Here is a 120,537-nt window from a genome sequence, read left to right as displayed (position 1 = left end):
GACCCTGTGGCAAATCCTTAATTCACTCCTCGAAACTGATCCCACATCAGCTCCTCATACTGGGGAGAAACTATATAAATGTATGGTATGTAAGTGCCATGTTTTTTAATCATCAGTAGGTCTTAGGCACCAAGAGAGTATTCATTCTGGAGGAAAACTGTTTAAATGTAGAGAATGTGCCAATGTTTTACCTTGTGCTCAGAAGTTATTCAACATTAAAATTAATGCTGCAGGGAAACAGAAAATGAGAAGAATAAACTGTAAGCATTTTCAACCCTCATTCAATATCAGAGAATTTTTACTGAAGAGAAGTCTTGAAAATGTAACAAATTTGGTAAAGTTCTTCATCCTCTTTCATATCTCTGTCAATATCTCAAAATTGATACTGGAGAGAATGTAGCAAAAAAAAAAAAATGTGGAACAGCTGTACCCATTTGCAAACCTCAGTCAACATCAGAATTCATTTTGTGTCTAGGACTCATTACCTGGACAGGTGACTCTGGTTTTAGTTTTGTTACAGGACAACGTCCAGGGTCCAGAACATCCATAGGAATACTATTTCAGCTAGATGAGAGTTGTTCATTTCCAGGTACTCCAGTTAGGAACATTAAAGATGTGTATTGATGCAAATATTACCTACATTGATTTTTGTTTGTTTATTGTGTTCATTTAAAAAGAAAAGCGTGTATTGACCCTAGGTTTAGGGATCATTCTGGCATCATTCTGTCCAGAATATACATTCTTTTGATTTGGGATAAAATTCTCTAAATATGCCAAGTCAATATCCTGTAATGTGTCAGTGAGGGCCACTGTTTTCTTGTTGACTTTCTGTCAGATCTATCTTTGGATGTCTATGGAAAGTTAAAGTCACCTACTATGGCTGTATTGCTGAATATAGAACTTGCAATAACTGTGTACATATCAATAATCACTGCAATGTAAATGGATTACATAATCAGAACAAAAAAGAGAAGGTAACCCTGACCGGTGTGGCTCTCGGTTGGGCGTGTCTCACAAGCAATAGATCTCTGGATCCATTCCTGGTCAGGCAATGTGCCTGGGTTGTGGGTTCAGTCACCCGATGGGACACATATGTGAGGCAAGCCATCGCTGTTTCTCACATCTATGTTTCTTTCTTTCTCCTTCCTCTCTTTAAAAGTAAATAAAAATATTTTTAAAACACGATAGTGAATAGATAACAGAACAAGAGCCAAGAATATACTGTCTATAAGAGACCCAATTCAGATGAAAAGACACAAAGTGAAAGTAAACAGTAAAAAGAAAAGTATTCACCATTACCTTTGGGCTCCAGAACAACCTACCTTGCAGCGAATTCCATTGTAGTGAGACATCTGATAGGGACTGTTTATACATAATAGGTGTGAGAAGGACCGTGCTAATAGTGAACTGGCCTGTGTAGTAGAGGGGACTTAATGGAGTCACCATGTAAGCAGTTTTTAGATACACAGAAGCCTATTTTGTTAGGTCCTCTGGCAGGTCAGAGAAGTCCTGATGGGTAACTCAGGTAAAGGTGATTTCTTTTTTTCTTGAAATAGTAAACCATTTCATTAATGATTGTTTACTTCTGTTTTTTAAATTTGGAACTCCCATAAAGAAGAGACTGCCATTGTGGAAAAAAAGATATTTCATTCAAATGGAAAAACTTAAATGCTGTGGTAGCCATACTTATGTTACACAAAAATCTTAAAACAGGCTATGAAAAGGTATTTCATAATTACAAAAGGCTCAAGTTAATGAAGATATAACCCTTGTAAACATTAATGCATCCAACCTAGGAAGCACCTGAATATAGAAAGCAGATACTAATGAACGTAAAAGGGGAGGTTGACCTTTTTTGGTTATAGAGTTAAGAATTGGTCAAATATTATGGATAGTAGACACAAGATCTGTGACTTAAGATTATTTTCTCCTTTTTGATAGACTGTATTTTTACTAATATGATAGTGTCCTTCATTACACAGAGCATTAATTTTTATTAAGACAGGTTTACCTTATTTCATCTTTGTTTTTTTGCATTGGTGTTCTATCTAAAATTCTGGCAAATCCAAGGTCATTTAACCGTATGTTTTTATCTAAGAAACCAATATGCTTCTTACATTTAGCTTCCATATATTGATAGCTTCTATGTCTTGGCTAAATTATAACCATTTTTATTTAAAACACCTACTGAATCTTCTCTGGGTGGTGTTGCTCAGTAGGTTGAGTGTAGTCCTGGTAACCAAAAGGTTGCCAGCTCAATTTCAAGTGAGGTTTCATGCCTGGGTTGCAGGCAAGGTCCCAGGTTAGGGCATGCAAGAGTCTACAGATGGATGTTTCTCTGGCACATTGGTGTTTTATCTTCCCCTCTCTCCCTGACCCTCCCTCTCTAAAAAAATTAATAAAATGTTTTTAAAATAAAACACCTGTTGAATGAGAGTGCTCAAATAACTACTAGGGATGTAGTGAGATTGATGTGCAGTAAATAAAAAATTCTTGCCATGGCTGGTGTGTCTCTGTATTGAGCGTGGCCCTGGGAACAAAAAGGTTGCTGGTTCGATTCCCAGTCAGGGCACGTGCCTCAGTCACAGGCCAGGTCCAATCAGCCTTTCTTTTGCACATTGATGTTTCTCTCCCTCTATTTCCCTCTCTAAAATAAATAAAAATAAAAACTTTTTTAACGTCTTACTGTTAAAAATTGAGTTTCATAACACATTTTTAAAAACTTTGTATGAATTTATTGGGTTAGGTTTGGTTAATAAAATCATATAAGTTTCATGGGTACAGTTCTATATTACCTCTTCTGGGTATTGCATTCACCTCCCAGAGTCAAGTGTCCTCCCATCAACATTTCTCCTCTACCACCTTCTCCCTGCCCACACCACTTTTCCCTCTGAAAATCACCATTATGTTTTTGTGTCTGAGGGTTCCTTTTGCTTATTAATACTTTATGTATATTTTAAACCAAATTGCATGATAAAAACCTGTGTTACTTAATTTTTAACTCCAAACTGTCCATTGTATGAAAAGTTATATTTTTGAGACAAAAGGGCTATAATTATTTTTCTTTAATTTCAAAGCATTTATTAAAGCAGAATGTTTCTTGCATCACTCTTCTTTTCATCAATTGTTGGGCATTTGTGCACATCACTACATCACTATGTATATACTTTCTTTAAACCTGGTTTGTTTAGAGCTCCAAGGACATCCAGATGTGCCCCTAAACAAACCGTACTGACCAGCCTTGCTGGATAGTACAGAGCCTACTCCCTGTCTCTAATGGAGGCCTGAATAGACACCCCTTCCCAGAAAGATCACCTCAGAGGTGTCTGTTCCTGAGTTCCCTGCCACTGTCATATTCAGAACATGTGGTAAGAATGCTTATTTTGTGATGTGAACAATAAAAGCATAGAGTAACACTAGTTTTCAAATTATCAATAGCATAAGTTATACCATGAACAATTTTTAACGATAAATGTGCAAGTTCATACCTACTATTCTCTGCTGTGGAGCCTCTGAAGATGGTCTTGGCAGGTGCTGGATCAACCATAGTAAATATACATGCTATAGAAATATCTAAAAGTTTATTTCCAATGAAGGGCATCTTTCTTTTTTTCTTCAGAACTAGTATGAGTTTTGTAACCGTTATAAAGTATATTTTACTCTAACATTTTAGTTAGCTTTTATTATTTTACTTAAAATAATATACTCAAGTTGAAGTTTTGGAGGATAAATTGCTCAAGCAAAAAATAAGAAACTACCCTTCCCTGTCCATCTTTCACTCTGGCTCCCAGAACCAAGCCCACTTCCTTTGAGCTGCTCACTGCACACACTGTCGCGACTTCTCTCTAGATGAAATTTTCCACAAGGAAATACTGCATAGTAGATGTTGACTAGAAGACAGAATAACAAAAATTATTGAGTGTAGACAGGGAGATAAACTTAGTGGATATTTGATAATTTAGTTTACTTTCCTTAAGGTTTATATTACAGAGAATATACCTCCTTACTCAATGGTGCAAAATTAGTGATTTTTTTATGCAGAAATAAATCTAAATGTACCCTTGAGATTATATGTTTTACAGATTTAGTTAAAAACAGCGGACAGAACACTTGGAATTAGAACGTAAACAAACAATGTTAAAATTTTAAAATGAAGTAAGCTTTGTAGTTATTGTCCCAAGGAACACATATGGAATTTGAAATTACATTATACTTGGATATGATTGAAGTATGTGAAAAATTGATCTCAAGGGCATATAAAACTAATTCTAAATTTGGTATGGAACATTTATTTTAATGTAATTAAAAGCAATGGCATATTGTCCTAATTAATTACATTTTTTAGTTGTCCCATCTAATATCCCATGTCGTGTCTATTAAGACTATTAAAGCACCTTTTTTTATTATTGTTTTTCAATTACAGTTGTCCCAATTTTCCTGCATTGTTTCCCCCCACCCAGTCCACCCCTCCTCCCACAGTCATATCCCACCCCATTGTCCTAAAGAACCTTGTTGGGCCATGGCCTCCATGGTGAACGTGGACTAGAAAAGGAAATGCTGAGTGTCAGTGTGTGATTGTGTATTCTAACCAGGGATAGCTGTGCATTTCACATGCTAGTTTCTAATGGTTACAGAGATAATTGCAGTAGTTGTTTAATAAAAGTGTTTCCTTTAATTCTAATGAGAGAAATGTTTCTGGATCCAACACTCTCCCCACCTCCAGTTTCTCAAGAGATCCCAGTTCGTACAGAGTTTCTTTATCCTCAGTAGCAAGAAGTGCTTGCTGTTTCTGGCAATAATAGCTTTTGACTTAAAACTTTTCAAAGTATTAAGAGACTTACTTTCTAACACAAGTGACTCATAAATGTAAGCTTCTACCTTAAAATTGCTTAACATAGCAACTTAAGTTGGTTAGGAAGCAGTGCTTCTTCACAAAAAGCATGCAGGAACATTTCTTCAAAATTTTTTTGTTGCCTTGGTCGGTATTTCTCAGTTGGTTTAGCCTCATCCTTCAAAGTGAAAGGTATCCAGTTCAATTGCTGGTCATGGCATCTGCCTAAGTTGGAGACTCGGAATCCGGTTGGGGCTGGTACAAGATGTTTCTTTCCCTCTTTTTCTCTCTCCCTTTTCCCCTCTTTCTTAAATAATTGGTTTTCAGTAACTGTTTACATTCAGTATCATTCTGTATTCGTTTCAAGTGTACAGGCAGCATGTTTAGACAATCACTTATTTTACAACATACTCCCAATGATGATTCTATTACCCAACATACATCGTTTTTACAACATGACTGACTATATATTCCCTGTGCTGTAATTTACATCCCTGTCACTATTTTGTAACTGCCATTTGGTACTTTCTAATCCCTTCACCTTCTTTACTCTGCCCCAAACCACCTTTCCTCTGGCATCCTTTAGACTGTTGTTTGTTCCTATGAATTGGTTTTTATTTTCTTTGTTTATTTTGCTGTAGATTCCAGGTTGTGGAGAGTAGGACTGAATTAAGATGGCCACTAAGAAAGCCATGTTTAGTGTGTGCACAGTAGAGCAACGACTCAGAGGTCAATGCTATTCCTCAAGCATATGCAGTACAACGAAATAAACGATGTGCTTATCTGATGGGTAACACCACCCTCTCAAAATGTGCACAGGTCATCAGAGCACATGTAGCTATCGATGTTGCACTAAACTACATCTGTTTATCAGAAGCTGACACAACATTGCATCATATAAGAGTATATAAGCAGGAAACTTCAGACCACGGAAAACGCATCCTGAGAGCAAGTTACCCTGAGATCTTGTGCACTTTCTGCCTCAGGAGAAAGAGTTCCACCTTGTATTCATCCATCTGACTTTGTGTTCAAGACATTTACTGCCCAGCTGCCTCCCTGACTTGGACCTGATCTGGACTCTTGGGGCTCTGGTTTGTTATTTCCCAATTCTCTGATCAGATATTGTATCTGATTGTTTCTAAGCATCATTGATAATGATTGATTATTACTGATTGAGATTGAACCTGCATCAGTAAGAGCTGAGTGAATAGCATAGTTACCCATGTTGACTCACTCTTATTCTTTGCTGCCAGAATTACCTGTAAGACTGGTGGCCTTATATAGGTGGCCCAGCATTTTCAACTCCTAAGGCCTGGGTCAGATGACCCAAGTGGGGCTCAAAGAGCTGAATTAATAGAAAATATATATATATATTGTAAAACATTCACTGCTGACACAGATATAAGTGATATCATATGATATTTGTCTTTTCACATTGACATTTCCCTCAGCATGATACATAATGATGGGGCAACTTAAGAGCTGAAAAATTTTAGTTTTAATTAATAGCTAATTAGCTTAGAAATTAATGCATGTAAAATGTATTGTTTCAGGAAATGAACATGTGAACCACCTGGAGTCCAGGAGGCCATAAGCAATTTTATCTTAGTGCCCCAGAGGGCTGAAACCAACCAAGAAGTTATCAGACCTTACTTCTGTGGCTTAGTGGATTGAGCATCGGCCTGCGAGCCAAGTCTCGCTGGTTCAATTCCCAGTCAGGGCACATAACTAGGTTGCATATCAGGTCCCCAGTTGGGGGCGCAAGTGAGAGGCAACCACACAGTGATATTTCTCTCCCTCTCTTTCTTCTTTCCCCTCTCTCTAAAAATAAATAATTTAAAAAGAATTTAAATTTTAAAAAGGAGGTATCTGAAAGCCCTGGCTTCTGTGGCTCAGTGGATCGAGCATCGGCCTGTGAACCAAGTGTCGCTGGTTCGATTCCCAGTCAGGGCACATGACTAGGTAACATGTCAGGTCCACAGTTGGGGGTGTGTGAGAGGCAACCACACAGTGATGATTCTCTCTCTCCTTTCCCCTCTCTCTAAAAATAAATAAACAAATAAAATTGTTAAAAAGGAAAAATAAAATCAAACAAATCTGACATTAAAAAAAAAGGAAAAGAAGGTATCTGAGCCATTGTGCGCCAGGGAGAGACATCCTGCTGCACAGGACATAAAGAATCACCTATCAACAGGTGAATGGAGACTAGGGAGATTGCCTGACTGCAGTTTTTATTGCATTAATCTTTCCTATTAACCCCAAACCTTTATCTACATCCCTCCCACCCCACCCCACCCAATTTCAAACCTTTTACCTACAGCTTTTCTCATAAAAACAGCTGGCTTAAAATGAAATGCAAGAGGGTCTTTTAGGATACATATCCTGCCATCTTCATAAGATTGTTGGCCATCTAAATAAAGCGCCCATAAGGATTCAATACCTGTCACCAATACCTGGTGACAGCCTGAACGCTGACTTTTCCAGTTTCGATACCAGCATATTTAACCCTGGAAAAGACACTTTGGAGGCAAAGTGCATTGAAGTTCAAGCCACTCCCCAGGCAGGTCCACAGGGTGGTACTCATTTCCTCGCTAATTGCCAGTGCCCTCTCGTGGCCTCTTGTCAGTCCCTGGCCGCGTTCAGAATCTATCTCCTGCACCTCACACACCCCTAGCTGGATCCTGCCCTCACTGTAGTGGCGGTGAGCAAAAGCTCTCACTCCGGCCATCCGTTCAGGTGAGATGCATGATCAGTTTCTCACAGATCAAGCCCCTCCCCAGGCAGGTCCACAAGGTGGCACTCATTCTCTTCCTCACACATTCTATGGGAAAGATCTTACCTAAAATTTAATCGTTGGACGGTCACCAAGATATTAATTTTGAGGAAAAAATCTTACAAATTTTAGTAATAATTATGCGCATACATCAAAAGCAATGACCAAAGTGGGTCTATAACCGAGGCGATCCAGCGCAAACCATGACATTGAGTCCTCCCCTCTCCTGTTAGGTTCCTCATCTCAGGGCAGCCCTGGGCCTTTCCAAGGGCCCTCCGACCTCCGCCCCGCCCCCACCCTCATTATAGAACCACTCAGCTCAGGCTCATTGACTGTATGCGCAGTCTCCTACAGAGGAAGAGACTGGAGAAACGGGGGTCACGACGTTTTTCCTAGTTTGGGTTTTCCCGGTCGAAACTTGATTTTCCAAGTCCTCATTCCTGAGCCGGAAAAGGCTGAGGGTCACTGCAGACGTTGAAGTCCCTGCTGCAGAGCCTCCAGCAGCGGTGAGTCCGGGGTCCTTGTGAGACCCTGACGCATGGACGCTCTGCGTTCGTTTGCGCCCCTCCCCAGCTACACTCCCTCCGCTCCCTACTCCCACCCCACTTTCACCCCCAACCGCTGGCCTTCTCTCTCTGGGCTCAAAGCCCGAATTGCACCATGGCCTGGGGATCTGCAGTCCCTCCCACGGGAGACCTCCCCGTCCTCCATTTAATAAGAGACCGAAAATTTCCGTTGGGTGGGACTTAGGACCGAACCCGGTGTCCCCAGAAGAGGTGACCTGCCCCCGCGGGAGGGCCTTTGTGTAGGCGGAGAGGGCAAGGGGCCCGCGGGACGGCGGCGGGACGAGGCTGTGAGGGGATCCGGACACGGGTGAGGGAGAGGGGCCGTGAGAGGGAGGAGAGGCCGGTGAGGGGCCCTGGGAGACGGCGACGCCGGGGGTGGGGGAGGGACGGGGCAGCGCCGTGGGAGGGAGGGGTCACTGGGGGGGGCAGCCGGGGAGGAGGGCGGGAGAGATGCCCGGAGGACGGAGGGGCCCCGGGGAGACGCAGGGAGCTGACGGGGCGGGGGCCTGTGCGCAGACGTGGGGGCGGCACAGGGCGAGGCGCTCAGACGGATGGAGGGGTTCTGAGGGGATTGGGGGCGCGAGAGCAGGGGCGGGAACGGGGTTTAGGGTCACGGGTCAACACCGCTGAGGGTCAGCCAGCTTCGGGGGGCGGTGACGGGAAGACTCTCAGGGGCCACAGAGGGGACACAGGCGGGGGCGGGAGGGACGGAGACGTTTATGGAGATGGGAGCAATGAGGAAGATCAGGGAGAAAGAGCAAGTGAAGGTGAAACATGGTTCAGCTGTTTCATCGAACAGGTGTCCGGACAGGAACAGAGAAAAGGGGAGAAAGAGCAGGGCACAGGGAAGGGGAAACAAAGGTAACAACTAAAGTGCAGAGAAAGAGGGAAGAAACAGAAACACATCCATATACAGAAATACGAGGTAACAGAAAGAAGGGGAACCCAGAGGTGGATGATTAAGTTGTGACATATCAGCTTATGGTTTATCATCTATCAGTATTTAACATTTGCTGAATTGTTCCTCTTAAATACATTTGAATGAGAATTACAAATCTCCAATTTATAAGGCTTGTGAATTTTATAACTATGTGTCCAACTGCAAACCTCATTCACTCAGAGGGAAGCGCCTTGTCTGCCAGTCATGGATCCCTTCTTATTTCCTGGGATGGCAAGAGGGAGGTAACCTGGAACAGAAGTAACAGAGTTGGTTACCACATGATGATTTCCCAAGATTAGTAAAACCATTGGATCTTTTTTTCCCCCTCTCTGTTTTATTTACTTTTTTCCTTCTACCTCTCCCATTGCATTTTTTTTTTAATATTGAGATAAACCTTAGTCTGTTGAGTAAGTTTTCTGTAAATAGTCATTAACTTTGAAAATAAGCATTGCTGCCCTGGCTGCTGTGGCTCAGTGGATTGAGCGCCAGACTGTGAACCAAAGGGTCATAGGGTGGATTGTCAATCAGGGCACATCCTAGGTTGTTGGACATGTCCCAGTTGGGGTTGTGCAAGAGGCAACTACACATTGATGTTTTCTCCCCCCTCTCCCTCACTTCCCTTCTCTCTAAAAATAAATAAATCTGATCTTAAAAAAATAAAGTATGCATTGCTGATAATCTATGTTTTAAAAGATTTTATATATTATTTTCTTTTCAAGGCACAAAATGGGTGGAGAGAGGGAGAGAAACATCAAAGTGAGACTTCCGGCCAAGATAGAGGCCTAGACTGACACGCTCCATCTCCCTTCACAACTAAGAAAGAATACAACTACCGCAAAACCAGAAATAACCAGAAGTTCCAGAAAATAAAGCTACATGGAAGTCCAATGTATGAAGTTATAAAGAAGTGGTGCTCATCCAGACGGGTAGGAGGGGCGAAGATGGGGCGGAGAGGTCAAGCTGTGCTGGTAGCGGCAGCTACGGTGACGGCGGCAGGACAGGGATAAGCACAGACACCTGTATTTAAGGGGAGGTGAGAAGCACCTGAGGAGCACCTCTGGCTCCAGACCAGACCTGTCATCTTGCGATTCCAATGCCGGGGAAGGCCGACCCCATTGTCTCAGACTGTGAGGGCCAGAGGACATGGGAACAGAGGAGGAGGCTTCCTGTTTCTCAGTGGAGAGTGAACGACAGGAATCGATCTTGGACCCCCGCCCCCACGCAAGCACCGCAGTATGGTGGGAAGATCGCCTGGTACTGACCAGTGCACGGGGCCCTGCCCCCTATAGCGTAGGGTATGGGGAACATAATGAGGGGAGGTCAGCGGGGAGCGGGAAGCGGGGAAAGGGAGGGCGATGGTCCAGGAATTAAGCATAGTAGGAGGGAGTGGAGTAGACAGGAAGAAGTTGAGAAGAACTATATGCACAACCAATGGGCATGGACTAAGGCGGGTGAACAACTGGGGGGAGGGGGTCACTGGGGGGAGGGGAATAAAGGGAAAAGAAATTGGGATAACTGTAACAGCATAGTCAATAAAGCATATTAAAAAAATAGAAGAAATAAACATCAGTGTGTGAGGCAATATCTATTGGTTGCCTCTAGCACACCCCAACTGGGGAACTGGCCCACAACACCTGCTTGTGCCCTGAACCAGAATCCAACAGGTGACCTTTCAGTTTGCAGAATGTTGCTAAAGCAACTGAGCCACAGTAATCAGTGCAAACTAATACTAATACTAGGCTATTTCACTCTTCACTCGATAAGAATGTCTATAATCTTACTGCAGTCAGAACGTAGTTTCAAGGGTTCGTCTAACGTTCAGGAGCTTTTTCATTCCCGTTATGTGATTTGTTGAATCAGTGAGTGTGAGCCACAGAGCAGCTGTTCCCCTCAAGTCCCTCTTGTCCATTCTCTGAAATATTGAAAGAAGCACTGGATTGACCTGAAATGTGGGTCCCAGAAAGCCCATTACTTCATTGTATAATTCAATGGACATGTTTTCATAGCTTATTTTTTAAACTTTCAGCATCTAAGTTGCATTTAAGATTTTATGTTTCTAAAGTAAGTCTGTAATTTCCTGAAAATAAAAAATTCTGCCTATGGAGTCTGTCCTTTTAGAAGTTTCTGCCCAAAGTCCTCACATTACCTAGAGGTCTGAGGTCTTCTGGGTCTGATATGTGTGTCCCAGTGCTACAGAAAACCACTCTGGGGGAGTAACTCAGGCACCAGGTGGGAAGTAGATAAAGATGCCATTTCATGGTCCCCAGTGCAGACCAGCAGAATTATAACATAGAGTGGGGCCCTCATTCCCTAGGGATCTGCATGCTTATAAATGATAAACTGTTTTCTTTCAGGTTCCTATTAAATCACCTGGGAAGGTACCAGAAACAACATCAGCTATGTCATCCTCCACAGAGTAGGACTAGTGCTGTGGGTGGAGCGTCCTTGTTTGCTGAAGTGCTCTGGGTCATCCTAAGGTGAGCTCTGGGATTTGCAGGAGTGCTTTGGGGTGCATTGTTTAAAAAAATCCTCATTTGTGGATGTGCTTATTGATAATACAGACAGAGGAAGAGAGAGGAAGAGAGAGAGGAACATTCATCTGAAAGAGTTATTATACTGATGGGCTGCCTTTCACATGCGCCCTGAGGGGAATAGAACCAACAACTTTGGTAAGTATCCTGACCGTGAATGAAACTACTGTGTTTTGGTGTCCAGGATGATATTGCTATCAACTGAGTATTTCAACTGGGGCATGCATTTATTTTTATTATAACAAAAGTTTTATTTAAAATTCCACAGTTAAAAGAAGTGAACTCAGGGAACAATAGAGGCAAAAAGAGGTCTCTTGGCACTTATAGAAAGAAAGGAGAATGCCTGTCTCTGGGGTGGCAGGGAAGGAGCAGGGAAGGAAAGGTAAGCCAGCAGGCCTTTGTAAGAGTGGGGAGCAGGCTTTGGTCATAGGAGGCTCTGCTGGGCTGGGGTTCCAGAGAGCTGCACACGTTCTCATTGCTCTTTGAGTTTGTGGATGTCCTTAGTGGGGAGTGATAGCACCTGAAAAAAAAAAAAAAAACTACCAGTGTGGTCTCCATGTAGGAGCTTACTGTTCCTGACTCTCCTGTGACAACGGACAGGGAGGGTGACTTTCCAGCATTTTCATGTCCTTCTGCTTGTCAGTGTGCTGGAAGCAGATTCAAGGGTTGTGTTGACACCTTTGAAGGCACATTCTCAACATGCCAGTGTGACTCCTCAGGATATCATCACCTGAAAAACAGCCCGGAGCAGGAGCAGGACAAGGGCACCATGGCTGCTTCTCAGGTAAACGATGTGTCCTGGGTCAGCAGCTATGTTTGCTTTTCTTCCAAACATCAGTGGTTTAGAACCTGCAACCTGTATTTCTCTGCTTCTAATGTTGTGGCCTGGTGAGATTTTTTTGTCTACTTATTTTTTTTCCTTTCTTATGATTGTCACAGTCAGCAGTTTACATACTTCTCCCCTTTGTCCCAGAGCCTTCTCTGTGTTCCCTTTATCCCATCTCCTGAAGGCCATAAAGAATTGCCACCTTGAATTAATGACTTTTCACTACTGAAAACATCCCCTGTCTGACAGATGTACCTGGGAAGGTACCTATGTCAGCATCCCTGTTGGGATAGGCTCAGAGGCTCAAGTATCAGTGAAAAGTGAAATGTAGGTTTTATGTCCATGTGGCTGCAGCATGAGCTCTGTAGAGCAGGGGTAGAAAATGCTCATTTTACTGGTTATGATGGTTCAGCAAGTTCTGACAAAGAAGAGTAGATTGAAGTGAGCAGCTCATTAGTTTGGTACAAAACCCCTGCTATTTAAATGCACTACAGTATTGTGTTCCACACATTGGAGTCACGTATGTTTTGACATTTGCAAAAATTAGTTTGTGAACATTTTCACATAATGATATTTTTACTTTTCAAATATTTTAAAAGATTAAAAAAATATTTTAGTAAGAGGAAGGGAGGGAGAAGAAGGAGATGTACATTGACGTGCGACAGAAACATGGATAATTTGCATCCTGCACGTCCCCAACCAGAGACCTGGCCCACACACCTGGCCTGTGCTCTGAAGGGTACTCGAACCAAAGACATTTGGGTTTGCAGGCAAAGGCTTAATCTACTGAGCCACACCAACCAAGGCAATGATTTCTTTTCTTACCTATTTTTATTTTCTGTAATGTCACAGCAGTGATTACAAGTCCTTCCTTGTGCCTCAGTCACCTGATAGCCTCTGTTCCAGTCCAGCTGATATTCATTTGGCTGATGTGGTGTCATCATCACCAATAGTCAATAGTTTCCCTCCATACTAACAAAGGTCTAGGAGGGAATTATTGAGGGATTTGAAAGAAAAAAAAAAAAGCATTTCATCTGGAAGTCCCCTTTTTAGTTTTAGTTTGCTTTGGAAAATGAAGATCCTACTTTTACTTCATAGAGATCATTGGCTTTTGATATGGAGGATTTAATCAATCAGGTCTTATTCCTGTAAATTTTCTTTATATTCCACACTTGTGTAATAGACATACTTTACATTATCACTTCCTGTGTTGTCACAAAGTTGACAAGTGTCATATTAATGTATGTTGCAGTCTGTTAAATTTCTAAGATGTAACTCTCCACTTATGATACACCAAAATTTTAAAAGAAATAAAAGACTAATGAACACTAGGTTCATTTTATTTTTTATCACTTCATGCATTCCTCTTTCATTGTTTTCCTAAAACAGAAAGTATCATTCACTAGTAGATTTATGAGATTTACAGAATCACAAAATAATCTTAATTTCATTGACAAAAAAATTTTGGTTTCTGTCACTTTTCATTTGGGGGGGTGAGTAGGAAATGGGTTTATGGAAGGGAAAAGGGAGAAGGGGAGAGGGGAGAGGCAACTCCCAGGCTGACTCAAGGGCCCATAGGAGCAAAGGGAATGGGGAGCAAGGGCACAGGGACTCCCGGTCCTCGACGCAGGCTCACAGGAGTCCCTGTACCTACTTTTGATATGTGTATTTATTATGTGCATAAAATGTTAACACTTGAGCTATTTAAGTGTTCTTATTCTCTTAAAATGTTCTCATTCTCAGTTAAAGAAAACCTTGATGAATGTCCTTGAGGTCTCTTTATGTCTACTTGCCTTTGTTTTTTTGAAACATTTTAGATCAAGTTTGGAGTAAATATCAGTCTATGTTTTACTCTATGTTTTAGAACATATTCTTATAGGAGTAAGAATGTTGTTCTAAGATTACTTTCACTAAGTTTTCAAATAATATTGTGGCTCACATCTCTTATTCCTTGAGAAGTTAAATTTTGTAAAAGTCTTTTAACAGAAAATCACACATATATTATTTTCTGTTTTTCATTTGTGCTATCCAGATGTATGGCAGGTGCACCAGAGACAACGATGTCACTAGTAAAGTGTGAGCTTGTTAAAGATGTGGAAACACAGGCCGCATCCCCCAAACTTCTGAATCGTAATCTACATTTTAAATAATCTGCAATTCTGTGTTGTCTGAATTAAAAGTGAGAAAGAATGATTGCGGGAGAGGGGGTGGGTTGGGTGGGGGAGAGAAATTAGGGGAAAAGGGGACAACTGTAATTGAAAAACCAAAATTAAAAAAAAAAAAGTGAGAAAGGACTTACACTTCCAGCTCACTATGCCTTTCCTGCTGAGAAATATACACAATTTATCATGAATGATAGGAAGACAACACTGAACAATCCATATGGCTATGTCTGTCCCTTCATTTAAAAGGTTTTTTCCTGAAAAGTCTCTCCAGTGGACTGTGTATATGAGTCACTCATTTCTCAGTGTTAGAAAGTACATTAGAGAACATTACTGGGTCAGAATGATCTTACTAGATGAGCCAGTGTAGTCTCCTAGGTCCAAGCCACTTCTAACAGTTTTCACGTTGGGTTTCATTGTTAACCCTTGGTGCCCCTTGATAAATGTGTCTTATTTTTCAGGGACCTTTTACGTTCAGGGACGTGTCAGTAGATTTCTCTCAGGAGGAGTGGGAATGCCTGGACCCAGCTCAGCAGAAATTGCAGGTGGATGTGATATTGGAGAACTACAGGAACCTGGTTTCTGTGGGTGAGGGTGAGTTCTTCTATTAGTTTAACATCTTTTGGGAGAGCCTTCAGATTCTTATTCTCAGGATGGAAATTGGAGATTGTTATTATTCTACCAGTCTTCTTACCTGAGCACTAACTGGATTGTAAATGAGAGAATCTCTATCAAAACTAACACTTCTTTTATACACGGGTCGTGTTCATCCTGATGCAGTCCTGGTCACTATTGTGGAGCAAATGAACGAGCTCTGGGATGTTGGAAGGAAAAAGACAATATCTGCCCACTGAGGTAGGTGGGAATGGGACAGCGGATGACACAGGTAAGAGACCCAAAGGTCACAGAGGACACCAGACATAAAGTGTGATTTGGGAAGCTGTACTTCAGGGCAAAGGAGTTTGAAAAGTCCAGGTTGATTTCTGTTGCTGTCATAGAGGGCCAGCTGGCCTCCAACATGTCCCTTGCTCCTACATCACCTTGGAACTCTGGTTCTACTCCATTGACCTATGTCATCCTATTAGCACTTGGGGCCAAAGTCCTCTCCTCCCTTTCTCCAGTGAGGGTCACTGTGATCTGACTCCCCTTCCATTGAGGTGGGGACCTGGGAAGATGTGTGCATGTCGCTGAGAAACTGTAAGTTAACCCTTTTTTAAGTGTATTTTATTGATTGTGCTGTTACAGTTGTCCCCGTTTTTCTTCCTTTGTTCCCGTCTTCCTGGTACCCTCTTTCTCTCCAAAAATCCCAGCCCCCTTAGTTCATGTCTTTGGATCATGCAGGTAAGTTCTTTGGCTTCAACCTTTACTATATTATTCTTAACTTCCCCCTGTCTATTTTGTATCTACCAATTATGCTTTATAATCCCTGCACCATTTTCCCATTTCTCCCCCTTTCACCTCCCAGCTGATAACCCGCCAAATGATTCCCATACCTATGACTCTGCTCCAGTTCTGTTTGTCTGCTTAGTTTGTTTTTGTTTTTATTTTTTAGATTTTGTTGTTGATGGTTGTGTTTGTTGTCATTTTAATGTTCATAGTTTTGATCATCTTTTTCTTAAATAAGCCCCTTTAACATTTCATATAATAAGGACTTGGTGCTGATGAACTCCTTTAGCTTCACCTTGTCTGGGAAGCACTTTCTCTGGCCCTCCATTCTAAATGAAAGCTTTGCTGGATAGAGTAATCTTGGTTGTACACCCTTGCTTTTCATTACTTTGACTATTCCTTGCCAGTGCCTTCTTGCCTGCAAAGCTTCTTGTGAGAAATCAGCTGATAGTCTTATAGGAACCCCTTTGTATGTTACTCTCTTCTTTTGCTGCTTTTAAGATTCTGTTTATCTTGAACCTTTGCCATTTTAATTATGATGTGTCTTGGTGTGGTCCTCTTTTGGGTATAGCTTGTTTGGTACTCTCTGTACATCCTGGTCTTGTATGTCTATTTCCTTAACAAAATCTGGGAAGTTTTCCTTCATTATTTTTTGACGTTAGTTTCAATTTCATGTTCCTCCTCTTCTCCTTCTGGCCCCACTTATGATTCTGATGTTGGTATGTTTGAAGTTGTCCCAGAGGTTCCTTATGTTCCAAATCGTTGATTTGAACCCCAGTTTCCTTCCCTTCACCATTGGTTTGTGTGGATTTTCCTTTGTTTCACTTAGCTTAGTCTTCACTTCTTCCCTTCTGCATTTGCCATACTCAAGCATATCTGTCAAGTCTGTGAGCCTCATTATCACCAGCGTTTTGAACTCTTCATCTGTTAGGCAGGCTATCTCCTCTTTGCTTATTTCTCCCACTGGAACCTTGATCCAGTCTCTCTTTGGGGCCATACTTCTCTGTCTCTTCATCTTGACAGGCTCCTGTGTTTGTTTACCTGTGTGTCTCAGGTAGAGCCTGGGCACCTGTTACGTCATAAGGGGTGGGGCCTTAGTTATTCATCAGTACAGGGCGACCCATTTCACTATGTTGTCTTGCTGTATGTGGGGGAGGGATCTTAGAGGGATCAATGCCGCTTGCTCAACACTCGCCCCTTTTCCAGGCACTCCTTCCTCTTCCCCTATGGGACTCGTTCCCTTCCAGCTGTTGCCCTGGCCATCGACCCTGGAGTGGGTGGTTCTGTGAACATTCTAGGACTGTCGGGGCCTCTAAACAAGTGGACTCTGCTGAGAGACCAGTAGTTTCTTTCTCTGCCCTCACCCGCAAGGGTTTTCACAGTCAGAAGTAATGAGGCTTTATTTTCCCCAGCGCTGGAACAGTGAGCTGCATGGTCTGTTCTGGTGCTGGGAGCACTCCGCAGGTGTCCCTCCCAACTTTTTAAAACATGTGACCATGCTTTCTGCTGGCCTGTGTCTGCTGTCACTGTTGCTGATGCCCCTGCCACAGTGTTTCCTCTCAATTCTGGCTCCACCCCTCCTACCTGTCTTAATGAATATTTCTTCTTTATATCTTTGTTGAACTTCCATGCAGCTCGGTTTTCTGGAACTTCTAGTTGTCTCTAGTATTTATTTATTTATTTATTTAATGGTTTATTTTATTGATTATGTTATTACAGTATTTCCAATTCTTTCCCCTTTGCTCCCCTCTTCCCAGTACTCCGCTTCCCTCCAGCAAGCCCAACCCCCTTAGTTGATGTCCATGGGTTGTGCATATAAGTTATTTGGTTTCACCTTTTCCTATATTATTCTTAACTCCCCCCTGTTTATTTTAACCAATCAATTATGATTCTTAATCCCTGCACCATATCCCCATTTCTCCGCCTCCCCCCTCGCAGCTGATAACCCTCCAAATGATCCCCATACCTATGATTCTGTTCCTATTCTGGATCCCTTAGTTGGATATTGTTTTTATTTTTTAGATTCAGTTGTTGATAGTTGTGAGTTTGTTGTCATTTTAGTGTTCATAGTTTTGATCTTCTTTTTTTTAAGTCCCTTTGACATTTCATATAATAATGGCTTGGTAATGATGAACTCCTTTAGCTTCACCTTGTCTGTGAAGCACTTTATCTGCCTTTCCATTCCAAATGATAGCTTTGCTGGATAGAGGAATACTGGTTGCAGGTTGCCTTTCATCACATGGAATACTGCTTGCCAGTCCCTTCCTGCCTGCAAAGTGTCCTCTTATAAATCAACTGATAGTCCTATAGGCACCCCCTTTAGGCAACTCTCTGCCTCTCTCTTGCTGCCCCCAGGACTCTGTCCTTATTTTTCATTTTTGGTATCTCAATCATCATGCATCCTGTTGTGGTCCTCTCTGGGTCCAGCTCGTATGGGATGCTCCATGCTTTCCGGACCTGTATGTCCATCTCCTTCACAAAATTTGGGAAGTTTTCCTCATTTTTTTCAATTCTTGCTTCCTCATTCTGCACTGGTTGACTGTTTTTTTCTTCCTTATTTTCCAAATCATTGATTTGAACCCCAGTTTCCTTCCCTTCAGCATTGGTTTTGTGTGGATTTTCCTACATTTCATTTAGCATAACCTTTTTCTTCCCTTATGCATTTGCCATACTCAAGCATATCTGTCAAGCCTGTGAGCATTTTTATCACCAGTGTTTTGAATTCTGCATCTGTTAGGTTGGCTATCTCCTCTTTGCTTATTTCTCCCACTGGAACCTTGATCCAGTCTCTCTTTGGGGCCATACTTCTCTGTCTCCTGATTCTGACAGGCTCCTGTGTTTGTTTGCCTCCACATCCCAGATAGAACTGTCACTCCTGTTATGTTGTAAGGGATGGAGCCTTAGGGATTCATCAGTACAGGGTGACCTGTTTCATCACGTTGTGGTGCTGTATATGGGGGAGGGGTCTGAGAGGGAACGATGCCACCTGCCCAGCACTCACCCCTTTTCCAGGCACCTGTCCCACTTCTGCACCAGACTGGAGTCCCTCTAGCTGCTTCCCTGGCAATTATTCCCAGAGTGGGTGGGTCTGCGGACATTCTAGGACTGTGGGGGCCCTTTAAACAAGCGGATTCTTTTGAAATACTGGCAGTTTCTGCCTCCACCCCAACCCCAACTGGTCTGCACAGTCAGAAGCAATGAGGCTTGATTTTCCCCAGTGCAGGGACTGTGAGCTGCTAGATCTGGTGAGTAACTGAGAACGCTCCCCAGGTGTCCCGCCTGACTTTCAAACGTCTGACTGCACTTTCTGCCAGCCTGCTGCCACCGCTGCTGCTGCCATCACCACACTGTGTCCTCTCCACCCCAGCTCTGCCCCTCCTACCTGTCTGGATGAGTATTTCTTCCTTATATGTTTGTTTGCTGGACTTCCATGCAGTTTGATTTTCTGGAACTTCTGGTTGTTTCTAGTTTTGAGGTAGTTGTATTCCTTCTGAGTTGTGGAGGGAGACACAGCATGTCTATCTAGGCCTCCATTTGACTGGGTGTCCTATATTATGGATATTAGCATCACTGGTGGATATCTTCCCTATTCAATAGACTGGGTTTTTTGTTTGTTTTCTTGACAGTTTCCTTTGCCCTGCAAAAACGTAATTTGTTGTAGTCTCATTTGTTAATAGTTTTTCATGTTTGCTATTCTTACCAAGATATATCAATTGTTTTTTCTATGAGCTTGGGAGTTTATTGACATCCTTTGTTGTCATGTTTTCATGACTTTAGGTCTTAACATTTTAGTTTTTAATCCATTTTGAGTTTATTTTGGTATATGGCATGAGAAAGTGGTTGAGCTATATTATTTCATATGTATTCAGTTTTTATGGCACTATTTTTTAAAGAACCAGATTCACGTCATCGTCCATTCCTGTCTTATTTTTAATGTAAATTAACCATATATCTGTGACCATTTAAAAAACTGTTATTTGTTTTTTCATGTTGTTTTCTAAAACATCTATATATATCCTTAATATTAAAGTCTTATAAGATATAACCCTGGCTGGTGTGGTTCACTCAATTGAGCTCTGGCCTGCGAACTGAAAGGTCACTGATTCTATTCCCAGTTAGGGCACATCCCTGGATTATGGGCCAGGTCCCATGTTGGTGGTGTGATAGAGGCAACCGATCAATGTATCTGTCACACTTGGATGTTTCCCTTTCCTCTTTATCCCTCCCTTCCACTTTCTCTAAAATTCAATAAAGATCTTCTAAAAAAGGAAATTAATTTTAAAAAGATGTATAAGATATATGATTTGCACTATTTTCTTCCATTTCTCAGGTTGTGTTTTCAATCCCCTGTGTATTTGCCTTAATGTGCAGTTTTCATAGTTGCTGTAATCCCAATGTCTATATTTACTTCGTTTTCTTTTTGCTTTGGTAGTGTAAACAAAAAATCTCATAAAATCTTTTCTGTACATTTTTTGTATTGTTGATATCGCTCTTTAGTCCTTTAGTTTCTGTGGTCTTTGATCAATTATCAACTCCTTTTAGTTTTTGGTTTTTTGTATATACAGTGCATTGATTGTTTATTGACATGGTTTTAGCACTCTGTGCCATACAAAACAAAAATACATATTCCTAGGATGCCCATAAATAGCAAGATCATTAAACACACTGTATTCTACACCTCTCTAGACTAGAACTGGGAATTTGGGGAGTTTTGCTTTAATATTGCCAATGTGTGCCAGGGGATGTGAGAGTTATGATTGCCAAATGTAAGCACCTGTTTATTTCTTCTGATTGACTTTGTCTCATTGTATCTTTCTTGGTCTTGCTTTGAACATTTAACATTTTGAAGGACTGACAAGTGTAATATATTCACACTAGCCATAAGAGAGATGCACATTAAAACCACAGTGAGATGTCACCTCCTATGGGTCAGAATGGCCATCATTAACAAATCAACAAACAACAAGTGCCCGCAAGGATGTGGAGAAAAGGGAACCCTAGTGCACTGTTGGTAGGAATGCAGACTGGTGCAGCCAGAATATGGAATTTTGATCCAGCAAACCACTGCTAGGATTATACCCAAAGAATCCTGAAACACCAGTTCAAAAAAACCTCTGCACCCCTGTGTTCATAGCAGCGCTACCCACGATGGCTAAGTGCTGGAAACAGCCTAAGTGCCCAGCAGTGGATGAGTGGATCAAACACTGTGGTGCTTTTACACAATGGAATATACAGAGCAGAAAGAAAGAAGGAATTCCTACCTTTTATAAGAACATGGAAAGAACTGGAGAGTATTATGCTTGATGAAATAAGCCAGGCAGAAAAAATAAATACCATATGATCTCACCTAATACAGGAACCTACTGAACCAAACTAACAAATAGAAACAGAGACATAGAAACAAGGGACAGACTGACAGTGGCCAGAGGGGAGTAGGAAGGGGAAAAAGGGGGAGTAAAGTGAAAGGTCTATTTGAGAGACTAGTATAAATGACCCATGCACATGGACAACAGAGTGGGGAATAATTGTGAGAGAGGAGGGAGGTGGTCTGGACAGGAGAGAGAAATGGAGGCAGGGAATGGGACAACTGTAATAGGAAAACAAACAAACAAAAAATATATATATATTCAATAATTGTTTCACTTCAACATACATTGACCTGAGTGTCGTACCTGTGAACCATTATTTTGTGTCTTTCAGCAATGTCATATGAAGACAACCAGGCCTTGTTGCAAAAGTCAAGAATATAATATTTATTCTCTAAAATAACACTGGTAATATATGAAAGATGTGTCTTTGATAATGTAATGAAAGGCTGATAAAAAAAGTGTGTCAGAAGAAAAATGGAAGTTAAAGTTGACTGAAAACCGAAGGTTCTTAACAAAATCCTTGTTACCTAAAAAGGCAAAAACTAAAACATATTTGGGGAAACTCCCACTTTAAGGCAGTAACATTTGTAGATCATCGAATTCCCAAATGTGAAGCCCAATAACATTTTCTAAGGATATGTATTCTTTTAAAAACAGTCTGCAAGATCTATGAAGTCTCCTAATTCGTGGTGGGACTAATCATTTGTATCGTCCTAAACTAGAGTGACATTCAACTATCAGTTAATAATTTGTCAATTTGTGAATTCTAATTCACATGTAAATTTTAAATGTAATCTATTTGGCAATCTTTTATTAAGGGATAATTACACTTCATTGAGAAATATTTTCTTTTACTCCAATACATAATATTTTATCAACTTGGGAGTGATTTCTGATGCAACCAGCATGGCTTATAAATATCACAGAAGAGTTATTTGGGAATAATGTACATGTTTAATGAAATTATAGGTGACATAAAGGCCTTTTCTATCTTCAAGGATTACCAGTGTACATGGAATAAAAACAGAAGTTATCAATGTAATGGAAGTTGGAAAATTGTTAACCACCCATCAAATAGTAATAAGTGTAAGAATACTCATCTTCCATAGGACCACTGTGAATGTGAAACAGTCTTTGACCAAATGTCAAATCACAATACACATCTTGTTATTCCTATTGTGGAGGGGACAAATGAACGATGTAAATGTGTCACAATTTTTAAGGAATCTTCAAGTGGTACTGAAGAAAAGAATATTGCTATCAGGAAGGAAGTTTACAAAAGTTTTTCATGTGGGAAAGTCCTCAGTAAAATATTTAATGTAAGTGGACTTAAGAAATTCTGTACAGGAGAAACACATAAACGTAAAGAATGTGGTAAAACATCTAATTCGCATTTAGGTCATACTTTAGATCCGAAAATACATACTGTACATAAGCCATTTACGTGTAGAAAATGTGTCAAAGTGTTTCAGCAAGTCTCAACCTTTACTCTTCAATAAAAAACTCAAACTGGAGAGAGGCCTTATAGATACAGAGAATGTAGTAAACCCTTTAAAGCATCCTCAACCCTAACTCAATATCAGAGTATACATATTGGAGAGAAGCCTTATAAATGTAGTGAATGTGGTGAAGCCTTTTGCCAGTCCTCAGTGCATAGTCAACATCAGGAAATTCATACTGGAGAGGAGCTTCATTATTGTATAGAATGTGGCAAAGCCCTTAGGGATTCCTGAAACCTTACTCAACTTTAGCAATTTCATAATGGTAAAAAGCCATGTAAATGTAGGGAGTATGGTAAAGCCTTTAGGCGGTCCCCAGTCCTTATCATTAGAGTCATCTTACTTTAGAAAAGTCTTATAAATATGGACTATGTGGCAAAGCCTTTATTCACTTCTCAAAACTTAGTCCACATCACGTTATTGATACTGTAGAGAGACCATATAAATATATTGTAAATGTGCAACCTTTAAATCAGCAGAATTGTCTTATCCAACATGAGAGTATTCATTCTGGAGGAAAACTGTTCAAATATAGAGAATCTGACAAAGCTTTTAACTTGTGCTCAAAACTTGACCAACATGAGGAATTCATGCTGAAGGGATAGAAAAAATGTGAGGAATTTAAAAAAAAACCTAAACATTTTCAATCCTCATTCAATATCAGAGATTATTTAAAAGAGAAGTCTTGAAAATGTAACAAATTTGGTAAAGTTCTTAATCTCTTTCATACCTCTGTCAATATCTCTAAATTGATGCTGGAGAGAAAGTAGCAAAGAGAAAAATGTGGCAAAGATATACCCATTCGCAAACCCTACTCAATATCAGAATTCGATTTGTATCCAGGACTCATTACCTGGACCAGAGGCTCTATGGTTTTAGTTTTGTTACAGGACAACCTCCAGGGTACAGAACATCCACAGGAATACAATCTTAGCTAGATGAGAGTTGTTCTATTTTCACATATTCCAGTGAGGAACATTTGAAGAGGTGTATTGACACAAATATTACATTGATTTTGTTTGTTTATTGTGTTCATTTTTTTAAAAGCATATATTTTTCCTAGGTTTAGAGGTCATTCTGTCTCTCATGTCCAGAATCACCCCCAGGCAAGTTGACAGGAAGACAGAACGGTGGGGACAGAACATTCTCAGGACAGGCAGGATTATGTTGATGTTCCTGCAGTCCATGTAAATTAAATATACAAATGCACAAGCACTGATGGTGAATGTGTTTATAGAACAAGGCCAAGTACAGAGCCTGAGTGTATTGAGTCACAATGGCTACTGTGTAGACTGACAGTGGGAGGCGCGTGATGTCGGCCAAGGAGACAGGTCAGGTGGTCACAGCGAAGGTGCACTGGCTATTGGCAAACGCGGGGCTTTTACGACACTGGCCAAGCGCCGTTGCTGCCTCAGTCAGGCCAAAATAAACACTTCAAAATGCCCTAACTCAAGTCCAAAGACAAGTGTATTTGAGATATCAGACATCTTTAAGAAAATTAAGAATATCTATTTAAAGTATGTGTCTTTGTAATGGAATTTGGGGTCTTATTTTATCAACTAACCCCTTTTGCCTGTCATCTACCAATTCCTCAGGTGGTCTCTGCTCCTGATTTTCCGTGGGCGCCCTCCCTTCTGCAGTAGTTCCTCTCCCTCCTGAATGAGAAACACCTTTTCTGCATCTAACACATTTCTTGACACACAGAAAGTTTTCAATTAGTACTCATTGTCCTGAATGAATGAATGACCACATACCCTCAATCCTTCCAGCCTCATTCATTCCTACCTCATGAAACTTTTTGCCCTTCAGAGTCTACATAACAAGCTGTCTCCTCATGAAACTTCTCCAAATTGTATTAAAGGAAATTTATTCCATGGTGATTTTTATTCTGCTAAAAGTTTTTTTTTAGCCTAATTATGGAACTTTCGACCGTATTAGTTATATTTAGGACTTGCATATCCCTGCACTGGTTTATAAACTTCTGAAGGTTCAAGGCCATTTTACAGGATTAAAGGAGATAATAGTGTAATAGCATGTGTTACTTGAAGGTGGACATCACCTCTTGAATTTTATATGCAGGGTGACTAGAGATCTCTGAGGTCTTGACCATACATGAACTCTTCTTTATATATTTATCAGACTCTATATAGTACAACTTTCAGTTGTTATGATGCTGTACATGCTTTGTTAATTTCTCACCTATAAGGAAACCAGACCTTACATTTAAAGTTACTGGGCTAAGGGTATCTTTTCAGACAAAAATTACACCTTGGATTTCCTAGGGTCTGTGGACCTCGGTTTTTTGAGGTTATGCGGTCTCCTTCCTGAGCCTCCTTCAAGGGGGGTAGAAGGCAATTGACTGATCTCAACTTATTATTTCCACCTCAGGTTTCTGGTGCGTGGCTGGTGTTGTACGGCCACATCTGGTCTGGAATCTAGGAGGTGTCTGCTTTCCTTGAAGTTGCCCTTCTTAACAAATATAAGTAAGTAGCTAGGGACTGAGTCTGTTTCATTTTCTGAGTGCTTCCTTTGGAAAATATAAATTAAATTAATCTCTAAAAGGAAGGTGAGAAGGCTGACACTGGAGAAGAAAGTCCTCAGAGCAAGAACTGCAAGTACAGTAGCTCTGAGGTAGGTAGGGGACCCAGTGGTGGGATCTGAGGGGGTAGGATTCATCAAAGGAAGGTCAGAGAAATAATGAGTATTTAGGTTTTGTGCACCCTAGCGGGTCATTGTAGATTTCTGGTTTACTTTTTGTGTAATAGAAAAGCATTGGTGGATATACAGCTGAAGTGGAACTCAGTTCACCTTCTATTTTGCAAAGGTTGCCCTCTTGCTCTGTTACAAATGAAATATAGGTGAGCAAAGCTGGAAGCAATGGGTGTGAGGTGGTGCTGGTTTGTATTGGAGGGTGGTGGTGGAGGTACTGGTAGGTGCTTGGTTCTGGTTACATTTTAAGTGATTTGCTGGTAGATTGGATGGGTGGTGTGAGAGAAATACCCCAAAGTTTTGAGCCTGAAGATAGAATGATGGAGCTGCCCTTAAATGAGATGAGGGAAATTTTAGGACAGTCAAAATGGAGGAAAGAGCAGGCATTCAGTTCTGAATGTAAGCTTCACATTATGTGTTTGTCACCCACGTGGGGAGAGCAAGTAGGCAGTAGGACATCAGTGGGCTATCCAGGCGGAGATCTATCTGAGTTCTCTCTCTCACCTTGAACACCTCTTTGTTCTGAACTACATTTCCCTCTCCTTCCTATGAACTCACTCCCTAGGCTACACTAGACTAGAACAAATTGTGAGGTTATGAGGTAAGCCCTTTCCCCCAGTCAGAGGTGGAGCCAAGGCAGACTAACTTAGGCTTTGGTACACTAGCCTAGATTCCATGGTGAGTTTGCATGTAGGACTTATTCCCAAGATTCGACAATGGACCAAGGCAGACTATGCAGAACTAGAAAGGACTGAGCTGGTCTAGACTACAGTGTGACATTTGTAGGTAGGCTTTTATCTCAAGGACAATCAAGGAGGCAGGGAAGACTAGACTACACTAGACTAGACTAGAATGTGTGGTTGGTAGGTAGGCTTGTTCCCCCAGAGCTAGCCATCGAGTGAAAAGGCAGACTGACTAGAATAGTCTTAGGTGTTTGTTAGTGCATGGTGACCCATTTCACCACCTTGTGATGGAGGGGACATAGAGGGAACAATGCCACTTGCTCAGTACTTGTTCTTCTCTCGTCACTTCAGCCGCTTCCCATATACAACTGGTGCCCCTCTAGCTGTTGCCTGGTTTTGGTTCCCAGAGTGGGTGGGTTTGTGGGTGTTCTAGGACTGCAGGCCCCTCTAAACAAGAATACAGGCAGTTTCTTCTGCTACCTGAATCCCCACTGCTTTTCACAGCCAGAAAAACTGCCATTCTATTTTCCCAGCCCTGGAGTGTGAATTGAGCAGTCTGGCCTGGGACTGGGATCACCTCCTAGGGGTCTTTCCCAGATTTTATAATGTGTGACTGCTCTTTCTGATTGTAGGGGCACCAAATAGTTTCTGTAAAAAGCTTCAATATGTAAGTATGTAAGGGCTTTAAATGTTCTTTGTAAGAAGTAGCAAGGACTTGCTAAAAGGCCTTGGAAAAAGGAATGTAAGAAGGAGTGTTATAGCAATTAGTGATTTACAAGCTAAAAGGACTTCAGCCTCTATAACCTCCCATTTGCTTGCTTGTGTCTGGTTTATAACATTTGTGAAGGTTGTGCTTTGCAGAATGTCTAGCCCTTTGAAAATAAATTGCTTCACAGGGAGTTCGTCCCTGGCTGAAAAGCTATGCTGCCGCCGAAGATAACCTTATAGCTTTGCGAATTTCTGTTCCTGTTACTGCCAAGACATTCCTGCAGTCCTGCCCAGCCCCCTCTTCCTAAGGCTGTTTCCCACCAAAGAAGAAACAAAGAGACTGCACCAGTATAAAAACCCAGCGTTTAGACTCCATTGTGGGTTGGAGCATGTTAGAGACCTGCTCAGGGTCTGCCCAACTCCTGGCCATTATTAAATCCTTTGCTTAACTTTATACACCGCTTCAGAGTGTTCAATCTCACCTATGTAGCCGTAACATTTTGGAGGCCCCAGGAAGATGCCTCTGTAAAGCAATGCTGCCCTCGGTGCGCCCCCGGGGCTTTGTGCGGTCCTGTGTGTCTAGCTGACGTGTGGCAGGACAGCGGCCGCAAGCTCCAGTTGAGAGCAATTCCCTGCGCCTTCAGGAGACACTCAGGATCTGCTAGAAGCCCTGACGTCCCAGTCTGGAGTAAGCAAAGGACAGCAGACAGCCTCGGCGACAGGTGAGTGGCAACCCATTTGGGCAGTGGACTTGGGCCACTGCCACTGAGACTTGGTCTCTTTTGTCCTCTGGACGCAGAGGTACATATTCCCGAACAGGGAATTTGTTGAAGCCGGCTCGGCTAGCTTCATTTGGATTGTATAAAGCTCTATTGATTTGGGGTTGTGCTGCCTGTAGCCAACGCTCGTCTAATCTCAGAAGCCTCGGCGGGGTTTGGGTGGGATTGTTTAACCTCTGAGTGAATGTGTGAGTGAATGTTAAGGTTAAAGTTTAAAAAAAAGTTATTTCCTCCTTTTTGTGTGACTCCACAAACTTCGGTCTATGGAGTCTGAGTGGGCTCTAGCCTTGCAGGAGGAGAGACCAAGCGGGCATTTGTTTGGCTTCCTTTGGGGGCTCCCAACCTGTGTTTGTGCCGTGAGGGGGGAGTTGCTCCTGTGCCTTGTGTTCCAGCTCCTAATTGTAATCCAAATTAAGTGCATGTTTGTAGCAGTCACCTTAGCCAACATAAGGGGACGCCAGTCTAAGCCTGCACCCACAGTTCTTGATAGTGTGCTCTGGAATTTCCCCAAGTTCCGGGGACAAAAGCCCTTCATGAATTCTGGCACTCTGGAAACATTCTGTAGGTCAGAGTGGCCTGCTTTTGGGGTCGATAGCCCTCCCCTTGGGAGTACTTTAAATATAAATATTATAAGTGTAAAATGGTGTCTCTTGGGGAGCAAAAATGCAACAAGCAGAAGGGAGAGGGTTATTGGGGGAAGTAGCAAGGCAGGACGGAGCCGTGCCTTGAGAGAGTGGCTCCTGCTCTGCACTTCTAAGGGAAAAGTGTTTTTTCTTTAAGAAGAAGAAAAAAAAAAAAGGTATTATCTTGCAGATGGCTAGTCATGGCCAAACAAATGTGGGTTAGTTTAACATATTCTGTAATCTGGGAAGGCCCCTGGTTCCCAGCTCAAATCGCTATCTCTCAAACAGCTGCAGGCGTGGGAGAGGGGGGTGGGCAATATGAAAACCAAGGCTATCAATATGGGCAGTGTCACAGAAAAAAAAAAAAGCCTAGGACCCTCTGTGCTGTGTCCTGCTGCCTTGTAGCCCTGGCCAGAGGGATGAGGCTCCTTAAAAATTTCCCCAGAGAAATTGCTTGCAGCATTTCTTTCCACCCCAGGTAACTTCTAGCAATTCAGTTTGCATCTGAATACTCCCTGCTGGAGCTGCAAGGAGGGGTAATGTTAAATTTGCTAGCGGAGCAACCATCTAATCCCCTTGCTACAGGTTACAGAAACAGCAGAGTGTCTGTCTCTCCAACATGGAAAAAAAAAAAAAGTGACACTTTTAAAAACTCAGGCCGCTCTTCAAACTGGTGCAAGCTGCTTGGGTGCCAATCAGCAACACCTCTAAAGCTGTAACTAAAGGGCCTTCAATCTCCTCACTGCTTCAGCAGGGGGGAATGTGCCTGTATCTTAAGGAAAAGTGTTGTTACACATGAATAAAACTAATGTCCATTCTAGACATCCTTTTCAATAGGAAAGAAAGAGGAATAATCAGGTGGGCTGCTATAAGAATATAAAAAAAGCAAGCACCCTCCTGGTAAGGGAATTGTCCTGGCCAAACAAAAGATTCCCAATATAAATCCTAAATAGAATAGTAATAGGCCAAATAAAACAATTGAAAAACTTCTCAGGAAAGCTCAAAAGTGTATGTTAGAAAAAAAAAGAAGAAGAAGCAGGAACTTCAAAAAGCTGCAGGATATCTCTGCAAATCTAGGGAAATTTTAGCTGCCAAATACTGAGTTTGGGTAGAATCCTTCACCATGTGGAAAAAAAACAAGAATTAGAAGCATGTTATGGTTAAATCTGAATGGGTAAATATATGGAAAGTTTGTGAATGTTGCAGAAGTTCTGTGGAAAGTCGTAAAAATGTATAGAAAGGTTGTGAAAGTTTTTAAACCTGGGAGAAGGGAAACCTCAACTATTTGTGGTCTAATTGTATGGTTACTGTACCTCTGTATTGGCATTTAGCCATTGGAGACCTATGAAACGTCATTTAGAATTCCCTGTGTTGGAATTGGCATTAGTCATTGGTAACCTAGGAAAGGTCTAGAATTCTCTGTATTGGTATTAGCCATATAATCTGAAAGGAAAATTGAGGTTTCCCAGAGAAAGTTAAAATGCTATTGTTTTGAGGTAGCTCTAATCCGTAGGATTGTGGAAGGAGGCAATGCCTCTTTCTTGAATGGAAGTCCAGGAGAGTCTATGCAGGGGTCCACATGGTGCTAGAATGTACACAAGCTCATCCAGTCTGGGAACCATCATCAGGGGAACAGTTAGAGGGGTGCCAATGGCATATGGGAGTGGGCAAAGTGACTGGAAAAGGGAAGAATGCCTAGCATGTGGCATTGTTCCCTCTCTGACCCCTCCCCCACAGACTGCACCACAAAGCAGTGAAACTGCTTGCCCCATTCTGATGAATACCTAAGGCTCTGCCCCTTACAATGTAACAAGTGCTGAAGCTCTACCTAATACACAGAAGCAAAAGCAGGGAGGCTGTCAAATTGAGGAAATAAAGAAATATGGCCCAAGTTAAAGAACAGCTCAAGACTCCAGAAAGAGAACTAAGTAAAAAAGAGATAGCCAACCTATCAGATGCAGAGTTCAAAACTCTGGTGATAACGATGCTTACAGAAATGACTGAGTAGGGCCAGAACATAAAGGAAGTAGTGAAGATTATACAAAGTGAAATAAAGAAAAAACATAAGGAACCAACAGTAATGGGAAGGAAGCCAGGATTCAAATCAACTCTTTGGAACATAGGGAAGAAATAAACATTCAACAAGAACAAAATGAAGAAACAAGAATTCAAATAATAATAATAATAATGAGGAGAGTTAAGAAAGTGTCTGGGACATCTCCAAATTGCCAACATCAGAGTCATAGGGATGCCAGACTGAGAAGAGGAAGAACAATAAATTGAAAACTTGTTTGGAAAAATAATGGAGGAAAACTTTCCTAATAAGTCCGGGAAGCACAGAGAGGCCCAAACAACTTGGACCATAAGAGAACTACACCAAGAAACATGATAATTAAAATGCCAAAGGGTGAAGATAAAGGCAGAATCTTAAAAGCAGTAAGAGGAAAGAAGAGAGTTACCTACAAAGGGGTGCCTATAAGACTATCAGCTGATTCCTCAAAAGAAACTTTTCAGGCAAGAAAGGACTGGCAAGAATATTCAAAGTGATGAAAACCAAGGATCTACAGCCAAGACTACTCAATCCAGCAAAGCTATCATTTAGACTGGAAGGGCAGATGAAGTACTTCTGAGATTAGATAAGCTAAATGAGTTCATCATCACCAAGTCATTATTCTATGAAATGTCAAAGGGATTTATTTAAGAAAAAGAAAAAGATCAAAACTATGAATAGCAAAATGACAAATTCGCAACTATCAACAACTGAATCTAAACAAACAAACAAAACAAAAAAGCTAAGCAAAAGGCTAGAACATGGTCAGAACCATAGATATGGAGATCATATGGAGGGTTATCACCTGGGAGGGGAAAGAGGAGAATCGGGGAAAAGGTACAGTGATTAAGAAGAATAATTGGTTGGTACAAAATAGACAGGGGAGTGTTAAGAATAGTAACAGAAATGAAGAAGCTAGAGAACTTGTATGCATGACCTATGGACATGAATTAAGGGGGAGGATTGCTACTGGAAGAGGGGATACCAGGTGGAGGGTGTTAAAGGAAAAAATTGAGATAAGTGTAACAGCATAATCAATTAAATATATCTAAAAGATATATAAAAGGGGCAGGTTAACTTTGATGCCCTTGGAATCTGCACCACTTAGTAGTGTAAAGGAAACCCCTGCTATTTTAGCATTGATTTGTGACATTGATGCAAATATTAATTTTTTTGAAAAAAAGGAAGCACATTGGTAATAAAAATAAGGAAATTAGAACAAAAGGATTCAAAGGAAGATCTGCAAGACAAATTTGCACACCTGTGTCGATTGTGTTCAATTTCCACAAGGCTGAGACCAGGCACTCCAACTGCTCCTGAAAGAAATCTATGGACACACCTCTGAAGGTCAAAGATCCTTGAAAAAACAAGACACATATACCATGGAGCCATAGGCAGTCTTTATAGTGACATCCAACATGAAATAGTCTTAGGAAAAGTGGTTTTGACCTAGGAGAGCAACCTGAATTATCTCCTAAAATCATCTTGACCCAGCAATATTCTCTAGTGTATTTTCTAACACTGAGAAATGAGGATGATACATGTCTACAAATCCACTGCAGACACTTTCAGGAAAATAAACTTGAAAATGAAAGAATAGACACAGGTATATGGACTGTTGAGTGTTGTATTTTTACCCTTTGAATCACTTGTGTATATTGCTCAGCTGGAAAAGGCATGGTGAGTTGGAAGTGTAAGTACTTCATGTTTAATTCAGACAACAAAGACATGTAGATTTGTAAAACTGCAGATTGTGATTCAGAAGTTCTGGGGTGGGGTCTCTGTGTTCACATCTTTAATAAGCTCACTTTTTCCTAGTGGCAGCAATGTCTCCTGTAATATGCCACACTTCTGAATACCACACTAAGGAAACCACAGAAATTAATTCATACATGACGTTGAGCTGAAGGAGTTGTATAAAATTCACAGTTCCAAAAAAGGAAGAAACTTTCAGTGGGAGCAGGGCCAGAGGGACAGCCCACTGTATATTATTGGGCACATACTGTGTATTCTACATCAGACCGTAAACTGGAAAAGCACTGAAAGGACCAGAACACAGCCCTTTCATATAGACTAAAGAGTGCGCTCAGGATTGAGAGTCCCTGAAGGCGCACCTGGCCTCTGCACTGGCCTAGGGCTTCCAAACCTACTAAATCTCTTTAATTTCTTCATGCAGGAAAGGCGGAGCGTTGCCCTAGGATTCCTCACCCAAATGCTTAGTGACCATCGCATATTTGCCACAGAACTATTGTGAGAAATGCTCACAATAAAAACCAGGACACAGGACTTCAGCAGTAACCGAGGCAGCTGTTTATTCGCAGTTCTGCAGCTCTGGGTGCAGCCTTATAGCCAAATCAAGGTGCGCACGGAAAAGATGAAGCTGGCTGTTTTTATCCCTAATGCAAATAAAGCACACCCTATCCTTTCCCCCCTCCCCCTCCTTTACATCCCCCATTTCTCCATGCTGGATACTCCGGAGTTACAATCTAACGCGATTATCTAAATTAACTGAAGTTGAAAATTAATTTAGGGTTATCTGGTTATAGGTCTGTCTCCAGTTCTCCTTTGAAATTTCCCTAACTTGTTCGCTGGGGTTGTCTGGCTCCCTTTTCCCATTTTCCTGAGTCTGGTGATGACTCTCTCTCCCGGTTTTGATCTCAGGATGCCCCTTTTCTGATTTTTAAATATGCTAATACTGTCAACTCTGGGCCAGAGACCCTCTAATTACATTTGCCCTTTGCTGCTAATGATTTTCTACTGGTTTGGGAGTCACAATTTCCTTGTTTCTTATACTATCACACTGTTCTGGGGTGACCAACCTGCTTGAGAGCTGTGACAGTCCCCGGGAGGTTTGACAGGAAGCTGAAGCTTTCTTGGGACAGCCTATTACCACTTACACACCCCACCAAGTGTTGGGTCTGCTGTAACAAGAAAATTTGTGGCTCTCTGCTGGAAGAATGGGCACTTACCCAGGAGACTGAGGTGGAACGTAGCCCTGAGCACCACACTGCTCCCGCCCCGCCCCTATACTCCCCTATGCCCTTCCTGAGCGCGGGCCCCTCCTCCCCGCCCCGCCCCGCCCCCGCCCCCGCCCCGTCCCCGCCCCCAATGCAGAAGCTCTCAGCTCCGGCTCCCGCCCAACCACGGAATGAGTGAGGAGCATGCGCAGTCTCTTACAGAGGAACTGAGCGGAGGAACAGATCGGGTTCCCGTGGTTCTGACTGAAACTTGGTTTTCCAAGTCCACGTTCGTGAGGAGGAAAAGCTGAGGGTCACTGCAGACCCTGAAGTCCCTGCTGCTGAGCTTCCTGCACCGGTGAGTCCGGGATCCTTCTGAGACCCTGACTTAGGGACGCTCGGCCTTTGCGCCCCTCCCCTCGCCTAGGGCTCCACGCGCGGATAACACCCGGGCCTGGGGATCTGTAGGCCGCCCACCGGTGACCGTCGCCTCCCCCTCCGCCATTTACTAGGAGACCCGATCCAGGACTAGCGCACTTTCCGTGGGGTGGGACCTAGGAAGGCGGAATACAGTGTCCCCGGAAGAGGTGACCTGCCCCCGGCGGGAGGGCCTTTGTGGAGGCGGTGACGGCGAGGGGCCCGGCGGGACGGCGGCGGGACGAGGCTGTGAGAGTATCCGGGCACGGGGTGAGGGAGACGGGCCGTGAGAGGGAGGAGAGGCCGCTGAGGGGCCGTGGGAGACGGCGACGCCGGGGGTGGGGGAGGGACGGGGCAGCGCCGTGGGACTGACGGGTCACTGGGGGGAGGGGGAGCAGCCGGGGAGGAGGACGGGAGAGATGCCGGGGAGACGGAGGGGCCCCGGGGAGACGCGGGGAGCTGACGGGGCGGGGGGGCGGCACAGGGCGAGGCGCTCAGACGGAAGGAGGGGTTCTGAGGGGATTGGGGGCGTGAGAGCGGGGGCGGGAACGGGGTTTGGGGTCACGGGTCAGAGGGAGAAACAGCGCTGAAATCAGCCAGTCGTGTGTGTATGTGGGCGGGGAGGGGGGTGACGGGATAGACTGTCATGGGCAGCAGAGGGGACCCAGAGTCACGGAAATGGGAGCAATGAGAAAGATCAGGGATAAGAACCAGTGAAGGTGAAAAAGGGTTTTAGAGTTTCCAGGAACTGCTGTCGGGACAGGAACAGAGAAGAGGGGCGAACGAGCGAGGGAGAGGGGAGGATTAACACAGGAAAGGACAAAAGTGCAGAGAAACGGGGAAGAGACAGAAACACATCCATACACAGAAACACAGAGTAGCCGGAAGAAGGGGAACCCAAATGAGGGTGAGTGGTGAGCTGATGGGATGTGGGTGATTAAGTTGTGATTTATGGGCCTGTGGCCTTATAATCTGTTTAGTTTAACATTTGCTGAATTGTTTCATTTAAACAGAATTGAATGTGAATTACAAATCTCCAGTTTATAAGAGACTTGTCTGTCAGTCATGGCTCCATTCTCATTTCCTGGAATGGCCAGAGGGAGGTACCCTGGAGCTGAAGTAACAGTCTGTTACTACATGATGATTCTCTCCAGAAATATTAAAACCATTGGGTTTTTCTTCTCTCTTCTTTGTATTTGCTTTTTACCTTCTACTTCTCATATAGAATTTATTTTTACAAAACATGTTGAGTTAAATCTTAGTCTGTTGAATAACTTTTGTAATCATTAACTTTTATTTATTTTTAACGTTTTTTGCATTTTTTTATTATTCATTGTGTTGTTACAGTTGTAGTCATTAACTTCTAAAATGACCATTGGTGATATCTATTTTGTAAAGATTTTATATATATGCATATATATATATATATATGCATATATATCTTTTCAAGAGACGGAAAAGGAGTGGGAAGGAAAAGGAGAGAAGCTTCCGGAATTGAACTGATGACCTTGCATTATGCAGAACAATACTAATCCCATTGAGTCACTGCAATCAGGGCAAAACTTAGACATTAGAAGTCGTTACGTTAAAAGAATTCCACATAGTTTTCCTTTTGGATATATTATTTCTAGTTTAAATTTTAAGCCTGTATCCTTTCTCCTGTTTATCATGTGTTGGAATCTCCATTGGCACTTAGTAAATGGTATGAGCCTATTTCACTGTGCACTTTGTAAGAATATCTTACTACGGTCAGAACGTAGTTTCAGAGTTCGTCTAATGTTCAGGAGCTTTTACCTTCCCTTTATGTGATTTGTTGAATCAGTGACTGTGACCCACAGAGCAGCTGTTTCCCTCAAGTTTTTCTTGTCCATTCTCAGAAAATATTAAAGGAAGCACTGGATTGACCTGAGACGTGGATCCCAGAAAGCCCATCATTTTACTGTATAATTTGATGGACATGTTTTCATGGCAAATTTTTAAAAAATTTTGAGCATGAAAACTTGTATTTGTCACTTTATCTTTCTGAAATGTCTTTGTAATTCCCTAGAAAATAAGAATAATTTTTGCCCATGGAGCCTGTCCTTTTAGATGTTTCTGCCCAAAGTCCTCACATTACCTAGAGGTCTGAGGAGTGGTGGGACTGATATGTGTGTCCCGGTGCTACAGAAAACAGCTCTCAGGGAGTACTCATGTACCAGGAGGGAACTAATAAAGGTGCCATTTCATGGTCCCCACTGCAGACCAGCAGAATTATAACTTAGAGTGTGACCCTCATTCCCTAGGGGTCTGCATGCTTATTAAAGCTAAACTGTTTCCTTTCAGGTTTGTATTAAATCACCTGAGAATTTTTGAGAAATGACATCACCTATGTCATCCTCCACAGAGTAAGACAAGAGTTGTGGGTGGAGCATCCTTGTTTATTGAAGTGCTCTGGGTCATCCTAAGGTGAGCTCAGGGGTTCACAGGAGGGCTTTGGGATGCATTTTAAAAAATATCTTCATTTGTCGATGTTCTTATTGATAATAAGGACAGAGGAAGAAAGAGAGAGAAAATACATTGGTGTGAAAGAAACATGGATGTGCTGCCCCCCAATGCACCAGAGAGGGGCAGAACCTGCAGCCTAGATGGGTGTCCTGACCATCAGTCAACCTCACAGCGTTTTGGTGTCTGGGATGATGTTGCAATCAACTGAGCCACTCAGCCAGCATGCTTCTGTTTTTCTTCATTATAAGAAACTTTTTATTTAAATTCCACAGGAGTGAGCTCAGGGAACAATAGGGTCAAAAGAAGGGCCTTAGTCAATTAGCAGAAAGAAAGGAGAAAGCTTGTCTGGAGGGTGGAAGGGAAGGAGCAGGGAAGGAAAGGGTATGCTGGCATGCCTTTGTAAGAGTCGGGAGTGCATTTTGGTCAGGGGTGGCTGCGGGGTGCTCTGCTACGTTGGGGTTCAGGAGAGCAGCACACGTTCTCAGTGCTCTATCAGTTTGTAGACTCTGTGAGGGGAGAGAGCACCTGAAAATAAGAATGAAAAACTGCCATGTGGTCCTCATCTAGGAGCTTAGTGTTCCGGCCTCTCCTGTTACAAAGGACTGGGTGGTGACCTTTCCGGCATTTTCAGGTCCTGCTTCTCAGTGTGCTGAAAAGCACATTCAGAGACTGTCTGGACACCTTTGAAGGCACAGTCTCAACATGCCAGCGTGACTCCTCAGCATATCATCGCCTGAGAAAACAGCCCAGAGCAGGAGCAGAACCAGGGCTCCATGGCTGCTTCTCAGGTAAACGATGTGTCCTGGGTCAACAGCTGTGTTTGCTTTTCTTCTGAACGTCAGTGGCTTAGAACGTACAACCTGTATTTCTCTGCCCCTGATGTTCTTGCCTAGCGGGTTTTTTCGTCTCATTTTTTTTTTTCTTAATGATTGTCAAGCTCACCAGTTTACATACTTCTCCCCTTTGTCCCAGAGCCTTCTCTACGTTCCCTTTATCCAAGATCCCCAAGACCATGGAGAATTTCTGCCTTGAATTAATGACTTTTAAGTACTGAAAACATCCCCTTTCTCACAGACCTACCTGGGAAGGCACCCGTGTGCAACACCCCTATTGGGAGGGGCTCAGAGTCTTGGGTATTGGCGAAGAAGTAAGATGTAGGTTTAGGTTCATGTAGCTGCAGCATCAGCTCTGTAGACCAGGGGTAATAAATGCTCATTTTATTGGTCAGGGTAGCTCAGCAGGTGCTGACAAGGGTAGATAGGAGAGGCTAGCTCACAAGTTTGGTATAAACCTCTTGCTATTTATTTACACATTTATTATTTTCAGAGACAGGGGAAAGGTGGGAGAAAGACAAGGAGAGAAACATTGTATGGTTGCCTCTTGTGAATCCCCAGCTAGGGACCTGGATGGAGACCGGGCCTGCCACCCAGGCAGGTACCCTGACTGGGAATCAAACCTGTGACCCTTTAATTCACAGACCTGTGCTCCATTTACTAAGCCACACCAGCCAGGGCTTGTTTCTATTGAAATGTACTTCATTATTTATAATCAACTCATGAGAGTCACATGTGCATTGACATTTTAAAAAGTTTAAAAAACATATATTGAGGGAGGGGAAGGGAGCTGAGAAAAACAGGGAGATGAACATTGATGTGCAAGAGAAATAGGATCAGTTGCCTCTGGCAGGGCTCCAACCAAAGACCTGGCCCGGATCCCTGGCCTGTGCGCTGAAGGGGAATTGACCACTGACCTTTGGGTTTGTGGCGAGTGCTCAATCCCCTGCAGCACACCAGTTAGGGTAATGATTTCTTTTCTTATGTATTTTTTTATTTCAGTAATGTCACAACAGTGATGACATGTTCTTCTATGTGCTTTAGTCCCGTGATACCCTCTGTTCCAGTGCACCTGATGTTCATTTAGCTGAGGTGATCTCTCCACCAATAGTAATTTCTCATTACCAAGGGTTCAGCAGGGAATTTCTGAGAGTTTTAGAAGAAAAAATCACATTTTATCAGAAACAACCCTTAATTTCATTTTGCTTTGGAAAATGAAGGCCCTACATTTATTTCCTGAGATCACTGGCTTTTGATATAAAGTGTTTAATGAACGAGGCCTTGTTCCAGTAAATTTTCATTAGATTGCACACTCATGTCTCAGACATACTCTGTGTTGTAACTTGTGTTAAGAAAGTTGACAAGAGTCATAATAATGCATGTTGCATCATAAAATTTCTAAGACAAAACTCCACTTTCGAGTCAAAAAATTTTTTAAAGATTTTATTTCTTTTTAGAGAGGGGGAAAGGAAGGGATAAGCAGGAGAGAAACATCAATGTGTGCAAGAATCATAAATTGGTTGCCTCTCTCATGCTCTTGACTGGGGACCTGGTCCAAAATTCAGGCATGTGCCCTGGCTGGGAATGGAACCAGAAACGCTTCAGGTTCCAGGCCAGCGCTCAATCACTTGAGCCACACTACACAGGGCAATACACAAAAAATTTTAAAGAAATAAAAAACTAATGAACTCTAATTACATGTTATTCTTTATCATTTCTTACATTTCTCTTTATTGTGTTTCTAAAACAAACGGTATCCACAAGTAGATTTGTGAGATTTACCAAATCACAGAAAAATCTTCATTAACATAAAATTTAATTTTCTATCACTTTTCATTTTACCTTGTTTTGATGTGTGTGTGTCCGTGTGCATAAATGTTAACAGTTGAGCTATTTAGTGTTCTTACTTTCAGAAATGTTTTCATTCTGAGTTACAGAAACTACAATGAACATCCATGAGGTGTCTTTATGTGTATTTGCCTCCGGTTGTTGAAATAGTTTAGATCAAGTTTGTAGTACGTCTCAAGGTCTTATGTTTTACTCTGTGTTTCAGAATATATTCTAATAGAAAAATATTCTAAGCTTACCTTCACTAAATTTTCAAGTAATACTTTGGCTGATATGTTTCTTATTCTTTGAGAAGTGTAGAAGTCCTTCAACTCAAAATCATGTATGAATTATTTTGAATTCCTTATTGTTCTATTCAGAAGTGTGTCATGTGGACAAGAGACAATGGTGTCACTAGTAAAGTGTGAGCTTGTAAAAGATGTGGAAACACAGCCCCCATCCCAGAACTTCTGACTGAGAATCTACATTTTTTAAAAACTGGAGATCTTTGTTGTCTGCATTAAATGTCAAGAAGTACTTACACTTCCAATTCTCCATGATCTTCCTACAGAGCATTATACACAATTTATCCTGAATGAGACTAATACAACACTGAGCATCCACGTGGCCGTGTCTGTTCTTCATATAGTAGGTTATTTTTATGAAAAGTGTCTGTCGTGAATTTATGGACATGGGTCACTTATTTCTCAGTGTTAAAAAGTACATTAGAGAATATTACTGTGTCAGAATGATCTTACTGGATGAGTCAGTGTACTTTCCTAGGTTCAACCCACTTCTAACAGTTTTCATGTTGGGTTACATTATTAACTGTTGGTGGCCCCTTGGTAAATGTGCCTTATTTTTCAGGGACCTTTTACGTTCAGGGACGTGTCAGTAGATTTCTCTCAGGAGGAGTGGGAATGCCTGGACCGAGCTCAGCGGAAATTGTACGTGGACGTGATGTTGGAGAACTACAGGAACCTGGTCTCCGTCGGTGAGGATGAGTTTCTTTCGAAGTTTCTACGCCAGACGCAGGGTTTCTTTTCTTTATTAGTTTAACATAATTTGTGGACTTCTGCTTTGTATGGTCACCTTTCAGATTGTTACTCTCAAGGGAGACATTGGAAGTTATTATTATTGTACCAGTCTTCTTACCTTAGCACAAACTGGATAGTAAATGGCAGAATCTCTATCAAAATAATGTTTCTTTTATAAACAGGTCATGTTTTCCCTAAGCCAGCCCTGGTTGCTATTGTGGAGCAAATGAAGGAGTGCTGGGATGTTTGCAGAAAAAAAGCAATATCTGGTCACTCAGGTAGGTGGGAATGGAACAGCAGATGACACAGAGAAGAGGCCCAAAGGTCACACCAGACTTAAAGTGTGGTTTGTGAACTGCGCTTCAGTGCAAGGATTTTGAAAAGTCCTGGTTGATTTCTCTTGCTGACATAGAGGACCAGCTGGTCTCCCAACATGTCCGTTGCTCTTATATCATCTTGGGTCTCTGGTATCTACTCCAGTGACCTGTGTCAACCAATTAGCACTTGGGTCCAAAGACCTCAACTTCGACCATGAGACCCAAAATGGTGAGGCTCTGCCTCCTTTGTGTTGGGGACCTGGGAAAAATCTGTGCTCATTGCTAAGAAATTGGAAATTCAGCCTTAGTTTTTTTAAGTTTTGTTTTTGTCTCATGAACAGAGTTCATGAAAGAAGTGGTTGAGATCCTTGAAATTGTTGGAGAATCCCAGGATCCCTGGGAGTAGTGTCGTGTTTTCTGGTATATAATTTCTAATCCTACGAGACTTCAAACACCAGCCTAGAAAGTATAGATTTAATGATTTCATTGCTGCCCTATACACCTCCCAAAATGATACAATCCAGTTTTCTCTTGCCCTTCACAATGTCATTTTGCTTTGTATGAACTGACATACGAAATCTCCATTCTGTATACTCCAATGTCTTTGTGTTAGAATTGTTTGATGTATCTCCTTACCTTACAGAGTTCTTCAGTAAATTACTGCCATAGGCGACCTTAGATCCACCATGTAGGCAGGTCTTTATTGTGAACCTGATTTCTTGATCACTGATTTTGTCATTCTCTCTGGTTCGGTTCATTGTTGCCTGGGACTGTGCCTCGTGTGGTTTCCCTTTCTGATTACACTTCGGTCAGATTTCTGCTTTTATATTAAAAAGTGCTGAGACAACATGCCCAATTGTACTCCTTTGGTAAGAAATGAGTCACACAATTATTAGGCGCTTCATATTTAGGAAGATGTTCAGTGGTGCCTTCGTGCTCACCAAGTCAGCCCCATGAGTGCTTCGCTTTTAAAAGTGGTAGGGTTGTAATGCGGGCTTGTCCTAAGCTGTCCACTGGGTGCACTGGCTGTGGGTCTTCTCTTCAGGTACAAGGTCAGCCACCACGTACGAATTGCCCGGTTTCACCCGGCATGAGTTAACAGAGCGATATGCAGTTGCTCCTACTTGTGCTTGGCGTGGCGAAGCCCACGAGAGGCCAAGATACAATCCAAGGCCAGCAGCAGCTGGTGCCATGCATGCGGCCCCTGAGTGAGATGTATAGGGTCTGCAAGTGCCGTTTGTTTCTGAGATTAAGGAGAGTCTAAAGCATGAGGCAAGAGAGGCCATTTGTATGGAAAAGCCACTGCACATGGTTTGGGTGGGCTATCACGGGGGGTGGGCAGGGTCTCAGGGAATCACTAGGACAGGACTAAAGTGTTAGCCTGGTATATGGACACTCACACGTAGCACCAGCCTGCTAGCTCTGTGGTGGGGAGGGCTCAGCAAGGGACTGTGCTGGGACTGCCGTGTGGGAGAAAACTGCCCCTCCAGCCTTTGTCCCAAAGCCAGACAGTTCAGTTCCTCTGCATATGTCCCTGGGGCCTTTCCAGCTGCTGTCCTAAGCCTGGAGTTCAGAGTGTGGGAGTCCCAGTAAGTCTGAGTCTGGGCCCTTTAAGACAAAGACTTGGATTCCAGCGCCCCTCAGTCTCACTCAGCCACAGTTCCCACTGTGGTTGTAGCGTGGTACCTTTTTATGCTAGCTTCCCTGAATTCTGTTTATTGCAGTTTTGCTTTTTAATTATATATTAGGAACGTGATTGATAGTTTTCCACTCAGTACGCTTAAGACATTGTGGGACTTAGTTCAAATATGTATCAGCCATATGTCGATTCCCATTAACGTTATGTGCACGTTTGTGTGGTTTTTATCCTGCTTTGTTGATGACTCACCTTGTTTCTTTCTGTGCTCGGTTCATGGTCAGTGATTGATTGGTCCTGTGAGTTTTGGAAGTAGCCTTAATGTTATAACTCTTTATGGCTGAATTTATGTTCTGTTTATGTGAGATAAAAACATTTTTAGGTTGAATGTAATTTTTAAAGTTTTATAATTCTCTCTTTTAGATATTATTTTTCATTTTAAATTTTGATGAGAAACCTCCCTGACCAGTGTGGCTTGGTCGGTTGGACATCCTCCCGCAAACTGAAAGGTTGCTGGTTCAATTCCCAGTCAGGGCACCTACACTTTGGTTTGGGGTTCAGCCCTTGGTTGGGGCACATACGAGAAAGAGGTTGCCGATTGATGTTTCTCTCACACATTGATGTTTCCCTCTCTTTCTCCATCCCTTCCCTTTTTCTAAAAAAAAAATACATAAAATCTTTTTTAAGAAGTGAGAAAAACATCTTCCATCTTAACCATGTGTAACTGTACAATTCCGTCACATTCAGTATATTCTCTTTGTTGTGCACCTGTTCTTCTGAAAGTTCCACCTTGCAGAAATCTCTCATTGTCCATTATACAACCACTTCTTCATTTGCCTGAAAACCAAGGCCTTGGTAACTACCTTTTTTTTTTTTTTCCCTATTACAAGGGCTACAACTAATGGAATGCTTTAGTGTCTGTCTCTTTGTGACTTGTGTGCTTCACTTAAAATAGTCCTTAGTGTTTGTCTTTGTGGTGTTAGGTAATAACATGTTTTTCTATTTCTAGGGAAAGCGGTATTTTATTTTATGTATTTACTACACTTTTTTATCTACTTATTTACCTGTAAACATGTGGATTGTTTCTTCCTATATAATCTTTTGTGAATAATGCTACAATTAACACAGGTGTGCACGTGTCTCTTGCAAATGTTCCTTTGAACTCTGATAAACTGAGTAGAAGGGCTGAATGACAAACTATTCTATTTAATCTTTTGACAACCCCTTGTTATTATTCATATTGTTTGCACCAATTTATCTTTCACTCAACCATGCATAGGGTATACTTTCTGCACATTTTTGGAAGCACTCAGTGTTGTTTCTTTGAATCTGTCCACCCTTATCATTGTTAACTGATGATAGATTGTGTGTATGTGTGTGTGTTTTAATGGAGGATGAAAGCATTTGTTTCTTGGATGAGCATAAAGACCATAGAAAAGATGCATAGACCTGAGTATAGATACTTTAGAGAAGGTCTCTGAATGGCTTTTTCAAAGAATAGTTTTAGGTTTACAGCAAAATTGTATACAAATAAATGAGAATTCCCACAGTTTCCCTCCTCCTGCATGCATAACCTCCTCCCTCATCAATTCTCCGCACCAGAGAGGTCTTTTGGGATGTATATGAACCTACATCTGTACATCATCATGACCCAACGTTTTAGGTTACTGTAGGATTCACTGCTGGATTGTATATATATGAGCTTGGAATATTTATGATGACACATATCCACATGATAGTGTCCTAGGGACTTGTTTCTTCACCCTCAATATTCTCTGTGCTCTGCCTATTTATCTCTATGTCTTCTACACTCTGCAGTTGTTGATCTTTTTACTGTTTCTCTCATATTATTTTTTATGGAATGTCGTGTAGTTGTTATTTATAGTCTGTAATCTTTTAAAATTGGACTCATGTTTTTAATTTCATTTGTTGATTTTTTAGAGAGAGACTAGGAGAGAGAGAGAGAGAAACATCCATTTGTTGTTCCGCTCATTTATGCATTCAGTGGTTGAATCTTCTATGTACCATGATTAGGAATCAAATGCACAGCCTTGGTGTATCTGGACAATGCTCTAACTAACTGAGCACCTCGTCTTCATCTTGTGTTTTAGGTTCCTTTCACATCTGTTCAGAACTTGATATATTATTTCTACATAGCACTGAATGATAATTCCAATTATGTATTTCAGTTTACTTATCTATTCACCTGTTGACAGACATTTCCATTTGTTTGAATTATTGGACTCTATAAATGAAGCATCTATAAATAGTCACAGGTTGGCTTTGTGTAGATAAAAGTTTGTAGATGTTTGATTAAGAAGTAAGGATCACAATTTCTGGATTATATAATAAGTGTATTTTAGGTTTAAAAAATATTTTATTGTATATGTTATTTCAGTTGTCTCAAATATTAGCATTTGCCCCCCTCCACCCAGGCAACCTCCTTATTTTTAGTTTTGTTAGAACCCTCACACTCTCTTTCCCAGGGGCTGTAGGATTTTGCATTTTCACCAGCAATGAATGAGAGCCTGGTTGCTCCCCATCCACAGCAACATTTGCTGTTGTCAGTGTACTGTATTCCTTTCCAGTAGGGGGTTTAGTGTTGCTTGAATGTGCTGTTTGTATAATTTTCATTATTTTAATGTTCATTTCTTTAGTGCTATAAGGTATTTAGGATGTTTGTACGTACTAATTTTTAATATAAATTCAGTGTGCCTTCTGTAAGGTGTTTGTCCATTTTGGTCAGGTGTCATTTCTTGTCACTGAGGTTGGAAATGTCTGTGTATGACTTCCATAATAGTCCTGTACACCTTGTCTTTTATAAATATTTTTTCCCACCTCGTGGCTTCTCTATTTTTTCTCATGATGAGGATCACTTTTTTTTTGCTTGTTTTTTTCCTTAATGATTGATCTGCGACATGGGAATTTAAATCATAAGGCTACATATTGATAAAGGAAATTGGTAAAGAATTTCCCTTTAGAAAATCAAAGTATATAAAATTAACTTTTTTACTCAATAACGTGTATGTTATATATGTAGTTTTTAAATTTTCTTGATAATTTCCATCCTGACATATGTGTGCTTGTATTTCACTGGAGGTATCAATTTGCGCTTCTCTGATGATGAATGATGTTGAACATCTTCTCATATGTCTGTTGAACATCTGTAGAGCTTATTTACAGAAATGTCTATTCAGGTTCTCTGCTCATTATTTAATTGGATTGGTGTTCTATTGTTATTGTTTTTGGTGTTAAGCTGTATAGTTCCTTATATAGCTTATATAGTGTGTAAATTAGCATCATTGGTGGGTATCTTCCCTATTCAGTAATTGTTCTTTTTATTTGCTTTCTTGATCGTTTCCTTTGCTGTTCATAAACTTACTTTGTTGTAGTCTCACTTCTTTAATTTTTTTTCTAGTTTGCTCTGCCACCAAGATATATTGACATTTTCTTTTCTAAGAGCTTGGGAGTTTATTGACTATCTGTGTTGTTGTGTTTTCATGGCTTTAGGTCCAAACATTTTAGTTTTTAAACCATTTTGAGTTTATTTTGGTATGTGGTATAAGAAAGTGATCAAGTTATATTACTTCGTGTGTATTGGTTCAATTTTTATGGCACCGTTTATTAAAGAACCTTACTTGATTGTGTATTCCTGCCTTTCTTAAATATATTTAACCATGTATCTGTGTCCATTTTTAAAAATTGTTACTTGTTTTATCATGTTATTTTCTAAAACTTCTATATATTTTTTTAGTAAAGACTTAAAAGATACAGCCCTGGTTGATGTGGCTCAGTGACTAGAGCTCGGGCCTTTGAACTGAAAGGTCACTGGTTCGATTCCCAGTAAGGGCACATCCCTTGGTTGAGGGCCAGGTGCCCAGTTGGGGGTGTGCGAGAGACAGTCAATGGATGTATCTGTCACACATTCATCTTTCTCTCCCCTCTTTATTCCTCCCTTCCTCTTTCTCTAAAAATAAGTAAATAAAATCTAAAAATAGAAAATAATTATAAAAACACTGATAAGATATATGCTTGCACCATTTTCTTTTATTCCACAGGTTGTGTTTTTAACCCCTTGTGTATTTGCCTTAATGTGCAGGAGTTTTCATAGTTGCTGTAACCCCAATGTCTATATTTACTTGGATTAGTTTTTGTTTTGGTGGTGTAAAAAAAATTCTCATGTGATCTTACCCATACATTTTTTATATACTTGATATTGGTTTTCAGAGCTGCAGTTTCTGAGGTCTTTGATCAATCACTCATTTCTTTTTGTGTTTTTTTTTTTTTTGTATGCACAATGCATTCACTGTTCATTAACATCGCTTTAGCACTCTGTCATGCAAAACAGAAAAACATATTTCAAAACACCAATAAATAGCAAGATAATTGAGCACACTGTACCCTCCATCTATTCGGAGTAGAAACTGAAAATTCTGGGGAGTTTTGTTATAATACTGCCATAATGTTACATGGGATGTGAGCGGTATGGTTGCAAAGTGTAAGCACCTGTTTGTTTCTTTTGTTTGGCTTTTCTTATTGTACCTTTTTTGGTCTTGCTTTGAACATTTAACATTTTGAAGATATAATATATTCACACTACCCTCAGAGAGATGCAAATTAAATCCACAATGAGATACCACCTCACACCAGTCAGAATGACCATCATCAACAAATCAACAAACAGCAAGTGCTGGCGTGGATGTGAGAAAAGGGGACCTTAGTGCACTATTGGTGGGAATGCAGCCAGGTGTAACCACTATGAAAACTATGAATTTTCTCAAAGTACTAACAATGGAACTGCCTTTTGATCCAGTGATTCCACTGCTAGGACTGTACCTAAAGAGCCCTGAAACACCAATTCAGAAGAACCTCTGCACCCCTGTGTTCATAGCGGTGCTCCTCACAATAGCCATGTGCTGGAAACAGCCTAAATGTTCCTCAGTGGATGAGTGGATCAAAAAACTGTGGTAATAAGCTAGACGATGAAATACCATTGATCTCACCTAATACAGGAACCTAATGAACAAAACTAACAAATGAGCAAAATAGAACCAGAAGCATAGAAACAAGGAGCAGACTGACAGTGGCAAGAGGGGGTGCAGAAGGGAAAATGGGGGAAGAAAGGGAAGAGTCTATTTCAGGGACTACTATAAATGACAAATGGACATGGACAACAGGGTGGGGAATGACTGTGAGAGACAGGGGAGGTGGACTGGGCAGTACAGAGAAGTGAGGGGGAAATGGGACAAGTGTAAAAGAGGAAGAAAAGTAATATATTCAATAATTGTATAACTTCAACATATATTGACTTGAGTGTCATACCTGTGAACCTTTATTTTGTGTCTTTCAGCTATGTCATCTGAAGACAACCAGGCCTTGTTGCAAAGGCCAGGAATAGAAGATTTATTGTCTAGAATAATACTGGTAAGATATGAAAGGTATACCTTTGATAATGTAGTGAAAGGCTGATAAGAAACTATGTCAGAGAAAAAAAGAAGTTAAAGTGAACTGAACTTACCAAAGATTAATAATAAAATCTTTGTTACCTAAAAAGGTGAAAACTAAAATATATTTGGGGAAACTCCCACTTTCAGGCAGTGACATTTGCAGATCAACGAATGCCCAAATGTGAAGCCCGATAACTTATCTGAGTGTATATAATTTCTAAAAGTTGTCTGGAAAATCTGTAAACTCATAATCTGTGGTGGAAATAATAATTTCAATCATCTTAAAATGGAGAGTGTGATTCAATTTTGAGTCAGTAATTTGTAAATTAGTGAAATCTAATGCACATGTAAAATTTAATCATTTGGCAATCCTTTATTAAGGAATTATTATACTTCACTGAGAAATAATGTTGTCTTTTACTCCAATATATAAAATGTATGAACTTCGGAGTGATTTTTGATGCACTCAGCATGGCTTAATAGGTACCACAGAATAATTAATTGGGAATAATGTACATGTTTAATGAAATTAAAATGATATAAAGGCCTTTTCTGTTTTTAAGGATTACCAGCATACATGGAATGAAGACAGAAGTTACCAATGCACTGAAAACTGGAAAATTGTTAACCGGTCCAATTGTCATAAATGTAAGAATACTCATCTTCCAGAGAACTGTTGTGAAAGTGAAAAACTCTTTGACCAAATGTCAAATGACAATGCACCTCATGTTATTCCTATTGTGGAGAAGACAACCAAACGACATAAATGTGTCACAATTTTTAAGCAATCTTCAGGTAGTATTGAGGAAAAGAATATTGCTATTGGGAATGAAGTTTACAAAAGTTTTTCGTGTGGGAAACTCCTCAGTAAAATATTTAATGTAAATGGAGTTAAGAAAATCTGTACAGGAGAAACACATAAATGTAAAAAATGTAGTAAAAGTTCTAATTGGCTTTCATATCATACCTTCGATCATAAGATATATGCTGGACATAAGCTTTATATGTGTAGAGAATGTGACAAAGTGTTTTCTCGGGTCTCAACCCCTATTCTTCATCATAAAACTCATATCGGAGAGAGGCCTCATAGACGTGGAGAATTTTGTAAAGCCTTCAGGGCATCCTCAACCCATCCTAAACATCAGAAAATTCATTCTGGAGATAAGTCTTATAAATGCAGAGAATGTGGTAAAGCATTTACACAGTCCTCAACCCTTACTCAACATCAGAATACACATACTGGAGAGAAGCCCTATAAATGTGAAGAATGTGGTAAATCCTTTTGCTGGTCATCAGTGCTTAGAAAGCATCAGAAAATTCATACTGGACAGAAGCCTTATAAATGTAGAGAATGTGGTAAAGCCTTTAGGGAGTCCTCAGCCCTTACTCAACATCAGAAAATTCATACTGGAGAGAAGCCCTATAAATGTAGAGAATGTGGTAAAGCCTTTACACAGTCCTCAGCCCTTACTCAACATCAGAAAATTCATACTGGATCGAAGCCCTATAAATGTAGAGAATGTGGTAAATCCTTTGGCTGGTCATCAGTGCTTAAAAAGCATCAGAAAATTCATACTGGACAGAAGCCTTATAAATGTAGAGAATGTGGTAAAGCCTTTAGGGAGTCTTCAACCCTTACTCAACATCAGAAAATTCATACTGGATCGAAGCCGTATAAATGTAGACAATGTGGTAAAGCCTTTATGGACTCCTCAAATCTTACTAAACATCAGAAAATTCATACTGGATCAAAGCCGTATGAATGTAGAGAATGTGGTAAAACCTTTATGCACTCCTCAAACCTTACTCAACATCAGAAAATTCATACTGGAGAGAAGCCGTATAAATGTCGAGAATGTGGTAAAGCATTTAGGCACTCCTCAACCCGTACTTATCATCAGAAAAATCATACCGGAGAGAAGCCCTATAAATGTAGAGAATGTGGTAAAGCCTTTCCTCGGTCCTCAAGACTTACTCAACATCAGAAAATTCATACTGGAGAGAAGCCTTACAAATGTAGAGAATGTGGTAAAGCCTTTTGCGATTCCTCACAGCTTAGATACCATCAGAAAATTCATACTGGAGAGAAGCCTTATAAATGTAGAGAATGTGGTAAAGCCTTTGGCTGGTCATCAGTGCTTAGAAATCATCTGAAAATACATACTGGAGAGAAGCCTTACAAATGTATAGAATGTGGTAAAGCCTTTAGGGTGTCCTCAAGGCTTACTAAACATCAGAGAATTCATTCTGGAGAGAAGCCTTATGAATGTAGAGAATGTGGTAAAGCCTTTAGGGAGTCCTCAAAGCTTAGTGAACATCGGAGAATTCATACTGGAGAGAAGCCTTATGAGTGTAGAGAATGTGGCAAAGCCTTTAGGAACCACTCAAACTTTATTCAACATCAGAGAATTCATTCAGGAGAGAAACCTTATAAATGTAGGGAATGTGGTAAAGCTTTTAGGCAGTCCTCAAACCTTACCCAACATCAGAAAATTCATAATGGAAAGAATCCTTATTAATGTAGAGAATGTGGTAAATCCTTTCATGAGTCAGAGACATTTTATGAACATCAAAAAATTCATACTGGAAACAAGCCTTATAAATGTAGATAATGTGGTAAGGCCTTTTGCCAGTCCTCAATGGTCACTCAACATCAGTAATTTCATACTGGAGAGAAACTTCACTAGTGTATAGAATGTGGAGAAGCTTGTTGGGATTCCTGAAACCTTATTCAACTTAAGAGAATTCATTTACATGGTAAAATGCCATGTAAATGTGGGGAATGTGGCCAAGCCTTTATGCAGTCCTTGGCTCTTACCATCAGTGTCATCTTACTTTTAGAGATTTTATTCGTTCCTGTAAACTAAAGGCACATCAAGTCGTTCATACTGGTGAGAATCCGTATAAATATGTTGTAAATGCACAATGTTCAAATCAGCAGAATTGTCTTATCCAACATGAGAGTGTTCATTTTGGAAGGAAAACTGCTCATGTAAAGAATGTGGCAAAGGTTTTCATCTCTGCTCAAAATTTCATCAACATTGGATTATTGATGCTGGAGGGAAACAAAAAATGTGAAGAATTTAACAAAATCTATAACCGTTTTCAATCCTCATTCAACATCAGAAAATGTAGTGTGTATTGAAGAGAAGTCTTGAAACATAACAAATTTGGTAAAGTTTTTAATCCTCATTTATTCCTCCATAGAAATGTCCTCAAAACGTTATGTCTTGCAACTGGAAAATTGAAAATGTTCTGGTAGCCATCCTTATGTTAAAGAAATGAAAGAATTTAAAACAGGCTATAAAAAGAAAGAAGATATTTCATAATCATTAAGGGATCAATTTAACCAGAGGATATAACCCCTGTAAACATTACTCCACCCAACATAGAAGCTTAGGAATAGAGAAAGCAAATACTGATAAACATAAAAGGAAAGACTCACTTTAAATTTGGATTTCTTGTTTTTGGTTATGAGTTGTAAGAACTTGACCTTGTGAAATATTATGGATAGACCCTTACAAGATCTGTGACTTACAATTATTTTCTCCCTTTTGATAGACCGTTTTTCCTTATGTAATAGTGTTCATTACACAGCATCAATTTTGACGAAGACTGATTTATCTGATTTCATCTTCCTCATTTTTTTTTTTTTGTATTGGTGTTATTCTAAATAACTACCTGCAATTCCAAGGTCATGAATATTTAACCCTGTGGTTAAGACACCCCTATGCTTGCTTCTTACATTGAGCTCCCATAAAATGATAGCTTCTGTGTCTTGGCTAAATTATAACCATTTTTATTTAAAACCCCTACTGAATCTGCCCTGGCTGGTGTGGCTTAGTAGGCTGAGTGGCTGCCTGCAAACCGAAAGGTCGCTGGTTCTATTCCCAGTCAGGGCACATGCCTGGGTTTCAGGCCAGTTGCCAGGTTAGGGTGTGTGCTGCTGCAGGTGGTTGTTTCTCTGACACGTTGGCTTTACTCTGCCTCTCTCCCTCCCCTTCTCTCTCTGAAAAGATAAACAAAATCTTTAAAAAATCAATAAAACACCTCTGAATGAGAGTGCTAAATAACCACTCAGGCTTTTATGAGATCGATGTGCAGTGATTACAAAGTGGTTAATGTTAAAAAGCTGAGGTTCACAAACATTTCATTTATGCTTTACATTTTTATTGAATTTTTTTGGGTGACATTGGTTAATAAACTGATGTAGGTTTCAGATGTACAATTCTGTATTGCATCATCTGCATGTTGTATTTTGTGTTCACCATCCAAAGTCAAGTGTCCTTCCATCAACATTTCTCCTCCCTTGACCCTTTTCTACAGGCCCACACTCCCTTTCCTTCTGAAAATCACCATTATGTGTTGTGAATCTATGAGAGGTTTCTTCTCTGCCAAATTTCTTAACGTACATTTCAAACCAATTTGTGTAATAAAAACCGGTGTTACTTAGTTTTTAACTCTGAATATTCCATTGTATGGAAACATTAATATTTTTGAATCAGAAAAGATCTGATATTTTTCCCTTCAAACGCATTTATGAAATCTAGACAGCATATTTCTTGCCTCACGCTTCATTTCCAAGCTTCTTGGGCATTTGAGCATATCACTACATCACTATGTATATACTTTACTGAATCCCAGTTTGTATACAGCTTCTGGGACATCCCGATGTGCCCCTAAACAAACCATACTGACTAACCCTGCTGATAGTACAGAGCGTACTTCCCATCTCGAATTGAGGCCTGAATATACACCCCTTTCCAGAAGGATCTTGTCAAATGAGCGTGTTCCTGAGGTCCGTGCCTCTGCCACATGCGGAGACGTGGTAAGGATGTTTATTTTGCTGATGTGAACAGTAAAAGTGGAGTAACACTACCTTTCAAATTATCAATAGCGTCTGTTAGACCATTAATAATCTTTTAAAAGGTTTTGCTTTTTTTTAGCGAGAGAGAAGGGAAGTGAGAACGAGAGGGAGAGAAATGTTAATGTGCGCGAGAGCCTACCAAACATTGAGGTTTCTCTCCCTGTCTTCCTCACCCCTCTAAAAATAAGTAAAATCTTTAAAAATAACTTTTAATGAGAAATCTGCAAGTTAATATCTACCATTCTCTGCTGTGGAGCTTCTGAAGTTGGTCTAGGCAGGTGTGGGATCAATCACATAGTAAATGTACATGCTACAGAAATATCTAAGAGGTTATTTCCAATAAAGCATCTTTCTCTTTTCCTTAGAACTAATAAGAGTTTTGAAATTTTTAAAGTATTTTTTACCCTAATATTTTAGTGAGGTTTTATTATTTTAAGTAAAGGAATAATATACTCAACTAGTTTGAAACTTTGGAAGGTCAATTGCTTTTGAGCAAAAATACAAAACAATTCCCCTACATCTCTCCCCTGCCTCCCAGGCAGGACCGAGCTCACTTGCTCTGAGCTCTGCTCACTGCACACAGTCTCGCCATTTCTGTATAGATGAAATCTTCCACAAGGAAACATACTGCAGTGTAGATGTGAATATCAGATATAACAATAAAAATTATTGACTTTAGAGAGGGAGATAAACTAACTGGATACTTGATAATTTGATTTACTTAAGGCTTACATTACAGAGAATATACCGCTTTACTAAATGGTGCAAAATGAGTGGTTCTTGAGGCAAAAATAAATCCAAATGTATCCTTGAGGTTTATGTTTCACAGGCTTGATTATTTATACCTGGCAGCATTCGGAAATAGGACACCAAAGAAGAAAAAAAGATTAACATTTTAAAATCAAGCAGAAGCCTTCTAGTTACTGCCCCAAGGCACATATAATGAATCTGAAGTTGCATTATATTTGCATACGATTGAAGTATAGTATGATATGAAGAAATTTATCTCAATGGTATTTCAAATTATTTTCTTCCAAGTATGGTACAGAACAGCCTTTATTTTAATGTAGTTGACAACAACTTTTAAAACCTTATTTCCTTTCTAAAAGCAATGCATATTGTCCTAAATAATCAGTTTTTGTACTTGTCGTCTCCCTTTTAATACTTTGAAAGAGTCTTGTTCAGTCATGGCCTCCCTGGTCAACATGGACTAGAAAAGGAAATGCTGCTGAGTGTCAGTGTGTGACGGTGTATTCTACCCAGGTATAGCTGTGTATTTCACACTCTAGTTCTTCAAGGTTACACAGGTCATTGAAGAAGTTGTTTAATAAAACTGTTTGCATGAATTCTAATAGCAGAAACGTTACTGGATCCAACACCCTCCCCACCTCCAGGTCTCAGAGATCCCAGTTCCCACAGAGTTGCTTCATCCTCACAAGCAGGAAGTGATGTACTCTGGTAAAAATACCTTTTGACTTTAAATTTTCAAAGGTATTAAGTAACAACTTACTTTCTAATGTAAGTGACTCTCATAAACATGCTTTTACCTTAAAGCTATTCAACATAGGAACTTAAATTGGGTAGGAAGCAGCGCTTCTCCCCCAAAAGATCATATGAACATATCTTTCACAAAGCTGTTGCTTTTGTTACTGTTTCTTAGCTAGTTGAGCTTCATCCTGCTAAGTGAAAGGAATCCAGTTCGATTCGCAGATAGCAAGCAATTCTTCTCAATCTCAGCATCTACCACAAAACTACAGGTAAGCTAAGGCCCGCGTCTCTTCTCCCAGAGCCTGATTAAGCTGCGCTAATACATGACTACTGAGAAAATTGGTGAAGTTTTACTCTTACAGCATTGATTTACAGGACCTTCTTCCAAAAGAGGCAACTGGACTCTATGCAGATGGAATCAGTTATATGGACAAAGGAAACAGGCTGGGTATGCAGTAGTGACTTGAAGGAATAGTGGAGCCCAAGGCCTTGCTGCCGGGAACCTCTGCTCAGAAAGCTGAACAGATTACATTGATGAGGGCAATGAAGTTGTCAAACAAAAAGACCGTGAATGTGTATATGGATTCGAGGTATGCTTTCTCAATTTGGCCTGCACATGGTTCCATGTGGAATGAAAGAAGACTTAACCTCGAATAAAAAGGAGTTAAGCATGCAGCAGATAGTTTAAAGCTTTTAGTCACTATTCAGGTACCTTTACAGGTGGCAGTCATGCATTGCCCTGGAAAGGAGAAACAGGACACTGAAGTCACTAGAGGAAACAATCCGACTGATCAAGCAATGAAAGAGGCTGTGAAAGGAACATTTATAATGCCTCTGGTATCTGTTCCAGACTTCTCTCAATTTGACCCTGAATGTTCAACTGCAGACTTAGAGAAAGCTAGGAGCTGGGTGTTTTGTTTTGTTACAGTTGTCCCAATTTCTTTTCCCTTTGTTCCCCTCCACCCAGTGAACCCCCTTCTTCCAGTTGTCTACCCCTTTACTCTATGTCCATTGGTTGTGCACATAGTTCTTCTCAACATCTTCCTATCTACTCCACTCCCTCCTACTATGCTTCTTAATTCCTGTACAATCTCCCTCTCTTTCCCCCCTTCCCTCTCCCCATTGACCTCCCCCCTAGTATGTTCTCCATACCTATAATTCTTTTCCCACTCTCGTTGTCTACTTAGTCTGCGTTTGTTTGATTCCCTAGCTTCTGTTGTTGGTTGTTGTGATACAGTTTTCATTTTAATGTTCATAGTTTTGATCCTCCTTCTAAACAAGTCCCTTTAACATTTCATATAACAGTTGTTTGGATCTAATGAACTCCTTCAGTTTTACTTTGTCCTGGAAGCGCTTTCTCTGCCCTTCTATTCTGAATGACGGCTTTGCTGGATAGAGTAATTGTGGTTGTAGGTTTTTCCTTTTCATTTCTTTGAATATTTTTTGCCAGTCCCTTCTTGCCTGCAGAGTTTCTTTTGAGAAATCAGCTGATAATTTTATTGGGACCCCTCTGTATGTGATTCTCTTTTTCTCTCTTGCTGCATTTAAGATTCTCTCTTTATTCTTAATTTTTGACATTTTGATTACAATGTGTCTTGGTGTCGTTCTCCCTGGGTCCAGATTTTTGGAACTCTCTGTGCTTCCTGGCCCTGTAAGTCTATTTCCTTCCCCAAGTTAGGGAAGTTCTGCTTCACAATTTTTTCACACAATTTTTCAATTTCTAGTTCTTCTTCACCTCTGGAAGCCTTATGTTGCCCTGCTTATAGCTGTCCCAGAGGTTTCTGAGCCACTCCTCATTTTCCTCACTTCTCTTTTCCTCTTTCTGCACTGGTTGACTGTGCCTTTTCTGTGTTCCAATTTGTTGATTTGATCCCTGGCTTTATTGCCCTCGATACTTGCTTCGTATGTGTTTTTGTTCATTTCACCAGAACTAGCCTTCATTCCTTCCCCGTCTTGTTTAAGATCTGCTGTTAGGTCTGTAAGCATTTTTATAACCAAAGGTCTAAACTGAGCCTCAGGAAGATTTCCTATCTGCTGCACCGTTAGATTAGATATTTGCTGTCTGATCAGCTGCTTCACCAGGATCTCTGTCATGATCTGTGCCATCCTGACTGTTTTGTGTTTACCTTTGCTTCCTGGGCGGGGCTGTCACACCTCCTACACTACCGGGGGCGGAACCTCATGCACTCGTCACAACTATGCGACCCATATCACCAAACTGTGGCTTTTCTGTGGGGGTGGGTATCCAAGTTGGATTCCTGCTGTTCACTCTCCGCTGAGAGACCTGGAGCCTCCTCCTCCGTCCCCACCCCCTCCGGTTCTCACAGTCAAAGGCAATGGAGGTTTGCCTTTCCCGGCGTTGGAATCACAAGATGATGGGTCTGGTCTGCAGCCAAGGGTGCTCCCCAGGCGCTTCTTGCCTCCCCCTAAATACAGGTGTCTGTGCTTACTACCATCCTGCCTCAATTGCTTCTGCTTCCACGGACAGCACAGCTTGACCTCTTCCCTGGCTTCGCCCCTCCTACCTGTCTGGACAAGCACCACTTCTTTATATCTTCTTACGTTGGACTTCCATCTATTTTCTTGAACTTTTGGTTATTTCTGGTTTTGCGGTAGTTGTATTCCTTCTTAGTTGTGGAGGGAGACGGAGCATGTCAGTCTAGGCCTCCATCTTGGCCAGACATCTCCTGTGTTTGTTTGCTATCATGTCCCAGGCCGAGCTGTCGCTTCTACTATGTTGTAAGGGGCAGAGCCTTAGGGATTTGTCAGTACAGGGTAACCTGTTTCACCACGGTGTAGCGCTGTATGTGGGGGAGGGGTCTGAGAGGGAACAATGCCACCTGTCCAGCACTTGCCCCTTTCCCAGGCACTTTGCCCACTTTTCATATGGGACTGGCACTCCTCTAGCTGTTGCCTTGGCCATCGTTCCCACAGTGGGTGGGTCTGTGGACAATCCAGGACCATGGGGGCCCTTTAACAACGGGACTCTGCTCAGAGACTGGCAGTTTCTGCCTCCGTCCCAACCCCCACTGGTTTGCACAGTCAAAAGCAATGAGGCTTCATTTTCCCTGGTGCTGGGACAGTGAGCTACTCGGTCTGGTGAGGTTCTGTTAATGCTCCCCAGGTGTCCCTCCTGACTTTTTAAAACGTGTAACTACACTTTCCACCAGCCTGCTGCTGTTGCCGCTGCTGCCACCAGCACACCGTGTCCTCTCTGCCCCAGCTCCACCTCTCCTACCTGCCTGGATGAGTATATCTTCTTTATATCTTTGTTTGCTGGACTTCCATGCAGTTTGATTTTCTGGAACTTCTGGTTGTTTCTAGTTTTGAGGTAGTTTTTCTCCTTCTTAGTTGTGGAGGGAGACGCAGCATGTTTGTCTACACGTACTCCATCTTGACCAGAATTCCTGGTTTACTTTTAATGTTAATTAACAATATATCTGTGGCCTTTTAAAAAACTGCTGTTTTTTCATGTTGTTTTCTAAAATATCTATATATATTTTTTTAATATTAAAGTCTTATAAAATATAACCCTGGCTGGTGTGGTTCACTCAATTGAGCTCTGGCCTGCGAACTGAAAGGTCACTGGTTCTGTTCCTAGTCAGGGCACATCCGTAGATTATGGGCCGGGTCCCTTGTTGGTGGTGTGATTGAGGCAACCAATCAATGTATCTGTCACACATGGATGTTTCCCTCTTCTCTTTGTCCCTCTCTTCCCCTTTCTCTAAAAACCAATAAAGAAAATCTTAAAAAAGAAAATAATTTTAAAAGGATGTATAAAATATATGATTTCTACTATTTTCTTCCATTTCTCAGGTTGTGTTTTTAATCCCTTGTGTATTTGCCTTAATGTGCAGGAGTTTTCATAGTTGCTGTAATCCAAATGTCTATATTTACTTAGTATTGTTTTTGCTTTGGTAGTGTAAACAAAAAGTCTCATAAAATCTTTTCCGGACATTTTTTGTATCGTTGATATTGCTCTTTGGTCCTTCAGTTTCTGTGGCCTTTCATCAACTATCAACTCCTTTTAGTTTTTGTTTTTTTGTATGTACAGTGTATTGATTGTTTATTGATGTGGTTTTAGCACTCTATGTCATGCAAAACAGAAATACATATTCCAAGGATGCCCATAAATAGCAAGATCATTGAACACACTGTATTCTACATCTCTCTAGAGTAGAACTGGGTATTTGGGGAGTTTTGTTATAACATTGCCATTGTGTACCAGGGGATGTGAGTGGTATGGTTGTCAAGAGTAAGCACCTGTTTGTTTCTTTTGATTGACTTTGTCTCATTGCGCCTTTCTTGGTCTTACTTTGAACATTTAACATTTTGAAGGACTGAAAAATGTAATATATTCACACTAGCCATCAGATAGATGCAAATTAAAACCACAGTGAGATATCACCTTGTACTGGTCAGAATAGCCATCATTAACATATCAACAAACAAGTGCCAGCAAGGATGTGGAGAAAAGGGGACCCTAGTGCACTGTTGGTAGGAATGCAGACTGTTGCAGCCAGAATATGGAATTTCCTCAAACAACTAAAACTGGAACTGCCTTTTGATCCAGTAAACCACTGCTAAGATTACAGTATTCCCTCACTTATTGTGGGTATTACATTCTAGACCCGCCTCCCCCCCCCCCACGATAGGTGGAAATCCACGAAGTAGGAACCTTACATTTATTTTAGTATTTATATATATTTTAAGGCTTTACAAACCCTTCCCGCACACTTATAAACCAGTCCCAGTCCCTTATTAACTTTTTCCACTCCCTGATTCACATTTTCCACACTTTTATAAACACTACTATGTTCTTAAACATATTCAACACTCTTAAACCTATGTTACTTTAACAACATATGTATACAGTACCGCAAAATCCCGTTTTATAGCGAAAAATCCATGATGAATAACTAAATATAATATTTTTAAAAATCCCGCGATACAGTGAGGCCACAAGAAGTGAACCGCGATATAGAGAGGGACTACTGTATACCCGAAGAATCCGGAAACACCAATTTAAAAGAACCTCTGCACCCCTGTGTTCATAGCAGCGCTACTCACAATAGCCAAGTGCTGGAAACAAGTGCCCATCAGTGGAGGAGTGGATCAAACCCTGGTGCATTTACACAGTAGAATACTACAGACCAGGAAGAAAGAAGGAACTCCCACCTTTTACAAGAACATGGGAAGAACTGGAGAGTATTATGCTTGATGAAATAAGCTAGGTGGCAAAAAATAAATAGCATATGATCTCACCTAATATAGGAACCTAATGAACAAAACTAACAAATAGAAACAAGGAACAGACTGATAGTGGCCAGTGGGGAGTGGGAAGGAGAAAAAGGGGGAATAAAGGGAAGGGTCGATTCGAGAGACTAGTATAAATCACCCATGCACATGGACAACAGAGTGGGGAATAATTGTGAGAGAGGGGCAAGGTGAGCTGGATATGGGAGAGAAATGGAGGCGGGGAATGGGAAAACTATAATAGAAAAAAATATATATATATTCAATAATTGTTTCACTTCAATGTACACTGACCTGAGTGTTGTACCTGTGAGCCTTTATTTTTTGTCTTTTAGCTATGTCGTATGAAGATAACCAGGTCTTGTTGCAAAAGCCAAGAATAGAAGATTTATTCTCTGAAGTAACACTAGTAAGACATGAAAGGTGTACCTATGATAATGTAATGAAAGGCTGATAAGAAAGTGCGTCAGAAGAAAAATGGAAGTTAAAATGGACTTAAAAACTGAGGATTCATAATAAAATCCTTGTTACCAAAAAAGGCAAAAACTAAAACATATTTGGGGAAACTCCCACTTTAAGGCAGTGACATTTGCAAATCAACAAATTCCGAAATGTGAAGCCCAATAACATTTTCTAAGAGTATGTATACTTTTAAAGGCAGTCTGGAAAATCTGTGAAGCCTCCTAATTCATGGTGGGAATAATCATTTGAATCGTCCTAAACTAGAGTGGGATTCAACTGTCAGTCAAAAATTTGTAAATTTGTGAATTCTAATGCACATGTAAAATTTAAATGCATTCTATTTGGCAATCATTTATTAAGAAATAATTACACTTCATTGAGAAATATTTTCTTTACTCCAATATATAATATTTTATGAACTTGGGAGCGATTTTTGATGCAACCAACATAGCTTACTTAATAGGACTCACAGAACAGTTATTTGGGAATAATCATGTTTAATGAAATTTTAGGTGACATAAAAGCCTTTTCTATCTTCAAGGATTACCAGCATACATGGAATGAAAACAGAGGTTATCAATGTACTGAAAGCTGGAAAATTGTTAACCACCAGTCAAATAGTAATAAATGTAAGAATATTCATCTTCCATAAAACCATTGTGAATGTGAAAAAGTCTTTGACCAAATGTCAAATCACAAAAAACATCTTGTTATTCCTATTGTGGAGAAGACAAATGAATGATGTGAGTGTGTCACAATTTTTAAGCAATCTTCAAGTAGTACTGAGGCAAAGAATATTGCTATTGGGAAAGAAGTTTACAAATGTTTTCCATGTGGGAAACTTTCCAGTAAAATATTTAATGTAAATGGACTTAAGAAAATCTGTACAGGAGAAATACATAAATGTAAAGAAGGTGGTAAATCATCTAACTGGTCTTCAGGTCGTACTTTAGATCAGAAAATACATACTGGACATTAGCCATTTATGTGTAGAAAATGTGCGAAGTGTTTCGGCGAGTCTCAGCCATTACTTTTCAACAGAAAATTCATACTGGAGAGAGGCCTTATAGATGTAGAGAATGTGGAAACCCTTTTAGGCATCCTAAACCCTAACTCAATATCAGAATATACATATTGGAGAAAAGCCTTATAGAGAATGTGGTAAAGCCATTTGCTGGTCCTCACTGCTTACAAAGCATCAGAAAATTCATATGGGAGAGAAGCCTTATAAATGTAGTGATTGTGGTAAAGCCTTTTGCTGGTCCTCAGTGCTTAGAAACCATGAGATAATTCATACCAGAGAGAAGCTTTATAACTGTAGAGAAGGTGGTAAAGCTGTTAGCCAGCCCTCACACGTGGCCCAACATCAGAAAATTCATATTGGAAAGAAGCCTTATAAGTATGGAATATGTGGCAAAGCCTGTAGGGACTCTTCCACCCTTAATTGACATCCAAATATACAGACTGGAGAAAATCCTTATAAATATAGTGAATGTGGTGAAGCTTTTCACCAGTCCTCAGCCCCCTAACATCACAAAATTCATACTGGAGACAGGCCTTATAAATGTAGTGAATGTGGGAAAGCCTTTTGCCGGTCCTCAGTGCTTAGTCAACATCAGGAAATTCATACTGGAGAGAAGCTTCATTAGTGTATACAATGTGGCAAAGCCTTTCGGGATTCCTGAAACCTTACTCAACTTCAGCGAATTCATAATGGTGAAAAGCCATGTAAATGTAGGGAGTATGGTAAAGCCTTTAAGCGGTCCTCTGCTTTTATCATCAGAATCATCTTACTTTAGGGAAAACATAAATATGGACTATGTGGCGAAGTCTTTATTCACTTCTCAAAACTTAGTCCATATCACATCATTCATACTGGTGACAGACCATATAAATATAAGGTAAATGTGTAACCTTTAAATCAGCAGAATTGTCTTATCCAACATGAGAGTATTCATTCTGGAGGAAAACTGTTCAAATATAGAGAATCTGACAAAGCTTTTAACTTGTGCTCAAAACTTAGCCAACATGAGGAATTCATGCTGGAGGGATAGAAAAAATATGAGGAATTTAAGAAAAACTAACCATTTTCAATCCTCATTCAATATCAGGGATTATTTAAAAGAGAAGTCTTGAAAATGTAATAAATTTGGTAAAAGTTCTTAATGTTTTTCATACCTCTGTCAATATCTCAAAATTGATACCGGAGAGAATGTAGCAAAGAGAAAAATGTGGCAAAGCTGTACCCATTTGCAAACCCTACTCATTATTAGTATTGATTTTGTGTCTAGGACTCCTTACCTGGACCAGAGACTCTATGGTTTTAGTTTTGTTACAGGACAACGTCCAGTGTACAGAACACCCATAGGAATACAATCTCAGCTAGATGAGAGTTGTTCCATTTACAGGTACTACTGTGAGGAACACTGAAGAGGTGTATTGATGCAAATATTGCCTACATTCGTGTACATTGTGTTCATTTAAAAAAAAAAACATATTCTCCTTAGATTTAGAGGTTATTCTGTCTTGTGTCAAGAATCACCACCAGGCAAGTTGACAGGGAGACAGAACAGTGGGGACAGAACATTCTCAGGACATGTGGGATTATGTGAGTTGATGTTCCTGCAGTCCACATAAATTGAATATACATATTTAAATGCACAAGCACTGATAGTGAATGTGTTTATAGAACAAGGCTGAGTATAGAGCCTGAGGTGTATTGAGTCACAATGGCTACTGTGTAGACTGACAGTGGGAGGCACATGATGTTAGAGAAATAATGAGTGTTTAGATTTTGTGCAGCCTGGCGGGTCAATGTAGATTTCTGGTTTACTTTTTGTGTAATAGAAAAGCATTGGTGGATATGTTGCCGAGATGGAACCCAGTTCACCTTCTACCTTGCAAGACTGCCCTCTTGCTCTGTTACAAGTAGACTATAGGTGAGCAAAGCTGGAAGCAATGGGTGTGAGGTGGTGCTGGTTTGTATCGGAGGGTGGTGGTGGAGGTACTGGTAAGTGCTGGATTCTGGTTATATTTTAAGTGATTTGCTGGTAGATTGGGTGCATTGTTGTGAGAAAAAGACTGCTAAGTTTTAAGCCTGAAGATAGAACGATGGAGCTGCCTTTAAATGAGATGAGGGAAATTCTAGGACAGTCAAGTTTCAGGAAAGAGCAAGAATTCGGTTCTGAGAGTAAACTTCACATGATGTGTTTGTCACCCACGTGGGGAGATCAAGTGGACAGTAGGACATCAGTTGCCTATCAGGCTGAGATCTATCTCAGCTCCTTCTTCCACCTCGAACACCTCTTTGTTCTGAACTATGTTTCATTCTCCTTTCTATGACCTCACTCCCTAGGCTACAGTAGACTAGAACAAATTGTGAGGTTATGAGTTAGGCCCTTTTCCCCAGAGCCAGAGATGGATCCAAGGCAGACTGACTTAGGCTTTGGTATACTAGCTTAGACTCCATGGTGAGTTTGTATGTAGGACTTATTCCCAAGATTCGACAATGGACCAAGACAGACTATGCAGAACTAGAAAGGACTGGGCTGGGCTAGACTACAGTGTGACATTCATGGGTAGTTGTTTATCCCAAGGACAATCAAAGAGGCAGGGAAGACTAGACTAGACTAGAATGTGAGGTTGGTAGGTAGGCTTGTTCCCCCAGAGCTGACCATCAAGTGAAAAGGCAGACTGACTAGAATAGTCTTAGGTGTTTGTTAGTGCGTGGCAACCCATTTCACCACTTTGTGGTGCTGTATGTGGGGGAGGGGATAGAGAGGGAACAATGCCACTTGCTCAGTACTTGTTCTTCTCCCATCACTTCAACCAATTCCCATATACAACTGGTGCCCATCTAGCTGTTGCCCTGGTTGCAGTTCCCAGAGTGGGTGTGTTTGTCGATGTTCTATGACTGTGGGCCCCTCTAAACATAGTCATAATTATAGGCAGTTTCTTCTGCTACCCCACCCCCACTGGTTTTCACAACCAGAAGAACTGCCACTTTATTTTTCTGGCCCTGAAATGTGAACCGAGCAGTCTGGCCTGGGACTGGGATCACCTTCTTGGTGTCCCTCTTAGGTTTTATAATGTGTGACTGCTCTTTCTGATGGCCGGCCACAGCCACTGCCTTGCTGCTGCCACTACTGCCACCACATCCATAAAAAAGGTCCACTCAGCCCCAGCTCTGCCCTTCCTTCGTGTGTGGATGAGTATTAATTCTCTATATCTTTGTTTGTTGGACTTCCATGAAGATAGATTTTCCGGTAGTTCTGGTTGTTTTTTGTTTTGAGGTAGCTCTAATCCTCACGATTGTGGAAAAAGGCAATGTGTATCTACCTATGCCTCCATCTTGACCAGAAGTCCAGGAGAGTCCATTTAGGGGTCCCACATGGTGCTAGAATGTACATAACCTCATCCAATCTGGGAACCATCATCAGGGGAACAGTTAGAGGGGTGCCAGTGGCATATGGGAGTGGGCAAAGTGCCTAGAAAAGGGAAGAATGTCTAGCACATGGCAGTTCCCTCTCTGACCACCCCCCTATAGACAGCACCACAAAGCAGTGGAACTCCTTGTCCCACTCTGATGAATACCTAAGGTTCTGCCCCTTACAATGTAATAAGCGCTGAACCTCTGCCTAATACACAGAAGCAAAAGCAGGGAGGCTGTCAAATTGAGGAAATAAAGAAATATGACCCAAGGGAAAGAACAGATCAAAACTCCAGAAAGAGAACTAAGCGAAAAAGAGATAGCCAACCTATCAGATGCAGAGTTCAAAACCCTGGTGATAAGAATGCTCACAGAAATGACTGAGTAGGGCCAGAACATAAGGGAAGTAGTGAAGGTTATACAAAGTGAAATAAAGAAAACTATACAAGGAACCAACAGTGATGGGAAGGAAGCCGGGATTCAAATCAACTATTTGGAACATAGGGAAGAAATAAACGTTCAACAAGAACAAAATGAAGAAACAAGAATTAAAAAATAATAATAATAATAATGAGGAGAGTTAAGAAAGTGTCTGGGACATCTCCAAATTGCTAACATCAGAATCATAAGGTGCCAGACTGAGAAGAGGAAGAGCAAGAAATTGAAAACTTATTTGGAAACATAATGGAGGAAAACTTGCCTTACAAGTCCAGGAAGCACAGGGAAGCCCAAACAATTTGGACCGTAAGAGGACTACACCAAGAAACATCATAATTAAAATGCCAATGGTTGAAGGTAAAGGTAGAATCTTAAAAGCAGCAAGAGGAAATAAGAGAGTACCTACAAAGCGATTCCCATAAGACGACCAGGTGATTTCTCAAAAGAAACTTTTCAGGCAAGAAGGGACTGGCAAGAATATTCAAAGTGATAAAAACCAAGGACCCATAAACAAGATTACTCAATCCAGCAAAGCTATCATTTAGAATGGAAGGGCAGATAAAGTGCTTCTGAGATCAGGTAAAGCTAGAAGAGTTCATCATTGCCAAGCTATTATTATATGAAATATTAAAGGGACCTTTTTAAGAAAAAGAAGACCAAAACTATGAATAGCAAAATGACAAATTCACAACTATCAACAACGGAATCTATCAAAAAAATAAAAAATAAAAAACTAAGCAAAAGACTAGAACATGGTCAGAACCATAGACAAGGATATCATATGGAGGGTTATCAGTGGAAAGGAGGAAAGAGGAGAATGGGGGAAAAGGTACAGAGATTAAGAAGCATAATTGATTGGTATAAAATAGACAGGGGAATGTTAAGAATAGTAGCGGAAATGGAGAAGCCAGAGAACTTGATGCATGACCTATGGACACGAACTAAGGGGGAGGATTGCTGGTGGAAGGGCGGTACTGGGCGGAGGGGAGCTAAAAGGAAAAAATTGGGATAAGTGTAATAATAGAATCAATTAAATATATCTAAAAATGTATATAAAAGGGACAGGTTAACTTAGATGCCCTTGGAATCTGCACCACTGTGTAGCGTAAGGAAAGCCCTGTTATAGCATTGATTTGTGACATTGATGCAAATATTAATTTATTTGAAAATGAGGAAACACATTGATAATAAAAATAAGGAAATTAGAACAAAAGGATTCAAAGGAAGATCTGCAAGACACATTTGCACACCTGTGTCGATTGTGGCATTACTCACAATAGCCTGTACAGGTGAAAGAAAACCCATGTGAATGGATAAATAGATTTAAAAATGTATTATATACCTACAGTGGAATACTGCTCTGCCAGGAAATAGAAAAAAAGTCTTGCCTTGGCTAGTGTAGCTTAGTGAATTGTACACCGCCCTGTGACCCAAATAGTCTGTGGTTAAATCCCCAGTCAGGGCACATACCTAGGTTGCAGGCCAGGTCCCCATTTTGGGGGCATGTGAGAGGCAACCATACATTGATGTCTATTTCCCTCTTTTTCTCCCTAGCCTTCTCTCTAAAAATAAATAAAATATTTGAAAAAAAAGAGAAAAAATCTTATCACCTGATACCACAAAGACAAACACTGAGGACATTTTTTAAGATGAAGTACATGAGTCACAAAAAAACCACATTATAGAATTCCACCTAAGTGAGTATCTAATGGAATCTACCTCATAGGAAAAAATAAAAGGCAGTTATCTGGACCTTGGTTTCTGCACCAAATAATTTCCCATTTCTCCCTTGAGTGCAAGAATCTGGAAGGCTACCATACTAAGCAGTCCCCAAAACATGCTAAACTAATGAAGAATAAAGAAATCCTGCCAGTGTAGTAGGACCTCTGGAGGAAGTCATCCTCACCCAGGGAGACCAGGTTCCTGTAGCTCTCCATTTCACATCTGAGTACAATTTCCACTAGGCTGGGATCAGGCACTCCAACTGCTCCTGAGAGAAATCTATGGCCACATCTTTGGAGGTCAAAGATCCTTGGAAAAAAAAGAGACATTTACCATGGAGCCATAGGCAGTCTTTATACTGACATCCAACATGAAATAGTGTTAGAAAAAGTAGTTTTGACATAGGAGAGTAACCTGAAATATCTCATAAAATCATATTGATCCAGTAATATTCTCTAATGTATTTTCTAACACTGAGAAATGAGGATGGTACATGTCTACAAATCCACTGCAGATACTTTTCTTTTCATAAAAATAAAATTGATAATGAAGTAATAGACACAGGTATATGGACTGTTGAGTGTTGTATTTTTATCCTTTGAATCAATTTTGTATATTTCTCAGCTGAGAGAGGCATGGCAAGTAGGAAGTGTAAGTACTTCATGTTTAATTTGAACAGTAAAGATCTGTAGATTTGTAAAAATGCAGGTTCTGATTCAGAAGCTCTGGGGTGGGGTCTCTGTGTTCACATCTTTAATAAGTTCACTTTTTTCCTAGTGACAGCAATGTTTCTGGTAATATGCCACACTTCTGAATACCACACTAAGGAAACCACAGAAAATAATTCATACATGATGTTGATTTGAAGGACTTGTATAAAATTTACAGTTGTAAAAAATTAAGAAACACAGCAGCCAAAATTTTATTTGAAAAATTTGTATATGTAATCTTAGAATACGATTATTCTTCCTGTGTTATGAGACTATTTTTTTGAAACATACAATAAAGGGTGAACCTTGACTTTTACTCAGACTTGATCTACAATTTTTCAAAAAAACACAGGCAAATACACATAAGGAAACCTCATGAATATTTACCGCACTTTCTATAACTGAGAAGAAGAAACACATCTATAGAATAGAAAGAATAAATAACTCAAATGTTAACATTTTGTACAGAAAGACATGTAGAAACTAGATATAAATGAAATGAGAGAAAACATTTGATGTCGATGAAATTGAGATTATTTTGCAATTTTGGAAATCTCATAAAATTTACTTATGGATGATACCCTTTGTGTTTTAAAGACACAATAGTGGAGGAATACATATAATGATTAAAAAGTTAAAGCTAGTGTTAATTTTTCATTTATCATTTTTGGGTATGATTAGTGGAGTTACATCATAGAGACTGAACTGAATTTAACCTACATTAATATGATGTCAGAACACAGAGGCAGCTAGAATGCACACCTGGACTTTTGGTATATGCTAATCAACGTGGCCCTGGACTTAGCCATTCCCAAAGGATATGCTGATGGACGAACCTGTTCCCAGAGGAAATAATAATTGACCTAGCCCGATATGTTAACTAACCTGGTGTGGGAGGGGAAAAAGCAATGAGATGTAAATGACTACTGAATATGTTGATAAGCAAATTCACCCTTACCAAAAGGTGTGTTTCACGAGTATAAAAAACGGTGCCTGTAGAAGCACAGGTGGCGATTCCTACAGGCCCATGAGGAGGACCGGGAATCACCTCTCCCCTATTCCCTTGCTCCTACGGGCCGTTAAGTCAGTCAGAGAGTTGCTTCTCCCCTTAACCCTCTTCCCCCCATCCTTTGGTCCCTCAATAAACCAGTTATTTGCTTCCACAGCGGTCTCTGGGTGATTTCTCAGAGCAAGGCTGCCCTGACATATGATTCTTGTCAACTCTCTTCAAAGCACAAAAAGTGGTATGTAGAGTTAGTCTGTGATATGTGGAATAAGCGAAAATATACAGGAATGAGGACTGATTGATTAAATTCTCCACATCAACAGCCAATAACTTGTAGGAAATGAATGGAGAGCCTTAATTTTCCAAAGGAAACAGGAACTAAATAGAAGAGGAGTTCCAGATGAAATGTGATGGTTTTGGAACATCTCTCAATCATTCCTTAACTGCATAGTGAAGAGCACCTCAGCTAGTTGACTATCTGGTGGACTGGAACAGTGGATATTTTCATGTGACTGAGGCAAAAGAAAGGACATGTCATCACTGCTGTCACATTACTACCAAAAATACATTAAGAAATCATTAGGTGAAAATGATCATAAACAAACATTAATTTTTGCAAATGTCAATGCACAAGTACCTTTCATGTTTTGTATACAAATACTGTAGTGCATTTAAATAGCAAGAATCCTGTACCAAAGTAGTAAGCAGGTCTGTTCTATCTACTCTTCTTTGCCAGAACTTTCTGAGTGATCCTGACCAGTAAAATGTGTATTTTCTTACCCCTGGTTTACAGAGCTGATGCTGCAGCCACATGAACCTAAAACCTACATTTCCTTTCTTTTCAGATACCTGAGACTCTGTGCTCATCTCAACCGGGGAGCCTGTGTTCTGGGAAGCAGCCTTTGAAGAGAATTTGGATGATTGGCCGACCTATGCTTATAAACTAATGACTGAAAAGAAAATGGTCTTTTGGCTTATGTCTAATCTGGACTTTGGGGAGCACTGGCCACTGGACGGTCATTTTGTCAGAGATCAGGGAAGTTGGATGAAATGCCTTACGTAGAAGCTTTTATGAGTTTACATAATAAAGATGAAGGATTAAAAGGAAATAAGTTAATAGTCTAGAGAAAAGGGAATTTGCCTGTGAAAGATAGCAGAAACTCAGAGGAAAGGGACCAGGAAGGTCTAGATATTATGTCTGCTGTCAAGGTTCCCGCTGCCCCTCCAGCCCTGGGGCATCTTCCTGCTTACTGGGCTGAGGGAGCAGGAGAATGTGAGCCTGAACTGGTCTGTCCATTCAGAACTCATGAGGGAACCAAATTTGGTGGAGCCCCCCCAGGGCAGGGGAATACCTTTGCGAAAACTTCCACTGTGAGTAGGGCTAGAGGGACAGCTCACTGTGTATTGTTGCGCACATACAGTAGTCCCTCTCTATATCGCGGTTCACTTATCACGGCCTCACTGCATCACGGGGTTTTAAAAAATATTATTTATCGTGGATTTTTCACTATGCTGCGAGATTTTGCGGTACTGTATATGTATTTGTTAGTTACATATGTTTAAGAGTGTAGAATAAATGTGTACTGTTTTCTACATCAGACCTTAAACTGGAAAAGCTCTGAAGGAGCAGATACAGCCCTTTCAAATGGACTAAGGGGTGCACTCAGGCTTTAGAGTCCCTGAAGGCGCACCTGGCCCCTACACTGGCCTTAGGGCTTCCAAACCTACTAAAGGCCTCCTTTCAATTATACGTTCGTGACAGGCGGAGCTATGCCCTAGGATTCCTCACCCAAATGCTTAGTGACCCATCATCGCATACTTGTCAAAGAACTATCACACTGTGTTGGGATGGCCAACCTTCTTGAGAGCTGTAGCAGTCCCCTGGGAGGTGTGACAGGAAGCTGAAGCTTTTCTTGGGACAGCCTGTTACCACTTATGCACCCCACCGAGTGCTGGGCCGGCTGGAACAAAAGACTATTTGCTGCTTGCTCTCTGTTGGAAGAATGGGCACATACCTAGGAGACTAAGGCGTAATGGAGTCCTAAGCACCGCACTGCTCCTGTCCGGCCCCTATACTCCTTCCTCATCGCTGCACTGGTTTGGCCCTTTCCGAGCCGGGCCCCCTCTTCCCCTCCCCCACCCTCATTGCGGAAGCTCTCAGCTCTGCCTCTAACCAGCCCCACCACGTGATGAGTGAAGGGCATGCGCAGTTTCTTACAGAAGAATGCGTGATGAAATAGGTCGGGTTCCGGTTGTCCCCGTTGAAACTTGATTTTCCAAGTCCACGTTCGTAAGCAGGAAAAGGCTGAGGGTCACTGCAGACCCTGAAGTCCCTGCTGCGGAGCCTCCTGCAGCGGTGAGTCCGGATCCTTGTGAGACCCTGACGCGTGGACGCTCGGCGTTCGTTTGCGCCCTTCCCGCCTCGTTATCGCTCTGGGCTCCGAGCCGGGATTGCACCGTGGCCTGGGGAATCTGCGGTCGGCCCACGGGAGGCCTTCCCCTCCCCCACCCCCATATAATAAGAGACCCGAATCCAGGACGAGCACACTTTCCGTGGGGTGGGACCTAGGAGATAAGTACACCGTGTCCCCAGAAGAGGCGACCTGTCCCCCGCGGGAGGGCCTTTGTGGAGGCGGAGAGGGCGAGGGGCCGGCGGGACGAGGCTGTGAGGGGATCCGGACACGGGGTGAGGGAGACGGGCTTTGAGAGGGAGGAGAGGCCGGTGAGGGGCCGTGGGAGACGGCGCCGGAGGTGGGGGAGGGACGGGGCAGCGCCGTGGGAGGGAGGGGTCACTGGGGGGGGCAGCCGGGGAGGAGGGCGGGAGAGATGCCGGGGAGACGGAGGGGCCCGGGGAGACGCGGGGAGCTGACGGGGCGGGGGCCTGTGCGCAGACGTGGGGGCGGCACAGGGCGAGGCGCTCAGACGGAGGGAGGGGTTCTGAGGAGATGAGTTGGGGGCGCGAGAGCGGGGGCGGGAACGGGGTTTGGGGTCACGGGTCAGAGGGAGAAACAGCGCTGAAATCAGCCAGTCGTGTGTGTATGTGGGCGGGGAGGGGGGTGACGGGATAGACTGTCACGGGCAGCAGAGGGGACCCAGAGTCACGGAAATGGGAGCAATGAGGAAGATCAGGGAGAAAGAGCCAGTGAAGGTGAAAAAGGTTTCTAGAGTTTCCCGGAACTGCTGTCGGAACAGGAACAGAGAAAAAGGGGAGAACGAGCCGGGGAGGGGGGAGCGTTAATACAGGAAAGGACAAAAGTGCTGAGAAACGGGGAAGAGACAGAAACACATCCGTACACAGAAACACAGAGTAGCCGGAAGCAGGGGAACCCAAATGTGGATGAGTGGTGATCTGATGGGATGTGAGTGATTAAGTTGTGATTTATGGGCCTGTGGCTTCATAATTTATTTAGTTTGACATTTCCTGAATTGTTTCATCTAAACAAAATTGAATGTGAATTACAAACCTCCAGTTTATAAGAGACTTATCTGTCAGTCATGGCTCCCTTCTCATTTCCTGGAATGGCCAGAGGGAGGTACCCTGGATCGGAAGTAACTAAATCTGTTACCATATGATGCTTTTTCGAGGAATACTAAAACCATTGGGTTTTTCTTCTCTCTTCTTTGTATTTGCTTTTTTCCTTCTACTTCTCATATAGAATTTATTTTTACAAAACATGTTGAGTTAAATCTTAATCTGTTGAATAACTTTTTTGTAGTCATTAACTTTTAAAATGAACGTTGGTGATATCTACTATTTTCAAATTTTATATATATATTTTTTATTTTTCTTTGTTTTCAAGAGAGGGAAAGGGAGAGAGAAGGAGGAGAGAAACATCAGTGTGTGAGATAATCAGCAGCTGGTTGCCATTTGCACACCCCCAACTGTGGACCAAGCCTGTAACCCATGCATATATCATGACCTGGAATTGAACCGATGACTCCTCAGTTTACAGGACAATACTAATCCCACTGAGCCACAGCTCAGGGAAAAACTTAGATTTTAGAAGTCATTACATTAAAAAAAAAGTCCTCATAGTTTTTCTTTAGATATATCATTTCTAGTTTAAATTCTGAGCCCTGTTTATCATGTGTTGGAGCCTCCATTGGCACTTAGTAAGTAATATCATGCTGTTTTCACTGTGCACTTGGTAAGGATATCTTTTTTTACTACGGTCAGAATGTAGTTTCAAGAGTTCATCTAACTTACAACAGTGTTTTTCCTTCCCTTTATGTGATTAGTTGAATCAGTGACTGAGCCACAGAGCAGTGGTTCCCCTCAAGTCCCTATTGTCCATTCTCTGAAAATATTGAAGGAAGCACTGGATTGGCCTGAAGCTTGGGTCCCAGAAAGCCCATTATTTCATTACGTAATTTGATAAACATGTTTTTATAGCTAATATTTTCTCAATTTTTCAATGTCAGAACTTGTATTTATCACATTATATTTCTGAAACAAGTCTTTCTCAAATCTAGAAAATAAGAATAATTTTTGCCCGTGGAGCCTTTCCTTTTAGAAGTTTCTACCCAAAGTCCTCACAGTACCCAAAGGTCTGAGGTGTGCTGGGTCTGATATGTGTGTCCCGGTGCTACAGAAAACAGCTCTGGGGGAGTAACTCTGGCACCAGGAGGGAACTAGATAAAGAAGCCATTTCATGGTCCCCACTGCAGACCAGCAGAATTATAACTTAGAGTGGGGCCCTCATTCCCTTGGGGTCTGCATGCTTATTAAAGCTGAACTGTTTCAGGTTCCTATTAAATCACCTGAGAAGTTCTGAGAAATGACATCAGCTATGTCATCCTCCACAGAGTTGGACAAGTGCTGTGGGTGGAGCATCCTTGTTTATTGAAGTGATCTAGGTCACCCTAAGGTGAGTTCAGGGATTTGCAGGAGTGCTTTGGGATGCATTTTTAAAAAATTCTCGTTTGTGGATGTGCTTGTTGGTAAGAGAGAGAGAGGGAGAAAATACATTGGTGTGAAAGAAACATCGATGTTCTGCCTCCCACATGCACCAGAGAGGGGTAGAGCCTGCAGCCTAGGTGGGTGTCCTGACCATGAATCAACCTCACAGCATTTTGGTGTCCAGAATGATGCTGCAATCAGCTGAGCCACTCAGCCAGCATGCTTTTGTTTTTCTTAATTATAAGAAAATTCTAATTTAAATTCCACAGTTAGAAGTGAGCTCAGGGAACAATCGAGTCAAAAGAAGGGCCTTAGTCAGTCAGCAGAAAGGAAGGAGAAAGCTTGTCTGGGGGGTGGAAGGGAAGGAGCAGGGAAGGAAAGGGCATGCCGGCATGCCTTTGTAAGAGTTGGGAGTGCACTTTGGTCAGGGGTGGCTGCGGGGTGCTCTGCTGGGTTGGGGTTCAGGAGAGCAACACACGTTCTTAGTGCTCTTTGAGTTTGTAGACTTTTGTGAGGGAAGAGAGCACCTGAAAATGAGAATGAAAAACTGCCCTGTGGTCCTCATGTAGGAGCTTACTGTTTCTGACTCTCCTGCAACAAAGGATTGGGGTGGTGACCTTTCCGACATTTTCAGGTCCTTCTGCTTGTCATTGTGCTGGAAGAGGATTCAAGGGCTGTGCGGACACCTCTGAAGGCACATTCTCAACATGCCAGCGTGACTCCTCAGCATATCATCGCCTGAGAAAACAGCCCGGAGCAGGAGCAGGACCAGGACCCATGGCTGCTTCTCAGGTAAATGGTGTGTCCTGGGTCAGCAGCTGCGTTTGCTTTTCTTCTGAACGTCAGTGGCTTAGAACCTGCAACCTGTATTTCTCTGCCTCTGATGTTCTTGCCTAGTGCGGTTGTTTTTGTCTCTTTTTCCCCCCTTTTTTTTTATGATTGTAAAGTCAACAGTTTACAAACTTCTCCCCTTTGTCCCAGAGCCTTCTCTGCATTCTCTTTATCCAAACTCCCCAAGGCCATGAAGAATTTCTGCCTTGAATTAATGACTTTTAACTTCGGAAAACCTCACCTTTCTCACAGACCTACCTGGGAGGGCACCCATGTCAGCATTCCTGTTGGGTTGGGCTCAGAGGCTCAGGTATCAGCAAAAAAGTAAGATGTAGCTTTTAGGTTGATGTAGCTGTAGCATCAGCTCTGTAGACCCAGGGTAATAAATGCTCATTTTATTGTTCAGGATAGCTCAGCAGGTGCTGACAGGAGTAGAAAAAGAGACTAGCTCACTACTTTGGTACAAATCTCTTGCTATTTATTTACTTTTCAAAATATGTTTTAAATTCATTATTTTCAGAGAAAAGGAAAGGGAGGCAGACAGGACAAGAAACAGAAATGGAACGGTTGCCTCTTGTGAGCCCCAATTTGGGGACCTGGATGGAGACCTGACCTGTCAACCAATCATGTGCCCTGACTGGGAATCAAACCGGTGACACTGGTTCACAGATCTGCGCTCCATTTACTAAGCCACACCAGCCAGGGCTTGTTTCTGTTTAAATGCACTTCAGTGTTTGTGTTCAACACATGAAAGTCTCATGTGCATTTACATTTGCATAAATTAATGTTTATTGGTGAACATTTTCACAAACTTTTTTTTTTTTTTAAAGAAGTATGGCATGTGGACCAGAGACACTGCTGTCACTAGTAAAACGTGGGCTTGTAAACGATGTGGAAACAGGCCCCATCCCAGAACTTCTGAAATAAAATCTACAATTTTTAAAAACTGCAGTTTTTTGTTGTCTGATTTAAACGTGAAGATATACTTACACTTCCAATTCTCCGTGATTTTCCTACTGAGCAATATACACACTTTATCCTGAATGAGACGAATACAACACCGAGCATCCATATGGCTCTGTCCCTCGTGTAATAGGTTATTTTTATGAAAAATCTCTGCAGTGGATTGAGGACATGTGTCACTCTCATTCCTCAGTGTTAGAAAGTACATTAGAGAACATCACTGGGTCAGAATGATCTTACTGGATGAGTCAGTGTAGTCTCCTAGGCCCAACCCACTTCTAACACTGCTTTCACGTTGGGTTATATTATTAACTCCTGGTGGCCCCTTGGTAAATGTGCCTTATTTTTCAGGGACCTTTTACATTAAGGGATGTGTCAGTAGATTTCTCTCAGGAGGAGTGGGAATGCCTGGACCCAGCTCAGCGGAAATTGTACGTGGATGTGATGTCGGAGAACTACAGGAACCTGGTCTCCGTGGGTGAGGATGAGTTTCTTTCCAACATCCTACTCCAGTGCAGGTTTCATTTTTTTTATTAGTTTAACATCATTTGTGGACTACGGCGTTCTATGGTTGCCTTTCAGATTCTTGCTCTCAAGGGAGACATGGCGGGTTATTATTATTCTACCAGTCTTATTATCTGAGCACAGACTGCATTGTAAATGGGAGAATCTCTTATCAAAACGAATGTTCCTTTTATAAACAGGTCATGTTTTCCCTGAGCCAGTCCTGGTTGCTATTGTGGAGCAAGTGAAGGAGCACTGGGATGTTTGCAGAAAAAAAACAATATCCAGCCACTCAGGTAGGTGGGAATAGAGCAGCAGATGACAGAGGTGAGAGGCCCAAAGATCACCCAGGACACCAGACTTAAAATGTGGTTTGTGAACTGTGCTTCAGTGGAAGGGTTTTGAAAAGCCCAGCTTGATTTCTGTTGGTGTCACAGAGGGCCAGCTGGTCTCCAGCATGTCCGTTGCTCCTATGTCATCTTCCGACTCTGGTTCTACTCCAGTGACCTGTGTCAACCTATTAGCACTTGGGGCCAAATGCCTCACCTTCGACCATGAGGTCCAGAATGGTCAGGCTCCCCTTCCATTGCATTAGGGACCTGGGAAAATCTGTGCTTGTTGCTCAGAAATTGGAAATTCAGCCTTAGTTTTTTGAAGTTATATTTCTTTCTCATGAATGTCGTTTATGAAGGAAGAGGTTGAGATCCTCAAATTTGTCTCTTATCTCAGGATCCCTGGGAGTAGTGTCATATTTTCTGATATATAATTTCTAATCCTATGAGGCTTCAAACATCACCCCAGAAATTTAGATTCACTGATTTCATCGCAGGCCAATGCACCTTTCCAAAATGGTACAATCCAATTTTCTCTTGCCGTTCACAATGTCGTTTTGCTTTGTATGAACTGACATATGAAATCTCCACTTTTTATACTCCAATTTCTTTGTGTTAGAATTATTTAATGTATCTCCTTACCTTATAGAATTTTTCAATAAATTACTGACATAAATGATCTTAGAACCACCATGTAGGAAGGACTTTATTGTGAACCTGATTTTTTGATCAGTATCATTTTATCATTTTTTCTTGTTCAGTCCAGTGATGCCCGGGACTGTGCCTGATGTGTTTTCATTTTCTGATTATACCTCGGTCAGATTTATGGTTTTATATCAAGAAGTGCTGAGACAACATGCCCAAATGTACTCCTTTGGTAGGAAACGAGTCATACAATTATTAAGCGCTTCATATTTAGGAAAATGTTCAGTGGTACTTTATGCTCACCAGTCAGCCCCATGAGTGTGTTGCTCCTAGAAGTGGTAGGTTATAATGCGACCTTATCCTAAGGTTTCCTCTGGGTGCACTGGCTCTCGGTCTGCTCTTCAGGTGCAAGGTCAGCCACCACCTATGAACTGCCCATTTCCAACTGTCATAAATTACAGAGTGATATGCAGTTGCTCCTACTTGTACTTGGCATGGAGGAGCCCAGGAGAGGCTAATACAAGATTCCAGGCCAACTGCAGCTAGCTCCATGCATGCGGCCCCTGAGTGAGTGATATGGGGCATGCAGGTGCTGTTTGTTTCTGAAATTAAGGGGAGTCTGAAGCATGAGGCAAAAGAGGCCTTTTTTTTTTTTTTTTCTTCTCAAGAGAGGCCATTTGTATGGAAAAGCCACTGCACATGGCTTGGGTGGGCTGTCAAGTGGGGTGGGCAGGGTCTCAGGGAATCGCTAGGACAGGGCCACAGTGTTAGCCTGGTAGATGGAGACTCACACATGGCACCTGCCTGCTGGCTCTGTGGTGGGGAGGGCTCAGCAGGGGAATAATGGCCTCTTCCAGACAGCTGTGTGGGTGGAAGCTGCCCCCACTGCAGTGGTTCTCAACCTGTGGGTCGCGACCCCTTTGGGGGTTGAATGATCCTTTCACAGGGGTCGCCTAAGACCATCGGAAAACATATATACTTACATATTGTTTTTGTGATTAATCACTATGCTTTAGTTATGATTGGGGGTCACTACAAAATGAGGAACTGTATTAAAGGGTCACGGCATTAGGAAGGTTGAGAACTACTGCCCTACAGACTTTACCCTGCAGCCAGACAATTCAGCTCCTCCGCATATGTCCCTGGGGCCTTTCAAGTTGCTGTCCTAGGGCTGGAGTTCAGAGGGAGCAAGTTCGTGTACGTCTGTGTCTGAACCTTTTAAGAGAAAGGCTTGGACTCCAGTGCCCCTCAGTCTCAGTCAGCCACAGTTCTCACCGGGGTTCCAGCGAGATACCTTTTTATGCTAGCTTCCCTAAATTCAGTTCAGTGTATTTTTTTTTTAATTTATTTATATCTTAGGAACATGAATGATAGTTTTCCCCTCAGTACACTTAAGACATTATGGAATTTTATTCAGTTATCAATCAGCCATGTGTCAGTTGCCATTATGTGCACGTTTGTGTGGTTTTTACCCTGCTTTGTTGATGACTCACCTTGTTTCTTTCTGTGCTTGGTCCATGGTCGGTGATTGATTGGTCCTGTGAGTTTCAGAGTTAGTCTTAATATTATATCTCTTCATGGCTGAATTTATGTTCTGTTTATGTGAGATAAAGACATTTTTAAGTTAAATGTAATTTTTAAAGTTTTATAACTCTTTTAGATATTATTTTTTATTTTAAATTTTGATGAAGAACCGCCCTGACCAGTGTGGCTCGGTAGGTTGGACATCTTCCTGTAACCTTTCAGTTTGCGGGTTTAATTCCCGGTTAGGGCACATATGCTCCTGGGTTTCACTTTCAGCCCTTGGTTGGGGCATGTACAAGAAAGTGGCAGCCAATTGATGTTCTCTCACACATTGATGTTTCCCTGTCTTTCTCCTTCCCTTCCCCTCTCTAAAAAATATAAATGCTGTATTTTTCGCCCTGTAAGACGCACCTGACCATAAGACACACCTAGGTTCAGATGGGGAAAGCAAGAAAAAAAACAGAATCAAATGGTGTACTAAAATATTTAATAAAATAAAATAATATTTCAACCATGTAAAGTGAACAGCAGTCAACAGCAGTATTAAGAACCATCATCACTGTCATTAACATTGAGGAGAGACTTTAAAGTTCAGATACTCTTCTAGTTTTCTGGGAAACCCAAGAACTCATCATAGCTAGTGTCAGAGTTTATGAAGCTCAGTTGCTTACAATCACCGATACCACTTTCTTTTCTACTTCATACTGATTAGATGCCCTGAGATTCAGCAGTGAAGTGGGACATTTAAGCGTCCCTAGGGGTTTCGCGTGGGCCCACCATTTCCTCTTCTAAGCTGTTACCACCGCTCTCAGGTCAAGTAATACACATCTCAGTCTGTGACTCAATATTCACTTCATAAGTCACACAGACATTTTCCTCCCACTTTTGTTGGGGGGAAAGTGTGTCTTACGGATTGAAATATATGGTAAATAAAATGTTTTTTAGAAAGTGAGGCAAACATGTAACATCTTAACCTTCTGTAACTTACAATTCATTCATAGTATATTTTCTTTGTTGTGCACTTGTTCTTCTGAAACTTTCACCCTGCAAAAATGTCTTAATGTCCGTTAAACAACCATTTCCTCATTTCTCTGAAAACCAAGGTCCAGGTAACTACCTTTTTTTCCCTCTATTATGTGGGCTCTGGAAGATTACTCACATAAGTGGAATCCTTTAGTGTCTGTCTCTGTGACTGTGTGCTTCACTTTAAAAAGGTCCTCAGTGTTTGTCTTTGTTGTGTCGGGTGATATCACCTTTTTCTATTTCTAGGCAGAGCAGTATTTTACGTCTTTACTACATTTTTTAATTACATATTTACCCATAGACGTGGAGTTGTTTCTTCCTATATAAGCTTTTGTGAATAATGCTACAGTTGACACAGGTGTGCATGTGTCTCTTACAAATGTTCCTCTGAACTCTTTGATAAACCCTCTGAGTGGAAGAACTGAGAGACAAAACGCTTCTATTTTAATTTTTTTGACAAACCCCTTATTCATACAGTTTACACCATTTATTTTTCACTCAACCATGTATAGCGTCTACTCTGCACATTTTTGGAAACACTCAGTGTTTGTTTCTTTGAGTATGGCCACGCTTAATATTGTGAGAGATATATATATTGTGTGTGTGTTTGTATGTGTTTTAATGGAAGATGAAAACATTTGTTTCTTGGATGGGCATAAAGACCATAGAAAAGATGCATAGACCTGAGTATAGATACTTTAGAGAAGACGGTCTTTGAATGACTTTTTTAAAGAAGAGTTTTAGGTTCACAGCAAAATTGTGCTCACGTAAATGAGAAATTCCACCCTCTCCCTGCTCCTGCGTGCATAACCGCCTCCCTCATCAATGCCCCCCACCAGAGAGGTGCTTTGGGGATGTGTGTGAAGCTACATCTGTACATCATCATGACCTAACATTTTAGGTTACTGTAGGATTCACTTCTGGGTTGTATATATATGAGCTTGGAGAATTTATGATGACATATATCCACATAACAGTGTCCTTGAGACTTGTTTCTCCACCCTCAGTATTCTCTGTGCTCTGCCTGTTTATGTCTCCTAAACTCTTGCAGTTGTTGATCTTTTTACTATTTCTCTCATTTTGTTTATTCTGGAATGTCATGTAGTTGTTCTTTTATAGTCTAACATTTTCACATTGGACTCTTGTGTTTTTCATTTCGTTTATTCACTTTTTTTAGAGAGAGAGAGAACAGGAGGGAGAGAGATCTAATTGTTATTCTACTTATTTATGCATTCAGTGGTCAAATTTTGTATGTGCCATGATTAGGAATCAAATGCACAATCTTGGTGTATCTGGACGATGCTCTAACCAACTGAGCACCTCGTCTTCATTCTGTGTATTTAGGTTTTTTTTTCACATCTGTTCATGATGACATATTTCTTTATAGCACTAAATAATATTTCAAATTATGTATTTCAGTTTACTTATCTATTCACTTGTTGACAGGTATTTCAGTTTGTTTGAATTACTCAATACTATAAATTAAGCATCTATAAATAGTCACCGGTAGGCTCTTGTGTAGATAAAAGTTTTTAGATGTTTAAGTACTAAGGAGCACCAGTACTGGATTAAATAATAAGTATATTTAATGTTTAAAAAATATTTTATTGTATACACTATTGCAGTTGTCCAAATTCTTACCTTTTGCCCACCCTCCACCCAACCCACCCCATTATTTTTACTTTTGTGAGAACCCTCACACTCTCTTTCCCAGGGGCTGTAGCATTTTGCATTTTCAGCAGCTAAGAATGAGAGTCTGGTTGCTCCTTATCCACAGCCGCATTTGATGTTGTCAGGGTCTTGCATTCTCTTTCCAATAGGGGGTTTAGTGTTGCTTGAACGTGCTGTTTCTATAATTTTCATTGTTTTAATGTGCATTTCTTCAGTGACATGAAGTATTTGGGGTGTTTGTACATACTAATTTTTAACTGGTATTCCGTGTGCCCTCTGTAAGGTGTTTGTCCATTTTTGGTCAGGTGTCATTTTTTGTCACTGCTGAGGTTGGAAACATTTTTGTGTGACTTCCATAATAGTCCTGTACATGTTGTCCTTTGCAGGTATTTTTTCCCCAGCTTCTGGCCTCTCTGCTTTTCTTCATTATGAGGATCACTTTTGTTTGCTTGTTTTTGTCCTGAACGATTGATTTGAGACATGGGAATTTAAATCATAATGCTACAGATTGGAAAAGGAATTTGGTATAGAATTTGCCTTGAGAAAATGCGAAGTATATAAAGTTAATTTCTTTATTTAATAACATGGATGTTATATTTAGTTTTTCAATTTTTGAAGTAAACACATAATTAGTCATGGGTTTTTGGAGACCTATTGAGATAGAACGTTTTTGTTGTCATATGTCAACTAAGATAAAATATCCTAATTTATTTCAGAGTTTTGGTATCATTAAAACAAGGGTAGCCCTGGCTGCTGTGGCTCAGTGGATTGAGCGTCGGCCTGCGAACCAAGTGTCGCTGGTTCGATTCCCAGTCAGGGCACATGACTAGATTGCATGCCAGATCCCCAGTTCGGGGCGTGTGAGAGGCAACCGCACATTGATATTTCTCTCTCTCTCTTTCTCCTTTCCCTTCTCTCTAAAAACAGATAAGTAGAATAAAATTAAAACAAAAACAAAAAAAACAAGGGTGAGTTTTTTCTTTCATTCTTCACTTATGTGAATATGTTCCAATGGATATAGTGGTGTATTTAAATTTTGAATTTATGTTGTTGTATTCTTGGGATAACTGCCTAGAAAATGAATTGTCATGTGGCCCTTCTTTTTAAAATTTTTAGGACCCTCCTTTTTAATATTTTTCTAGTGGCTGCACCAGTTTATTTATAATCCCACTGATAGTTGCATGAGGGATCTCATTTTTCCACATCCTTGCCAATTCTTGTTGCCTCTGATTTATTTCTCTAAAAGATTTTATTTATTTACTTTTAGAGAGAGAGAAAAGGAGGGAGAATGAGAGGAAGAGAAACATTGATGTATGAGAGATATATCAATCGGTTGCCTCTCTCACGCCCCCAGCTGTAGACCTGGCCCGCAACCCAGGCATGAGCCCTGACTGGGAATCGAACCATGGACCTTGCGGTTCAGAGGTCAGCACTCAGTCCACTAATCCACACCAGCCAGATCTGTTAATTTATTGATAATTTCCATCCTGATATATGTGTGCTGGTATTTCACTGGGGTCTCAATTAGCATTTCTCTGATGATGAATGATGTTGAATATCTCTTCATATGTTATTGGACATCTTTATATCCTGTTTAGAGAAATATCTGTTCAGGTTTTCTGCTTATTATTTAATTGGATTTGTTTTGTTTTTGTTTTGTTTTTTGTGTTGTTATGTAGTTCCTTATATATTGTGTATATTAGCATCATTGGTGGGTATCTTCCCTATTCAGTAATTGTTCTTTTTGTTTCCTTTCTTGATGGTTTCCTTTGCTCTGCAGAAACTTAATTTGTTGTAGTCTCATTTGTGTAATTTTTTTCTTGTTTGCTATGTCACCAAGATATACCAAAATTTCTAAGAGCTTGGGAGTTTATTGACTATCTTTTGTTGTTGTTTTTTTTTTTTTTTTTTTAATTTTTTAATTTTGGTTTTTCAATTACAGTTGTCCCCTTTTCCCCCAATTTCTCTCCCCATTGTTGTTGTGTCTTCATGGCTTAACAGTTTAATTTTTAATCCATTTTAGTTTATTTTGGTATATGCCATAAGAAAGTGATCGAGTTATGTTCTTTTGTATGTATTGGTTCAATTTTTATGGTACCGTTTATTAAAGAATCTGTCCCACTTCATTGTGTATTCCTGCCTTTCTTAAATATATATAACTGTATAGATGTGGCCATTTAAAAAATTGTTCCTTGTTTTATCATGCTGTTTTCTAAAACTTCTATATATATATTTAATACTAAAGACTTAAAAGATATAGCCCTGGCAAATGTGGCTCAGTACCATAAGCTCCAGCCTGCAAACTGAAAGGTTACTAGTTCGATTCCCAGTCAGGGCACATCCCTTGGTTGCAGTCCGGGTCCCCAGGTGGGGTGTTCAAGAGACAATCGATGGATGTATCTGTCACACATTGATGTTTCTCTCCACTCTTTATCCCTCCCTCCCTTTTTGTCTTAAAACAAATAAAATCTAAAAATAGAAAATAATTATAAAAAGACTGATAAGATATATACTTTGCACTATTTTCTACTATTCCACCAGTTGTGTTTTTAATTTCCTGTGTATTTGCCTTAATGTGCAGGAGTTTTCATACTTGCTCTAATCCCAATGTCTGTATTTACTTGGTTTAGTTTTTGTTTTGGTGGTGTAAAAAATAAAATATCATAAGGTCTTATCCTTACATTTTTTGTATACTTGATATCGGTCTTCAGTCCTGCAGTTTCTCTGGTCTTTGATCAATTACTCTGTTCCTTATTTTTTATTTTATTTTATTTTAGTATGCACAGTGCAGTCACTGTTTATTGACATGATTTTAGCACTCGGTGTCATGCAAAACAGAAATATGTATTTCAAAACACCGATAAATAGCGGGATAATTGAACACACTGGACTCTCCATCTTTTTAGAGTAGAAACTGGGAATTTTGTCATTGCCATTTTGTGTCAGGGGATGTGAGTGGTATGGTTGCCAAGTGTACGCAACTGTTTGTTTATTTTCATTGACTTTGTCTCACTGTACCTTTCTTGGTCTTGCTTTGAACGTTAAGATTTTGAAGTACTCAAAGATATAATATATTCACACTACCCTTAGAGAGATGCAAATTAAAAACAATATGAGACACCACCTTGCACCATTCAGAAGTGCCATCATTAACAAATCAACAAACAACAAGTGCTAGTGAGGATGTGAGAAAAGGAGACCCTAGTGCACTACTGGTGGGAATGCAGACTGGTGCTGCCACTGTGGAAAACAGTATGAATTTCTTTAAACAACTAAAAATGGAACTGTCTTTTGATCCAGCGATTCCACTGCTGGAATTATACCCGAAGAATCCTGAAACACCAATTCAAAAGAACCTATGCAGCCCTGTCTTCATAACAGTGCTACTCACAATAGCCAAGTGCTGGAAACAGTCTTAAGTTCCCATCAGTGGATGAGTGGATCAAACACTGTACTACATTTATACAATGGAATCCTGCACAGCAGAAAGAAAGCAGGAACTCATGCCTTTTACAACAACATGAATGGAACTGGACAGTATTATGCTTAGTTAACTAAGCCAGCAGCAAAAGACAAATACCTTATGGTCTCACCTAATACAGGAACAAAACTAACAAATAAGCAAAATAGAACCAGAGGCATGTAAACAATGAAGAGACTGACAGTTACCAGAAGGGATAGGGGAGGGGAAAGGGAGGGAAAGAAAGGGAAGGGTCTTTTCAACGGACTCTAGTATAAATGATATTGACATTGACAACACAGTGGGGAATCACAGACACTGAGGAGGTGGCCTGGACAGGGGAGGGAAATGGGGGGAAACGGAACAACTGTAATAGAAAAACAAACAAGAAAAGTAATATATTGAATAAATGTTAAACTTCAGCATACATTGACCTGAGTGTTGTACCTGTGAACCTTTATTGTGTCTTTCAGCTATGTCATCTGAAGATGACCAGGCCTTGTTGCAAAAACCAAGAATAGAAGATTTATTCTTTAAAATAATAATGGTAAGATATGGACGGTGTGCCTTTCATAATGTAATGAAGGCTGATAAAGTATGTCACAAGAAAAAAGTAAGTTAAAATGGACTGAACTTATGTAAGATTACTAATAAAATCCTTGTTACCTAAAAAGGTGAAAAATAAAACATCTTCCGAGAAACTCCCACTTTAAGGCAGTTACATTTGCAGATGACATTTGCAGATCAACGAATACCCAAGTGTGAAGCCTGATAACATTAAGTGTGTATATACTTCTAAAGGCTGTCTGGAATATCTATAAACTCATAATCTGTGGTGGAAATAATATCAATCATCTTAAAATGGAGAGTAGGATTCAACTATTACTCAGTAATTTATAAAACTAGTGAAATCTAATGGACATGTAAAATTTAAATGTGACCAATTTGGCAATCCTTTATTAAGGAATTATTACACTTCATTGACAAATAATTTTTCTTTTACTCCAAATACAAAATTTTATGAACTTGGGAGTGTTTTTTGATGCAACCAGCATAGTTTAATAGGTACCACAGAATAGTTATTTGGGAATAATGTAAATGTTTAATGAAATTAAAAGTGACATTAAGTCCTTTTTTCTCTTCAAGGATTACCATTATACATGGAATGAAGATAGAAGATATCAGTGCATTGAAAATTGGAAAATTGTTAACCTGAAGTCAAATTGTAATAAATGTGAGAATATTCATCTTCCAGAGAAGCATTGTGAAGGTGAAAAACTCTTTGACCAAATATCTAATCACAATACACATCATGTTATTGCTATTGTGGAGAAGACAGACAAACGGCGTGAATGTGTCACAGTTTTTAAGCAATCTTCAAGTAGTACTGAAGATAAGAATATTCCTATTGGGAAGGAAGTTTATAAATGTTTTCCCTATGGGAAACTCTTCAGTAAAATATTTAATGTAAATGGAGTTAAAATCTGTACAGGAGAAATACATAAATGTAAAGAATCTGGTAAAACATACAATTGGCCTCCAGGTCATACTTTACATGAGAAAATATATACTGGACATAAGCCGTATATGTGTAGAGAATGTGGCAAAGTGTTTAGGCAGGTCTCAGCCCTTACACTTCATCAGAAAATTCATACTGGAGAGAAACCTTATCAATGTAGAGAATGTGGTAAAGCCTTTAGGGACTCGTCAAAGCTTACTCAACATCAAAGAATTCACTCTGGAGAGAAGCCTTATAAATGTAGAGAATGTGGTAAAGCCTTTAGGGACTCCTCAAAGCTTACTCAACATCAGAGAATTCACTCTGGAGCGAAGCCTTATAAATGTAGAGAATGTGGTAAAGCCTTTGGCTGGTCATCAGTGCTTAGAAAGCATCAGAAAATACATACGGAAGAGAAGCCTTATAAATGTAGAGAATGTGGTAAAGCCCTTAGGGAGTCCTCAAAGCTTACTCAACATCAGAGAATTCATACTGGAGAGAAGCCTTATAAATGTAGAGAATGTGGTAAAGCCTTTAGGGACTCCTCAAAGCTTACTCAACATCAGAGAATTCACTCTGGAGACAAGCCTTATAAATGTAGAGAATGTGGTAAAGCCTTTAGGGAGTCCTCAAAGCTTACTCAACATCAGAGAATTCACTCTGGATACAAGCCTTATAAATGTCGAGAATGTGGTAAAGCCTTTTTTTATTCGTCATTGCTTACTCAACATGAGAAAATTCATACCAGAAAGAAGACTCACAAATGTGGAGAATGTGGTAAAGCCTTTAAACGGTCTTCGTTGCTTAGAAACCATCAGAAAATTCATACTGGAGAGAAGCCTCATAAATGTGGAGAATGTGGTAAAGCCTTTAACCAGTCCTCATTGCTTAGAAACCATCAGAAAATTCATACTGGAGAGAAGCCTTATAAATGTAGAGAATGTGGTAAAGCCTTTGGCTGGTCATCAGTGCTTAGAAGGCATCAGAAAATACATACGGGAGAGAAGCCTTATAAATGTATAGAATGTGGTAATGCCTTTAGGGAGTCCTCAAAGCTTACTCAACATCAGAGAATTCATACTGGAGAGAAGCCTTACAAGTGTAGAGAATGTGGTAAAGCCTTTAATCGGTCCTCTTTGCTTAGAAACCATCAGAAAATTCATACTGGAGAGAAGCCTTATAAATGTAGAGAATGTGGCAAAACCTTTAGGGCATCCTCAACACTTACTCAACATCAGCATATACATACTGGAGAGAAGCCCTATAAATGTCGAGAATGTGGTAAAGCCTTTTGCTGGTCATCAGTGCTTAGAAAGCATGAGAAAATACATACTGGGGAGAAGCCTTATAAATGTAGAGAATGTGGTAAAGCCTTTAGGGACTCCTCAAAGCTTGCTCAACATCAGAGAATTCACTCTGGAGACAAGCCTTATAAATGTAGAGAATGTGGGAAAGCCTTTAGGGACACCTCAAAGCTTACTCAGCATCAGAGAATTCACTCTGGATACAACCCTTATAAATGTAGAGAATGTGGGAAAGCCTTTAATCAGTCCTCTTTGCTTAGAAACCATCAGAAAATTCATACTGGAGAGAAGCCCTATAAGTGTCGAGAATGTGGTAAAGCCTTTTGCTGGTCATCAGTGCTTAGAAAGCATCAGAATATACGTACTGGAGAGAAGCCTTATAAATGTAGAGAATGTGGTAAAGCCTTTAGGGACTCCTCACAGCTTACTCAACATCAGAGAATTCATACTGGAGAGAAGCCTTACAAGTGTAGAGAATGTGGTAAAGCCTTTTTCCATTCCTCATTGCTTACTCAACATGAGAAAATTCATACCAGAAAGAAGACTCACAAATGTGGAGAATGTGGTAAAGCCTTTAACCAGTCCTCATTGCTTAGAAACCATCAGAAAATTCATACTGGAGAGAAGCCTTATAAATGTAGAGAATGTGGCAAAACCTTTAGGGTGTCCTCAACACTTACTCAACATCAGCATATACATACTGGAGAGAAGCTTTATCAATGTAGAGAATGTGGTAAAGCCTTTTGCTGGTCATCAGTGCTTAGAAGGCATGAGAAAATACATACTGGAGAGAAGCCTTATAAATGTAGAGAATGTGGGAAAGCCTTTAATCGGTCCTCTTTGCTTAGAAACCATCAGAAAATTCATACTGGAGAGAAGCCCTATAAGTGTCGAGAATGTGGTAAAGCCTTTTGCTGGTCATCAGTGCTTAGAAAGCATCAGAAAATTCATACTGGACAGAAGCCTTATAAATGTAGAGAATGTAGTAAAGCCTTTTTTTATTCCTCATTGCTTACTCAACATGAGAAAATTCATACCGGAGAAAAGCCTCATAAATGTGGAGAATGTGGTAAAGCCTTTAACCAGTCCTCATTGCTTAGAAACCATCAGAAAATTCATACTAGAGAGAAGCCTTATAAATGTAGAGAATGTGGTAAAGCCTTTCGCTGGTCATCAGTGCTTAGAAACCATCAGAAAATTCATACTGGAGAGAAGCCTTATAAATGTAGAGAATGTGGTAAAGCCTTTAGGGACTCCTCAAAGCTTACTCAACATCAGAGAATTCATACTGGAGAGAAGCCTTACAAGTGTAGAGAATGTGGTAAAGCCTTTAATCGGTCCTCTTTGCTTAGAAACCATCAGAAAATTCATACTGGAGAGAAGCCTTATAAATGTAGAGAATGTGGCAAAACCTTTAGGGCATCCTCAACACTTACTCAACATCAGCATATACATACTGGAGAGAAGCCCTATAAGTGTCGAGAATGTGGTAAAGCCTTTTGCTGGTCATCAGTGCTTAGAAAGCATCAGAATATACGTACTGGAGAGAAGCCTTATAAATGTAGAGAATGTGGTAAAGCCTTTAGGGACTCCTCACAGCTTACTCAACATCAGAGAATTCATACTGGAGAGAAGCCTTACAAGTGTAGAGAATGTGGTAAAGCCTTTTTCCATTCCTCATTGCTTACTCAACATGAGAAAATTCATACCAGAAAGAAGACTCACAAATGTGGAGAATGTGGTAAAGCCTTTAACCAGTCCTCATTGCTTAGAAACCATCAGAAAATTCATACTGGAGAGAAGCCTTATAAATGTAGAGAATGTGGTAAAGCCTTTCGCTGGTCATCAGTGCTTAGAAACCATCAGAAAATTCATACTGGAGAGAAGCCTTATAAATGTAGAGAATGTGGCAAAACCTTTAGGGTGTCCTCAACACTTACTCAACATCAGCATATACATACTGGAGAGAAGCTTTATCAATGTAGAGAATGTGGTAAAGCCTTTTGCTGGTCATCAGTGCTTAGAAGGCATGAGAAAATACATACTGGAGAGAAGCCTTATAAATGTAGAGAATGTGGGAAAGCCTTTAATCGGTCCTCTTTGCTTAGAAACCATCAGAAAATTCATACTGGAGAGAAGCCCTATAAGTGTCGAGAATGTGGTAAAGCCTTTTGCTGGTCATCAGTGCTTAGAAAGCATCAGAAAATTCATACTGGACAGAAGCCTTATAAATGTAGAGAATGTGGTAAAGCCTTTTTTTATTCCTCATTGCTTACTCAACATGAGAAAATTCATACCGGAGAAAAGCCTCATAAATGTGGAGAATGTGGTAAAGCCTTTAACCAGTCCTCATTGCTTAGAAACCATCAGAAAATTCATACTGGAGAGAAGCCTTATAAATGTAGAGAATGTGGTAAAGCCTTTCGCTGGTCATCAGTGCTTAGAAACCATCAGAAAATTCATACTGGAGAGAAGCCTTATAAATGTAGAGAATGTGGTAAAGCCTTTAGGGACTCCTCAAAGCTTACTCAACATCAGAGAATTCACTCTGGAGACCAGCCTTATAAATGTAGAGAATGTGGTAAAGCCTTTTTTTATTCCTCATTGTTTACTCAACATGAGAAAATTCATACCGGAAAAAAGCCTCATAAATGTAGAGAATGTGGTAAAGTCTTTTTTTATTCCTCATTGCTTACTCAACATGAGAAAATTAATACCGGAGAAAAGCCTCATAAATGTGGAGAATGTGGTAAAGCCTTTAGCCAGTCCTCATTGCTTAGAAACCATCAGAAAATACATACGGGAGAGAAGCCTTATCAATGTAGAGAATGTGGTAAAGCCTTTCGCTGGTCATCAATGCTTAGAAACCATCAGAAAATTCATACTGGAGAGAAGCTTTATCAATGTAGAGAATGTGGTAAAGCCTTTGGCTGGTCATCAGTGCTTAGAAAGCATCAGAAAATACATACGGGAGAGAAGCCTTATAAATGTAGAGAATGTGGTAAAGCCTTTAGCGAGTCCTCAAAGCTTACTCAATATCAGAGAATTCATACTGGAGAGAAGCCTTACAAGTGTAGAGAATGTGGTAAAGCCTTTTTCCATTCCTCATTGCTTACTCAACATGAGAAAATTCATAGCGGAGAGAAGCCTCATAAATGTGGAGAATGTGGTAAAGCCTTTAACCGGTCCTCATTGCTTAGAAACCATCAGAAAATTCATACTGGAGTGAAGCCTTCTAAATGTAGAGAATGTGGCAAAACCTTTAGGGAGTCCTCAGCCCTTACCAAACACCAGAATATACATCCTGGAGAGAAGCCTTATCAATGTAGAGAATGTGGTAAAGCCTTTTGCTGGACCTCAATGCTTGGAAAGCATGAGAAAATTCATACTGGAGAGAAGCCTTATAAATGTAAGGAATGTGGTAAAGCCTTTACAGATGGCTGTGTTCTTAGGTGACATCAGAAAATTCATACAGGAGAGAAGCCTTATCAATGTAGTGAATGTGGTAACGCCTTTCGCCAGTCCTCAGCCCTTAAACAACATGAGAAAATACTGGAGAGAAGCCATATAAATGTAGAGAATGTGGCAAAGACTTTCGCCAGTCTGCAGGCCTTAAACAACATCAGAAAATTCATACTGGACAGAGCCCTGTTAATGTAGAGAATGTGGTAAAGTCTTTCGACAGTCTTCAACCCTTATTCAACATGAGAAAATTCATACTGTAGAAAAGCCTTTAAATGTAGAGAATGTGGTAAAGCCTTTCACCAGTCCTCAATCCTTATTCAACCTCCAATACTTCATACTGGAGGGAAGACTCATAAGTGGAGAGTGTCTCAAAGACCTTTGGGATTTCTGAAAACTTGCTTAACTTCAGAAAATTTATAAAGGTGGTAATTGATGTAAGTGTAGGGGTGATGGCAGGCCTTTAGGTGGTGTTCATCCCTAATTTGTTATCTGAGTGATCATACTAGAGTTGTCTTATAAATATGGACTATGTGACTCATCCTTTATTCACTCCTCAAAACTTACACCAAATCAGGTCACTCATACTGGAGATAAACCATATAAATATATTGTAAATGCCATATTTTTTAATCCTCAGTGGGTTGTAGGCACCATGAGTATTCATTCTGGAGGGAAACTGCTTAAATACAGAATGTGGCAAAGTTTTTAACTTGTGCTCAAAATTTAATCAACATGGAGAGTTAATGCTGGAGGGAAACGATGGGAAGAATTTAACAACTAACCATTTCAATCCTCATTCAACATCAGAGAATTTATATTGAAGAGAAGTCTTGAAAATGTATCAGACTTGGTAAAGTTGTTAATCCTCTTTCATACCTCTGTCGATATCTTGAAATTGATACTGGAGAGAACATAGCAAAGAAAAAAATTTGGAAAAGCTGTACCCATTTGCAAATCTCAGTCAACATCAGAATTCACTTTGTGTCTAGGACTCGTTACCTGGACAGGTGACTCTATGGTTTTAGTTTTGTTACAGGACATGTCCAGGGTCCAGAACATTCATAGGAATACTATTTCAGCTACATTAGAGTTGTTCCATATCCAGGTGCTCCAGTGAGGAACATTGAAGAAGTATATTGCTGCAAATATTATCTGCATCGATGTTTGTTTGCTTATTGTGTTCATTTAAAAAGAAAAGCATATATTGACCCTCCTTTTAGAGATCATCTGGCTTCATTGTGTCCAGAATATATATTCTTTTGATTTGGGATAAAGTTCTCTGAATGTGCCAAGTCAATATCCTGTGTCAGCAAGGGCCACTGTTTTCTTGTCAGATCTGTCTTTGGATGTCTATGGAAAGTTAATATCACCTACTATGGCTGTATTGATGAACATTAAAATTGCAATAATTATATACATATCAATGATCACTTAAATGTAAGTGAATTACATAATCAAATTGAGAAAGGAAAGGTAGCCCTAACAGGTGTGGCTCTCAGTTTTTGGGCGTGTCTCACAAAGCAAAAGATCTCCGGATCCATTCCTGGTCAGTGCATATGCCTGTGTTGCTGGTTCAGTCACTTGATGAGGCACATATGAGCGGCAAGCTATCCATGTTTCCCTCTCACAACTGTTTCACTTTCTCCTTACCTTCTCTAAAGATAAATAAAAATATTTTACAAAACAGGGTAGTGAATAGATAGCAGAACAAGAGCCAAGAATATGCTGTCTATAATAGAGACCCAATTTAGATGAAAAGACACAGTGAAAGTAAACAGTAAAAAGAAAAATGTATTCACCATTACCTTTGGTCCTCAGAACAACCTACCCTGCATAGAATTCCATTGTAATGAGACATCTAATAGTGGACTGCATCCATATAATAGGTATGAAAATGACCGTGCTAATAGTGAGCTTAAGTATGTGCTAGAGGTGACTTTTTTTTTTTTTTTTAAGAGGTGACTTAATGGAGTCTCCGTGTAAGCAGTTTTTAGATACCAGAAACCTTTTTTGTCAGGTCCTCTGGCAGGTTATAGAAGGCCTTATGGGTGACTCAGGTAAAAGTCCTTTTTTTTTTTTTCTTCTTGAAATGTGAACCATTTAATGATGATTATTTACTTTTTCTTTTTTAAATTTGGAATTCCCATAACCTTATATTTTTTAAAAAAGTTAAAACAGGCTACTAAAAGAAGGTATTTCATAATCATAAAGGGCTCAAGTTAACAAGAGGGTATAACCCTTGTGAACTAATGCACCCAACCTAGGGGCACCTGAGTAAGAAAGCAAATACTAATGAACATAAAAGGAGCAATTGGCCCTTTTTGGTAATTGAGTTGTAAGCATTCGTCATCTATTATGGATATAGACCCTTACAAGATTTGTGACTTAGAATTAGTTTCTCCTTTTTGATAGACTGTATTTGTACTATTATGATAGTGTCCTTCACTACAGAGAGCGTTAATTTTTATTAAGACATATACCTTATTTCATCTTTCTGTTTTTTGCGTTTGTGTTATATCTAAAATTCTGGCAAATCCAAGGTCATGAACATTTAACCCTATGTTTTTATGTAAGAAACCTATATACTTCTTACATTTAGCTCATATATTGATAGCTTCTATGTCTTGGCTAAATTATAACCATTTTTATTTAAAACACCTACTAATCTTCCCTGGCTGGTGTGGCTCAGTGTGTTGAGCGTAGGCCTGGGAACCAAAAGGTTGCTGGCTGGATTCCAGGTCAGGTCTCATGCCTGGGTTGCCAGCAAGGTCCCAGGTTAGGGCAGGCAAGAGGCTACAGATGGATCTTTCTCTGGCACATTGGTGTTTCCCTCTCCCTTCCCCCTCTCTAAAAAAAAATAATGAAATTTTTTAAAATATAGTAAAACACCTGTTGAATAAGAGTACTCAAATAACTACCAGGGAATTAGTAAGATTGATGTGCAATGAATAAAAAATTCTTGCCCTGGCTGATGTGGCTCAGTGGATTTAGCGCAGGCCTGGGAACAAAATGGTTGGTGGTTTGATTCCTAGTCAGGGCGCATGCCTGGGTCCAGGCCAGGTCCAATCAACATTTCTCTTGCACATTGAAGTGTCTGTCTTTCTCGCTCCCCTTCCCGCTCTAAAAAATAATAAAAATAAAATATATAAAATAAAAATAAACTTTAAAATAGCAGTTCTCAACCTGTGGGTTGCAACCCCTTTGGGGGTCGAAGGACCCTTTCACAGGGGTCACCTAAGACCATTGGAAAACACATATAATTACCTATTTTTGTGATTAATCACTATGCTTTAATTATGTTCAATTTGTAACAATGAAAATACATCCTGCATATCAGATTCATAACTAGCAAAATTACCATTACGAAGTAGCAACAAAAATAATTTTATGGTTGGTGGTAACCACAACATGAGGAACTGTATTAAAGGGTCGCGGCATTAGGAAGGTTGAGAACCACTGCTTTAAAAAGTCTTACTGTTAAAAAGAATCAGGAAAAAAAATGGTGGACTTCCAGCCAAGATGGAGGCCTAGACGACACGCTCCATCTCCCTCCACAACTAAGAGGGACTACAACTACCACAAAACCAGAAATAACCAGAAGTTCCAGAAAATAAAGTTACATGGAAGTCCAACGTATGAAGTTATAAAGAAGTGGTGCTCCTTGAGACAGGAGGGGCGAAGCTGGGGCGGAGAGGTCAAGCTGTGCCAGTGGTGGCAGCTGCGGCGAAAGGTGGCAGGACTGCGGTAAGCACAGACACCTGTATTTAAGGGGAGGCGAGAAGCACCTGGGGAGCGCCCCTGGCTACAGACCAGACCCGTCAGCTTGCAATTGCAACCTCATTGCCTCAGACTGAGGGCTAGAGGGTGTGGGGATGGAGGAGGCTCCTGGTCTCAGCAGAGGGTGAACAGCAGGAATCCATCTTGAACACCCGCCCCCACATAAAACACTGGTGTGGTGAGAAGGGTAGCTGGTAGTGAGGAGAGCACGGTGCTCCGCCCCCTGTAGCGTAGGATGTGTGACAGCCCCACCCAGGAAGCAAAGGTAAACCTGTCAGGATGGTAGGGATCATGATAGAGATCCTAATCATGCAGCTGACCAGACAGCAAATATATGATCTATTGGGCCAGCAGATAGATAATCTTTCTGAGGCTCAGTTCAGAGCTATAGCTATAAGACAGCTTACAGACCTAACCGCCGATCTTAAACAAGATGGGGAAGGAATGAAGTCTAGTCTTGCTGAAATGAATGAAAACATACGAAACAAGTGGTGAGGGAAGGGAAACCAGAGATCAAATCAAGAAATTGGAACATAGGGAAGGCACAGTCAACCAGTGCAGAAAGAGGAAACGAGAAGTGAGGGAAATGAGGAGAGGCTCAGAAACCTCTGGGAAAGCTATAAGCGGGCCAACATCTGAATCATAGGGTTGCCAAAAGGTGAAGAACTAGAAATTGAAAAATATGTGAAAAAATAATGAAGCAGAACTTCCCTAATTTGGGGAAGGAAATGAAATTACAGGTCCAGGAAGCACAGAGAGTTCCAAAAAAACGACTCAGGGAGAACCACACCAAGACACATTATAATCAAAATGTCAAAAATTAAGGATAAAGAGAGAATCTTAAAAGCAGCAAGAGAGAAGAGAACTATGTACAAAGGGGTTCCAATAAGACTGTCAGCTGATTTCTCAAAAGAAACTCTGCAGACAAGAAGGGACTGGCAAGAAATATTCAAAGGAATAAAAAGCAAAAACCTACAACCACAATTATTCCATCCAGCGAAGCTGTCATGCAGAATAGAAGGTCAGAGAAAGTGCTTCCAGGACAAAGTAAAACTGAAGGAGTTCATTAGATCCAAACCACTGTTATATGAAATGTTAAAGGGATTTGTTTAGAAGGAGAAGGATCAAAACTATGAACATTAAAATGAAAACTATCACAACAACCAACAACAGAAGCTAGGGAACCAAAACAGAGGCAGACTAAGTAGGCAACGAGAGTGGAAAAAGAATTATAGGTATGGGGAACATGTTGTAGGAAGTCAGTGGGGAGAGGGAGATGGGAAAGGGAGGGAGATGATACAGGAATTAAGAAGCATAGTAGAAGGAGTGGAGTAGATAGGAAGATGTTGAGAAGAACTATATGCACAATCAATGGGCATGGATTAAGGGGGGGGACAACTGGATGGAGGGGGTCACTGGGTGGAGGGGAACAAAGGAAAAAAATTGGGACAACTGTAACAACATAATCAAAACATTTTTAAAAATTAGTTTCATAACTTTTTTTAGTTGTGTATGAATTTATTGGGGTAGGTTTGGTTAATAAAATTATATAGGTTTCATGGGTACAATTCTATATTACATTTTCTGTGTATTGTATTGTGTACACCATCCAGAGTCAGTGTCCTTCCATAAACATTTCTCTTCTACCCGCCCACACCACTTTTTCCTCTCAAAGTTGTGTTTTTTGTGTCTGAGGGCTTTTTATTTATTTATTTTTTTTTGTCTAATCCCTTATGTACATTTTAAACGAAATTGTGTAAAAAAAACCTGTTACTTAATTTTGAACTCTGAATTGTCCATTATATGAAAAAAATATATTTTTGAATCAGAAGGGCTATATATATATTTTTTCTTTAATTTCAAAGCATTTGTGAAAGTAGAATGCTACTTTTTCATACATTCTTGGGCATTTGTGCACATCAGTACATCACTATGTATATACTTTCTTTAATCCTGGTTTATATAGAGCTACAAGGACATCCAGATGTGCCCCTAAGCAAACCATAGTGACCAGCCTTGCTGATCCTACAGAGCCTACTACCTGTCTAATGGAGGCCTCAGTAGACACCCCTTTCCAGAAGGATCACCTTAAAGGAGCCTGTTTCTGAGTTCCATGCCACTGTGGCCTGCAGAATGTGGTAAGGATGCTTATTTCCTGATGTGAACAATAAAAGCAAAGAGTAACACTAGTTTTCAAATTATCAATAGCATCAGTTATACCATTAATAATTTTTAATGAAAAATATGCAAGTTAGTATCTACTATTCTCTTTGCTGTGAGGCTTCTGAAGGTGGTCTTGGCAGGTGCTGGATCAACCATAGTAAGTGTACAAGCTACAAAAATATCTAAAAGGTTATTTCCAATAAAGGGCATCTTTTTCCCTTGGAACTAACATGAGTTTTGAAATGTTTATAAAGTATATTTTACCCTAATATTTTAGTTAGCTTTTATTATTTTAAGTAAACAATATACTCAAGTTGAAGCTTTGGGAGATAAATTGCTCTTGAGCAAAAAAAAGAGACCCCTTTCTTGTCCATCTCTTCCCCTGGCTCCCAGGACTAAGCCCATTCCTCTGAGCTGCTCACTGCACGCACAGTCTTGCGTTTTCTCTCTAGATGAAATCTTCCACAAGGAAACATACTTCATAGTAGATGTTGACTAGAAGGCAATAACAAAAATTATTATTGAGTGTAGACAGGGAGATGAACTTAGGGGATATTTGTTCATCTATTTTACTTTCCTTAAGGCTTATATTACAGAGAATATACCTCCTTACTCAGTGGTGCAAAATGAGTGATTCTTGATGCAGAAATAAATGAGTGTATCCTTGAGATTTTAAGTTTTACAGGCTTAGTTATTCAGAGCTGACAGAACATTTGGAAGCAGAACACTAAAAAAGAAAACAATGTTAAACATTTAAAATAAAGAAGTAAGCTTTGTAGTTACTGTCCCAAGGAACACATATGGAATTTGAAATTATATTTGGATACTGTTGATTGAAGTATGATGTGAGGAAATTTATCTCAAGGGCATATAAAACTAATTTATTCCAAGTATGGTACGGAACATTTATTTTAATGTAATTTATAACCTTTTTTTTTTTTTCTGTCTAAAAGCAATGCATACTGTCCTAATTCTTTTGTTACCCCATCTAATGAGAGCTGTGTATTTCACATTCTAGTTTTTAATGGTTACAGAGATAATTGTAGTAGTTGTTTAATAAAAGTGTTTTCTTTAATTCTAATGAGTGAAATGTTTCTGAATCCAACACTCTCGTCACCTCCAGTTTCTTAAGAGATTCCAGTTCCTACAGAGTTGCTTCATCCTCACCACCAGGAAGTACTTGCAGTTTTTGGCAAAAATAACTTTTGATAAAACTTTTCAAAGATATTAGGAAATAACTTACTTTCTAACACAAGTGGCTTGCATAAATATATGCTTTTATCTTAAAACTGCTCAACATAGCAACTTAAATTGAGTAAGAAGCAATGCTTCTCCACAAAAACCACACAGGAACTTTTTTTTTTTTTAATTTTTCTGTTGCCTTGGCTGGTGTTTCTCGGTTGAGCCTCATCCTTCAAAGTGAAAGGTATCCAGTTCGAATCATGGTCGGGGCATCTGCCTAAGTTGCTGACTTGGTGCCCAGTTGGGGCTGGTACAAGGTGTTTCCCTCTTTTTCTCCATTTTCCCCTGTTTCTTAAAAATTTGGTTTTCAGTAACAGTTTACATTCAATATTATTTTGTATTAGTTTCAAGTGTACAGCCAGCATGTTTAGTCAATTAAGTATTTTACAACATATTCCCACTGATGATTCCATTATCTGGCCTATATCATTATTATAACATGACTTGGTGGAGTGATTCTGCAACATGTGAAAACAATGAAAGTAGTGTGCTGTGGACACCTGGGACTATATTCCATAGGTCCTTCAGCATTAGGTTTTATTACACATGATAGACTTGATTAGAATGTAATCCTGAAATTTGTTGCAGCTTTCTTGGCTAATGTAAGATAGACTTAAGCACAGTTAAGAGGAACAAGAAGAGAGTAAGCTTGGAGCATAATTTTCTGTTTCACATTGCAGAGGTTTACGAAAAAACTTCTTGTGTAGCATGTACTGTATTAGTTAGTATATAATAAGAGTGCCCTGGCTGCTTTAGCTCAGTGGATTGAGCGTCGGCCTGCAAGCTAAGTGTCGCTGGTTCGATCTTCCAGTCAGGGTACATCAGAGAAGGAAAACTCTGACTCCAAAAAACCTCCGCTGCCTTGCGGCATACCTCTTCAGGGGAAAGGCTAAGGGAGTAAACCCCGACAGAAAATCCGGAGCCGGAGTCCCTAAGGCGGTTTGACGTTGTAGTCAACACCGGCAACTCCTGCGGCGCACCTGAAGCCAAGCTGTATTGACTCCGTCTTTCCCTTGGACCCTTCAGCTGCGAAGAGAGGGGGGGTCTGCTGCATGGGCAACAGCAGACCCTCCATATTACCCTGCCCAGGCTCTGTAGCTTCAGCGTCATCGCAAGATGTCGATTCAACACGGGAGGAGACAGATACCATGTCACTCCCGAGTCGGACTGCACAGCCATTCTCAGCGGTGCAGATAGACTCTTAAGAAGCTACACCATCGTCTCTCGAGACGGACGGCTGCCGACGACGACGACGACGACTATATTCCCTGTGCTGTAATTTATATCCCTGTCACTGTTTTGTAACTGCCATTTGGTACTTTCTAATCCCTTCGACTTTTTTCTGGCATCCCTTAGTCTGTTCTTTGTTTGTATGAATCCATTTTTACTTTTTTTTTTTTGGTTATCTATTTTGTTGTAGATTCTAGATTGCAGAGAGCAGGACTGAACTAAGATGGCTTCAAAGAACACCATGTATACAGCGTACACAGTAGAGCAATGACTCAGAGGTCGATGCAATTCCCCAAGCATACAAAGTACAACTAAATAAAAGTGCTTATCTGAAAGGTAACACCACCCTCTCAGAATATGCACAGTAGATTGTCATAGACCACATGTACCTATTGATGTTGCGCTAAATCACATGTGTTGAGCAGAAGCTGACACGGCATGCATCATATAAACATATATAAGCAGAAAACTTCAGATCATGGAAAACACATTCTGAGAGCAAGTTACCTTGAGATCTTGCGTACTTTCTGCCTCAGGAGAAAGAATTCTGCCTTGATTTCATCCCTCTGACTTTGCCTTCAAGACATTTACTGCCCAGCTGCCTCCCAGACTCGGACCTGATCTGGAATCTTGGGACTCCAGTTTGTTATTCCCCAATTCTCTGATAAGATATTGTATCTGATTGTTTCTAAGTGTTATTGCTAATGATTGATTATTACTGGTTGAGATTGAACTTGCATCAGTAAAAGCTGAGTGAATAGCATAGTCACCCGAGTTGACTCACTGGCTGGTGGCCTTGTATAGGTGGCCCAGCACTTTCAACTTCTAAGGCCTGGGTCAGATGACCCAAGTGGGTCTCAAAGAGCTGACTTACTAACTTTGGCTGGCGTGGCTCAGTGGATAGAGTGCAGGCCTGCAGACCAAAAGGTCCATTGTTCAATTCCCAGTCAGGGCACATGCCTGGGTTGTGGGCCAGGTCCCCAGCTGGGGGCATGAGAGGCAACCAATTGCATGTCAGTGTTTCTCTCTTTCTCCTTCTGTTCTCCTCCCTCTAAAAATAAATAAATAAAGTCTTTTTTAAAAAATCTCTTTAAAAAAAAGCTGAGTTAATAGAAAAAAATATATATCGCAAAACATTCACTGCTGACACAGATATGTAATATGATATTTCTCTTTCCAGATTGACATACTTCACTTAGCAAGATACAAAGTGATAGGGTAACTTAAGAACTGGAAAATGTTAGTTTTAGTAATAGCTAATTAGCTTAGAAATTATGCATGTCAAAAGGTATTATTTCAGGAAATGAATATGTGAACCACCTGGAGTCTAGGAGGCCATAAGCAATTTGACCTTAGTGCCCCAGGGGGCTGCAAGCAATCAAGAAGGTATCTTAACCATTGTGCTCCAGGGAGAGACATTTTACTCCTCAGGACATAAAGAATCACCTATCAACAGGTGAATGGAGACCTGAGAGATTGCCTGAAGGCAGCTCTTACCTCATTAACCTTTTCCATTAATCCCAAACCTTTTAGCTACATACCCCCTCCCCCAATTTCAAATCCCTTACCTACAGTATTTCTCTTTATGAAAGAGGCTGACAAAAAATTAAATGCAAGAGGGTCTTTTAGGGTACACATCTGCCATCTTCATAAGATTTTTGGCCATCTAAATAAAGTGCCCATAAAGATTCAGTACCTATCTCTACCTTTTAGTGCTAGTGGTAACAGAAAGCTTGAATGCCAACTTTTTCGATTTCAAAAACAGCATTTTTAACCCTGAAAATAGAAACTTTGGAGGCAAAGCGCATGGAAGTTCAGGCCTCTCCCTGGCAGGTCCGGGGGTGGCACTATTTACTTTCTAATTGTCACTGTGCATGCCAGGCCTCCAGTCCCTTGCCCTGTGTCCGGACTCCGCTTACTCCCTTGCCCCCTCGCAAGGCCCCAGCGGGCTCCCGCCCTCACTGCCGTGGCGGCGAGCAAAAGCTCTGACTCCGGCCATCCGTTGACGTGAGATGAACGCTGTTTCTCACAGATCAAGCCTCTCCCACGGCAGGTCCACAAGGTGGCACTCACGTCCTCATTGTCACTGCATTTGCCTGAGCTCTCTTCAGGCCCCACGCCTTGTCCTAGAGCCTCCGCCGCAGCCCTCCCCCAGAACACCCTCTTTTCCTTCCAGCACCATTTAATATGGATTGAGGAACGTGAGGAACCAAGGAGAAGGTCACATTGTGTGCGAAAGATCTTACCTAAAATTTAATCATTGGACGGTCACCAAGACATTAATTTTGGAAAGAAATCTTACAAATTTTAGTAACAATTATGCACATAAATCAAAAGCAACGACCAAGGAAAACCTTTAACCAAGGCGATCCAGGTGGACTGGAGCGCAAACCAAGCCATTGAGCCGCCCCTCCCGTCTATTGCTCTTCTCTGCACCTGCCAGCCCTTTCCGAGGCTTGCGCCCTCCGCCCCGCCCCTCATTACAAGGCCACGCAGCTCACGTTATACACGTGATTAGTGAGGAGCATGCGCGGTCTCTTACAGACTAAGATTGGAGAGACAAAGGGCAGAAGGTTCTTCCTAGTCTGGGTTCTTCCGGTTGATACTGGGTTTTCCAAGTCCTCATACCTGAGTTGGAAAGGGGTGCGGGTCACTGCAGACGTTGAGATCCCTGCTCCAGAGCCCCCGGCAGCGGTGAGTCCGGGGTCCTTGTGAGACCGTGACGCGTGGACGCTCTGCGTTCGTTTGCGCCCTTCCCCCCAACCCTGCACCCGCCTTGTCGCTGTGGACTCCTAGGAGATAGCACCGGGGCCTGGGGAATCTGCAGTCGGCCCACCGGAGACCTTCCCCTCCCCCACCCCGATTTACTAAGAGACCCGAACCCAGGACGAGCGCACTTTCCGTGGGGTGGGACCTAGGGAAGTCCGCGGTGTCCCCAGAAGAGGCGACCTGCCCCCGCGGGAGGGCCTTTGTGGAGGCGGTGAGGGCGAGGGGCCGGCGGGACGGCGGCGGGACGAGGCTGTGAGGGGATCCGGGCACGGGGTGAGGGAGATGGGCCGTGAGAGGGAGGAGAGGCCGGTGAGGGGCCGTGAGAGACGCGACGCCGGGGGTGGGGGAGGGACGGGGCAGCGCCGTGGGAGGGAGGGGTCACTGGGGGGGGCAGCCGGGGAGGAGGGCGGGAGAGATGCCGGGGAGACGGAGGGGCCCCGGGGAGACGCGGGGAGCTGACGGGGCGGGGGCCTGTGCGCAGACGTGGGGGCGGCACAGGGCGAGGCGCTCGGACGGAGGGAGGGGTTCTCAGGAGAAGAGTTGGGGGCGCGACAGCGGGGGCGGGAACGGGGTTTGGGGTCACGGGTCAGAGGGAGAAACAGCACTGAAGTCAGCCAACTTGGGGGGGGTGACAGGAAAGACTCACAGCGGCCGCACAGGGGACTCAGACACGCGGGGAGGGACGCAGACGTGTATGGAGAAGGGAGTAAATGAGGAAGATCAGGGAGAAAGAGCCAGTGAAGGTGAAACAGGTTTCAGTTGTTTCAGGAACTGCTGTCGGGACAGGAACAGAGAAAAGGGGAGAACGAGCAGGGAGGGGGGACGGGAAACACAGGAAAGGACAAAAGTGCAGAGGAACGGGGACGAGACAGAAACGCATCCGTACACAGAAACACAGAGTAGCCGGAAGCAGGGGAACCCAAATGTGGGTGATTAAGTTGTGAGATACTAGCTTATAGTTTTATATATCAATATTTTACATTTGCTGAATTATTTCACTTAAATACATTTAAATGAGAATTACAAATCTCCAGTTTAAATGCTTGTGAATTTTCTAACTATTTGCATCCAACTGCAACCCTCATTCACTCAGAGGGCACAGACTTGGCTGCCAGTCATGGCTTCCTTCTCATTTCCTGGGGTGGCCAGAGGGAGGGAGCCTGGAAATGAAGTAACTGAGTCTGTTGCCACATGAAGCTTTTTCCAAGAATTTTAAAACCATTCGGTCTTTTTTTCCCCCTCTCCATTGTATTTGCTTTTTTCTTTCTACCTCACCTCGAGTTTATTTTTACAAAAGATATTGAGATAAATCTTAGTCTGTTGAATACGTTTTCTGTAAATAGTCATTAACTTCTAAAATAAACATTGCTGATATCTATGTTTTGAAAGATTTTATATATTTTTTTCTTTTCAAGAGAGGGAAAGGGAGGGAGAAGGAGAGGGAGAGAAACATCGATGTGTGAGACAGTCATCAGCCAGTTGCCTCTAGCACACCCCTACCCATGCATGTGCCTGTATCTGAAATACAACCAGTAACCTTTCAGTTTGCAGGACAATGCTAAACCCACTGAGCCATACCAGTGGCGAAAGTTACATTACGAAAAAAACTTTCTACATAGTCTTCCTTCTGAATATATTGTGTCTAGTTAAATTCTGAGCCCTGCATCCCTTCTATTGATTATCCTATGTTGGAACATCCATTGGTACTTAGTAAATAATATCAGCCTATTTCACTGTGCACTTGGTAAGGATGTCTTAATCTTACTACAGTCAGAATGTAGTTTCAAGAGTTCGTCTAATGTTCAGCAGCTGTTTCCTTCCGTTTATGTCATTTGTTGAATCAGTGACTGGTAGCTACATAGGACCTGTTCCCTCAAGTCCCTCTTGTCCATTCTCTGAAAATACTTAAGGACTGGATTGACCTAAAATGTGGTTCTCCGAAAGCCCATCATTTCATTGTGTCATTTGATGAACACATTTTCATAGCAAATGTTTCTTGTTTTCAGCATTATATCTTGCACTTATAAATTGTGTTTCTAAAATGAGTTGGTAAATTCCTGGAAAATTAGAATAAATTTTTGCCCAGGTAACCTGTCCTTTTAGAATTTTACTCAAAGTGCTTCCCATTACCTAGAGGTCTGAGGTGTGCTGGGCCTGATATACCTGTCCCAGTGCTACAGAAAACAACTCCAGGGGAGTTACTCAGGCACCAGGTGGGAACTAGATAAAGAAACCATTTCGTGGACCCCGCTGCAGACCAGCAGAATTATAACTTAGAGTGGGGCCCTCATTCCCTAGGGGTCTGCATGCTTATTAAAGCTGAACTGTTTCATTTCAGGTACCTAGTAATCACCTGAGAAGTTTTGAGAGATGGCATGAGCTATGTCATCCTCCACAGAGTTGGACAAGTGCTGTGGGTGGAGCATCCTTGTTCATTGAAGTGCTCTGGGTCATCCTAAGGTGAGCCCAAGGGTTTGCAGGAGTGCTTTGGGATGCATTTTAAAAGAAATCCTTAGTTGTGGATGTGCTTTATTGATAAAAGATATTGAGCAATAGAGAGAGAGAGAGAGACATTGATGTGAAAAGAAATACCAATGGGCTGCCTCCCACATGCGCCGCAAGGGAGTAGAAAATACAACCTAGGTGGGTATCCTGACCACAAATCAAACTCACAGTGTTTTGGTGTCAGGGATATCCTGCAATCAACGGAGTTGTTCTCCTGGGGCATAGATTTATTTTTATTATGACAAAAATTATATTTAAAGTTTGAAAGTTAGAAGAGTTGAGCTCAGGGAAAAATCCAGTCAAAAGAAGGGCCTTGGTACTTAGCAGAAAGAAAGGAGAAAGCTTGTCAGGAGGGTCTAAGGGAAGGAGCAGGGAAGAAAAACGTATGCCAGCATGCCTTGTAAGTTCTGGAGCGCACTTTGGTCAGGGGAGGCAGTGGGGTGCTCTGCTGCGTTGGGGTTCAGGAGAGCAGCACACATTCTCAGTGCTCTGTGAGCTGTGGGCCTCTGTGGGTGGAGAAAGCACCTGAAAAGAAGAACGAAAAACTGCCATGTGGTCGTCATGTAGGAGCTTACTGTTCCTGACTCTCCTGTGACAAAGGACAAGGGAGGGTGACCTTTCCGGCATTTTCAGGTCCTTGTCAGTGTGCTGGAAGCGGATCCAAGGGCTTTGTGGACACACCTTAGAAGGCGCATTCTCAAAATGCCAGTGTGACTCCTCAGCATATCATCACCTGAGGAAGCAGCCCAGAGCAGGACCAGGACGCCATGGCTGCTTCTCAGGTAAACGATGTGTCCTCGGTTATAGGCTGTGTTTGCTTTTCTTTGGAACATCAGAGACTTAGAAACTGCAACCTGTACTTCTCTGCCTCTGATGTTCTTGCCTAGTGCGGTTGTTGTCTACTTATTTTTTTCTTTTCTTCTTATGATTGTCACCGCAGTTTATATACTTCCCTTTGTCCCAGAGCCTTCCCTACATTATCTTTATCCAGAATCTCAAAGGCCATGAATAATTAACCACCTTGAATTACTGACTTTCCACTACTGAAAACATCCCATTTTTGAGAGAGCTACCAGTGAGGGCACCTATGTCAGCACCCCTGTTGGGATGGGCTCAGAGGCTCAGGTATTGTGAAGTTGGGAAATGGAGGTTTTAGGTCCATGTAGCTGCAGCATGAGCTCTGTAGAGCAGGGGTAAAAAATGCTCATTTTTCTGGTCAGGATGGCTCAGCAAGTTCTGACCGAAAAGTAGATTGAAGTAAGTAGCTCACTAGTTTGGTACAAAACTCTTGCTATTTACATGTGCTACCATATTGTGTTCCATACATAGGAGTCACGTGTGTGTTGACATTTGCAAAAATTAGTTTATGAACATTTTCACATAATTTTTTTTTTTTTTTACTTTAAAAATTTTTTTAAAGACTAAAAATATATATTTTGAACGAGGGGAAGGGAAGGAGAAAAAGAGGGAGATGAACATCGATATGCTACAGAAACGTGAATTGATTGTGTCTTGCATGACCCCAACCAGAGACCTGGCCCTCAAACCTGGCCTGTACCCTGAAGGAGAATCGGACCAATGACCTTTGGGTTTGCAGGCAAAGGCTCAATCTACTCAGCCACACCAGCGAGGGCAAGGGTTTCTTACCTATTTTTATTTTCAGTAATGTCACATCAGTGATCACATGTTCTTCCTTTTATTCAGTCACCTGATATCCACTGTTTCAGAACACCTGATATTCATTTGGCTGAGGTGGTCTCTTCACCAATAGTCAGTAGTTTCCCTCCATCATTAACAAGGGTCTAAGAGGGAATTATTGAGGGATTTGAAAAAAACCCATCACATTTCATCTGGAAATACCCTGTTTAGTTTCACCTTGCTTTGGAAAATGAAGGCCCTGTTTTTATTTCCTAGAGATCATTAGCTTTTGCTCTGGAGGATTTAATCAATCAGGCCTTGTTCCTGTACATTTTGTTATATTCCACACTCATGTCACAGACATTCTCTGCATTATCACTTCCCATGTTGTCAAGAAAGTTTAGAAGTGTCATAATAATGTACGTTCCATTCTGTTAAATTTCTAAAATATAACTCTCCACTTATGATACACCAAAATTTTAAAAGAAATAAAAGACTAATAAGCACTAGGTTTATTTTATTTTTTATCATTTTATTTGTTCCTCTTTTTATTTTTCTAAAACAAAAGATATTCATAATAAGATCTGTGAGATTTACAGAATCACAAAATAATCTTAATTTCATTGACATAAAAATTCTGGTTTCTCTCACTTTCCATTTGTACCTACTTTTGATATGTATATCTGTCTGTGCATAAAATGTTAACAGTTGAGCTATTTATGTTCTTACTCCCTTAAAATGTTTTTGTTCTTCTCAGTTATAGAAACTGATGAACATCCATAAGGTCTCTTTTCGTGTTTTTGACTTTTTTTGAATAATTTTAGATCTAGTTTGTAGCAAATCTCAAGGTCTATGTTTTGCTCTGTTTTTTCGAAAATATTCTTACAGAAATAAGAATGTTGTTCTAAGATTACCTTCACTTAAAATTCAAGTAATATTAAGGGAGAAAAACATCAGTTGGTTGCCCCTCATACGCCCCCAACTGCAGACCGGGCCCATAACCCAGGCATGAACCCTGACTGGGAATTGAACCAGCGACCCTTTGGTTCTCAGACCAGTGCACAGTCCACTGAACTGCACCAGCCAGGGCGAATCAGGAGTTGCATTTTTAAAAATGTGCAGTTCTTTGTTAGAATTATAAGTGAAGAAGGATTTATACTTCTAACTCACCATGCCTTTTGCAGCTGTGAAATATATACAATTTCTCATGAATGATACGAATGCAACACTGAGCATCCATATGGCCATGTTTGTCTCTCATTTTAAAAGGTTATTGTTCTGAAATGTCTCTGCAGTGGACTATGAATATGTGTCACTCATTTCTCAGTGTTAGAAAGTACATTAGGGAATATCACTGGGGTGAAATGATCTTACTAGATGAGTCAATGGTCAGTGTAGTCTCCTAGGTTCAACCCACTTCTAACACAGTTTTCACATTGGGTTACATTATTAACCCTTGGTAGCCTCCTAGTAAATGTGTCTTATTTTTCAGGGACCTTTTACGTTCAAGGACGTGTCAGTAGATTTCTCTCAGGAGGAGTGGGAAACCCTGAACTCAGCTCAGCGAAAATTGTTCATTGATGTGATGTTGGAGAACTACAGGAACCTGGTCTCCGTGGGTGAGGGTGAGTTCTATTAGTTTGACATCTTTTGGTTATCCGCTTTGTATGAGAGCCTTTAGATTCTTGCTTTCAGGGGGAGTTGGAGATTGTTATTATTCTAGCAGTCTTGTTACCTGAGCACAAACTGGATTGTAAATCGAAGAATCTCTATTAAACTAATATTTGTTTTATAAATAGGTCATCTTTACCCTGAGGCAGCCCTGGTCACTATTGTGGAGCAAATGAATGAGCACTGGTATGTTGGAAGGAAAAAGACAATATCCGCCCACTCAGGTAGGTGGGAAGGGGACAGAAAATGACACAGGTGAGAGGCCCAAAGGTCACAGAGGAAGCCACTTAAAGTGTGGTTTGGGAAGCTATGCTTCACTTCAAGGAATCTGAAAAGCCCAGGTTGATTTCTGTTGCTGTCACAGAGGGCCAGGTGGTCTCCAACACGTCCGTTCCTCCTGTATCATCTTGGGACTCTGGTTCTACTCCAGTGACCTGTGTCATCCTATTAGCACTTGGGGCCAAAGTCCTCCCCTCCCTTTCTCTAGTGAGGGCCACTGTGGTCTTGCTCACCTTCCATTCAGTTGGGGACCTGGGAAAATGTGTGCATGTTGCTGAGAAACTGTAAATTAAGCCTTTTTTAAAAGTATATTTTATTGATTATGCTGTTACAGCTGTCTCAATTTTTTCCCCCTTTTTTCCCCTCTTCCCAGTCAGTACCGACCTTCCCTCCAGCCGTCCCAACCCCTTTAGTTCATGTCCATGGGTCGTGCATGTAAGTTCTTTGGCTTCACCCTTTCCTATATTATTCTTTTGTACCTACCAATTGTGCTTCTTAATCCCTGTACCATTTCCCAATTTCTTCCCCTTTCATCTTCAAATGATCCCCATACCTATGATTCTGTTTCAGTACTGTTTGTTTGCTTAGTTTGTTTAAGTTTTTATTTTTTATATTTTGTTGATAGCTATGTGTTTGTTGTTATTTTAATGTTCATAGTTTTGATCATCTTTTTCTTAAATAAACGCCTTTAACATTTCATATAATAAGGGTTTGGTGATGATGAACTCCTTTAACTTCACTTTGTCTGGGAAGCACTTCATCTGCCCTTCCATTCTAAATGATAGCTTTTCTTGGTAGAGAAATCTTGGTTGTACACCCTTGTTTTTCATCACTTTGAATACTCTGCCAATCCCTTCTTACCTGCAAAGTTTCTTTTGAGAAATCAGCTGATATTCTTATAGGCACCCCTTTGTAGGTTACTCACTTCTTTTGCTGCTTTTAAGATTCTCTGTTTATCTTGAACCTCTGGCATTTTAATTATGGTGTGTCTTGATGTGGTCATCTTTGGGTCTAGCTTGTTTGGGATTCTCTGTACTTCCTAGACTTGTATGTCTATTTCCTTTGCACAATTTGGAAAGTTTTCCTTCATAACTTTTCACATTAGTTTCAATTTCATGTTTCTCCTCTTTTCCTTCTGGCACCCCTATGATTTAGATGTTGGTATGTTTAAAGTTGTCCCATAGGTTCCTAATCCTCTCCTTGTTGTTTTTAATTTTTATTTCTTCATTCTGTATTGCTTGACAGTTTGTTTCTTCCTTATGTTCCAAATTGTTGATTTGAACCTCTGTTGTCTTCCCTTCACCATTGGTTTTGTGTGGATTTTCCTTCATTTCCTTCATGGCCTTCACCTCTTCCCTTATGCGTTAGCTGTACTCAAGCATGTCTGTCAACTGTGTGAGCCTCATTATCACCAATGTTTTGAACGGACTCCTGTAAGAAGCTGGCAGTTTCTTCCTGCACCCCAACCCCTACTGGTTTTCACAGTCAGAAGGAATGATGCTTTATTTTCCCTAGTGCTGGGACTGTGAGCTGCTTGGTCTGGTCTGGGGCTTGGCTTGCTCCCCAGGTGTCCCTCCTGACTTCTATAATGGGTGACTGCGCTTTCCGCTGGCTGTCCATAGCCACTGCCTTGCTGCTACTGCTGCTACTGCCACCATCGCCATCACTACCACCACAATTGGGTGGACTGTCAAGTGGGGTGGGCAGGGACACAGGGAATCACTAGGACTGGGCTACAGTGTTATCCTGGTAGATGGAGACTCACACATGGCACCTGCCTGCTGGCTCTGTGGTGGGGAGGACTCAGCAAGGGAATAATGGCCTGTGCCAGGACTGCTGTGTGAGAGAAGACTGCCCCTCCAGCTTCTCTCCTAAAGCCAGACAGTTCAGTTCCTCCGCATAAGTCCTGGGGCCTTTCCAGCTGCTGTCCTAAGTCTGGAGTTCAGAGCGTGGGAGTCCCAGTAAGTCTGAGTCTGGGCCCTTTAAGACAAAGGCTTGGACCCCAGCCCCCTTCAGTCCCACTCAGCCACAGTTCTTACCGGGGTTCCAGTGTGGTGCCTTTTTATGCTAGCTTCCCCAAATTCTGTTTATCGCATTTTTGGTTTTTATTTATAAGGAACGTGAATGATAGTTTTCCACTCAGTACACTTAAGACATTGTGGGACTTAATTCAAATATGTATCAGTCATATGTCGATTCCCATTAACGTTATGTGCACGTTTGTGTGGTTTTTACCCTACTTTGTTGATGACTCACCTTGTTTCTTTCTGTGCTCGGTTCATGGTCAGTGGTTGGTTGGTCCTGGGAATTTCAGAAATAGTCTTAATATTATTTCTCTTTGTGGCTGAATTTATGTTCTGTTTATGTGAGATAAAGACATTTTTAAGTTGAATGTAATTTTTTTTGATGTTTCAGTTGATTTATTTGTTGTTTTTCTATTACAGTTGTCCCACTTTTTCCCCCATTGCTCCCCGCACCCCCAGCCCACCCCTTCTCCCATCATCAGTCCCCACCCCGTTGTCCATGTCCATGGGTTATTTATACTAGTTTCTTTACTAAACCCTTCCCCTACTTACCCCCCTTCTCTCCTTCTCCTCTCCTGCTCCTGCCTAGTAGTTGTTATTCTGCTCCTTGTTTACAAGCCTCTGGTTCAATTTCACTCATTTGTGTGTTGTTCATTAGTTTCCTGTATTAGGTGATATCATACGGTATTTGTCTTTAGTTGCCTGGCTTATTTTCACTAAGAATAAATCTCTTTAGTTCCATCCGTGTTGTTGCAAATGGTAGGAGTTCCTTTTTTCTTTCTGCTGCATAGTATTTCATTGTGTAAATGTACCACAGGTTTTGATCCACTTATCTAACGAGTGTAATTTTTAAAGTTTTATAACTATCTCTTTTATTTTCCTAAAGATTTTATTTATTTATTTTTAGAGAGTTCCAAGGAAAAGAAGGGCGAAAGAGAGGGAGAGAAATATCAATGTGTGTTTGCTTCTCACCTTCCCCCAACTGGGGACCTGGCCCGCAACCCAGGCATGTGCCCTGACTGGGAACCTAACCAGCGATCCTTTGGTTCATAGGCCGGTGCATAATCCACTGAGTCACACCATCCAGGGCTAACTATCTCTTTTACACTATATATTTTGTTTGAAATTTTGATGAAAAACCGCCCTGACTAATGTGGATCGGTCAGTTGAGCATCTTCCAGCAAACTGAAAGGTTGCTGGTTCAATTCCTGGTCAGAGCACATACACCTGGGTTTCAGGTTCAGCCCTTGGTGGGAGCATGTACACAAAAGAGGCCGCCAATTAATGTTTCTGTCGCACATCGATGTTTCTGTCACACAATGATGTTTCTCTCCCTCTCTTTCTCCTTCCCTATCCCTCTTTGAAAAAAAATAAATCTTTTCAAAAAGTGAGAAAAACATCTACCGTCTTAACCATCTGTAACTGTACAATTCCGTCACATTCAGTGTATTCTTTGTTGCGCACCTGTTCTTCTAAAACTTCCATCCTGCAAAAATGTCTCAATGTCTGTTAAACTACCACTTCCTCATTTCCCTGAAAACCAAGACCTTGGTAACTTCCTTTCTTTTTTCCCTATTATGTGGGCTCTGTAAGATTTCTCATCTAAGTGGAATCTTTTAGCATCTTACCTCTTTGTGACTGTATGCTTCACTTAAAAAAGGTCCTCAGTGTTTGTCTTTTTGGTGTCAGATGATATCACTTTTTCTATTTTCAGGCAGAGCAGTATTTTATTTTAGGTATTTCCTACATTTTTTAAATCTGTATTTACCTGTAAACATGGGGATTGTTTCTTCCTATATAACCTTTTGTGAAAAATGCTATAATTGACAGGTCTGCAGGTGTCTCTTGCAAATGCTCCTTTGAACTCTTTTTGATAAACGGTAGAAGAGCTGAATGACAAAACATTTCCATTTTAATTTTTTGGCAAACCCCTTCTTGTTATTCATGCTGTTTGTACCAACTTATCTTTTGTTTTACTGTGTGTGGCATCTACCTTCTCCACATTTTTGGAAACAGTGTTGTTTGTTTCTTTGAAACTGGTCACCCTTATCACTCCGAAGTGATGTATTTTGTGTGTGTGTGTGTGTGTGTGTGTGTGTGTGTGTATTTTAATGGAGGATGAAAATATTTCTTGGACGGGCATAAAGAACCATAGGAAAGATGCATAGACCTTAGTATAGATGCTTCAGAGAAGAAAATCAGTGAAGGACATTTTCTAAGAGCAGTTTTAGGTTCACAGCAAAATGGTGTACAAGTAAATGAGAATTCCCAACGTCTCCCTGCTCCTGCGTGCATAGCCTCCTCCCTCATCAATGTCCCCCACCAGAGAGGTGCTTTTGGGATGTGTATGAAGCTACCTCTGTACATCATCACGACCTAATGTATTAGGTTACTGTAGGGTTCACTGGTGGGTTGTATATATACACGAGCTTGGAATATTCATGATGACATATATCCACATGATAGTGTCCTAGAGATAGTGTCCTAGATATGCATGGGAGATACAAGATCAACATTCATAAATCGTCAATAGCTTTCAGGTACCTAGGTTACAATTAACAATAACTGAGTACAATTCCAGTACAGCGGGTACAATGAATAGTCTGTGCCAGGGTCTATTAAACATTTTGACCCCACACTGGCACTAGGTACAAGATTTCAAATACTCCCTGCTAGAGATTGTTTATACTTAATTATAGATAAAGGAAAGCAGAGCAAGTTCTAAAGCATATTAATATTCTTTAAATCCAGTCCCCACGGAAACCCTCTGAATGATTTTCAGGTATATCTCCCACGCAGCCATTGTTGAGACTTAAAGACAAGCACAGCTGGGGTGCCAGCGGCAGGTCATGCTAAGGCCGGGGCTACAATTCCCTAAACCACAAGGAGCAGTGCCCTACAGATGGGCACTTAGGCAGTTTCCAGCACTTGGCTATTGTGAGTAGCACTGCTATGAACATAGGGGTGCATAGATTCTTTTGAATTGGTGTTTCAGGATTCTTCGGATATAATCCTAGCAATGGAATTGCTGGTTCAAAAGGCAGTTTCATTTTTAGTTTTTTGAGGAAATTCCATACTGTTTTTCATAGTGGCTGCACCAGTCTTCATTCCCACTAACAGCGCACTAGGGTTCCCATTTCTCCACATCCTCGCCGGCTCTCGTTGTTTGTTGCTTTGTTGATTATGGCCATTCTGACCGATGTAACTTGTATCTCACTGTGGTTTTAATTTGCATGTCTGATGGCTAGTGATGTTGAGCATCCTTTCATATGTCTATGGACCCTCTGTATGTCCTTGAAAAAGTGGCTGTTCAGGTCCTTTGCCCATTTTTTAATTGGGTTCTCTGTCTTCTTGGTGTTGCGTTATATAAGTTCTTTATATATTTTGGAGATCAATCCCTTGTCTGAGGTATCTTTGGCAAATATGTTTTCCCATATGGTTGGTTTCCTTTTCATCTTGCTGGTGTTTTCTTTTGCTGATCAGAAACTCTTCAGTTTGATGTGGTCCCACTCATTTATTCTTTCCTTTATTTCCCTAGATACTAATTTTTAATCTATATTCATTGTGCCCTCTGTAGATGTTTGTCCATTTTTGGACAGGTTTGTTTTTTTGTCACTGCAGAGGTTGAAAACATCTTTGTGTGACTTCCATAATAGTCCTGTACATGTTGTCTTTTACAAATATTTTTTCCCCAGCTTGTGGCCTCACTGCTTTTCCTCATGATAACGACCACTTTTGTTTGCTTGTTTTTTTTCTTAACGATTGATTTGAGACATGGGAATTTAAATAATAACATTATGAATTGAAAAAGAAAGTTGGTAAAGAATTTGCCTTGAGAAAATGTGAAGTATATAAAATTAACTTTTATATTCAATAACATGGATATTATATTTGTAGTTTTTTAATTTTTGAAATAAACACACAATGAGTCATGGCTTTAAGAAATAGTATTTTTGTTGTCATATGTCACTAAAATAAATTCTCCTAATTTATCCCAAAGTTTTGGTACCATTATAATGAGGGTCATTCTTTTCTTCCATTCTGTGTCTTCACTTATGTGAATATGCTCCAGTGGATATAGTGGCATATGTAAATTTTGAATTTGTGTTGTTGTATTCTTGGGATACCTGCCCCAAAATGGAATTGTTGTGTTATATGGCCCTTGTATGTATCTTTTTAAAGAAATTCCTTTGTTTTGTTGTGGCTGCACCAATTTATTTATAATCCCACTGATAGTTGCGTGAGGGATCTCGTTTCTTCACATCCTTGCCAATTCTTGTTGTCTGTTGATTTATTTTTTAAGATTTTATTTATTTACTTTTAAAGAGAGAGGAGGGGAGGGAGAATGAGAAGAGAAACATCCATGTGTGAGAGATACATCTTTCAGTTGCCTCTCACACGATCCCAGCTATGGAACTGGCCTGCAACGCAGCCATATGCCCTGACTGGTAATCAAACCAACGACCTTTCAGTTCAAAGGCTGGCACTCAGTCCACTAGATGACACCAGCCAGATCTGTTGATTTATTGAATATTTCCATCCTGATATATGTATGCTGGTATTTCCCTGTGGTGTCAATTTGCATTTCTCTGATGATGAATGATTGTAAACATACTTTCATGTGTCTATTGGACATCTTTATATTCTGTTTAAGGAAATATCTATTCAGGTTTTCTGCTCACTATTCAGTTGGATCGTGTGTGTGTGTGTGTTAAGTTGTGTAGTTATATATTTTGGGCATTAGTATCATCAGCGGATATCTTCCCTTATTCAGTAGATTGGATTTTTTGTTTGTTTTCTTGATGGTTTCCTTTGCTCTGCAGAAACTTACATTTTTGTAGTCTCATTTCATTAATATTTTTTCTTGTTCACTGTGCCTACCAAGATATATCCAAAAATTTTGTTTTAAGAACTTGGGAGTTTATTGACTATCCTTTGTTCTTTAATGGCTTTAGGTCTTAATATTTTTGTTTTCATCCATTTTGAGTTTATTTTGGTATAAGAAAGTGTTGGAGCTATATTATCATGGGTATTGGTTCAGTTTTTATGGCAACATTTATTGAAGAATCTGTCTCACCTTATTGTGTATTCGTGCCTTTTTTAATATTATTTAATCATGTATCTGTGGCCATTTAAAATACCGTTACTTGTTATATCATGTTGTCTTCTAAATATATATTTTTAATATTAAAGATGTATAAGGTACAGTCCTGGCTGTTCTGGCCTGTGAACCAAAAAGTTGCTGGTTCGATTCCCAGTCAGGGCACATCCCTAGGTTACAAGCTAGGTCCCCAGTAGGGTGTATGCCAGAGGCAACCGATCGATGTATCTGTCACATAATGACATTTCTCTTCCCTCTTTATTTCTCCCCGTTCTCTGAAAATAAATAAATAAAATTTTAAAAAGGAAAATAATTTTAAAAAGACGTATAAGATATATGCTTTGCACCATTTTTTTCATTTCCACAGGTTATATTTTTAACCCCCTATGTATTTGCCTTAATGTGCATGAGTTTTCATAGTTGGTGTAATCCATTGTCTATATTTACTTGGTTTAACTTTTGTATTGGTGGTGTAAAAAAACCCCAAATATTTTAAAATCATTTCCCTACATTTCTTGTATACTTGGTACCGGTCTTCAGTCCTGCAGTTTCTGTGGTCTTTAATCAATTACTCAACTCCTTTTTTTTTTCAGTATGCACAATGCATTCACTGTTTATTGACATGGTTTTAGTACTTCGTGTCATGCAAAACAGAAATAAGTATTTCAAAGATGTTGATAAATAGTGAGACCATTGAATACACTGTACCCTCCATCTCTCCAGAGTAGAAACTGGGAATTTTGGGAGTTTTGTTATGATATAATAATTACCATTGTGTGCCGGGGATGTGAGCTGTATGGTTGCCAAATGTAGGCAACTGTTTCTTTTGATTGACTTTTTCTTATTGTACCTTTCTTGATCTTGCTTTGAACATTTAACATTTTGAAGTACTCAAAAATATGATATATTCACACTCGCCATCAGAGAGATGCAAAATAATCCACAGTGAAATCCCCCCTCACACCTGTCAGAATGGCCATCATCAACAAAACAAACACCAAGTACTGACAAGGATGTGGAGAAAAGGGACCCCTAGTGCACTGTTGGTGGGAATGCAGACTGGTGCAGCCACTGTGGAAAACCATACAGAATTTCCTCTACTAAAAACAGAACATGGATGGAACTGGACAGTATTATGCTAAGTGAAATAAGCCAGGCTGTGAAAGACAAATACCATATGACCTTACTTAATACAGGAACCTAATGAACAAAACTTACAAATGAGCAAAATAGAACCAGAGGCATGGAAACAAGGAACAGAGTGACAGTGACCAGAAGGGGAAGGGTCTTTTCAAGGAACTGGTATAAATGATCCATGGACATAGACAACAGGGTGGGGAATCAGTGAGAGAGTGGGGAGGTGGGCAGGTCAGGGGAGAGAAATGGGGCGGGAAATGGGAAAACAGAAATAGGAAAACAAACAAAGTAATATATTGAATAAATGTTAAACTTCAGCGTACATTGACCTGAGTGTTGTACCTGTGAACCTTTATTGTGTCTTTCAGCTGTGTCATCTGCAGACAACCAGGCCTTGTTGCAAAAGCCAAGAATAGAAGATTTATTCTCTAAAATAATAATGGTAAGGTATGGAAGGTGTGCCTTTGATAATGTAATGAAAGGCTGATAAGAGTGAGTCACACAAAAAAAGTAAGTTAAAATGGACTGAACTTATTGAAGATTAATAATAAAATGCCTGGTACCTAAAAAGGTGAAAAATAAAATATCTTTGGGGAAACTCCCACTTAAAGGCAGTGACATTTGCAGATCAGTGAACTCCCAAATCCGAAGCCCGATAACATTTTATAAGTGTATATATTCTTCTAAAGGCAGTCTGGAAAATATGAACTCTCCTAATTTGTGGTGAGAATAATCATTTGAATAGTCTTAAAATGGAGACTGGGATTAAACTTTCAATAGTTTGTAAAATTGAGTGAATTCTAATGCATATATAAAATGTAAATGTAATCAACTTGGCAATCCCTTTATTAAGGAATTATTATTCTTCATTGAGAAGTAATGTTTTCTTTCATTCCAATATATAAAATTTTATGACCTTGGGAGGTATTTATGGATCAACCACCATGGTTTAATAGTTCAAAGAATAGTTATTTGGGAATAAGTGTATATGTATAATGAAACCATAGGTGTCACTAAAGGCCTCTCTATCCCAATGATTAACAACAGAATACATGTAATGAAAACAGATGTTATCAATGCATTAAAATTGAAAAATGTTTAACCATAAGTCAAATCGTAATGAATATAAGAACATTTCTCTCCCACAGAACCATTATGAAGGCGGAAAAGGCTTTGACCAAATGTCAAATCACAACACACAGCAGGTTAGACCTATTGTGGAGAAGTCAAGCAAACAAAGTAAATATGTTGAGGTAGTTAAAGAATCTTCGAATAATACTGAAGAAAAGAATATTCCCATCGAGGGAGATGTTTCTGAACATTTACCGTGTAGGAAAGTCCTCAGTAAAATATTTAATTTCAATGGACTTAAGAAAATCTGTACTGGAGAAAAACGTAAATGCAATGAATGTGGTAAAGCATATCATTGGCACTTGAGTCTTAATCTACATCAGAAAATATATACTGGACAGAAGCTGCATTTATGTAGAGAATGTGGCAAATCTCTTAGTTGGTTCTCAACCCTTAGTATTCACCAGGGAATTGATATTGGAGAGAAGCACTATAAATGTAGAGAATGTGGTAAAGACTTTCATCTGCCTTCAAAGCTTAGAAAGCATCAGAAAATTCATACTGGAGAGAAACCCTATAAATGTAAAGAATGTGGCAAAGCTTTTAGAGAATCATGGGTCCTTACTCAACATTGGAAAATTCATACTGGAGAGAAGCCTTATAAATGTGGAGAATGTGGCAAAGCCTTTAGAGAATCCTGGGTCCTTACTAAACATCAGAAAATTCATACTGGAGAGAAGCCTTATAAATGTGGCAAATGTGCTAAAGCCTTTCGCTGGGCCACAATCTTTACAGAGCATCAGAAAGTGCATACTGGAGAGAAGCCTTATAAATGTAAAGAATGTGGTAAAGCCTTCTGCTGGTCCTCAAACCTTAGACAGCATCAGAAAATTCATACTGGAGAGAAGCCCTATAAATGTAGACAGTGTGGTAAAGCCTTTTGCCAGTTCTCACACCTTACTCAGCATCAGTATATTCATACTGGAGAGAAGCCGTATGAATGTAGAGAATGTGGTAAAGCCTTTCGCCAATCCTCATCTCTTGGAAAACACCAGAAAATTCATACTGGAGAGAAGCCCTATAAATGTAGACAGTGTGGTAAAGCCTTTCGCCACTTCTCACACCTTACTCAGCATCAGAATATTCACACCGGAGAGAAGCCATATGAATGTAGAGAATGTGGTAAAGCCTTTAGAGAATCCTGGGTCCTTACTAAACATCAGAAAATTCATACTGGAGAGAAGTCTTATAATTGTAAGGAATGTAATAAAGCCTTTTACTGCTCCTCGTACCTTAGAAAGCATCAGAAAATTCATACTGGAGAGAAGCCATATGAATGTAAGGAATGTGGTAAAGCCTTTTTGTGGTCTTCAAATCTTAGAAAGCATCAGAAAATTCATACTGGAGAGAAGCCCTATAACTGTAGACAATGTGGTAAATCCTTTTGCCAGTTCTCACACCTCACTCGTCATCAGAAAATTCATACTGGAGAGAAGCCCTATGAATGTAGACAATGTGGTAAAGCCTTTTGCCACTTCTCACACCTTACTCGGCATCAGAATATTCATACTGGAGAGAAGCCATATGAATGTAGAGAATGTGGTAAAGCCTTTCGCCAATCCACAGCCCTTAGTCAACATCTGAAAATTCATGGTGAAGAGAAGCCTTATCAATGTACCAAATGTAGTAAAGCCTTTTGCCAGTCCTCATCCCTAAGAAAACATCAGAAAATTCATACTGAAGATAAACTCTATAAATGTAGAGAATGTAGTAAGGCCTTTTGCCAGTCCTCAGCTCTTATTCAACATGAGAAAATTCATACTGGAGTAAAGCCTTATAAATGTAGAGCATGTGGTAAAGACTTTTCCTCCTCTTCAGCTCTCAGTACTCATCAGAAAATTCATACTGGACAGAAGTCTCATAAGTGTACAGAATGTGATAAAGCCTTTCTCTGGTCCTCAAACCTTAGAAGGCATCAGAAAATTCATACTGAAGAGAAGCCTTATAAATGTAAAGAATGTGGCAAAGCCTTTAGAGAATCCTTGGTCCTTACTAAACATCAGAAAATTCATACTGGAGAGAAGTCTTATAATTGTAAGGAATGTAATAAAGCCTTTTACTACTCCTCGTACCTTAGAAAGCATCAGAAAATTCATACTGGACAGAAGCCATATGAATGTAAGGAATGTGGTAAAGCCTTTTTGTGGTCTTCAAATCTTAGAAAGCATCAGAAAATTCATACTGGAGAGAAGCCCTATAACTGTAGACAATGTGGTAAATCCTTTTGCCAGTTCTCACACCTCACTCGTCATCAGAAAATTCATACTGGAGAGAAGCCCTATGAATGTAGACAATGTGGTAAAGCCTTTTGCCGCTTCTCACACCTTACTCGGCATCAGAATATTCATACCAGAGAGAAGCCATATGAATGTAGAGAATGTGGTAAAGCCTTTCGCCAATCCACAGCCCTTAGTCAACATCTGAAAATTCATGGTGAAGAGAAGCCTTATCAATGTACCAAATGTAGTAAAGCCTTTTGCCAGTCCTCATCCCTAAGAAAACATCAGAAAATTCATACTGAAGATAAACTCTATAAATGTAGAGAATGTAGTAAGACCTTTTGCCAGTCCTCAACTCTTATTCAACATGAGAAAATTCATACTGGAGTAAAGCCTTATAAATGTAGAGCATGTGGTAAAGACTTTTCCTCCTCTTCAGCTCTCAGTACTCATCAGAAAATTCATACTGGACAGAAGTCTCATAAGTGTACAGAATGTGATAAAGCCTTTCTCTGGTCCTCAAACCTTAGAAGGCATCAGAAAATTCATACTGAAGAGAAGCCTTATAAATGTAAAGAATGTGGCAAAGCCTTTAGAGAATCCTGGGTCCTTACTAAACATCAGAAAATTCATACTGGAGAGAAGGCTTATAAATGTAGCAAATGTGCTAAAGCCTTTCGTCGGTCCTCAAACCTTACTGAGCATCAGAAAATTCATACTGGAGAGAAGTCTTATAATTGTAAAGAATGTAATAAAGCCTTTTACTGCTCCTCGTACCTTAGAAAGCATCGGAAAATTCATACTGGAGAGAAGCCATATGAATGTAAGGAATGTGGTAAAGCCTTTTTGTGGTCTTCAAATCTTAGAAAGCATCAGAAAATTCATACTGGAGAGAAGCCCTATAACTGTAGACAGTGTGGTAAATCCTTTTGCCAGTTCTCACACCTCACTCGGCATCAGAAAATTCATACTGGAGACAAGCCCTATAAATACAGAGAACGTGGTAAATCCTCTAGGGATTCCTGAAAACATACTGATCTGCAAAAAATTGATAAAGGTGAAAAGCCATGTAAGTGTAGGGAATGTGGAAGGCCTTTTGGTGGTCCTCAGCCCTTGTTATTTGAGTAATCATACTTGAGAGAGGTCTTATAAATATGGACTATGTGGCAAATTCTTTATTCTCTCCTTAAAACAGGTCACATCAGGTCATTTCATACTGGAGAGAAACCATATAAATGTATTGTAAATGCCATATTTTTAAATCATCTGTAGGTCATAGCCATCATGAGAGTATTCATTCTGGAGGAAAACCATTAAAATGTCAATAATGTGACAAAACTTAAATTTGTGCTCAAAACTTAACATGGGGAAATCACACTGAAGGGAAAGAAAAAATGTGAGGAATGTGCTTTTATTTTTTTATTTTTGTAAAGTGAACCATTTAATTGATGAATGTTTACTTTCTCTTTAAAATTTGGAACTTCAGTAAAGAAGATATTGCCATTGTGAGAAATAAATTTTTTTCATTCAAATGGAAATTTAAAAATGCTCTGTTAGCCATCCTTATGTCAAGTAAATGTTAAAACAGTTGCTATAAAAAGAAAAGGTATTTCATAATTACAAAGGGATCAAGTTAACAAGAGGATATAACTCTTGTAAACATTAATGCACCCAACGAGGGAGTATCGTATCGGCAGCTGTCCGTCTCGAGAGACGATGGTGTAGCTTCTTAAGAATCTATCTGCACCGCCGAGAATGGCTGT

At 40.6% G+C, this 120,537-nt stretch overlaps 3 protein-coding genes and 1 pseudogene across 3 annotated transcripts; all 4 read left to right on the top strand.

Annotated features, from left to right (window-relative positions):
* The first annotated feature begins 33,603 nt into the window (after nucleotides 1–33,603).
* Nucleotides 33,604–88,072, top strand: LOC149995339 (uncharacterized). Its single transcript, XM_090259456.1, is given in 6 exon segments — nucleotides 33,604–33,750; nucleotides 73,303–73,460; nucleotides 74,814–74,940; nucleotides 84,095–84,168; nucleotides 84,768–88,031; nucleotides 88,034–88,072. Coding segments are annotated over 5 exon segments (3,519 nt in total). The 5' UTR covers nucleotides 33,604–33,750; nucleotides 73,303–73,445.
* Nucleotides 40,178–50,875, top strand: LOC149995341 (uncharacterized). Its single transcript, XM_090259463.1, has 3 exons — nucleotides 40,178–40,268; nucleotides 47,294–47,367; nucleotides 47,954–50,875. Exons 1-3 carry the CDS (start codon nucleotides 40,217–40,219, stop codon nucleotides 49,907–49,909), a joined length of 2,082 nt encoding a protein of 693 aa, XP_090115589.1. The 5' UTR covers nucleotides 40,178–40,216; the 3' UTR covers nucleotides 49,910–50,875.
* LOC149995340 (uncharacterized) lies at nucleotides 60,460–61,262 on the top strand (annotated as a pseudogene).
* Nucleotides 88,073–104,225: 16,153 nt separating the features above from the next.
* Nucleotides 104,226–119,918, top strand: LOC149995338 (uncharacterized). The gene is given in 5 exon segments (XM_090261372.1): nucleotides 104,226–104,356; nucleotides 106,705–106,837; nucleotides 107,012–107,107; nucleotides 115,793–115,866; nucleotides 116,963–119,918. Coding segments are annotated over 5 exon segments (3,258 nt in total). The 5' UTR covers nucleotides 104,226–104,341; the 3' UTR covers nucleotides 119,903–119,918.
* Nucleotides 119,919–120,537: the final 619 nt, after the last annotated feature.

The sequence above is a fragment of the Furipterus horrens genome, unplaced genomic scaffold, assembly GCF_987537825.1.
Source record: "Furipterus horrens unplaced genomic scaffold, mFurHor1.1.pri manual_scaffold_13, whole genome shotgun sequence".
In the NCBI taxonomy this organism is placed as follows: Eukaryota; Metazoa; Chordata; class Mammalia; order Chiroptera; family Furipteridae; genus Furipterus; species Furipterus horrens.
Note: the sequence above shows the minus strand (reverse complement) of the source record. Positions and strands in the feature narration are given on the sequence as shown.

Bases quoted from the DNA above. Each gene is read 5' to 3' on its own strand.
- LOC149995341 (XM_090259463.1), top strand. From the start codon at position 40,217: ATGAAGGAGTGCTGGGATGTTTGCAGAAAAAAAGCAATATCTGGTCAC. The intron at 40,269-47,293 runs GTAGGTGGGAAT...TGTGTCTTTCAG, and splicing joins AGCAATATCTGGTCACTCAG to CTATGTCATCTGAAGACAAC. The intron at 47,368-47,953 runs GTAAGATATGAA...TCTGTTTTTAAG, and splicing joins TATTGTCTAGAATAATACTG to GATTACCAGCATACATGGAA.